The sequence below is a fragment of the Nycticebus coucang genome, chromosome 2 (assembly GCF_027406575.1).
Source record: "Nycticebus coucang isolate mNycCou1 chromosome 2, mNycCou1.pri, whole genome shotgun sequence".
NCBI classification, from domain to species: domain Eukaryota; kingdom Metazoa; phylum Chordata; class Mammalia; order Primates; family Lorisidae; genus Nycticebus; species Nycticebus coucang.
Window position 1 is genome coordinate 144442002 of NC_069781.1, and position 144179 is coordinate 144586180.

General features: G+C 45.0%; 1 protein-coding gene across 8 annotated transcripts; it reads right to left on the reverse strand.

Annotated features, from left to right (window-relative positions):
* Nucleotides 1–296: 296 nt before the first annotated feature.
* On the reverse strand, nucleotides 297–71430 carry TUBGCP5 (tubulin gamma complex associated protein 5). 8 transcript variants are annotated; one of them, XM_053582046.1, is made up of 23 exons: nucleotides 71276–71430; nucleotides 66486–66539; nucleotides 66020–66128; nucleotides 56823–56919; nucleotides 55239–55318; nucleotides 47237–47372; nucleotides 44491–44605; nucleotides 42548–42637; nucleotides 41559–41652; nucleotides 40805–41051; nucleotides 38037–38239; nucleotides 35811–35926; nucleotides 34205–34473; nucleotides 22613–22811; nucleotides 21785–21973; nucleotides 18089–18271; nucleotides 16817–16901; nucleotides 16596–16716; nucleotides 14690–14868; nucleotides 11252–11377; nucleotides 10542–10630; nucleotides 5525–5625; nucleotides 297–3050 (listed from the first exon to the last, which is right to left on the reverse strand). In XM_053582046.1, the coding sequence occupies exons 1-23, from the start codon at nucleotides 71419–71421 to the stop codon at nucleotides 3004–3006; spliced, it is 3075 nt and encodes a 1024-aa protein (XP_053438021.1). In that variant the 5' UTR covers nucleotides 71422–71430; the 3' UTR covers nucleotides 297–3003. The 8 variants fall into 8 exon arrangements, with proteins under 8 accessions (XP_053438021.1, XP_053438020.1, XP_053438028.1 ...); XM_053582045.1 differs by having other exon boundaries at nucleotides 44491–44608; XM_053582053.1 differs by lacking the exon at nucleotides 71276–71430 and adding an exon at nucleotides 71146–71164 and having other exon boundaries at nucleotides 44491–44608.
* Between the last annotated feature and the right edge of the window lie 72749 nt (nucleotides 71431–144179).

Sequence of the window (144179 nt, forward strand, 5' to 3'; positions counted from 1 at the left end):
ACCAAAAAATAGCCTGGCGTTGTGGTGGGCGCCTGTAATCCCAGCTACTTGGGAGGCAGGGGCAAGAGAATCGCGTGAGCCCAGGAGTTGGAGGTTGCTGTGAGCTATGATGCCACGGCACTCTACCCAGGGTGACAGCTTGAAGCTCTGTCTCAAAAAATAAAAAAAGATGATTGTTCCATCAGAACAGCCTTATGGGGGCAGATATTCCCATCAATTTCCAGAGTCATTTTGACTTACAGCACCAGAACACAAGCAACTTTGTTATGGGGAGGATAAGGAACTCAAATTAGAACTTCAAAAAGGAGTCTTTTATTAACCACGGGGCTGTCTCACCAAAGTCTAAAGCGGACCAAGTGAGAGAGCATCAAGGGGTCTGAAGTTGGGGTTTTTCTAGTCTGAAAGTTGGCAAAGGGCCAAACAGGTGGGCTGAAAGTTAGCAATTAGAAACAAAAAGAAAGTTGGCAAAAGAAGCAAAAAGCGAGCACGGGATCACGATGACCTCTTTTACAGAAGCGAGCCTTGCAATTTAGCAGTAAACCAATAGGTAACATAAAGGGCAGTTAGATAACAATAAAGTAACATAATGCAGATCTAGCAACTAATGGATAAATCAAACAATTTGTCACAGCACTCAGCTCATCAACTCTCGTGATGACAGTTCTTGGCCCATCTGTTCTTATCTTGTCCTGTTCCGGCCTGATCTGGACTGATCTAAGAGTAATGGTACTTGGCATCATTTCATTTACATTTACCTTTTCCCCTTCCCTCTACCCGGGGGATGGCATGAGGCCATCGGCATCAGTCTTATGAGGGTGATGAGGCAGCTGGCACCCATCTCAACTTCATATATCTTTCAGTTGCTGGGCTATGCAATGTTTTCTTGAGATCTAGAAGCAGCTTGGCATTGACATCACCCCCAGTGAATTTCTTCTGAGGCTTAGGAGTAAAGAGTAGGATTGAGTAGGCTTGACTATAGGCTTTGCCTTCCTCATGTAGGAAATGTTGATGCCTGAAGATGGTTGAGATTCATTTTTCTTTTTTTTGGAGACAGAGTCTCAGTATGTTGTCCTCGGTAGAGTGCCATGGTGTCACAGCTTACAGCAACCTCAAGCTCTTGGGCTTAAGCAGTTCTTTTGCCTCAGCCTCCCAAGTAGCTGAGACTATAGGTGCCCACCACAACATTCGGTTATTTTTTGTTGCAGTTGTCATTGTTGGTTAGCTGGCCCAGGCCAGGACTGAACCCACCAGCCTTGGTGCATGTGGCTGGCACCGACTATGCTACAGGTGCTAAGCCAGTTGAGATTATTTCTAAGAGCAAGGGTGCTCTAGTGTTCAGCTCTGAGGGCTATCTGGAGCTCAGCTATTGCTTTTAAAAAATAAATAAACAAACAAACAAATAAATAGCAAATATAGTGCTAAGTGGTAACTGTTAGAAACACTTATTGATACAGGGCCATGGCGGCCCTGGCGAGCTGACAGGAGGACCTGCTGTGCCAGGGAGGTATTGGTGCAGCAGCAGGCATAGAAGCCAGCAGGCTGAAGGATAGGCAGAGGGGTTGCAGGAGTCTACAATAGCCATGAGGGGCCATACAACTGCTGGGGAGACACCTCCAGGTTGCAAGCTCTGTAGGGTCTCTGCCACCCCCTCCTCAGACCTGGTAGAACTCTGCCCCCAGGGGAAGGGACTGTATCCATTCATTTGTTAGGCTATATATACATACCCCTAGACAAAGGATCTAGGGGGAGATTTTTTCTGACTTGTGTTTTTCCCTCTGCCAGAAGCTCTGGTGCTTTTTCTGTTTTCTTTTCTGTAAAAATAATCCTGTCTTACCACTGATCTGTGGTCTGTGGATTCATTCTTTGAATCTCTGAGACCAAGGACCTACTGAAGAAGAAATTCTGGTAACATCATGACAGTTGTAACCACTTGTCTGGACTAAGATGCTCAAAAGACTGGCAAAACACTGGGGTTGTGGCTGTGAGGATGTTTTTAGAAGAGATTAGCATTTGAATTGGTAAATCCCTCACCAATAAGGGTGAACATCATCCAATCTGTTGAAGGCCTGAGAGAGAATAAAAAGGCAGAGAAAGGGCAGGTGTGAGGTGTGCACTCTGGGCTGAGACCACCTTCTTCTCCTGCCCGCCAATGCTGCTGCTCCTGGTTCTCCAGCACAAGAGTCAGGCTGGGACTGGCTCCTCAGGTGCTCCAGCTTCCAGATTAAGACTGGAGCTATACCACTGGCTTTCCCAGACTTCCAGCTTGCAGGTAGCCAGCCAGTCATGGGCCTATTCTAAGCCCCTATCATGCATGAGCCAATACCTCATAATAATAATACCTCTGTACCTCTCTCACTGGTTCTGTTTCTCTAATACACATGCCAAGAAGTATATGAAGAAAATGTAGAAAAATTAAACATTAAATATAATTTTATTTAAGATATAATTGGCTAGCTCAAAAAACTGCTCAGAAGTGCCAAACAACAGTATGTACCAAGAGGTGGCTCTGAGTGAGGTTGGCTTTTACACTCACCGATACTGGCTGATGCTATTTTCAATTTTATAACTTCTCAGGCACATTAAAAACACAAACACTTCTAGCACAGCCAAATCTGAGACAACTTCAGGGAAGACAGTATGTTAAACTCTACATAAAAAACTTCTGTGACTTAAGTACACCAGCAAAAGGATGAGAATTTTAAGTATATTTTTAATACCACTAATTATATTTTCAAAGATGATATAATTTACATGTAAAGGTGTCAATAAATCTTATCTTACAATAGGATATGTGAGTGTATATGCACTATATGCCTATATGCACTGTACATTATTCATACTTTACATACACATGCAATTTCCAGAGAAAATAGCTACAAACCATTGATCTAGGTTCTATATAAGTTTAAAGAATGAACCAAAATATAAAGATTTCCACTTTTCAGCTGCATTTGGTGGAATGAACAAAGTTGAACTCTGAGACATTTATTACATTGAACATATTTAACTTTGCTCCATGCCAGCCATGAGTGACAGTGCTAGAGATTCCACTGTGGGAAGAAAAAAAATAAGGTTAAAAGAAGAGGCCTAAATATTTACAATGTCTGACTTGAATAAGGCTTTAATATATTCAAAATGGAAAAATCCGGTACTAGGTAAAAGTACCTGTTCCAACTTACACACAAATTCAACTTAAGAAAAAACCTACAGAAAAATAGATTCTATTTCGTTCATAACCCAAGGACTGACTGTATTGAAACATGTCTTCTTTTTTTTTTTTGTAGAGACAGAGTCTCACTTTACTGCCCTCGGTAGAGTGCCGTGACGTCACACAGCTCACAGCAACCTCCAGCTCTTGGGCTTATGTGATTCTCTTGCCTCAGCCTCCCGAGCAGCTGGGACAACAGGCGCCCACCACAAGGCCCGGCTATTTTTTTGTTGTTGCAGTTTGGCCGGGGCTGGGTTTGAACCCACCACCCTCGGCATATGGGGCCGGCGTCCTACTGACTGAGCCACAGGTGCTGCCCAAAACATGTTTTCTTTTTAATTAAATACTAATTATTTTAAATTTATAAAAAAGTGAATACATTCATTAAATACAAATGGAAAAAGTCAGTATGGTTTATTGTATTCCAAATAATTTTAATTATGAAAACAAAAGTTCTAGGCATTTCACTGAACAAATTATACTTGCCCTGTAAGTCATGAAATCAGGAGTTGCTTCACAAAAAAAGCACTATAGTCTCACATGTGAGTGGAACCCATTTGTACAGCACCCAATACAAAAATGGACAAACACATTTATGTTTCTTCTACACAATTCTACAGTGTCTTTTAAATGTTCAGTGACTTTTTTTTTTTTTGAGACAGAGCCTCAAGCTGTTGCTCTGGGTAGAGTGCCATGGCATCACAGCTCGTAGCAACCTCCAATTCCTGGGCTCAAGCAATTCTCCTGCCTCTGCCTCCCAAATAGCTGGATTACAGGCACATGCCACAATGCCCGGCTACTTTTTGGTTGTAGCCCAGGCTAGATTTGAACCCACCAGCTCAGGCGTATGTGGCTGGCACCTTAGCTGCTTGAGCCATAGGCGCCGAGCCCTCTTTTTTTTTTTTTAAAGTGCACAACTTGCACTTACAAATAGGGGCTGTTACACAGTAGGTTACAAATATCCAAATGACATGTGACTCGTCATGTTTTTAAAGACAGAGTCTTATTTTGTCAACCTCGGTAGAGTACTGTAGCATTACAGCTTACAGCAAACTCAACTCTTGGGCTTAAGTGATTCTCTTGCCTCAGTCTCCCAAGTAGCTGGGACTACAGGTGCCTGCCACAAAGCCCGACTATTTTTTGTTGCAGTTTGGCTGGGGCTGGGTTCGAACCCGCCACCCTTGGTATATGGGGCCGGCACCTTACTCACTGAGCCATAGGCACTGCCCTCAGTGACTCTTAATAAGTATACTGCAGTGTGAAAATGCAGAAATGGAAGAGTTTAACTGTATACTTTGCCGGAAAGGTCAGGCAAAAAGGTACTTCTTAGTCTTTATTTCTGCAGACTACACAGCTCCATCTTCTCTTGTGCCCTCCCCATCCCTGGTTTCACACATGGAGTTCTGAACTGTCAGCTACACATTTCTTTGGAATAAGTGGCAGCTTTGGAAGTCTTAAAATTGCTAAGAACCCAAAACCAAAGCTCAAACCTATTTTTTCTTTTTTTTTTGAGACAGTCTCATTATGTCGCCCTTGGTAGAGTGCTATGGTGTCACAGCTGACAGCAACCTCTAACTCACTTGGGCTTAAGTGATTCTCTTGCCTCAGCCTCCCAAGTAGCTGGGACTATACAGGTGCCTGCCAGAATGCCTGGCTATCTTTTGAAAAGAAATACGGCAGGCTTGGTGCCTGTAGCTCAGTGGCCAGGGTGCTGGCCAAATACACCATGGGTGGTGGGTTTGAACCCGGCCCAGGCCTGCCAAACAATGACAACTACAACAACAACTAAAAAATAGCTGGGCATGTGGCGGGCACCTGTAGTCCCAACTACTTGGGAGTCTGAGGCAAGAGAATTGCTTAAGCCCAAGAGTTTGAAGTTACTGTGAGCTGTGACACCACGGCACTTCTATTGAAGGCAACATAGTGAGACTGTCTCAAAAAAGAAAAAAAAAAAGAAAAGAAATACTGCAGTTACAAAAGCTATGCATGATAGTAAAGTGTGACAAGAACATATCCTGCCATCTGCTCTATTTAACATTAGTTTTAGAAATGTACTGGTATAATAAATGGTATACTAAAGAGATCTTTAATTTTAGCACTTTACTTTTGATATTCACTCACCTCACTGTACTTGTGAAAAAGTAATTTAAAACATGGTACAACTGCCAAGGGGCTGTTCAGTTTTGAAAATGGTAAGAAATTCTAATTCCTCATGCCATCAGTAACAAGATAACATACAGACTAAACAACAAGAAATACAATATTTTATATAAGAAATACAAATAAAATAGTAATATTTTAACATGATATACTCACAATGGGGAAAAGATCCTCTACAGACGGCTTTGTTTAAAATGGTTACAAGAAACATATGGCAGTTTTTAAAATCAGACTCCATTTTCTCTATAGATTCCATTCTAGGAAAAAAAGTAAAAAAGAGTAAAAAAAGTAAATTTCAATTTAAGTAAGTGCATAAGAGGTAGGCTTTGGGGCAATTTCGAATGTACTTTAATTACAAAATGTCCTGCACTACTTTATTTTATTTTATTTTTTTTGAGACAGAGCCTCAAGCTCTCGCTCTGGGTTGAGTGCTGTGGCGTCTCAACAACCTCCAACTCTTGAGCTTAAGTGATTCTCTTGCCTCAGCCTCCCAACTAGCTGGGACTACAGGTGCCCACCACAACACTTGGCTATTTTTTGTTGAATTTTGGCAGGGGTCGGGTTTGAACCCTCCACCCCTCCACCCTTGGCATATGGGGCCAGCACCCTACTCACTGAGCCACAGGCGCCACCGCCTAATATAAAATTTTCAAAGTATGTTAAGGAAAGGTTCATTGGGATAGAAAACTGTGCTTTTTCCAGACAGTTCTGGAGCTAGGATGAATAGCTTTTCATTTACATAGTTCTGAATTTTTATTTTTATAAGCACTGTAACCTCTTTGAAATAAAAAGCACATTAAAGTCAAATACTGGGGCAGCGCCTGTGGCTCAGTCGGTAAGGCGCCGGCCCCACATATCAAGGTTGGCGCGTTCAAATCCAGCCCCGGCTGAACTGCAATCAAAAAATAGCCGGGAGTTATGGCGGGCGCCTGTATTCCCAGCTACTCGGCAGGCTGAGGCAAGAGAATCGCTTAAGCCCAGGAGTTGGAGGTTGCTGTGAGCTGTGTGATTCCACGACACTCTACCGAGGGCCATAAAGTGAGACTCTGTCTCTAAAAAAAAATAAATAAATTAAAAAAAATAAAGTCAAATACTGATGGTGGTGACCATGGACATGAGAAAACAAATGGTCTCTGACGCCCTCCCCATTGACATATGACTGCTGTGAACATAAAACTGGCTAGATCTGGTGGCTTTGGGAGGCCAAGGCAGGATCTCTTGAGGTTAGTAGTTCAAGACTAACGTGAGCAACATAGTAAGACCCCATTTTTCAAAAAATAAAAAATAAAAAAAATCATGGCTCAGTGCCTGTCACTCAGTGGTTAGGGCGCCAGCCACATATACCAAGGCTGGCGGGTTCGAGCCCAGCCCAGGCCTGCTACACGAACGACAACCACAATAAAAAAACAGCTGGGCGTTGTTGAGGGGAGAGCCTGTAGTCCTAGCTACTTGGGAGGCTGAGGCAAGAGAATAGCTTAAGCCTCAGAGTTTGAGGTTGCTGGAAGCTGTGACACCATAGCACTCTACTGAGGGCAACATAATAAGACTCTGTCTTCAAAAAAAAAAAAAAAATTAGCAGGGCATTGTGGCAGATGCCTGTCTGTAGTTCTAGCTACTCGGAAAGCTGAGGCAGGAGGATCACTTGAGCCCAGGAATTTGAGATTACTGAGTTATGATGGCAGCAGAGCAAGAGCGTGTCTCAAAAAAAAAAAAAAAAAGAAAAAGAAATATCAAACACATGTCAAGAGAGAATTTCATACTGGGCTTCTACAGCCCACCACCCAGCCGTGGCCAGCACACCCAGGCCCCAGGATTATACTTTCGCAATCCCACTGTAGTATTTAGAAGCAAATTTGAGACATCAGAGCATTTCAGTTACAAAAAATTCTTAAGTATAAAGGTATACATTAAGCATCTTTCAAAGTGCACCCCTGGTATTATTTGCTTAAAAATAAATTTATTTATTTATTTATTTATTTTTTGTAGAGACAGAGTCTCACTTTATGGCCCTCGGTAGAGTGCCGTGGCCTCACACAGCTCACAGCAACCTCCAACTCCTGGGCTTAAGCAATTCTCTTGCCTCAGCCTCCCGAGTAGCTGGGACTACAGGCGCCCGCCACAACGCCCGGCTAAAAAATAATTTTTTTAATGCCAGCAAATAAACTTCCATAAACTGTGATGCCTGATATTCTCCTGAAGACCCCCAACATCCTGCTTTTACCTCACAATTTATTTATAGAGGAAATTTGAAAGAACCCATTTTTAGCAAAGCATATGTGTAGTGCTATTTTTTTCTTCCACCCCACAGTGACACAAAAAGTGAAATATGTTTTATACACTTTGAGACAGCAATAATAAAGCAAGTAAGATGCCTACTTCCATCCTTGCAGTTTGGTTTTTATCTACTACCCCAGTTTGTGCATTCAGAGTGTAGACAGAGTTAAACCTTTGGATTACACTGGGGCTATAATGAACTCCCCCTCCTCACTAATAAGGACTATGTACAAACTACTATCATAACAAACTGGTCAACCAAAAATACACTTTTATTTCAGGAAAGCACAGCATAGTGTTCATATTTTGAATAGGAAAGGGACAACATATTGAGCTGTACATTTAGTTAGGAGCAGAGATGGTCCTGGTTAAGCTGCTGGGTCATCAACTGTCCCTTGACTTCAGGACATCTTCCTTTCTACAGGACGTGTGTGAATAACACACTAAAATATACATTGTCTTTTATTGTTCACCCAAGATACAGATGGACTACAATCTAGCCCAATGTTCGGAATTTGCTTTAAAATAATCCCACAAATGGCCAGGTGAGGTTGCTGGAGCCTGTAATCCAAGCACACTGGGAGGCCAAGGTAGGTGGATTGCCTGAGCTCAGGAGTTCAAGATCAGTCTGAGCAAGAGAGTGAGACCACCATCTCTACTAAAAACAGAAAAATTAGCCAGGTGTGGTGGTGTGCTGGGAGAATGGGACAGAAGACCCCATTCTTGGCAAGGGAAAACACCCCCAGAAAAAGAGGAAAATTAAAATATAAGGGTGGCACCTGTGGTTCAGTGAGTAGGGTGCCAGCCCCATATACTGAGGGTGGCGGGTTTGAACCCATCCCCAGCCAAACTGCAACAAAAAAATAGCTGGGTGTTGTGGCAGGCGCCTGTGGTCCCAGCTACTTGGGAGGCTGAGGCAAGAGAATCGCCTAAGCCCAAGAGCTGGAGGTTGCTGTGAACTGTGACACCATAGCACTCTACTGAGGGTGACACAGTGAGACTGTCTCTCTAAAAAATAAAGTAAGCTGAATGAGTCAGAACAAGCTAGCCATTGCTAGCAAGCTAGTAAGCTTCCTCCCTTTTCTGAAATTCTAGCCTGTTTTGGATACAACTTAAAAACAGCCCTGCTGGGTCTTTGAGCACTCTGAGGAAAAAATGGTCATAGAAGAGACTATGACAAAGATACATTAACTGTGGAAAGATACATTAACTGGGTCGTTTCCTGCCTAGTAAACAGGCAAAGCAGATACCCATTGTGGAGGTTTGCATTTTTTATTTTTTGAGACTCAATGTGTCACCCCCAATAGAGTGCTGTGGCGTCACACCTCACAGCAACCTCAAACTCTTGGGCTTAAGCAATTCGCTCGCCTCAGCATCCCAAGTAGATGGGACTACAGGCACCCGTCACAAGGCCCCAGCTGGGTTCGGACCTGCCAGCTCCGGTGTACGTGGCTGGCGCTCTAGCCACGAAGCTACAGGCTCTAAGCCTGACAGGAGATTTGCATTTGCCTATGGCAGAGATCAAGGGAGTAGCTCCAGCCCTGAGATATGGGCAGAAGAGCTTATATCCTCTGTGGTGGTGATGGGAGGAAAATTCCTCCTTCCCACTGATTCCTCACAGGAGATTAATGCTGGTGGCGTTTTACTCCCCAGGAAATATCAAAGTTTAACACCTCCCTAGAAATCCGTATGTGTATGATCTCAGGCGGAAGGCTCTCCCAATACAAGGCTCAGATTTCAGATTTCTCAAGGCTACCCTTAAGGGTAATAATAACAATAGGGGCGGCACCTGTGGCTCAGTGGGTAGGGCGCTGGGTGGCGGGTTCTAACCTGGCCCTGGCCAGTTAAAACAGCAATGACAACTGCAACAAAAGAGAGCTGGGTGTTGTGGCGGGCACCTGTGATCCCAGCTACTCAGGAGGCTGAGGCAAGAGAATTGCTTAAGCCCAAGAGTTGGAGGTTGCTGTGAGCTGTGATGCCACAGCACTCCACCAAGGGCCACAGAGTCAGACTCTGTCTCAAAATAAATAAATAAATAAATAAAAATAAAAAAATAAAACTATCTTAAAAAAATGACAACAATAGGAGCAGATATGCTCAATCAGAGAACCTGCTGGCATCTTTGTTCACTCCCTCATCTTACCCTCTGGGCAAATAGACTTCAATTAAAGTAGAATGGAGCAAACACTCAGTGCCACTGCTGCAATCCCACAAATGGGCAATGGTCCCCTGAGCTCTCACCTTTAATTCTACTCTGTCTCATGTCTCTTTTTTAACTGTCGTTTCTAACTGTATATTTCTTCAGTGGGTTGTTGCCAGTTTCCACAGGTCTTCGTGGACCCTGCTCCCAGGCCAGGACCCTGACAGTGGTGGGCACCTATAGACCCGGCTACTCAGGAGGCTGAGGCAAGGGGATTGCTTGAGCCCAAGAATTTAAGGTTGCTGTGAGCTTTGATGAGGCCACAGCACTCTACACAGGATGGCAGAGTAAAACTTTGGGGAAAAAAAAAAAATCCCACAAGTGTGAGTGGGGATGGGTGGCAGACACAATATAGTCTAAGAATATTTGCTTATCCTAATTAAAAGACATAAGATTGTTTTTGTTTTACCTCTCATAAAATAATTGCACTAAGTTTTTTTTTTTTTTTTGAGGTGGAGTCTCACTATGCTGTCCAGGCTACTCTCAAACTCCTGGACTCAAGTGATCCTCCTGGCTTAGCCTCCCAAGTACCTGGGATTGTTGACGCTATCTACTTTCAGTGAACACATTCAATCATTCTTAAAATACAGTGGTTATGATGTATTGTCAAGATAACAACAAGGCCCCTCAAATGGAGCCATTTAAAAGAGAAGCTAAAATGGTCACACAACATAGATGCTTCTCAAGCTACATACTTACCTCCAAGCCCCCAGGCCTGCCTGCCAACCATCTGCAAACATGAGAGCCAAGTTCAACACTTTCATGATAGCTTCTTTTACAAAGCTGACCTGTAGACCAAAGTCACATATGGAACACAGATGCTGTAACTGGGTTTGGACACAAACAACCAACACTTTACCTAATTTAAATGAGTCACTACAAAAGTACATCAGCACAGTGACTACCTTCTGTGTGTACAAGAAAGACTGCTGGGCTGTGAACCAAGACCACCTGGGTTGGGTTGGTGTAGTTACTGTGCACACAATATGGGTGGTATTAACAGTAGAGTTGAACCAATGCAGCAAGTTAGCATTTTCTTGGGATGGCCATTTAAACTTACTAATGAAACTGGGAAAAGTAATTCTAATGGCTGTGGTATTATTTAATTCCCTATATCCACACTAAGTTGGATACACCATCACGCCACAACTGCAGACATGACTTTGCAACTGAACTCAAGGGTGATGTAGATTGTCAGATGCTGAAACGCTATTCTCACATCTCTCTTAGACGTAATTTCCAGCACTAAGGCACTCATTTGTAACCTTGTTTGATCTAGTCCTTCCTTAAAGAATATTTGTCAGGACAGAAGTTTCACAATCACAAAATTCCAAAGCATAAAGATAGCCCCACATGCCCAGTTTCCCTCCTGGGTTGATGGCCACATCTGCAGGAGATATCTCACGTACCTTTTCTCTCAGCAGACATCGATCATGGATAGTTGACAAATACCTATAGTGAATTTTAATCAACTGATCTAAATCCTTGGCTTCCTCAACTTGATGTTGAAACTCCAGCCCTGTACTATGTAGAATCTTGGAAGAGAAAGATGAAAAGCTTAATAAGGCGACTTCGCTGAGGACTGTGTGCCTCACACAAAACATTTACCATATTCTTCTATTCCTCTCAAATTCTTCCTTCAGTAATCACATCTGTAAAGTTTCATAGAGTACCATTCTCTGGTGGCTGACTGGACACATTCTGATCCTATGAGATTGGTGGGGCTAGACCCATAGGACACCTACTTGCACAGGGAATGAATGTCAAACTCTGGATTACACATTTCCTGGCAGGAAGGAAAGGGGAGGGGAGAGGGGAGGCCAGGAGGAGGGAGGGCATTTGGTGGGACCTCACCTAATGTGCATAATGCAATGGCACATTTCAAAACTATTAAAAAAAGGGCAGCGCCTGTGGCTCAGTGGGTAGGGTGCCGGCCCCATATACGGAGGGTGGCGGGTTCAAACCCGGCCCCAACAACAAAAATAAACAGGCGTTGTGGTGGGTGCCTGTAGTCCCAGCTGCTTGGGAGGCTGAGGCAAGAGAATTGCCTACGCCCAAGAGCTGGAGGTTGCTGTGAGCTGTGATGCCACGGTACTCTACCAAGGGTGATAAAGTGAGACTCTGTCTCTTAAAAAAAAAAAAAAAAAAACTATTACGAAAAGAATATAATTGTCTTACCACAACAAATAAGTAAGCAAAGAGATGGTTATGTTAATCAGTTTGATGTAAGCATTTCACATTGTATATCATATCAGTACACTGAATCCCATAAATGCATCAATGTACACAGTTACGATTTAATTTTAAAAAAGGAAGAAAAAAGAAAAAAAGTGTATCAAAGTGCACAGAAGATGCACTGATTAAAAAAAAATCATCAAGAAAATGTGTTACAAATATAAGTATTATTATTATTTTTGAGACAGAGTTTCAATTTGTCACCCTTGGTAGAGTGCTATGGCATCACAGCTCACAGCAATCTCCAACTCCCAGGGTTAGGTGATTCTCTTGCCTCAGCATCCCAAGTAGCTGGGACCACAGGTGTCTGCCGCAACGCCTGGCTATTTTTTTGTTGCAGTTTGGCTGGGGCTGGGTTCGAACCCACCACCCTTGGTATATGGGGCCAGTGCCCTACCCACTGAGCCAAAGGTGCCACCCCATAAACATAAGTATTATTTTTATAAGACAAATATTTACAACACACTTACATGTTCCATTTTTCATATATTGGTCTTTCTCTACAAGGAGCACAGATGTACTTCAAATAAAAAACAAAAAACTAGGGCAGCGCCTGTGGCTCAGTGGGTAGGGCACTGGCCCCATAAACCAAGGTTGGTGGGTTCAAACCTGGCCCCAGCCAAACTGCAACAAAAAAATAGCTGGCCATTCCGGCGAGTGCCTATAGTTCCAGCTACTGGGGAGGCTGAGGCAAGAGAATCACCTAAGCCCAGGAGTTGGAGGTTGCTGTGGAAAAAAAACAAACAAACAAAAAACTGGGCTGGGCATGGTGGCTTAGGCCTGTAACCCTAGCACTCTGAGAGGCTGAGGTGGGTGGATTGCTTGAATTCATGAGTTCGAGACCAGTCTGAGCAAGACCCTGTCTCTACTAAAAATAGAAAAATGGAGGCAAGAGGATCGCTTGAGCCCGAGAGTTTAGAGATTGCTGTGAGCTATGACGCCACAGCATACTACCCATGGTGACAGCTTGAGAGTCTGTCTCAAAAAAACAAAAAACAAAAACAAACAAACTGGGAACAAACTTAAATTCCTGCCATTTACTCTTAACAACTAAAGGCCTTAAAGCCAGCCCTGTGAAGTCCAGTAATATAGATAGGGCAAGCACAGAGCACCCCTGCCAGACCCTTCACGTCCAACATGCAGACTTCAGAGGCTGACTTCATTCAAACAAGATGGGTCACAGAACTCAGACCCTAGAATGGGCATAAATAAGGAGTTTTCAAAACATTAAACTGCAAATCAGTACTGTCCCTCTAATAATACTATTTCTCCTCAAGTATCTTAACTCCTCTTTCAGAGCTTCCTCTAGAAGCAGTTTTAAACAGAGAAAGGCAGTTTCATTTACTTTGTAGTGAATTACTTCTTATTTGAAAGAAAGAAGCATATAACCTGGGCTGCTTCTTCCTCCCTACCCCACATACTAGCCTGAGAATCTTTGTTGTTATCAAATATTGAAGTCATTTTCTAGTGACAGCTGTCACCACTGATGAAATTTAAAACACTATGTAGCAAGCTTTGAAGGCAATCTCAAAAGGGGAACTGTAGCTGTACCTCAGGGGGCTGTTGGAGAGGAAGAGCAGCTGTCTCTAGGTACACATATTCTGGTATGTTTAAAAAAACATTTTCTGGCTCACCAGCTATAGTATAGTGATTACAGCACCAGTCACATACACCGAGCTTGGCGGGTTCGAACCTGGCCCAGACCAGCTAAAAACGACAACTGCCAACAAAAAATAGCCTGGTGTTGTGGTGGGTACCTGTAGTCCCAGCTAATTGGGAGGCTGAGCCAAGAGAATGGCTTAAGCCCAAGAGTTAGAGGTTGCTGTTAGCTACGATGCCATAGTACTCTACCAAGGGCAACACAGAGAGACTCTTGTCTCAAAAAAACAAAATAAAAAACAAAAAAACATTTTTAGGCCACGTGTGGTGGATCATGCCTGTAATCCTGGCACTCTGGGAGGCCAAGGCAGATGGACTGCCTAAGGTCACAGGTTCAAGACCAGCCTAAGCCATAGCGAGACCCTGTCTCTAAAAACAGCCAGGCGTTGTGGTGGGTGCCTGTAGTCCCAGTTACAGGCTGAGGCTAGAATTGCTTGAGCCCAAGCATCTAAGGTTTCTGTGAGCTGTGATTCTACGGCACTCTATGAGGGTGACAAAGTGAGACTCTGTCTCCGAAAAATAAATAAAAATAAAAACACATTTTCCTGGCTTGGTGCCTGTAGCTCAGCGGCTAGGGCACCAGCCACATATACCGGAACTGGTGGGTTCGAATCCAGCCTAGGCCTGCCAAACAATGACAACTGCAACAAAAAAATAGCTAGGCGTTGTGGGAGGCGCCTGTAGTCCCAGCTACTTGGGAGGCTGAGGCAAGAGAATCACTTAAGCCCAAGAGTTTGAAGTTGCTGTGAGTTGTGTCACCATAGCACTCTACCGAGAGCGACATAGTAAGACTTTGTCTCAAAAAAAAAAAAAAAAAAAATTTCCTCGTATGTCCCATTTTCACAATATGTAAGTATTTTGTGGACTCCTCTGTATTTATAAAAACAAGTAATTCGCTATGAATAACTGTATAAATAAGGTGATGGAACTGAGACAGACAGGCGGACACAAACCCTGGTCATGATGTAGTTGTGCAAGCTGTTCACAAAATGCATGAGCTTCACTCGTAAGAGGAACATCCGATGAATCTGCTGTCTTACTGGTTCTTTCTGTGTTCCAAACTGAGCAACTATGTCTTGTTCATGTAGAAGGCCTTTCTTAAGTTGTGGTTTTTCAGCAGTACTAACCAGTTCTATAAAAGATTGGAAGAACAAAGTGGGTGGAAAGAGCAAGGACTCCAACACACTTCACCTTACACGTGTGGGAACCTGTGGGTCGCAGCAGCCCTGCAGAGGGCACTGAGAGAGGCACAGCAAGGACTGAACATCAGGGCCTTTGGAAAGTGAAGCATGGAAAGTTCCCTGTATCACATCTGTTATCACTGTCATGAAACATGTAAAAGTCCCATTAACTTGTCACTAGAAATTTCTGCATTACCCAAGAAAGTTTATTCTGCATTCTGCCTAAATTCCTAATCAAGTCTTCATATTTTAGATCAACTGTGTATACAATTTCCTTTTTTTTTGAGACAGAGTCTCAAGCTATTGCCCTGGGTAGAGTGCTGTGGCGTCACAGCTCACAGCAACCTCAAACTCTTGGGCTTAAATGATTCTCTTGCCTCAGCCTCCCAAGTAACTGGGACTACAGGCACCAGCCACAATGCTCGGCTATGTTTTTTTGTTGTTGCAAATGTCATTGTTGTTTTTTAGCTGGCCCAGGCCAGGTTCAAACCCACCAGCCTCAGTGTACATGGCTGGCACCCTTCCCACTGAGCTATGGGCACCGCCCAACAATTTCTTTTCAAAAAATCATTATTACTTTTTAAAAATTTTTTCGGGGCGGCGCCTGTAGTCCCAGCTGCTTGGGAGGCTGAGGCAAGAGAATCGCGTAAGCCCAAGAGTTAGAGGTTGCTGTGAGCTGTGTGACATCATGGCACTCTACCTGAGGGCAGTACAATGAGAGTCTGTCTCTACAAAAAAAAAAAAAAATTTTTTTTCATTTATTTATGAGACAGAGTCTCATTATGTGGCCCTCAGTAGAGTGCCGTGGCATCACAGGTCACAGCAACCTTAAACTCTTGGGCTTAAGAGATTCTTTTGCCTCAGCCTCCCAAGTAGCTGGGACTACGTTGGAACTCGCCCGCTTTGGTGTATGTGGCTGGTGCCCTACTCACTGAGCTACAGGTGCTGAGACTACTTTTTTATTTTTTTGAAACAGAGTCTCATTTTGTTGCATCACCTCAAACTCTTGGGTTCAAGTGATTCTCTTGTCTCAGCCTCCTGAGTAGCTGGGACTATAGGGGCCTGCCACAACACCTGGCTGTTTCTTAGAGATGGGGTCTCGCACTTGCTAGTCTCGAATCTGTGAGTTCAGACAATCCACCCACCTTGGCCTCCGAGAGTGCTAGGATTACAGACATGAGCCGCCATGCCTGGCCTTTACAACTTCTTACTATTCATTAATTCAGATACATGATGTTTGTAAAACTGTTGCTATAATACACAACACTCTGGCATTTGCATATACATAGAAACAATAAAAGCCGTCAGGCCAGGTAGCTCACGCCTATCATTCCAGTACTCTGGGAAGCCAAGGTAGGTGGATCACTTGAGCTCAGCATTCAAGACCAGCCTGAGCAAAAACCGAGTTCCCATCTCTACCAAAAATAAAAAAACTAGCTGGGTGTTGTGGTAGGTACCTCTAGTTCCAGCTACTTAGGAGCTGAGGTAAAAGGATCTCTTGAGCCCAAGAATTTGAGGTTACTGTGAGCTATGACGCCATGGCACTCTCGATAAAGTGAGAGTCTGTCACAAAAAAGAAAAAACCCAAAACAAAAAACAAAAACAATAAAAGATCAACAACCTCTTTTCCTCGGGGTTAAAATTAAATTACCATTTATCTGCTGAAAACAAATCTTACCACCAAAGAGTAAGACATCTAGACTATATTTTGCCCACTTTATTTGCAGTAAGAGAAGGAATACTTGATTATAAATTTTTTGACATTCCAAACTTATAACAATGTCCACAGGCCATGGGACCTGTGAAAACAAAAACAGAAAATCAGAAAATAACCAATTACTTGCATGTTTTAATTTTAACAGGAAATATTGTCTGTACAAAGAATTAATCAACATATACCTTGTAGCTCAGGGTCAGACCATCTAAAATATGAACAGGTAGTTTCTTCTTAGCTGTGTCAACATTTTCAAAAGATACAGATAGACTAAATAAAGAAATTACAGTTTTAGTTTGTGAAAGTACTATGTCATATAGAAATGCTCTTTTAAAATAACAATAAAAATAACAAGGAAAGCAAATATTCCAACCTATATATATTTTCTAACATATATTCCAGAATAGAAATATGATTGTAGAAATAAAGGAGAGGGGCCAAGCACGGTGGCTCATACCTGTAATCCCACCACTTAGGAGGCTGAGGTGGGTATATTACCTGAGCTCACAGGTTTGAGACCAGCTTGAGCCAGAGCAACACCTGTCTCTAAAAAATAGCCGGATGTTGTGGCGGGTGCCTGTAGTCCCAGCTACTTGGGAGTCTGAGGCAAGAGGATCAACCCAAGAGTTTGAGGGTGCTGTGAGCTATAATGCTACAGCACTCTACCCAAGGTGACAAAGACAAAGTGAGACTCTTATCTTAAAAAAAAAAAAAAAAAAGGAAAGAAAAGAAGAAGAAAAGAAATAAAGGAGAGGGAGAAAGTTTCTAAATAATAAGTTTAGTTATAAAAGAGATACTTAACAATGATAAGTCGATTAGAAAACAAAGAAAGTTGGGGAAGAAAACATAACGGTAATAGTCTGGGAGTTTAATTCTGGTAAAATTTAGGCCCAGAGGTGAAGCCTTAGCAGGTGAGGTTAGCTGGGCTCCTGAGTACAGCAACTTCCTGAGCCATGGAGATGTTGAGGCAGTGTGGGGTCTATAGGAAAGGCTTTATCCAAATATTTCTGAGATGGTTTGAATCTGACTTTAAAGAGGAAGAAAGGAAATGACACATACATAGAAATGCCGTGTGGCCGGCATTGAGACTGTCCTCTTCTCAGTTAACCCTCACAGCCCTGCCAGCAGTATATCGAGAAACAGGGTAACTCTTCCAGTCTCAGAGGCAGAAGTCTACCTCAACACCCTGCTATTTTTTTGAGATGAGGTCCCGGTCTGGCTCAGGCTGATCTCCCCCATAAGCTCGGGCAATTCATTTGCCTTGGCCTCCAAGTGCTAGCATTACAGGTGTGAGCTGCCATGCCCAGCCTTGCCTCAATTTTCTAACATGTAAAATAATATTAGTAAGACTCATAGGAATAGTGTGAGGATGAAATAATGTATGTAATTCATAGAAAACTTCATGGCACATAGTTTATTTTATACTAATTTAAAGTGAGGTGGCTTCTACATTTTACCGTGAACTGTCTTCAGGATAACGCTGTCCTACTGCTTCTTGGAGTTGGACATTAAGAAAAGACACATTCTGCCAGGTTTCCTTTTCTCTTATTTTATCAAAAATTGATGTATAGAAGTCATACATGGTATCTCCACCTTCCATTAAGAAGAAATTCCTCATGGCCTGCAAGTATTCTACCAACCTAAATGGAGAGAAAATAAGCAACAGAAAGATTTTTAGTATTCATAAGGCAGGATTCTGGATCAACACCACGTTTTGTGGACGGTGCCTGTGGGTCAGTGTGTAGGGCGCCAGCCCCATATACAAAGGGTGGTGGGTTCAAACCCAGCCCCGGACAAATCGCAACAAAAAATATATTGCTGGGCGTTGTGGCATGTGCCTGTAGTCCCAGCTACTCAGAGGCTGAGGCAAGAGAACTGCCTAAGCCCAGGAGTTGGAGGTTGCTGTCAGCTGTGTGACGCCACGGCATTCCACCAAGGGCAATAAAGTGAGACTCTGTCTCTACAAAAAACAAACAAACAAACAAACAAAAAACCCCACTTTTTGTAACCTGACATTTTTAGTGAAATAACTTTATATTCTGTATTTACTAAAATTAGAAATAAACACCTGTTAAACACTTTTTTTCAATAATAAAAATAGCAGAAAGCAATGTTATCTTTCTATATAATTATAGAAAACAGAAACTGAGCTGGGTACAGTGGCTCATGCCTATAATCCTAGCACTCTGGGAGGGTGAGGCACGAGTATTTCTTAAAGTCAGGAGTTCAAAAGCCACCTGAACAAGAGTGAGACCGCATCTCTACTAGAAAGATAAGCTGGGTGTAGTGGTGTACACCTGTAGTCTCAGCTACTTGGGAGGCTGAGGCAAGAGGACTGCTAGAACCAGGAGTGTGAGGTTGCAATGAGCTATGATGATACCACCACACTGTATCCCAGGAAACTGAGGAAGACAGCTCAAAAACAATTTTTTTTTTTTTTTTTTGAGATGGTCTCACTCTGTCACCCTCAATAGAGTACCATAGCATCATAGCTCACAGCAACCTCAAACCCTTTGGGCTCAAGCGATTATCTTGCCTCAGTCTCCCAAGTAGCTATTTTTAGAGATGGGGCCTTGCTCTTGCTCAGGCTGGTCTCGAACCTGTGAGCTCAAGCAATCCGCTGGCCTCAGCCTCCCAGACTGTTAGAATTACAGGCGTGAGCCACCCTGCCCGGCCTCAATAACAATTTTTAAAATTAACAAATAAGAACAATAGAAAATTGGACAAAAATGTAACAAAAAAAATTAATCTAAATCCGAGCATCCATGAATTTCTACAATTAATATTTGAAGTATTTCTTTCTAGTCTTTTTCCTACACATTAAAAAATATATAATTCTATGTTACATATCATACTTTTTTTTCTTGAGACAGTCTCACTATGTTGCTCTCAGTAGAGTGCCATGGTGTCACAGCTCACAGCAACCTCACACTCTTGGGCTTAAGTGATTCTCTTGCCTCAGCCTCCCAACTAGCTGGGACTACAGGCACTCACCACAGTGCCCGGCTATTTTTTGGTTACAGTTGTTATTGTTGATTAGCAGGCCCAGGCTGGGCTCAAACCCACGGGCATCAGTGTATGTGGTCAGTGCTCTACCCACTCAGATACAGGTACTGCCCTACATATCCTACTTTTTTTTTTTTTGGCCAGGGCTGGGCTTGAACCCGCCACCTCCGGCATATGGGACCGGCGCCCTACCCGTTGAGCCACAGGTGCCGCCCCATATCCTACTTTTTAATCACCATAATTTTTATAAACTTTACAAAATTCATACATGGATACAGATACCCCATATTTATAGATATGCCATAGCTTAAAAAATTAGCATCTAGGCCAGGTGCTCACACCTGTAATTCAGCATTCTGGGAGGCTGATGTGGAAGGATCATTTGAGTTCAGAAGTTCAAGCTGAGCCACAGCAAGGGCAAGACCTCATCTCTACTAAAAACAACAACAGGCACCTGTAGCTCAAGCAGCTAAGGAACCAGTCATATGCACAAGAGCTGGCAGGTTCAAATCTAGCCTGGGCCTGCCAAACAACAATGACAACTACAACCAAAAAAATAGCTAGGTGTTGTGGCGGGTATCTGTAGTCCCAGCTACTTGGGAGGCTGAGGCAAGAGAATCGCTTAAGCCTAGGAGTTGGAGGTTGCTGTGAGCTGTGATGCCACAGCACTCTACCCAGGGTGACAGCTTGAGGTTCTGTCTCAAAAAAAAAAAATTTAAAAACAACAAAAATTAGCCAGGCATCCTGCCAGGTGCTTGTAGTTCCACCTACTCAGGAGGCTGATGCAGGAGGATTACCTGAACCTAGGAGTTTGGGGTTGCTGTGACCTAGGCCGATGCCACAGCACTCTAGCCTGGGTAACACAGTGAGACTCTGTTTCAAAACACAAAAACATGCCTATTACTAAGTAATTGCATGTTTTTTATTCTGATAGCAAACTTTGTGACAGGCATTTTTATGCAATTAGCTTTTCCTGTATTTCTTTAGGGAGAGATTGTCAGAAATAAACAAAATTCAATTTTACCACATATGGCGTGGTGCCCGTAGCTCGCAGTGAGTTAGGGCGACGCCCACATAACACCAAGGCTGTTGGTTTCAAGTCTAGGCTGGGTGGGGGAGGATGGATGGAGGGTGATTGGTGGGACCACACCTACGGTGCATCTTACAAGGGTACATGTAAAACTTACTAAATGTAGAATGTAAATATCTCAACATAATAACTAAGAAAAGGAAGGCTATGTTAACCGGTGTGATGAAAATATGTCAAATGGTATATAAAACCAATGTATGATGCCCCATGATTGTATTAATGTACACAGCTATGATTTAATAACAATTAAAAAAGAAAAAGGTCTAGCCCGGGCCAGCTAAAGAAAACAAACAATGACAACTGTAACCAAAAACAAAAACAAAAACAACAGCTGGGCCTTGTGGTAGGCGCCTGTAGTCCCAGCTACTTGGGAGGCTAAGGAAGGGCTAAGAGAATCATTTAAGCCCAAGAGTTTGAGGTTGCTGTGAGTTGTGACACCACGGCACTATACCGAGGGTGATACAGTAAAACTCTGTCTCAAAAAAAAAAAAAAAAAATTGGGGCGGCGCCTATAGCTCAACGGAGTAGGGCGCCGGACCCATATGCTGGAGGTGGCGGGTTCAAACCCAGCCCCGGCCAAAAACTGCAAAAAAAAGGAAAAAAAAAATGTTTTACAGTGTAGTTAAAAAAATACTGAGGATCAATTGATCCTCTCAAAACACTTGTTTACTGCATATCCATTACCTACTATAATAAAAACTGACTGGCAACATAGGCTTTATTATTTTTATTTTTTTAGAGACAGTCTTACTTTGTCACCTTCAGTAGAGTGCCATGTAGTCACAGCTCACAGCAACCTCCGGCTCTTGGGCTTAGGCTATCTATCCTCTTGCCTCAGCCTCCCAAGTAGCTGGGACCACAGGCGCCTGCCACAACCCCAGCTATTTTTTTGTTGCAGTTTGGCTGGGGTCGGGTTTGAACCCACCACCCTCGGTATATGGGGCCGGTACCCTACTCACTGAGCCACAGGTGCGGCCCGCAACACAGGCTTTAAAATAATTTCAACTGTTCTTGAAGTACTACTGACTACTTCTAAAACTAAATTACTCCCCTTTACCTATAATCTTTTTTTAGAGTCTGCATGAGATTTCCACAGCAATCCAGATACTGCTTATGAATATGAGGATAGAGGCAAGATCTCAGCGTTAACTCAAAAGTCTGGCATGTCACAGATTCCGATGATCGGTCCACACAAACATCTCCACCAGCAAACTTCTCATGAAAGTCACTCTGCTCCAAATACAACCTTCAAGAGAAAAATATGGTCTTCTTTTTATGAGCTACTGTCTACAAAATTCTCCTAAGTCAAAAACTCCAGAGTTCCATTGTTACCATTGGTCTTAAAATTACCAACTATTATAGAAAGAGAAAAATCTTTCTCCTCAAAATACCCTTTTAGTGAACCAGTGTTTGAGAGCTACCTTGGGGGTGGTCATTCTAGCCACCAGCGCAGCACACAGTGACTGCTGGCCCTCAGACAGTTGGCACTGTGTGGGCATGAACATTTATTCCACTGGGTTAAGTGCCTAAAAGCACCTGACACCCAAGACACATTTTCCGCCAAGGGAGACCTAGATTCAGGTGTGTCTGATGCTCGCCGTGACTCAGACTTTCAGAAGCATCTCTGGGGTGAGTGAGGGCACTGAGGACACAGAGCCAAGCTGGCACGGCTGAGCCTGTGGACTTCCATAGATAACATGGAGGCCCAACTATACATCTGAAAGAAGGGAACACAACATCTTGTATTCTGTTCATTACAAAAAGACAGGCCACAAGGGCTTTGTGTTTAAGGCTGGAAAGCCCTGCCTGGCAGAAACAAATAGTTACTAAACATTGCACAGATTCTACCATTTCACCCACTGAAAATCTCTCAGGTGCGTATCACCTGGTGAAGTTAATGGCGAGCAGGGGATCATGAATGTCATCCAGCTCCAGATGCCTTTCAGCAATGGACTGCATCTTCACTAGGTTCTCTGTGGTCACTTCTTGCTCAGTAAGAATGTGTGGAGTGGGATCTTCTCCATGTCGAAGCCGAGATTGTACTGATTCCAGAAAGAGGGTGTACAAGCTTTTTCTTTCTGCGTCTAAAACATAAAGAAATATATGAAATGAACTATGTTTTGGTAAGTAATATTAAGCAACACTTAGTAAATAATTTCATCCTAATACAGCTTGGTATTTTTCCAGTGGCCTATGAAATTATACCCCTGTCTCTTTACTGTTACTATATAACTAAACATTTTTATATCCTGTTACACAATGGCAAAGCTCATAACTGAATATCACATTACATAAGTTAATTTTTTTCTGAGCGGAGTAATATCCTAAGCAGGACACTTGAAAGTTAACTTATTACCATACTGCAAAACTATGATAACTATGTATTAGACATTAGAAAAAACATTTCTGACAATGGCCCTGGAAAGCTCATCACATTTTATCACTAAGTCAAAAAGAAATATTCTAAAAAGTTTTGGGGTTTTTTTTTTTGGGGGGGGGGGCACAGTCTCATTTTGTCACCCTCAGTCCAATCTCAAACTCTTGAGCTCAAGGATTGTCTTGCCTCAGCGTCCTGAGTACCTGCGACACCTGCCACAATGCCCGGCTAACAAACAGCTAAGGTTTAACTGGAGTATTGAAGAGAGAGCACCAGAGTGCAGTGAGGAGGTGGAGGACACACCTGTAATCTGAAGCCCAGAAAGGCAGCACGAACACATCAACCTCTGTAGTCCCATTTCCCCTGTCTGGATCAAATCTGTCCAAGGTAACCAGCCCCACCGCCACTGCAAACATCTATACCCCTTGATAAAGAAGAATTCCATAGTCCTCATGTGCCCTGAGCACTGTCTAAAGAGCTACTGGTAATTCAAAGAGCTGCACTGCTCTGTGTAAAAAGTATAAAATATGCACTCCTCCTCCACCACCCAGTGAGCTCTGCTGCTGTACCACATACCACCTTGGGGCCAGAGATTCCTCTGGAGTGTACCATGCTAGGGGCCAGTAGCACCTCTCCAGCTTCATTCTACCAAGCCCACGTGGGTGGATAAATACAATCCCAGCTGATGGGGCCTGGGCCCAGGATCAGATGTAACTCCAGTCTGGTATAACAGGGAAACCAACCCTGCCAGCCCCTTGGCCTGTCCAATGGCACTGAGCCTCCCACAGCATCTGAGACATAGCCCCATGGGCTACCCCTGGCAGGTACTCCCCTCCCACCCCCGGACAACCAAACAGCTTTGTGCCACATCCCTGGCCTAAGAAACAACCCTGTAGGCAGCCCCAGCAGACATGCCCTCAAGTCCACTAAAAAGCAACCAACCTGCATACTAGGTCTAAAAAACAGCTTTGTGGATTGCTTCCCCAGAAAACATCTCCCAGGCCAGCCAACGAGCCATGTGTCTGCATCCTGGGCCTGAAAAATAGCCTCATGGCCCCAACCTCTGTCCTCAGGCTGCTGCAGGTAGGCATATACTCAGGCTGGCAGAATAACCACATGCTTGTGCTCCAGGTCAGAGTACACAGCCCCACATTCCCAACCCCAGTGAACTAGACCCCAAGTTAGCTAACCACTGTGTACATATTTATCCTTGACCTGAGAAACAGCATGGCATGCCCACCATCAGCAAAATTGCACTACCACTGCCTCAAACTCTCTCAACCTAAGAAATTAAGACACTCACAAACATCACAAGTATAGATTACAACCGAAGAAACTACATGAAGACTACACTAATGAGTTCACCTAGAACCAACCCAAACAGGTCCTCTCTGAGGCACGCTGTGATTAATTTGTCAAAAGTTGAAGGAAAAAACATTCTAAAAGCAGCGAGAAAAAATATCAAGTTGCATATAAGGGAATCATGCATCAGACTAACAGTATATATACATCAAGTTGCATATAAGGGAATCCTCATTAGACTAACAGTAGATTTCTCACACAAACCTTACAGTCCAAGGGAGAATGGGATGATTTCTACAAAGAGAAAAAACCTGCCAGCCAAGAATATATATACCCAGCAAAGCTATCCTTCAGAAATAGAGCAATAGAACCTTTCATAGACAAGCAAAAACTAAGGGAATTCATTGCTACTCCACTGGCTTTACAAGAAATGCTCAAGGGAATCTTACTTCCATAACCATCATTATGGAAACCTGCAAAATTATAAAATTCACTTGGAAATACGAAAGAGAAAGAAATGAAATCTTACCACTACAGAAAAAAAAAACCCAACTATAAAAATACATAACAAGAGAAGAAGTAAAAAACAAAGGATATGGAAAACAACCGAAACCAATCAATAAAATGGCAAGAATAAGTCCTCGCCTATAAATTATAACTCTGAACGTAAATGGATTAAAATATCCCAGCTGAATGGATTAAAAAACAAGACTCAACAATACACTATCTACAAGAACCTCACCTAGGGCGCCAACCACATACACAGAGGTTGGTGGGTTCGAGCCCAGCTCGGGTTTGCTAAACAACAATGACAACTGCAACCAAAAAATAGCCAGGCATTGTGGTGGGTGCCTGTAGTCCCAGCTACTTGGGAGGCTGAGGCAAGAGAATCACTTAAGCCCAAGAGTTTGAGGTTACTGTGAGCTGTGATGCCACAGTACAAAAAAAAAGAAAGAAAAGAAAAGAAACTCACATAAGCCTGAGCAACAGAGTGAGACAATGTCTTTATAAAAACAATGGAAAAATTAGCTGGGCGTGGTGGCGCAAGCCTGCAGTTCCAGATACTCAGGAGGCTAAGGGAGGACTGCTTGAGACCAGGAATTCAAGTTACAGTCAGTACAGTCAGCTATGATGCTACTGCTGTACTACAGACCAGACAACTAAGCAAGACCCTGTCTCAAAGAAAAAAAACAAACTAAAGAAAGAAATTTACCTCACCTGTAAAGAAGCACATAACCGAATGTTGAAAGATAGAAAAAGGAGGTCGAGTGTGGTGGCTCATGACTATAAACCTAGCACTCTGGGGAACTGAGGCAGGAGGATTACTGGAGCTCACTTTAAGACCACCCTGTATAAGAGTGAGGCCCCATTTCTACTAAAAATAGAAAACTTAGCTGGGCGTTGTGACAGGCACCTGTAGTCCCAGCTACTTGGGAGGCTGAGGCAGGAGGATCATTTGAGCCCAGGAGTTTGATGTTGCTGTGAGGTAGGCTGATGCCAGGGCACGAGAGTGAGATGCTGTCTCAAAACAAACAAACAAACAAAAATAAACAAAAACCAGAAGTAGGCAAGAGTAGCTAAACTTACTGCAGACAAAACAAATCTCAAGTCAAAAGCTATAAAAAGAACCAAAGATATTTTGTAATAACAAAGGAATCAATTCAAGAAGAGAATATAACAATTATAAGTATATATGTATCTAACATTGGAACAACCAAACATAAAAAGCAATTATTTTTTGATCTAAAAGGAGAGATGGACTCCAATACATTAATAGTTGAGGAATTCAATAACCTATTTTCAGCCACAGATAGATCATCTAGACAGAAAATCAAAGAAACATCAGATTTAAACTCACCAGAGACCATATGGACCTACCAGACACAGAGACATCAACAGTGGCAGAATACATTCTTTTTATCAGCACAAACAACATTCTTCAGGGTTGACGATGTTAGTTAAAAAAATTAAAAAACTAGACACCAATAACAAGAGGACCATTTGAAACTATATAAATACATGGAAATTAAACATGCTCCTGAATGACCAATGGGTGAAGGAAAAAATTAAGAATGAAATTAAATAATTTGGAGGAGAGGGAAGGAGGGAGGGAGACTGGTAAACTCTCATCTAATGGGCACAATGGAAGAGTATGCAGCACACCTTGTGGGTGAAGGGCTCAACTATAACTTGGACTTTGCCTAACAAACCCAAACAATGTAACCTAATTGTTTGTAGCCTCATATAATCTGAAAAAATTTTTTAAAGAGGGGGAAGAAAAAAGAAATAATTTAAGATCAGTGGCTTATACCTATAGTCCCAGATACTTGCAGGCCTAGGTGGGAAGATCACTTGATGCCAGGAGTTCGAGACCAGCTTGGGGACCAAGGTAAGACCCTGTTTCCCTCAAAAATATAAATAATAAAAAAATTCTTCCCTTAGGCACCTTCCTTTATCATTTGGCAACCAGGAAGCTGGTGGCTAAGGACAGTTACGAGGCGGCCTTAAATAGTGCCTCTGACTAGCCCAGGAGGGTTTGGTGGGCTCATAAAACTTCCCTACCCCACAGGATTACCATCTCCTCCTAGGCGCATACTCTCTGATAATTATCAGACAGTTCCCTTTAATTCCAGTTTTTTTCTTTTCTTTTCTTTTTTTGGGACAGTCTCCTCTTGTTGCCCTTGGTAGAGTCCTGTGGAGTCATATCTCACAGCAAGCTCAAAACTCTTGGGCTCAAATGATCTTTTTGCCTCAGACTCCCAAGCAGCTGGGACTACAGGCACCTGCCACAAGGCCCAGCTATTTTTTTTACTTTTCTTTTTTGCAGTTTCTGGCCAGGGCTGGGTTTGAACCTGTCACCTCCGGCATATGGGGCCAATGCCCTACTCCTTTGAGCTACAGGCACCGCCCAGGCCCGGCTATTTTTTAGAGATGGGGTCTCCCCTTGCTCAGGCTGGTCTGGAACTCCTGAGCTCAAGCAATCCACCCACCTTGGCCTCCCAGAGTGCTAGGATTACAGGTGTGAGCTACTGAACTCGGCCTTAATTTTAGTTATTATAAACTGAAAATCTTTTCCCTCTTATACCCAGTTAAGACTCTCGATATCTTTCTGTCTGTTGGAATGACACACATATCTGTGAACTTGTCTCATTTTAATTTTGGGTTTTTTTCTATGTAAAATTGGGATCCAGATTATTATTACTATTTTTTTTTTGTAGAGACAGAGTCTCACTGTGCCGCCCTCGGGTACAGTGCCGTGGCGTCACACGGCTCACAGCAACCTCTAACTCTTGGGCTTAAGCGATTTTCTTGCCTCAGCCTCCCAAGGGATCCAGATTATTATCATACTCACTGTGACTTTGAGATTGTTAATCAAGAATGAGGATGTAATAACCATAATATAGCTTGGACTGTAACTTTAATCTCTTACTTGGGTGTGTTTAAAGAGGTTCTGGTTTTTTTGTAACTGTAGAAGGCCCGTGGGGGGGCACAGGGGTGGGGGAATCTTGAAACAGGCTCGGTGGCTAGGGAGCCAACCACACACACCAGGGCTGGCGGGTTTGAACCCAGCCCGGCCTGCCAAACAACAATGACAACTACAACCAAAAAATAGCCAGGTGTTATGGCAGGTGCCTGTAGTCCCTCCCAACTACTTGAGAGGTTGAGGCAAGAGAATCACTTAAGCCCAAGAGTTGTGGTTGTTGTGAGCTGTGACGCCATGGCACTCTACTGAGCAACACAGTAAAAAAACAAAACAAAACAGAATTCCTAAAACAAATGAAAATATAAATACAACATATAAAAATGTATGGGACTGGGTGGCACTTGTGGTTCAGTGAGTAGGGCATACTGAGGGTGGCGAGTTGGAACCCGGCCCCAGTAAAACTGCAACAAAAAAATAGCCGAGCATTGTACCTGTAGTACAACGGGTACCTGTAGTCCCAGCTACTTGGGAGGCTGAGGCAAGAGAATCCCATAAACTCAAGAGCTGTAAGTTGCTGTGAGCTGTGATGTCACAGCACTCTACTGAGGGCGATAAAGTGACACTTTGTCTGTAAAACAAAACAAAACAAAGCAAAAAAAAACACCTATGGGACACAGCAAAAGCAGTATGAAGAGGCAACTTTAAAGTAATAAATTCTACATCAAAAAACTGGAAAGAAGGCGGTGCCTGTAGCTCAAGGAGTAGGGCACCAGCCCCATAACCATATACTAGGGGGGTTGGGTTCACACCCAGCCCCAGCCAAAAATAAATAAATAAATAAATAAATAACTAGAAAGATTTGAAATAACCTAACATAATTAGAAAAGCAAAAACATCCCAGCTACTTGGGAGGCTGAGGCAAGAGAATCGCTTAAGCCCAGGAGTTGGAGGTTGCTGTGAGCTGTGTGAGGCCACGGCACTCTACCGAGGGCCATAAAGTGAGACTCTGTCTCTACAAAAAAAAAAAAAAAAAAAGAAAAGCAAAAACAGGGCGGCGCCTGTGGCTCAGTGAGTAGGGCGCTGGCCCCATATGCCGAGGGTGACGGGTTCAAACCCGGCCCCGGCCAAACTGCAACAACAAAAAAAATAGCCGGGTGCTGTGGCGGGCGCCTGTAGTCCCAGCTACTAGGGAGGCTGAGGCAAGAGAATCGCTTAAGCCCAGGAGCTGGAGGTTGCTGTGAGCTGTGTGATGCACTCTACCAAGGGCCATAAAGTGAGACTCTGTCTCTACAAAAAAAAAAAAAAAAAGAAAAGCAAAAACAAACCAAACTCAAAATTTATAGAAGCAGAAATAAACAAAATTCAAATAAAAATATACAAAAGATTGATGAAAGAAAAAGTTGGTTATTAAGAAAGATAAACAAGGGCAGCGCCTGTGGCTCAGTGGGTAAGGCGCTGGCCCCATATACCGAGGGTGGCGGGTTCAAACCCGGCCCCCGGCTGAACTGCAACCAAAAAAAAAATAGCCGGGTGTTGTGGCGGGCGCCTGTAGTCCCAGCTACTCGGGAGGCTGAGGCAGGAGAATCGCTGAAGCTCAGGAGTTGGAGGTTGCTGTGAGCTGTGTGAGGCCATGGCACTCTACCGAGGGCCATAAAGTGAGACTCTGTCTCTACAAAAAAAAAAAAAAAAAAAAAAAAAAAAAAAAGAAAGATAAACAAAATTGATATGCCTTTAAGAAAGGAAAGAGAGAAAACCCATATAAATAAAATTAGAACCAAAAAAGGAGGCATCACAATGGATACCACAGAAATACAAAAGATCATTAGAGACTTCTATGAACAACTACACACCAATGTTCAAAAACCTACTATAAATGGATAAATTTCTAGACACACATAATCTACCCAGATTGAATCAAGAAAAAACAGAAGGCCAGGAGTGGTGGCTCATGTTGGTAATCCTAGTACTTGGGGAGGCTGAGGTAGATGGATTGCTTAACTTAGGAGTTTGTGGCCAACCTGAGCAAGAAAGAGACCCCATCTCTATTAAAAGTACAAAAACTAGCTGGGTATCATGGTGGCCACCTGTACTCCTGGCTACTCAGAAGGCTTAGGCAAGATAATCACTTGAGCCCAAGAGTTTGAGGTTGCTGTGAGCTATGATGATGCCACAGTACTCTACCCAGGGTGACAGGCAGAGACTTTGTCTCAAAAACAAAACAACCACCCCCACCTCCCCCAAAAAACCCCTAACAAAACAAAACAGAAACAAAAGATTGAGTCAATAATAAAAAGTATCCGAACAAAGAAAAATTCAGGACTGGATGGCTCATTAGAATGACTGTACTGGCTGAGCAGAATGGCTCACACCTATAATCCTTGCACTTTGGGAGGCTGAGGTGGGTAGACAGCTTGAGCTCAGAAGTTTGAGACTACCCTGAGCAAAAGTGAGACCTTATCTCTACCAAAAATAGAAAAAGTGAGGCCAGAGGATTGCTTAAGCCCAAGAGTTGGAGCTTGCTGTGAGCTATGATGCCACAGCACTCTACCCAGGGCAACAGCTTGAGACTGTCTCAAAAATACCAGAAAAAAAAAGAAAAAAAGACAAACAAAAACAAACAAAAAAACTGTACTATCCAAAAGAATCTACAGATTGATAGCAATCTCCATTAAAGTACTATTGTCATTCTTCACAGAAATTGAAAAAAAAAAAAAGCCTAGAATTTATATGGAATCACAAAAAACCCAGAATAGCCAAAGGCATCCTCAACAAAAAGAACAAAATTGGAGGCATCACCTCACCAGACTTCAAAACATTATACAGACTTGGAGCATGTGGCTCAAGTGGCTAAGGCGCCAGCCACATATACCTGAGCTGGTGGGTTCAAATCCAGCCCGGGCTCACCAAACAACAATGATGGCTGCAACCAAAAAATTGTCAGGCATTGTGGTGGGAACCTGTGGTCCCGGTTACTTGGGAGGCGGAGGCAGAAGAATCGCTCAACCCCAGGAGTTGGAGGTTGCTGTGAGCTGTGATACCACGGCACTCTACCCAGGGTGACACATTGAGGCTCTGTCTCAAAAACAAAACAAAACAAAACAACCCCCCATAATACAGGGTGGTGCCTGTGGCTCAAGGCGTAGGGCACCAGCCCCATATACCGGGGGTGGTGGGTTCAAGCCCAGCCCCAGCCAAAACAAACAAAAAATACCAAAAACAAACAAACAAAAAACATAATAAAAAACTGCAGTCATCAAAACCGCATGGTACTGACATAAAAACAGACACACAGACCATTGGAACAGAATAGAGAATCCTGAACTTAATCCACATATGTACAGTTAACTGATTTTGGTGAAGGTGCTAAGAACACTCACCAGGAAAGGACAGACTTCAATCAGTGATGCTGGGAAAACTGGACATCCATATGCAGAGAAACAAAATTAGATCTCTACCTTTTATCCTACAGAAACATCAACTCAAAATGGATCAAAGACCTAAATATAAGGCCCAAAACTACAAAACTGCTAGAAGAAGACATAGGGGAAACATTTCAGAGCACTGATCTGGGAAAAGATGTTAAGGATAAAACTTCAAAAGGATAGGCAAAAAAAAGAAAAGAGAAGGTGGCGCCTGTGGCTCAAAGGAGTAGGGCGCTGGCCCCATATACTGGAGGTGGCGGGCTCAAACCCAGCCCCGGCCAAAAACTGCAAAAATTGGATTAAACCAAACTAAAAAGCTTCTGTACAGCAAAGGAAACAATCACCTGAGTGCAGATAACATACAAAATTATTTGCAAATTATTAATCCAATAATGAATATCTAAAATATAGATTTAAAAATCTCAATAACAAAAAATCTGATTGAAAAACAGGCCAATTATCTGAACAGACATTTCTCCAAAATCATACAAATGACCACTAAATATATGAAAAAATGCCTAGCATAACTAATTATCACGGAAATGAAAATCAAAACCACAATGCGGTATCATCTCACCCTACTTAAGATGGCTATTATCAAAAACACAAAGCATAGTCCAGTCGCAATGGTCCACACCTGTAATCCTAGCACTCTGGGAGGCTGAGGCAGGATGATTGTTTGTGCTCAGGAGTTCAAAACCAGGCTGAGTAAGAGCAAGATCCTTTCTCTACTAAAAAGAGAAAAACTAGCTGGGAGAAGTGGCAGGTGCCTGTAGTCCCATCTACTTGGGAGGCTGAGGAAGGAGGACCACTTGAGCCAGGAGAACTAGGCTGATACCATGGCACTCCAGCTTGGACAGCAGAGTGAGATTCTGTCTCCAAAAGGAAAAAAAAAAAAAAAAAAAGGACAAAAAGAAACTAATGCTGGTGGGGATATAGAGAAAAAGGAACTCTATTATACATTGTTGATGGGAATGTAAACTAGTACAGACAGTATGGAGGACAGTATGGAAGTCCCTCAAAAAACCACAAACAGAACTATTATATGAACCAGCAATCCCACTACTGGGCAAGTGTCCAAAGGAGAGGACATAAGTATGTTGAAGTGACACCTGCAACACTCATGGTTATTGCAGCACTAGTCACAACAGTCAAGACATGGAACAACCTTGGTGTCTAAAAACAGATGAACGGATGAAGAATATGTGGTATATAGGTCGGGTGCACCTCCTGCACTTACGTTCTTCCAGGAGAAAACAGCCTCATTTTTTTTTTTTTTTGTAGAGACAGAGTCTCACTGTATAGCCCTCAGGTAGAGTGCCGTGGCATGACACGGCTCACAGCAACCTCTAACTCTGGGGCTTATGCGATTCTCTTGCCTCAGCCTCCCGAGCAGCTGGGACTGACTACAGGCGCCCGCCACAACGCCCGGCTATTTTTCTGTTGCAGTTTGGCTGGGGCTGGGTCCGAAACCGCCACCCTCGGCATATGGGGCCGGCGCCCTACTCACTGAGCCACAGGTGCCACCAACAGCCACATTTTTATTATAGAACATGGTAGAATTTATGTTCCATCTATCAGAGTTATTTTTGGCCAAAGTCTATTTCAGAAAGAAGTCTAGTTACATCTCTAAACTCAATGCAACATTTTTTTGTTATTGTTGCAGTTTGGCTGGGGCCAGGTTTGAACCCACCACCCTCGGTATATGGGGAGGCCACCTGAATATGCTAATTATTGTGATCTGATCACTGTACATTGTTATGTGTCAATTAAATAATTATAAAACAAAATTTTAATGAAAGAAAAGAAATGACAGTCTCTTTGTCGCCCTTGGTAGAATGCCGTGTGTTAACAGCTCACAGCAACCTCACACTAGAGGGCTTAAGCAATCCACTTACCTCAGCCTGTGACCTGGGATTACAGGTACCTACCACAACACCTGCAGCTTTTTGTTCTATTTTAGTAGAGATGAGGTCTTGCTCTTGCTCAGACTGATCTTGAATTCCTGAGCTCAAGGAATCCGCCTATCTTAGCCTCCCAAAGTACAGGATTACATGTGTGAGCAACTGAACCTGGTACCAGAGAATTATTTTTTAAAACACCAGTCCTAAGGAATTAAGAGTAATGAAAATGCACATGGGACTTACTGTCACTGCCATTTCAAATACTGCTAAAAATTTCCAAAGAAGGGCAGCGCCTGTGGCTCAGTCGGTAAGGCGCCGGTCCCATATACCAAGGGTGGCGGGTTCAAACCTGGCTCAGGCCAAACTGCAACCAAAAAAATAGCCGGGTGTTGTGGTGGGCACCTGTAGTCCTGGCTACTCGGGAGGCTGAGGCAAGAGAATCGCTTAATCCCAGGAGTTGGAGGTTGCTATGAGCTGTGTGAGGCCACGGCACTCTACCGAGGGCTATAAAGTGAGACTCTGTCTCTACAAAAAAAAAAAAATTTTTTCCAAAGAAGATAATCTCTTGTTCATTCAAAAGCAGCATGATTATTTTTATTTATTATTATTATTTTTTTTTGAGACAGAGCCTCAAGCAGTCACCCTGGATAGAGTGTTGTCGCATCACAGCTCAAAGCAACCTCGAACTCCTGGGCTCAAGTGATTTTCTTGCCTCCGCCTCCCAAGTAGCTGGGACTACAGGCACCTGCCACAACACCCGGCTATTTTTTTGGGGGTGGGGGGGGTTTTGCAGCCATTGTTGTTTTGGCGGGCCCGGGCTGGATTTGAACCCTCCAGCTCAGGTGTATGTGGCTGGCACCTTAGCCACTTGAGCTACAGGCGCAGAGCCAAAAGCAGCATGATTATTAATTCAATCATGGCAATAATTTCCATTAAAATAAAAGGCTTTGATGACTTTCAAACTACAGATTAAGTAGGTATCTGAGGATAACAAGTGTGAAAAGGAAGCAGCTGCTGTGACACGTGAACAAGGGACAGGACAGGTCACCTCTGGAGGCTGCGTGGCACATGGTGCTCTCTGCACACTGAAGGCTCTTCAGCAGCTGCATCGACTTGCCAGCCATTATGATCTGCTTCAGCACAGGTTTGAGGAAGGACACCATGGTGTGCTGCCTGCCGGAGGGCCCCTGGTCACTGCCAGAACTTGCACTAGCATTATCACTCATTTTGTCTTCATTTTCTGTCTTTTCCGATACACTGTATAATGTGTAAGTGGCATACCAGAAGTCTCTGTGATTTACTGGAACATTTTTGTTTCTAAAGAGAGTCAAAAAGAATTTTAAACTTCAATCTCTTCCTAAAAAACAATAGCATATCTGTTCTAGCTAAGGTATATTTTCTATACATTCCAAAATGAATGCAATCTTCAAGCAAAATAGGGCTGTTTTAATCTGATCTCGGTTTAGCATAGAAAAGCAGATAGATACTCTGAATAGTGTAAGTGCTGGGGTCCCTTTGTGGTTGCCACTTATCAGTGCCCGGTACTGGCCAGGTCTCCGGCTCCCTGCTTATCTAGCTTTGTTCCGGACACAGACGCTATGCTGTTATCTCACTCAGGAACAACTGCTCTTAGGTGCCTGAGGGCTATTTACTTCAGCAGAAGCCAGAGAGAGAGAAAGAAAGAAAGAGAGATAGAGAGAGAGAAAGAGAGAGAGAGATAGTCTTTGTAGGTGAAGCAGTCTTAGAAGAATAGATCTTTGGCAAACCTTAGTAATCTTCAGCAGGAGAAGCAACAGAGTCAGAGTAACCAGTCCATGATAGAATGCACAAGAGCTCCTGACTACCTTCTTCTCCAGCCTAATATAGAGCTGATCTCGTGACTCTTAATACCACAGGTGTAGAGACTGCCAATTCACTAATGCTCTTATCTCGGAGCTCTCTTATGCTTGTTAGGAGAGCTATATCCCTCCCCATGCCCTTTTCACCAAGGTGTTTGTTCTATTGAGCTATACAGGTATACTCATTACTCTTACTCCTCTTAGCCATAGGCTATATGGGCTGTTACAATAAGTGAAATTAAACTAAGTAGTTTCCTGAATTGGAATTAAACAAAATAAGACTGTGTAACTTAAAACTCAGTTAAACTAGTTCAAATAGTTCTATATTGCAGTTTATCTAATGCGCTTCAGAAAAATCAATTAACTAAATCATCACAAATGGATGACATTTTATTTCTTTTACTAAATATTATTCTTAGGGGGTAAAATACCTGAGAAATAACTACATTAGAGGTACATATTTGACATTTTTATAACTTTTAACATATTGATCATTTACAATGGGAATAATAGAACTTTATGGGAAGCAATGTATGTTTTAGCATACCAGTCAGCCATAAATACACTATCATTGAAAATATATCATGCTAAAGAAAAGCTGTGAACTGACATAAAATTCAGACAAAGATCATTTTAATCAGCTGGTACTGACATCTTCTACCAAAATGAGATAGAACTTGCCTATGGTGACAACACAGCTTTGTCATTTGAACTGTGATTTCTCGGTACTATCTGAAACTAACAAAAGCAACCAATTTCATGTAGACACAAACCACTGAAGCCAGCACCCTGGATCCCCTGTGCTCTCTGCCTCACCTCTGGATGATGAATTCCCTGGCGCCATCCCACAGGTGCCCATGCACAATCCACTCGTCCACTGTCTGCAGGTATGGCCGTACTGTCTCCACCCAGAGGGAGAACAGGAGGGAGACCTGAGGTTGAGAGTGTGCACAGTCAACTCTCAGAGCTCCTCAATCACTAGGTAAAAGGAGGTTCAAACAGTCTGAAATGCTTTTAGAAATGCAATCATATTTCTATGTTTTTTGAACATAAAGTAAGAAATTAAAACTCCAAAAACATACATCATAAAATTCTCATGAAAAACTCACCAAAATAAGGGATGACCATATGTTTGTGGTCCATAGAGGGACCCTCTTGAGACCGACAATTACACAGGGAAATTGGTTAACTTGGGACAGCTCAGGGAAACAGATATGGTTTCCCAATCTGAATATACTACCAGCACAGTATCCACTAAGGTTGAGAAGATTATTTCATTCTACTATACTTCTCAGTGGAAGAAAAATGGCAGTGCTAAGATAAATCAATCTCCTTTGTGCTGAACCGCAATACCAAAATGGGAGAAAAAAGCTACACCAGCAAACTACAAAGTACAATGGAAATATGCACCCAAATAAGCCTGCAGCTTTCCAGAGGATAGTTTCTAATTAGATTTGTATTTTTTTTTTTCCTGAGACAGTCTTACTTTTTCACTCTCAGTAGGGTGCCATGGCATCACAGCTCACAGCAACCTCAGACTCTTGGGCTTAAGCGATTCTCTTGCCTCAGTGTCCTGAGTAGCTGGGACTACAGGTGCCCACCACAACGCCCAGCCATTTTGGGGACAAGGTCTCACTCTGGCTGAGGCTGGTCTCCAACCTGTGACTTCAGGCAATCCACCTGCCTCGGCCTCACAAGTGCTGGGATTACAAGCGTGAGCCTGTGTGCCTGACCTCAAGATTTGTATTTTTAAAAAATTTTGGTTAGGTTGGGCATGGTAGCTCATCCCTGTAATCCTAGCATACTGGGAGACTAAGGAGGGTGGGTCACTTGAGTTCAGGAGTTGGAGACCAGCCTGAACTAGAGTGAGACCCTGTCTCTTAAAAAAAAAAAAAAACAGAAAAAAGTTAGGCATTATGGTGGACACCTGTAGTGCCAGCTACTTGGGAAGCTGAGGCAAGAGGATCACTTGAGCCCAGGAGTTTAAGGTTGCTGTGAGCTATGATGACACAAAGCTCTACCCAGCGTGACAGACTGAGACTCTGTCTCAAAAAAAGGAAAAAAATGGCTTGGCGCCTGTGGCTTAAGCGGCTAAGGCTCCAGCCACATACACCTGAGCTGGTGGTGTTCGAATCCAGCCTGGGCCTACCAAACAATGACAGCTGCAACCAAAAAATCACTGGGTGTTGTGGCGGGCGCCTGTAGTCCCAGCTCCTTGGGAGGCGGAGGCAGAAGAATCGCTTGAGCCCAGGAGTTGGAGGTTGCTGTGAGCTGTGATGCCACAGCACTCTACCCAGGGAGATAGCTTGAGGCTCTGTCTCAAAAAAAGAAAAGGGAAAAAAATAGTGGTTATAAAGTATGACATAAGATTTATCATCTTTTTTTTTTTGCAATTTTGGCCAGGGCTGGGTTTGAACCAACCACCGCCGGCATATGGGGCCAGCGCCCTACTCCTTGGAGCCACAGGCGCCACCCAGATTTATCATCCTAACCATTTTTATATTCAGTGGTTTTATTTTATTTTTATTTATTTATTTTATTATTAAATCATAGCTGTGTACATTAATGCGATCATGGGGCACCGGTTTTATAGACCGTTTGACATTCACACTGCTATGACAGAACCTTTTCAGTTTGTAAAACTGAAAACTCTGTACCCAGTAAACAACACCTTCCCATTCCTTGGCCCTTGGAAGGCACCATTCTACTTTATGTTCTTTGACTGTGACTATTTTAGGGACCTCATGTAAGATTTGTGTTCTCAAGTGATAGTTACTGTGAACATCTATGTAAATCTGCTAAGTATTTGACACAGCTTGCTTTGTCCTTGCCTCATCCTTCTGATGATCTTGGCAATTAAGAGTTGAAAGCCAGTTTCCTGCAGCCTCAAATTTGGAAGCTAATTTAAAAACTCTTGAACAACTGTCTGACAAACCATGATGTAAGCATCATTTAACGAAGAACTGTGATGCTATCTACCACCACTTTGTGTGCAGAATGCAGTGACAGACACACTTTAGACTAGGAAGATGGCCCACATACGGTTTGCTCAGATGCTTCTCCAACATTGTCATATTCAAGAATGGCCTTGTACAAGGTGTTGAGCAGGTGAGATGCGCGGACGACATTTCGAGTGTCAGGTGGAACTTCTGCTACTCCAGTACTAAACACTTTGTGTAGAACTTTGAGCTGAGCCAATCGAGGCGACAACTTGTCCACCACTGTTGCAAGAGTTATCGTAGTATCTGCAAGTATTAATAAATGAAACTCAACAGCAAGGAAAAATATCTGCAAACAATAGGTGACATAAATGCACAGCTACTTATTAGGCTTATGGAAAGGTATGGCAAAGTGGAGTTGGTGGGTTTTAATTTCACATCACGAACTAATTTACCTAAGGAACAAAGAACTACAAGTCAAGGAGAAAAAGACAACTTGGCAGAAAAATAAAGTATAATGGAACTGACAGGTCACAGAAAAAGATAGACTAGTGATTCTTAAACATGTAGGGAGTTATTCACCCTCACTTACAATAAAAGAATACAAATTAAAATCATACCAGGTAAACAAAAACACTCACGACAGTCTAACATTACACTGAGGGGAGGAGGAGGCTCTGACTACAAAGGGGCTAACACAAGCGAGTTCCTGTGTGGTGACAGCACAACTGCATACCCCGTGGAAGTGGCTATACACAGATCTATAGCCGAGATAAAATAGCACAGAACTGCGCGCACAGATTTCACACTTCCTCCTGTCACACTCAGAGCAGGCACCTGCAACACTGGTTGAGACCATGTCAGGTCGGCAGTCTGGCTAACGTGCTGTGCCACAGTCAGCTTCCCAGTCTCAATGGTGTACTATAGTTACATAAAGTTTTCCCACTGGAGTAAGCACGGTGGTGGAACACAGGGCCCATGTATTTTTTGTTAAAAGGGAAAAATCTATACTGGGTTATCATTTTATGCCTGTTACACAGGTAAAGACCAAAGTTTGATAACACATTATTGGCGAGGGTGTGAGGAAACAGGTATTCATACACACTGCTGGAAGAATATAAATTTACTTATCTGCACCTCCCTGGAAGGTAATGTGGCAAACAAAACCAAACAAAATCACACATGCCAGTATATACCATTTGATCCAGCAATTCCATTTTTAAGAACTTACCCTACAAATAATTTGCTCCATGTGTATGATTATGGCTATATCTAAGTGTTTATCACTACAACACTGCTGGAAACAGACTGTAAACAACTAAATGTCCATTAAGGAGGACTGGGCTATGATTCAACTATACAGAGAAACAATTTGTAAAAGGGAAAAAGGAGGCTCTTTATACACTTCTATAGCATAATCTTCCCCAATTAAATCAGAAAAGCTTGGCAAGTCATCTAAGGACTATGGGTCTGAGCACATGCACATGTGCTGCTGCTTCAGGAAGCACAAGGCACTGAGGTCCTGGCTAGCTCTCGAGAGGGGAAAACGCCTGGCCAGGAACTGGTACAGGAAGAATTTCACTCTCAATCCTCTGTAGTTTTTTGATTTTTAAAGACATGAACAGCTTAAAAATATAAATTTTAAATGTTAAAAATGAATGCATGTGTGGGAATTACTTGTCATGTAACTTTCAAACCTTATGTCCACGAATAACCTAAATTCAAAATACAAATTATATGTCTCACAAGTAAAAGTGAAGAACGTTTAAATACCATCTTACAAGGGTACATGTGAAACTTAGTAAATGTAGAATATAAATGTCTTAACGCAATAACTAAGAAAATGCCTGGAAGGCTATGTTAACCAGTGTGATGAAAATGTGTCAAACGATCTATAAAACCAGTGTATGTATAAAACCCACGATCACATTAATGTACACAGCTATGATTTAATTAAAAAAAAAAAATGTTGTTCAGGTCTTTTATATCCTTACTGATTTTTCTCTCTCCTTGTTTCATCTGTTAATTGAAAGAGGCTATTGAAATCCCTGACTATAATTTTGGATTTCGCTATTTCTCCTTGTAGTTCTATCAGTTTTGTTTTACATATTTTAAATATCTGTAACTCATAAAAATACTGTTATGTCCTCCTAATAGTTCATTTTACCATCATTAAAGACCTTCTCTATACCCACTAATATTCTTTGCTCTGAAATGTAGTCTGATATTCATGTAGAATACTTTTGATTAGTGTTAATATGGCATATTTGAATCTGTTCATGTTTTTATATTAAAATGCATTTTTGTAACCTTAAAAAAAAAGAAAGAAAGGCAGCATCTGTGGCTCAGTGAGTAGGGCGCCAGCCCCATATGCCGAGGGTGGTGGGTTCAAACCCAGCCCCGGCCAAAACTGCAACAACAAAAAAATAGCCGGGCGTTGTGGCAGGCGCCTGTAGTTCCAGCTGCTCGGGAGGCTGAGGCAAGAGAATCACATAAGCCCAAGAGCTGGAGGTTGCTGTGAGCCGTGTGACGCCACGGCACTCTACCGAGGGTAGTAAAGTGAGACTCTGTCTCTACAAAAAAAAAAAAAAAAAAGAAATACCATCATTTGGCTCGGCACCGTAGCTCAGTGGTTATAGTGCCAGCCACATACACTGAGGGTGGCAGGTACGAGCCCGGCCAGCTAAACAACAATGTCAACTGCAACAAAAAATAGCCAGACGTTGTGGCGGACCCCTGTAGTCCCAGTTACTTGGGAGGCTGAGGCAAGAGAATCGCTTAAGCCCAAGAGTTACTGTGAGCTGTGATGTCACAGCACTCTACCGAGGGCAACACAGTGAGATTCTGTCTCAACAATAACAATAAAAATACCATTATTGATGATGCACTTCTCGATTTCTGCAAGTTCTTCTTTGAAACTAATAAAATATTTGTACAGAGCCCACATGAAAGCTTGGTAGGTTCTGAAGGGAGCTTCAGTGGACTTCTTAGGAACGGAACCATTTCCAAGTGGCATGCTTTCAGAGCTGTGTCCCATGACTTCATCGATGAACTCCTGGAGTCGAAACACCACCTGGCCATATGCTGCTATTTGTTCCAGCACAGACCGTAAACAGTTCTAGGACAGAAGCAAACTGCAATTATTTCAACTTGGTCTTTCGTGAACATTCAAATTCATTTTCTCTTCACTGAAATATTTATTTTGTGATTGTTATAAATAGTATGCTTAGTAGAAGACAAAGTAATAAGATGAAGAATATTTAGCTTTATATTCACAGGAAAAAGTGAGCATTAATTTCAATAGAATATAGAATTATGGCTTTTATTGTTTAAAAACACACATAAGGTAAATGTACTATAGGCAAAACAGTTGTAGTATACTACAGCTTCCTCAATACAGAATAACAGAAATAAAATGCAGAAAATGCAAATCAAAATTAAATATGACACAAAAAATATTAAAGACTTCTCCAAGTAACGTAAAGATGCACAACTTAATTTTCTTTTTGGATCGTAAATTTAATAGTTAATATGAATACCATAAAATGTGCTAAAATCACACTACCACAGTTTACGCAAATACTATTATTTAATTCTTAAATAACAATAAATATAAATAACTTACATGTGTCAAATGAGTTACTATAATATTGTTCCTCACAGTTAACTTCCCATCTATCAACTGAAATATAAAGAGCTTTTTCACCCCTGAAAGTAACCTGAAATAAAGTTAAGAAAAAGATGAATGTATATTAAGTAGAAAATGGCTCACTACAATATGCCCAGGATGTTTTTATTAAAGATTCAGAATAGGGGAACAAAAAATAAGAATAATCAGAAATTAGTAGATAGTAAGAAAATGGAACACATCAATCTTTTTTTTTTTTTTTTTTTGTAGAGACAGAGTCTCACTGTATCGCCCTCAGGTAGAGTGCCGTGGCGTCACACGGCTCATAGCAACCTCTAACTCTTGGGCTTACGCGATTCTCTTGCCTCAGCCTCCCGAGCAGCTGGTACTACAGGTGCCTACCACAACGCCTGGCTATTTTTTTGTTGCAGTTTGGCCGGGGCTGGGTTTGAACCCGCCACCCTCGGCATATGGGGCCGGCGCCCTACTCACTGAGCCACAGGCGCCGCCCCACATCAATCTTTTTATCTGATTATTTTAAGACTCAAGACATTTCAATTTCATCTTAAAGAGAAGTCCCAAAACAGTGCTGCTAAAGCATCTCCCTCATATACTAGATAACCCCCAAAGATCCTCCCACTTCTAACAATGCCAATAGTATACTCTACGGACCTGGGATTTCCATAGTAACATACTGCATTAGATTCCTATAACACAAGCCCTCACTGTTACACTATGCCTGTTAGAAACAGCAGCAAACTTTGCTTTGAACTCAGATATTAAAGAAGTGATCGACTAATGTTAAGTCATAAATCAAATTTTTTAAACTGGAAAAGATGTAAGTATATCAAAATGTCATACTTTCCATGGTCAACTCTGAAGTCTAAACTTCATATCTAATGGCTTGTTTCTAGTTTGCCTGTGAAAAACCCCTAAAAACTTTCCATTAAAGCCTTCTAGACTATTAATTAGGTTAACAGACTTACCACAGGATTTCCCGAATAACTTGTGTCTCAGTAACAAAGACCCTGTCATCCGGAACATATAATGGATCACTACTATACAAGTGTTGGTCCCTGTCAGATAGCAAACATCAAATGTCAACAGAAAGGTTTCTAACTAAAGAAAATAACTTGTCTCAAAGGATATATGCAATTTAGTGCTAACTTAAGTTGTAATCAATTACCAAATAAATACCTAAATGCTTCCCATATTTATTTTCACAAGTCAACCGAAATGCTCAGATGTACTTTCAGAATAATTCCAATTGTTAGGTTTATTGTTAGGCAAATGTTTTAAAAAACTACGTGATATTGATTTTTCGAAAATAGGAAGGGGTATAGGGTGCCCATACCTCAATGGTTTGAGCGCTGGCCCTGTGCACCCAGGCTGGACGGTTCAAACCTGCCCAGGCCTGCTAAACAACCAAAAAACCCAGCTGGGTATAGTGGCTTACTTATACCTATAGTCCTACTACTCTGGGAGGCCAAGGCGGGCAGATTGCCTCAGCTCAGGAATTGGAAACCAGCTTGGGCAAGCATTAGACCTGTCTCTACTAAAAATAGAAAATTGGCTTGGTGTCTGTAGCACAGTGGTTACGGTGCCAGCCATATACACCAAGGGTGGCGGGTTTGAACCCGGCTGGGGCCAACTAAACAACTGCAATAAAAAAATAGCTGGGCATTGTTGTAGTCCCAGCCACTTGGGAGGTTGGGGAAAGAGAACTGCTTAAGCCCAAGAGTTTGAGGTTGCTGTGAGCTGTGATGCCACAATATTCTACCGAGGGCAACATAAATGAGACTCTGTCTCAAAAAAAAAAAAAAGAAAAATTAGCCAGGCCTCATGGCACATACCTGTAGTCCCAGCTACTTGGGAGGTTGAGGAAGGAGTTTAAGGTTGCTGTGAGCTAGGCTGAGGCCACCACACTCTACCCAGGGCAACAGAGAGATACTCTCTTCAAAAGAACAAAAATAGCCAGGCATGACTATAATCTTAGCACTGTGGGAGGTTGAGGTGGGAGAATTGCTTGAGCTCAGGATTTTGAGGCTTATCTGAGTCAGACTGAGATCCCAACTCATTAAAAAAATTGAAAAACCAGGCGGTGCCTGTGGCTCAGTGGGTAGGGCACTGGCCTCATATACCGAGGGTGGCGGGTTCAAGCCCAGCCTCAGACAAACTACAGCAAAAAAATAGCCGGGAGTTGTAGCAGGCGCCTGTAGTCCCAGTTACTCGGGAGGCTGAGGCAAGAGAATCGTCTAAACCCAGGATTTGGAGGTTGCTGTGAGCTATGACGCAATGGCACTCTACTGAGGGTGATAAAGTGAGATTCTGTCTCTACAAAAAAAAAAAAAAAAAAATCAGAAAACCCAGTTGGGTGCTGCGGCAAGTGCCTGTAATCCCAGCAGCTTAAGAGGCTGAGGCAGCAGGATGCCCACAGCCTGAGTCTGAGTGAGGTTACAGTAAGTGACAACACCATTGCACTCTGCTCCACTCTGTTCCTCTGTTTAGACAAAAAAAAAAAAATATACGCCAGGTGCAGTGGCTCACGCCTGTGATCCCAGCACTCTGGAAGGCCAAAGTTGGTAGACTGCCTGAGCTCAGGAGTTTGAGACTAGCCTGAGCCAGAGCAACAGCACATCTCTAAAAACAGCTGGTTGTTGTGGTGGGTACTGTAGTCCACTTGGGAGGCTGAGGCAGGAGGCTCACTTGAGCCCAAGAGTTTGAGGTTGCTATGAGCTATAATGCCACTGCACTCTACCAAGGGAGACAAAGTGAGACTCTGTCTCCAAATAAATAAATAAACAAACAACTAAAAATAAAGCAATTAACAAGTTCAAATGAAGGGAAATACTTGATTTAAAGCACAAATCAAAGCCAAATGTTTAACAAAGTTTCTTCTGTCATTACGTTAAAAGAACAATGTACTTACCAGACAGCAACTAAATTGGAGTGTAAATGTAAACTATGAGGAAACCGTGAAGGTCTAGCTGTCCAGTACTGATGGACGACATGCTGTTCTAGCCAGCTTCGGTCATCTGGTTCATCTGCTGAAAGAAAATGTAGTGAAGTTTGAGTTGTAATAGTTAACAAAAGAAATTCTGAGTCAGCCCTGCCATAGTATCTGGACTATGACTCCACTTAAATATACTTGAAAATGGTTCTTCAGGGCAGCGCCTGTGGCTCAAGGAGTAGGGTGCCAGCCCCATATACTGGAGGTAGTGGGTTCAAACCTGGCCTCAGCCAAAAAAAAGAAAATGGTTCTTCAACCGTAACAGCTATTTGACAATACACACACACACAAAAAATCATTTATTTAAAACACATGAAATTAAAATAAATGTCATTAGCTAGAAAGTAAATATTATTGCTCTATTTTAAAATGACAAATTTTAAAAACAATGCAGTGTAACAATGGTTTACATCGCATTTGTGTTCTTTAGGTATAAATAACCTGGAGGTGATTTATAGTATATGGGAGTGTGTGCATAGGTTATAGCCAACGTTGAGTCATTTTATATCAGAGACTTCAGCAACTTTGGATTTTGGTATCCACAGGGGTCCTAGAAGCATATGCAGAACCCTCAGGTACAGAAGGCCGACTACACACTTAAGGGAACCTGATATATAATAAGGGTAGAACCACAAAGTAATGTGGAAAGAATGGATTGTTTCTTAGATATTGTGGGAAAAGTTGGCTCACAAGATGGGAGAAAAATAAGCTGGACCCGTCCACATCACTATAAACAGCAGCGGACTTGCTAGTCACTAAATGTGTGCAATAGAAAAAGTACATGAGAATGTTTTTGAGAAAAATGTCAACCCAAATACTGACCATATGAAAAATAAAATCAAAAATGTAAAAAATCTGTTTAAATGCTACCATGAAAAAATGTTAACAGTCAGCTGACTAGAAAATATTTGCAGTACGGCGGCACCCACAGCTCAGTGGGTAAGGCACCAGCCAATACACCAAGGCTGGCAGGTTGGAGCTCGGTCCCGTGCCTGCTAAAGAAAAATGACAACTGCAACCAAAAAATAGCAGGGCGTTGTGGCAGGCACCTGTAGTCCCAGCTACCCGGGAGGCTGAAGCAGGAGAATCACTTAAGCCCAAGAGTTTGAGGTTGCTATGAGCTGTGACACCATGGCACTCTACCGAGGGCAACATAATGAAACTCTGTTCCAAAAAAAATGATACTTGTAGTGTCTAAAAGTCCAGTAATGTATATCTAGATCTGCAGAGAACTCTGAGGGGTCGGGGTGGGCAGGAAAGTTATAAAACTTAAAAAGAAAAATAAGCAAATGGTGTAAATGGGCAAGCAGTTCACAGAAGGGGGCAAATACCAAATATAGGAAGTCCCTAAATCCCTCATGGTCAGACAAATGCAAATGAAAACATCAGCATCAAGGACCAAAATCAGGACTTGATACTTGTAGCTCAGCAGCTAGGGTATCAGCCACGTATACCAGAGCTGGCGGGTTTGAATCCAGCCCGGGCCTGCCAAACAACAATTGCAACTAAAACCAAAAAATAAAAGAAAATAACAATTTGGGAGGCTGAGGCAAGACAATCATTTAAGCCCAAGAGTTGGAGGTTTCTGTGAGCTGTGATGCCACAGCACTCTACAGGGCCAACATAGTGAGATTCTGTCTCAAAAAAAAAAAAAAAAAAAAAAAAAAGACCTAAATCAGAAGGGTGGATCTTATCAAGTCCTAGTGAGATCATGGGGGCAGGAACTTATATCGTAGCCAAATTCTCACATGGGTCCATAGCACAGACCTCAGGTACAGAAGGCCGACTACACACTTAAGAGAACCTGATATATAAGAAGGGCAGAAGGCAAAGGAGATGAAGACAACACAGGTCCTAGCTACAAGGAAACAGCTAATTGAAATAAGGGAACTGTAAGTGCAGAATCCTACACAACCATTAGGAACAAAGGAAAAGATGTTCACACGGCATGATACCAGTTACGTAATTATAAAGAACACACCAACAAACATAACACATTGTATGAGAATGCAGGGTATATAAGAATACAGACAGCAAATACATGAGAACAGGTGCTGGCACAGCAAAGGAATTAGGAGTGGGAATCAAACAGCAGAAGAAAGATAAGAAATAATAAACTAAAAGGGGTGGCACCTGTGGCTCAAGGAGTAGGGCGCCGGTCCCATATGCCGGAGGTGGCGGGTTCAAACCCAGCCCCGGCCAAAAGAAAAAAATAAAATAAAATAAAATAAAATAAAAGGTCCTTCTTGGACTGGACTAGCAATGAAAGTGTGCCTGAAGGTTTAATTCTTTTTTCAAGAATTAAAAAAGAAAGGAAAGAAGGCTAGAGGCTAGGTGTGGTGGCTCATGCCTGTAATCCTAGCACTCTGGGAGGCAAGGTAGGTGGATTGCTTGAGGTTAGGATTTCCAGACTAGCCTGAGCAACGGTGAGATCCTAACTGTACTAAAAGTAGAGAAATTAGCTGGGCATGATGGAGGTCATCTGTACTCCCAGCCCCCAGCTACTACAGAGGCTGCAGCAAGAGAACTGCCTGACCTGGTAGTTTGAGGTTGCTGTGTTAGGCTCATGCCATGGTACACTAGTCTGGATGACAGAGTGAGACTCTGTCTCAAAATAAAACAAAACAAAAAAATGGACAAGCCAGCATCCAACAACACACAATACCTTTCCAGCTGACACAAGGAGCCAGTTTTCTGTTTTGATCTTGTTCTTCTAATGGTGTCCTGTCCACCTGGATTCCAGAGTCCTCTCTGCTTAAGGGCTGATGGTCATCTTCCCCTTCACTCTCTTCAGACCAGATCTGATTTAAAAAGGAAATATGTTGACCTTTACAGGGGGTAACAATTAACTATTTAGGTTCAAAGATTAAGAAAATTTCAGAAGAAAGCAAAAAATTCAACATGATATAGATAGAAAAACAAAAACTTTATTTTAAAAGATCTCTTGAAAAAGCCTATTAAAGGAATGGAATTGTTACTATTTTTTATCTTTCTTTCTGTAATGATGGTGGGTACCATAATGAATGTTTTTGGTAGCAAAAAATACAGGGGAATATTTTTGTTGAGAAAAATGTCAACATCCAAATACTGACCCATGTGAAAAATCTACAGGTTTGAGTGTAATAAAATATATAAAATCCAGTGAGAGCAAGATGGCAGCTGAGTGACAGCTTCCTTGCAACTATGCACCATGAGTCTGGGGAGACAAGACTCCAGGCATCTCTGGCCAGTGTGATCTGCCTATAATCATCCCTTTGAGGACACAGGGAGTCAGTGAGAGACTTCTGGACCCCAAGAGGACAAAAACAGTGGAAAACTGGTAAGCAGTCACGTGTGTTCAATCAGTCTAATCCCACCAGCAGCTGTAAGTACAGCAGCAGTGAGACTGCAAACTGGAAAGGTCTTACCTGTCTGCTGTTTCGGTGTTTTTGGACTTGGCACTCAGTTGAACTGCCTTGGGGAGAGCTTGGGCAGGAGTGTGGAGAACTCTGGGCATTATCTAGGGCCCCAGACTAAGCTGCTGAGCAGGACAGAGCTAACAGTATTCGGCTGTGGGCCGAAGGGAGCCATTATCAGAGAACTGCCGGGGCAAGCTCCGCCCTCAGGGTTGCAGAGCAAGAATCGGGTGGGAGCTAGTAATCTAGTGACTGAGCAGCCTAAAGGTGGGGACTGAGCCGCCTTACAGCCTTAACCCACAGGGACAGAGTAAGACCGGTTTTGGCACACTGGATAAGTAGACAGCCACTTCAGCAGTGATCCCAGCAACAAGCACTTTCCTACAAAAGCTTCTGCTTAGCCAAGTTTAGAAGTTTAAAGTGCCTTCTAAGAGGGCTGGAGAAAGATTTAGGGTCTCTACCCTGCGGGGTTTGAGAAATCAGCGGAGGCCTCCAGTCATATCAGCATTGTGATTAACATCTCATGCCCCAGAAGATCACCTGTTGTCCCGACAATATTCAACAAGATATATATACTGCTTTGTTTTTGTTTTTTATTTTTGTTGTTGCTATTGTTGTTTTGCTTTTTAATTTCAACCTTTTCCCTATAGATTTTTCTTTTCTTTCTGCATTTTTCTGGTTTAAATACAATTTCCCATTGTTGCCTCTTTAAATAAATATAACTTCATTTTTGCTAGTGTTTCTACCCCTAATATTTGGTTTTCCACCCAATTTTATCCTGTAAAGTTTTCTGTTTGCTTGTTTTGGTTTGCTTTATAGCATTTTTGTCTTTCCTCTCTACTTGGTGGAGGTGGGATACTGTGTCCAATCAGGCTAGCAAAGACCTACTGACTTCAAGGGAACCATCCAACCAGGCACCCCCAAAAGTTGGGTTTTTTTTAAGGTTGTATCAAAGTACCCTACTGTACACCTATATTGCTCTGTCTGCCTCTTTCTGTGCCTCTCTTCCTTTTGTCAATGTTCCCTTTTAAGCACACCCTCTCCTTTCTTTATTTTCTTTTCTTTCTTTTATCCCTTTTTGCTCTTCAACCTTCTCACCCTTCTGGTCCTGTACTAAAAGGACTCATTGAAACCTTAGTCCACAGGCATGGCAACTTAAAGAGCAAGACGAAGTGAAAGGAAAATTAGATCAAGGAAACAGATAAAAGAAATCACTCAAGAGGAAGAATCAGCAGAAAACTCCTGGCAACATGAAGAACCAGTCCAGAGCAACTCCTCCAAGGGACCAGGAGGTAGCTACTGCAGAGGATTCCACCTATGAAGAAATGTTAGGGATGACAGAAAGGGAATTTAGAATACACATGATGAAAACAATGAAGGAAATGATGGAAACAATGAAGGAAACTGCAAATAAAGTGGAAAATAACCAAAAGGAAATCCAAAAAAAGAATCAAATAAGAGATGAACGATATGAAGAATATAGAAAGGATACAGCACAGCTGAAGGAACTGAAGCTGTCAATCAGGGAACTTGAAGATGCAATAGAAAATATCAGCAACAGATTAGACCATGCACAAGAAAGAATTTTGGAGATAGGGGACAAAGTTCTTTAGATAACTCAGATAGTTAAAGAGGCAGAAAAGAAGAGAGAGAAAGCAGAACATTCACTGACAGAATTATAGGACTTTATGAAGCGTTCCAACATATGAGTTATAGGAATCCCAGAAGGGGAAGAAGAATGCCCCAGGGGAATGAAAGCCATACTAGAGAATATTATAAAAGAAAATTTCCCAAATATCACCGAAGATTCTGACACACTCCTTTCAGAGGGATATCTCACTCCAGGTCACCTCAACTTTAACCGAGCTTCTCCAAGACACATTGTGATGAACCTGTCCAAAGTCAAGACAAAAGAAAAGATTCTTCAAACTGCCAGGGGTAAGCACCAGTTGACCTACAGGGGCAAATCCACCAGAGTGACTGCAGACTTCTCTAATGGAACTTTCCAAGCAAGCAGACAATGGTCATCTACCTTTAATCTACTTAAACAGAACAATTTCCAGCCCAGAATTCTATATCCTGCTAAGCTAAGCTTTAAAATTGACGGAAAAATCATATCGTTTACTGATATACAAATATTGAGGAAATTCGCCACAACAAGACCAGCTCGACAGGAAATACTTCAACCTGTTCTACACGCTGACCATCACAATGGTTCAGCATCAAAGTAAGAACTCAGAAATTAAAGGACAGAACCTAACTTCCACACTGATGCAAAAGATAAAACTAAGCAATGGACTTTCACAAAATAAGATGAATAGAACACTACCACACTTATCAATTATCTCAATAAACGTTAAAGGCTTGAATTCCCCACTGAAGAGACAGAGACTGGCTGAATGGATTAAAAAACACAAGCAATCCATTTTCTGTCTGCAGGAAACACACCTGGCTTCAAAAGACAAATTAAAACTCCGAGTCAAGGGTTGGAAGACAATTTTTCAGGCAAATGAAATTCAGAAGGAAGAGGAGTTGCAATCTTACTTTCAGATACATGTGGATTTAAAGCAACTAAAGTCAAAAAAGACAAAGATGGTCACTTTATATTGGTCAAGGGAAAAATACAACAAGAAGACACTTCAATTCAAATATTTATGCACCCAATTTAAATGCTCCCAGTTTCTTGAAACAAGACCTTCTAAGTCTGAGCAACATGATATCCAATAATACCATAATAACAGGGGACTTTAACACTCCTCTTACAGAGCTGGACAGATCCCCTAAACAGAAATTAAACAAAGATATAAGAGATTTAAAAGAGACCCTAGAACAACTGTGCTTGATAGATGCATATAGAACACTCCATCCCAAAGATAAAGAACATACATTCTTCTCATCACCCCATGGAACATTCTCCAAAATTGATCATATCCTAGGACACAAAAGAAACCTCAACAGAATCAAAAGAATTGAAATCTTACCTTGTATCTTTTCAGAGCATAAGGCACTAAAGGTGGAACTCAACTCTAACAAAAACATTCAACCCCACACAAAGGCATGGAAATTAAACAACCTTCTGTTGAATGACAGATGGGTGCAGGAAGAAATAAAACAGGAAATCATTAACTTCCTTGAGCATAACAACAATGAAGACACAAGCTACCGAAACCTGTGGGATACTGCAAAAGCAGTTTTGAGAGGAAAATTTATCGCTTTAGATGCCTACATTCGAAAAACAGAAAGAGAGCACATCAACAAACTCACAAGCCATCTTTTGGAATTGGAAAAAGAAGAACAATCTAAGCATAAACCCAGCAGAAGAAAAGAAATATCCAAAATCAAATCAGAGATCAATGACATTGAAAACAAAAGAATCACTCAGAAAATAATGAAACAAGGAGTTGGTTTTTTAAAAAAATAAATTAAATAGATAAACCTTTGGCCAGACTAACTAGCAATAAAAAAGTAAAATCTCTATTAACCTCAATCAGAAATGATAAAGGGGAAATAACAACTGATGCCACAGAGATACAAGAGATCATCTCTGAATACTACCAGAAGCTCTGCCCAGAAATTTGACAATGTGAAGGAAATGGATCAATATTTGGAATCACACCCTCTCCCTAGATTTAGCCAGGAAGAAATAGAGCTCCTGAGCAGACCAATTTCAAGCACTGAGATTAAAGAAACAATAAAAAAGCTTCCAACCAAAAAATTCCCTGGTCCAGATGGCTTCACACGAAAATTCCATCAAACCTTCAAGGAAGAGCTTATTCCTGTACTGCAGAAATTATTCCAAAAAATTGAGGAGGAAGGAATCTTTCCCAACACGTTCTACAAAGCAAACATCACCCTGATACCAAAACCAGGAAAAGACCCAACTAAAAAGAAGAATTTCAGACCAATTTCACTCATGAATATAGATGCAAAAATTCTCAACAAAATCCTAGCCAATAGATTACAGCTTATCATCAAAAAAGTCATACATCATGATCAAGTAGGTTTCATCCCAGGGATACAAGGCTGGTTTAACATACGCAAGTCCATAAACGTTATCCACCATATGAACAGAGGCAAAAATAAAGACCATATGATCCTCTCAATAGATGCAGAAAAAGCATTTGATAAAATCCAGCATCCTTTTCTGATTAGAACACTGAAGAGTATAGGCATAGGTGGCACATTTCTGAAAGGGATTAAAGCTATCTATGACAAACCCACAGCTAATATTTTACTGAATGGAGTAAAACTGAAAGCTTTTCATCTTAGAACTGGAACCAGACAAGGTTGTCTTCTGTCATCTTTACTATTCAACATAATGCTGGAAGTTCTAGCCAATAGAATTAGGCAAGACAAGGAAATAAAGGGAATCCAAATGGGAGCAGAGGAGGTCTAACTCTCCCTCTCTTTGCTGACAACATGGTCTTATACTTAGAGAACCCCAAAGACTCAACCACAAGACTCATGGAAGTCATCAAAAAAAAACAGTAATGTCTCAGGATATAAAATCAATGTCCACAAGTCAGTAGCCTTTGTATACGCCAATAACAGTCAAGAGGAGAAGCTAATTAAGGACACAAATCCCTTCACCATAGTTTCAAAGAAAATTAAATACCTAGGAATATACCTAACAAAGGAGGTGAAGGACCTCTATAAAGAAAATTATGAAATCCTCAGAAAGGAAATAGGAGAGGATATTAACAAATGGAAGAATATACCAAGCTCATGGATGGGAAGAATTAACATTGTTAAAATGTCTATACTTCCCAAAGCAATCTACCTATTTAATGCCATTCCTATTAAAATATCAACATCATACTTTCAAAATTTGGAAAAAATGATTCTGCGTTTTGTATGGAACCAGAAAAAAACCCATATAGCTAAGGCAGTTCTTAGTAACAAAAATAAAGCTGGGGGCATCACCATATCAGATTTTAGGCTGTACTACAAAGCCATAGTGGTCAAGACAGCATGGTACTGGCACAAAAATAGAAACATAGACACTGGGAATTGAATAGAAAACCAGGAAATGAAACTAACATCTTACAACCACCTAATCTTTGATAAACCAAACAAGAACATACCTTGGGGGAAAGACTCCCTATTCAATAAATGGTGTTGGGAGAACTGGATATCCACATGTAAAAGACTGAAACTGGACCCACACCTTTCCCCACTCACAAAAATTGATTCAAGACGGATAAAGGACTTAAATTTAAGGCATGAAACAATAAAAATCCTCAAAGAAAACACAGGAAAAACACTGGAAGATATTGGCCTGGAGAAAGACTTGATGAAGAAGACTGCCGTGGCAATTGCAATAGCAACAAAAATAAACAAATGGGGCTTCATTAAACTGAAAAGCTTCTGTACAGCTAAGGAGACAACAACCAAAGCAAATAAACAACCAACCAAAGCAAATAAACAACCTACACAATGGGAAAGGATATTTGCATATTTTGAATCAGACAAAAGCTTGATAACTAGGATCTGTAGAGAACTCAAATTAATCCACATGAAAAAAGCCAACAGTCCCATATATCAATGGGCAAGAGATACGAATAGAACCTTCTCTAAAGAAGACAAACAAACATGAAAAAATGTTCATCATCCCTATCTATTAGAGAAGTGCAAATCAAAACCACCCTGAGATACCATCTAACCCCAGCGAGAATGGCCCACATCACAAAATCTCAAAACTGCAGATGCTGGCGTGGATGTGGAGAGAAGGGAACACTTTTACACTGCTGGTGGGACTGCAAACTAGTACAACCTTTTTGAAAGGAAGTATGGAGAAACCTCAAAGCACTCAAGCTAGACCTCCCATTTGATCCTGCAATCCCATTACTGGGCATCTACACAGAAGGAAAGAAATCCTTTTATCATAAGGACACTCGCACTAGACTGTTTATTACACCTCAATTTACAATTGCCAAAATGTGGAAACAGCCTAAATGCCCACCAACCCAGGAATGGATTAACAAGCTGTGGTATATATACCATGGAATAGTATTCAGCCATTAAAAAAAATGGAGACTTTACATCCTTCATATTAACCTGGATGGACGTAGAAGACATTATTCTTGGTAAAGCATCACAAGAATGGAGAAGCATGAATCCCATGTACTCAATTTTGATATGAGGACAATTAATGACAATTAAAGTCACGGTGGGGGTGGGGGAAGGGGAGAACAGAGAGAGAAAGAAGGAGGGGTGGGGAAAGGAAGAGCAGAGAGAGGGAAGGAGGGAGGGGGGTGGGGCCTTGGCGTGTACCACACCTTCTGGGGGCAAGACACGATTGCAAGAAGGACTTTACCTAACAAATGCAATCAGTGTAGCCTGGTTTATTGTACCCTCAATGAATCCCCAACCATTAAAAAAAAAAAAAAAGTGCTTGGAATAAAAGATACCTATTTAAAAAAAAAAATAAAAAAATAATTAAATTGTGATCTATCTGAAAAAATATATATAAAATCATGGATTCTGTTTGAAGGATATCACGAAAAAATGTTAATAGTCAGGTGATTCACTAGAACAGGCGTCCTCAAACTTTTTAAACAGGGGGCCAATTCACTGTCCCTCAAACTGTTGAAGGGCCGGAGTATAGTTTAAAAAACTATGAACAAATTCCTATGCACAATGAACATATCTTATTTTGAAGTAAAACACAAAACGGAAACAAATACGATTCACACTGCTTCATGTGGCCCGCGGGGTGCCGTTCGAGGACACCTGGACTAGAAGATATTTGCAACATATAAAAACTATGAGTAACAGACGATGAGTCCTTGAGGGAATACTTGCATTCACTCCTTTCAACTTATTAGTCCTAATGATTTGGCTCAAAATAAGTAGCCAGGGGTGGTGTGGCTCACACCTGTAATCCCAGCACTTGGGACACTGAGGCAAGTGTACTGCCTGAGCTCACAGGTTCAAAAGCAGCCTGAGCCAGAGCGAGATCCGCATCTCTAAAAAATAGTCAAGCGCTATGGCAGGCACTTGTAGTCCCAGTTTCTTGGGAGGCTGAGGCAAGAGGATCACTTGAACGCAAGAGTTTGAGTTTGCTGTGAGGTAAGATGCTCTATGGAGGACGACAGTGAGACTCTGTTTCAAAAAAGTCCTAATAAGTAGAGTTATTAATAATAACTACTCTGGCTTAGTGGAGAGGGTTCTTGTTTTCCTAAGTTGATCTAGGGCAGAAGGTCTCAATAAAATCGTTTGTATAACTTGGCATGTATTTATAATTTCAATAGCAAAACTACTTCCACTTACTGGTGTATCCACATCTGGACCAAGGTCAATTTCTTCACCTTCCATCAAGTACTTCCCCCAGTCAAAATCATCTTTCTTTTCTAAAATGTAACAGAAGAATCTCTTTAGTTCATCATAAATAACTCTGAAAAACTCCCAAAACTACAGCAAAAAAGGCCAATAAAACTCAAAATACATGCGAGAAATGGAGTACAAAAATACTAAAACAATTAATAAATTGATATTCTAATATATTTTAATTAATCTTGCCTTCAAAAGGTGAGTTTTCTCTTTAAATAATCAAAAGTAGTTTGTTCGGTTTATTTTTGAGACAGTTTCACTATGTTGCCCTTGGTAGAGTGCCATGGCATCACAGCTCACAGCAACCTCAAACTCTTGGGCTTAAGTGATTCTCTTGCCTCAGCCTCCCCAAGTAGCTGGGACGACAGGCGCCCGCCACAACACCCAGCTAGTTTGTTGTTGTTGTTGTTGTCATTGTTGTTTGGCAGGCCTGGGCTGGATCTGAACCCTCCAGCTCTGGTATACGTGGCTGGTGCCCCAGCTGCTGAGCTAAAGGCACTGATCCAAAAGCTATGGTGCATCTTAGAAGGGTACAGGTGAAATTTACTAAATGTAGAATATAAAAGTCTGAACACAATATCAAAGAAAATGCCATGAAGGCTATGTTAACCAGTTCGATGAAAATATTTCAAACTGTATATAAAACCAGCACATTGTACCTCATGATTGCATTATTGTACACAGCTATGATTTAATTAAAAAAAAAAAAAGAAGTAGTTTAACGGCTCGGCACCTGTGGCTCAAGCAGCTAAGGTACCAGCCACATACACCTGAGCTGGTGGGTTCAAATCCAATCTGGGCCCACCAAACAACAATGATGGCTGCAACCAAAAAATAGCCAGGCTTTGTGACAGGCGCCTGTAGTCCCAGCTACTTGGGAGGTGGAGGCAGGAGAATCACTTGGGCCCAGGAGTTGGAAGTTGCTGTGAGCTGTGATGCCATGGCACTCTACCCAGGGCAAAAGCTTGAGGCTCTGTCTCAAAAAAAAAAAAAAAAAAAAAGTAGTTTAATGTACAAAGTTAGAAATTACACAGAAATCCCTTGGTACCTAGGGGGAATTAGTTCTAGGACCTACCACTCCTCTACCCCCTGCTAATAAAAAATTCCAAGGAGGCTCAAGTCCCTTAGATAAAATAGCATTTACATACAACTTACGCACATCCTCCCATATACTTTAAATCATCTCTAGATAACTTTTTACTTAATATCATGTAAATACCATATAAACAGTTGGTATATTGTATATTTAAAAATTTATATTATTTTCAATTGCTGTATTGTTATTTACTTATTTTGAGTATTTTTGAATTGCAGTTGGTTCAATCTACGGATTTGGCATCTGCCGATATGGAAAGTTGATGGCATTTTAAATGAAATTTCACAATTGCAACTGCATCCAAAACAACAGAAATATTTTAGTTTCACATATTTTTACAACTTTCAATAAAATTTCAATGTCTAACAATTAAGTAATAAAATCAATTTCTCTTTTTTTCTTATATGTTAAGTCATCTGGTAACATACCCACTTCTTTATCTCTTGGTGTTTCCACATAATTGCTGTTTGAAGGAGAATCAGACAGACACAGAAGAAGTGACAGTATGGAATAATGTGCATCTGTCTTTAAAACAAAAAAATGAAGAACATGAATCACTGAGGTTGGTAAATGCTTTCTAAACTAGATTGAGTAAAGACAATTCCATGACAGTTACGTCCCTATTTCTCTCCCTGGTTTGAGAATACCTGAGTTATACCAAAATAAATTCTAATCTTTAAACTTTTTTCATAGTGTGTACACACAAGAAGTTTCAAAGCCATCTGAGGTCTGAGTTTTACAATTCCTTTTTTTTTTTTTTTTTGAGACAGAGTCCTCAGGGCCCTACTAGGTCACCCAGGCTGGAATGCAGCGGCATGATCTTAGGTCACTTGCAGCCTGGAACTCCTGGGCTTAAGTAATCTTCCTGCCTCAATCTCCCAAGTAGCTGAGACTACAGGTACATGCAACCACATGTGGATAATTTAAATAGCTTTTTTTTGAGACAGTGTCTCAAGCTGTTGCCCTCGTTAGACTGCTGTGGCCTCACAGCTCATAGCTACCTCCAACTCTTGGGCTTAAGCGAGCCTGTTGCCTCAGTTTTTCTATTTTAGTAGAGACAGGGGTCTCGCTTTTGCTCAGGCTAGTTTTGAACTCATGAGCTCAACTTATCCACCCTCCTCAGGCTCCCAGAGTGCTACGATTACAGGTGTGAGCCACTGTGCCCGGCTTTTTTTTTTTTGAGGTAAGAGTCTCACTCTGTTGTTGCCCAGGCTACAGTGCTGTGGCATTCACCTAGCTCACAGCAACCTCAAACTCCTGGGTTCAAGGGATCCTGAGTATCTGGGACTACAGGCATGCACCACCATGCCTAGCTAATTTTTTCTACTTTTAGTAGAGACAAGGTCTTGCCTTTGCTCAGGCTAATCTCCAACTGCTGAGCTCAAGGAATTCTCCTGCCCCAGTCTACCAAGTAGCTGGGATTATAGGTGCAAGCTATAAGTTCTGGCTTAAGTTCTACATTTGCAACAAATATAAGACATCTGAGGGAATAATGGCTTTTACTTCTAGAAAAACTGAAATGTCTTTAGAGTATGACATTAAAGCTAAAATTTGATTGTTTTCCTGTGGCAATAAGTGTCATGAAGCTTAAAAATGTCTCAAAGTTGGGCGGCGCCTGTGGCTCAGTCGGTAAGGCTCCGGCCCCATATACCGAGGGTGGCGGGTTCAAACCCGGCCCCGGCCAAATTGCAACCAAAAAAATAGCTGGGCGATGTGGTGGGCGCCTGTAGTCCCAGCTACTCGGGAGGCTGAGGCAAGAGAATCGCTTAAGCCCAGGAGTCAGAGGTTGCTGTGAGCTGTGTGATGCCATGGCACTCTACCGAGGGCCATAAAGTGAGACTCTGTCTCTACAAAAAAAAAAAAAAAAAAAGTCTCAAAGTTTAACATACCATATTTTATTTAACCAGTCCTCTATTCATGACATTTAAATTTTTTCCAATCTTTTGCTATCAAAAACTTATGGTGTTTCATACTTACGAGAATTTACCTGTATAATAAATTCCTAGGCTGGGCGCAGTGGCTCATGCCTGTATTCCTCCTCTGGGAGGCCAAGGAGGTAGATTGCCTGAGCTTAAGAGTTAGAGACCAGCCTAAGCCAGATCAAGACCTTGTCTCTAAAAATAGCCAGGTGTTGTGGTGAGCGCCTGTAGTCCCAGCTACTTGGGAGGCTGAGGCAAGAGAACTGCATGAGCTCAAGAATTTGAGGTTGCTATGAGCCACGGCACTCTACCAAGGGCGACAAAGTGAGACTCCATCTCAAAAGTAAATAAATAAATACATAAATAAATTCCTTTTCTTTTTTTTTTTTTATTTGTAGAGACAGAGTCTCACTGTACCGCCCTCAGGTAGAGTGCCGTGGCGTCACACGGCTCACAGCAACCTCTAACTCTTGGGCTTACGCGATTCTCTTGCCTCAGCCTCCCAAGCAGCTGGGACTACAGGCGCCTGCCACAACACCCGGCTATTTTTTTTTTTTGGTTGCAGTTTGGCCGGGCCTGGGTTTGAACCCACCACCCTCGGCATATGGGGCCGGCGCCCTACTCACTGAGCCACAGGCGCTGCCCATAAATAAATTCCTAAGAAGTGAAATGCTAAATCAAAGAATAGTTGCATTATAGAAATTTGCATTCAGTACAAATACTGCATATATACCATGCATACACACACACACATATTTATAAATAACTAGAAAGAGTATAAAATTACTCACGCCTTTTATTAATAGGAAAAATGAAAAATCTTATCTCAGTGTTGCTTTAGTTTGGATTTATCTTATGTTATGAAAGAATAAGGCTTCATAAGCTTAAAATCTTTGATTTTTTTTTACTGGTTATTATTCTCCTTTGTTCAAGTTTCTATTTGAATGGCAGTCTTAGAATTTATAAAACTGATTTCTAGATTGGGATACTAGCTGTGCAGGAGAGAGTTAATTTAGCAGGACTAAGCTGCTGAAACCTTTAACATTCCCCACAGGGCTTGTTTTCATGGTTCCCCCTTGGCCAGCTGCTAATAATGAAGCTCTTGGAATATCTAAACTGATAAGAACACCTTATATGTTCAGATCTTGTACTGACCATTCTGTCTGGATAGTTTGCGCAAATGTGACTTATGTGCTTTCCTTTTTTTTTTTTTTTTTTATTAAATCATAGCTTTGTACATTGATATATTCATGGGGCATCATTCACTAGCTTCACAGACCATTTACCAAGTTTCACATATACCCTTGTAAGATGCACCGCTGGTATAATCTTTTTTTTCTTTTTGAGTCAGAATCTCACTTTGTTGCCCTCGGTACAGTGCTGTAGCATTACAGTTCACAGCAACCTCAAACTTTATTATTTTTTTGGAGATACAATCTCACTATATCACCCTTGGTAGAGTGCCATAGTGTCATAGCTCACAACAACCTCCAACTCTTGGGCTCAAGCAATTCTCTTACCTCAGCCTCCTAAGTAACTGGGACTACAGGCGCCCACCACAGTGCCTGGCTATTTTTATTTTTTAATTTTAATTTTTTTTTGAGACACAATCTCAGTATGTTGCCCTTTTTTTTTTTTTTTTGTAGCGACAGAGTCTCACTTTATGGCCCTCGGTAGAGTGCCATGGCATCACACAGCTCACAGCAACCTCCAATTCCTGGGCTTAATCGATTCTCTTACCTCAGCCTCCCGAGTAGCTGGGACTACAGGTGCCCGCCACAACGCCCAGCTATCTTTTGGTTGCAGTTCAGCCGGGGCTGGGTTTGAACCCGCCACCCTCGGTATATGGGGCCGGTGCCTTACCAACTGAGCCACAGGCGCTGCCCTCAGTATGTTGCCCTTAATAGAGTGCTGTGGCATCACGGCTCATAGCAACCTCAAACTCTTGGGCTTGAACAATCTCTTGCCTCAGCCTCCCAAGTAGCTGGGACTACAGGTACCCACCACAACGCCCAGATATTTTTTTGTTGCAGTTGTTTAGCTGGCCCAGGCCGGATGTATATGGCTGGTGCCATAACCACTGTGCTATAGGTGCTGAGCTTGCCATGCTATTTTTAGAGATGGGGTCTTGAACCTATAAGCTCAGACAATCCACCTGCCTCGGCCTCCCAGAGTGCTAGTGTTACAGGTGTGACCCACCACACCTGGCCAACCTCAAACTTTTGGGCTCAAGCAATTCTCTTGCCTCATCCTCCCAAGTAGCTGAGATTACAGGTGCCCACCACAATACTTGGCTATTTTTAGAGATAGAGTCTTACTCTTGCTCAGACTGGTCTTGAACTCCTGAGCTTAGGCAACTCCTGAGCTCCTCAGCTCACCTGCCTCAGCCTCCCAGAGTGCTAGGATTACAGGTCTGAGCCACCGTGTCTGGCCCGGCCCTTCTGCTTTCCTTTGAAAGGGCTGAAACTGGGCGGCACCTGTGGCTCAGTGAGTAGGGCGCCGGCCCCATATGCCGAGGGTGGCGGATTCAAACCCAGCCCCGGCCAAACTGCAACAAAAAAATAGCCGGGCGTTGTGGCGGGCGCCTGTAGTCCCAGCTGCTTGGGAGGCTGAGGCAAGAGAATCGTGTAAGCCCAAGAGTTAGAGGTTGCTGTGAGCAGTGTGACGCCACAGCACTCTACACGAGTGCGGTACAGTGAGACTCTGTCTCTACAAAAAAAAAAAAAAAAGAAAGGGCTGAAACTTCAGTACCTGCAGCCAGGCAGCTAAGAGATCAGGCCCCAGTAAAAACTCTGAAATTTTAGGTTCTTGTGTCCAGATAGACAACAATGGCCACCTGATATAGTATAGAAGAGAAAGAGCCAGAATCCAAACCAGACTCTGAATGATGTTGGGATTATCAGACTGGGAATTTAAAATAACCATGATTAATATGCTATAATGGAGTATGTGGATAAAAAGCAAGAGTAGATGGGTAATGTAAGCCGAGACATGGAGACTCTAAGGAAGTATCAAAACAAAGTGAGGCTTGGTGCCTGTAGCTCAGCAGCTAGGGCGCCAGCCACATACACTGGAGCTGGCAGGTTTGAATCTGGCCTGCCAAACAACGACAATAGCCAGAAAATAGCCGCGTGTTGTGGTAGGCGCCTGTAGTCCCAGCTACTAGGGAGGCTAAGGCAATAGAATCGCTTAAACCCAAGAGTTTGAATTTGCTGTGAGCTGTTACACCATGGCACTCTACTGAGGGCAACAAAGTGAGACTCTGTCTTAAAACAAAAAACAAAAAACAAAGTGGTGTAGATCCAAAACAAGTTGATAACAATGAAGAATGCCTTTCATCAGGAGCCTGGCAGGGCTGAGGAAAGAATCAGTGAGCTTCAAGATATGTCAATAGAAATTCCCAAAATGGAAAAGCAAAGAGAAAAAAGAATGAAGAAAACAAAATAGAACACATAAAAATAATTAGAAAAGGTACATGGTATAACATATACTGTAACGGGAATACCAGAGAAGAAAAGGAGCAGAAGAAAAATTTGAAGTAAAAATAATGGCATTTTCCAAAATCAAAGACAAATACCAGACGCTAATCAGTATAGAAACCAAAATATCTACACCTAGGCATGTCATATTCAAATTGCTGAAAATTAAAGAGAAACTCCTGAAAGAAGCCAGAGGTGGGGGAAAATCACCTTACCTACAAGGAGCAAGAATAAGAATTACATCAGAAAAATATGGAAGTGAGTGGAGAGAAATGGCTGAAAGAAGAAAACCTATGAACCTAGAATTCTGTATCTCCAAAAATTATCCCTCAAGAGTGAGGGGGAAAAAGACTTTCTCAGACAACAAAATGTGAAGGATTTTGTTGTCAGTACACCTGCCTGGCAAAAAATGTTAAAAGAAATCCTACAGAAAAATAATGCAAGTCAGAAATCCTGATTTAGGCTCAGCACCTGTAGCTCAGCGGCTAAGGCATCAGCCACATACACCACAGCTGGCATGTTCGAATCCAGCTCAGGCCCGACAAACAACAATGACAACTATAATCAAAAAATAGCAGGGTGTTGTGGCAGGTGTCTGTAGTTCCAGCTACTTGGGAGGCTGAGGCAAGAGAATCGCTTAAGCCCAAGAGTTTGAGGTTGCTGTGAGCTGTGATGCCATGCCACTCTACCAAGGGTAACATACTGAGACTGTCTCAAAAAAAAAAGATAAAAAGAAATCCTGATTTATAGCTGGGTAAGGTGACTCACACCTATAATCCTAGCACTTTGGGAGGGTGAGGTGGGAAGATTGCTTAAGCCAGAAGTCTACGACCAGCTTGGGCAACATAGAAAGACCCCATCTTTATAAAAAATGTTTACAATTAGCCTGACGTGGTGGTGGTGGTGGTGGTGGACACCTTAAGTCCCAACTACTCGGGAGGCTGAGGCAGGAGGATTGCTTAAACCCAGGAGTTTGAGGCTGCCGTGAGCTATGATTGTGCTATTGCATTCCATCCAGCCTGGGCAATAGCAAGACTCTATCTCTTAAAAAAAAAAAAAAGAAAGAAAGAAAGAGAAAAAGAAACTTGGATTTGAATAAATAAAGGGAGAACATTACAGAAGGCAAAATTGAAGGTAATATAAAAGCTTTTATTTTCCTTATTCTTTGCTGGTTTAACAACAAGCACTTTATTTAAATTAATAATAACAATGTATTCAATAATTTTAGCTTATGAATAAAATGAAAAATAGTAATGTTATAAGGGACAGGAAGGAGTACTCTGTTATGACAGTGATGTTATTAGAAAAGAGATATAAGCTAAAAATGATTATTGGAAAAACCTGAAATATGTGGAACATAACCAATATACTTCCAAAATAAATGGGTAAAATTTTAAATTTAAATATATTTTGAGGGCGGCACCTATGGCTCAAGGAGTAGGGTGCTGGTCCCATATACTTGGGGTGGCGGGTTCAAGCCCAGCCCTGGCCAAAACTGCAAAAAACAAAACAAAACAAAGCAAAACCAATAAATATATTTTGAATTAAATTAATGAAATATAACTCATCAAATCTGTGTGATGGGGCAGCACCTGTGGCTCAGTGGATAGGGTGCCAGCCCCATATGCCGAGGGTGGCAGATTTGAACCCGGCCCTGGCCAAACTGCAACAAAAAAATAGCAGGGCATTGTGGTGGGCGCCTGTAGTCCCAGCTACTTGGGAGGCTAAGGCAAGAGAATCACTTAAGCCCAAGAGTTTGAGGTTGCTGTGAACTGTGACGCCACAGTTCTCATTCTTTTAGAAATACCTTTATAGGCTCGGCGCCTGTAGCTCAAGCGGCTAAGGCGCCAGCCATATACACGGGAGCTGGCAGGTTTGAATCCAGCCAGGGCTTGCCAAACAACAAGGACAACTATAACCAAAAAATAGCCAGGTGTTGTGGTGGGCACCTATAGTCCCAGATACTTGGGAGGCTGAGGCAAGAGACTCGCTTAAGCCCAAGAGTTTGAGGTTGCTGTGAGCTATGATGTCATAGCACTCTACCCAGGGTGACAGCTTGAGACTCTTGTCTCAAAACAAAAACAAAAAAAGAAACATCTTTATAGCCCTTTCCTTAAAATGGTGAAAAATTTAAAAGAAGTGTCTAAAGCTCTCTTCCTTAAGTCACCAATTCCCACAGCATTAACAAAGACGAAGCCAGGGGCAGTGCCTGTGACTCAAGGGAGTAGGGCGCCAGCCCCATATGCTGGAGGTGGCAGGTTCAAACCCAGCCCTGGACAAAAACTGCAAAAAAAAAAAAAAAAAACAAAGACGAAGCCTATCAATAATAGAATACTCCAGCTGAGTGCAGTGGTTCACACTTACAATCTTAATACTCTGGGAGGCTGAGGCAGGTAGACTGCTTACGCTCATGAGTTTAAGACCAGCCTGAGCAAGACTGAGACCCTGTCTCTACCGAAAATGAAAAACTGAGGCAGGAAGATCACCTGAGCCCAAGAGTTTGAGGTTGCTGTGAGTTACGGTAACACAGCACTCTACCCAGGGTGACAGAGTGAAACTGTCTCAAAAAAAAAAAAAAAAAAAAAAAAACTCCTCAAAAGTTATTATGAGATGGCACCGTAGCTCAGTGGGTAGGGCACAGCCACATACACCAAGGCTGGTGGGTTTGAACCTGGTGCCTGGGCCAGCTAAAACACCCATGACAACTGCAACAAAAAAATAGCCAGGTGTTGTGGCGGGCACCTGTTGTCCCAGCTACTTGAGAAGCTGAGGCAAGAGAATCGCTTAAGCCCAAGAGTTTGAGGTTGCCATGAGCTGTGATGCTACAGCACTCTACTGAGGGCGACGTAGTAAGACTCTTAAGAAAAAAAAAAGTTATTGTGAGGATTAAATGTATGACTATGTGTGTGCTGTAAAGGGGTAACTCAGCAGGCGTGGGTTGCCCAAATCCTAAATGTCCCACTGATTCTTTTTCTTTCTTTTTTTTTTTTTGCAGTTTTGGCTGGGACTGGGTTTGAACCCACCACCTCTGGCATATGGAGCTATAGCGCCCTACTCCATTGAGCTACAGGCGCTGCCCTCCCACTGGTTCTTAATACTGACCCTTGACAGACTCATGAGATAACCTGTAAAATATCCTACTGAGAAAGTTGTTTCTGTATGCCAGAGGCCTGAGACCATGGTGCTATCAGTTTGACCAGTTTATGTAAACAACGTAACATACAGTAAATGCCTGCTGGTTTGGTAAAGACCCCAGGTTTGACTTCTTGGGGGCTAGAGACTGAGAAGCTAAATTCTGCCACCAAAGCACTGTCTACGTTGACCAATCCCCAATGAAAACCCTGGACACTACTCAGTGTGTCCTGAGGTGGCAACACTTCGCTTGTGTTGTCACACACTGTTAATTGGGAGAATTAAGTGCATCACTAGGCAACTCCACATGAAAGGAACATTTGGAAGTTTGGGCCTAGTTTCTCCTGTTTTAGTTCTATGTACCTTTTCCCTTTGCTGATTCTAACCTTTATCTTTTCACTATAATAAATTGTTTAACAGTGAGGATAACAGCTTTTTTGAGTTCTATGAATCCTTTTTTTTTTTAATCACTGCACCTAAGGGTAATCCTGGGGACTATGAAAGTGCATTTGACATTAGTAAGCATATACAACCGGTTATTTCCAAGTGCTGAGAAGCCATTTGAAAGTTTTAAGTTATCCAAATAGTGCTATTATTTGTGCCAATTTCTGATCTGTACTTCCACAATAGGTTTGAGACAAGAAGATGACTAAACGTAGATTGCCTGAGCTCACTGGTTAGAGACCAGCCTGAGACAGAGCAAGACCTCGTCTCTAAAATAAATAGCTGGGCATCATGGCGGGCACCTGCAGTCCCAGCTACTTGGGAGGCTGAGGCAAGAGAATCACTTAAGCCCAAGAGTTTGAGGTTGCTGTGAGCTGTGATGCCCAGGGAGACAAAGCAAGACTCTGTCTCAAAAAAACAAAACAAACAAACAAAAAAAGACAATAAAACAAGAACAAGCTCTTTCGTCACAACCAAAGGCACAACTTGGTTTGTTGGCAATTTTGAAGTCAATTTCCAGGAGATCCAGGATCCAGTTCTAGCCAGTAGTCAATAGAATACAATAAATGTTTCAATATCGAAAGAAATGACTTGATTATAATCAGATAAGAAACAGTATGCACAATGGAGATTTCACAATTGAAGGGATACCTTTATTTCCTTTATGCTAGGAAGTGATGCATTTAGAAATTCTTCAGTTAATCTCTTCCAACTAGCAGCTTTGCTGAGTTCAGAATGAATGATGAATTTTTCATATATCCTAAAATATAAAAAAAAAAAAATCAACTGTCATGCTGTTACTTTTTTTGAGACAGTCTCACTATGTCGCCTTTGGTAGAGTGCTGTAGTGTCACAGCTCACGGCAACCTCAAACTCTTGGGCTTAAGAGATTCTCTTGCTTCGGTCTCCCAAGTAGCTGGGACTACAGGCACCCGCCACAATGCCTGCCTATTTTTTGGTTGCAGTTGTCATTGCTGTTTAGGGGGCCCAGGCCGGGCTCGAACCCACCAGCCTCAGTGTATGTGGCCGGTGCCCTACTCACTGAGCTACAGGCACTGAGCTGAAAATACATGTATTTTTGAGTATGTATAAAGATACATATATCAAAATGACTTACCCTTCTATTGTCTTTTCTATTTTGTGACTGTTGACATCCAAGAAACGATGAAATCTAATGAAGACAAAATATAATTCTTATGCAAATTTTGTACTACAGCTAAGTAAACCTGTCTCACAGCCCTTCAAGTTCCGTATACACTATGAACTCAGCTGTACACTTCTAGAATGGAATGCACCCCCAACTCCATTCCTCCATCCCTAGGCAGACAAATAATCCCCATCTCAGAGATTGTTCAAGCAGCCTTTTCTCAGGACACAGGTGCACCTCAATCCTCCCAACCTTGTCCTCTGGCTCCCTTGCCTTCCCTTAAAGCCATGTGTCTAAGTCTAACAGAGCACATTCTACATCATATGTTTCTAGCCATTTTTATGCCAGAATGAAGCCTAAGGACTACTTACAAAGGAACCCAAATATAATGAAATACAGTTGTCAAATGCTTCAAAACATTTTTGATATAGTAAAAGATCTATTTCTTTATGAAAACATTAAATAACAAGATCTAACAGAGGGTCAAATAGCAACCCAGTTAACAAGCTGGGTGTGGCAATTTATGCTTGTAGTGTTAGCACTCTGGGAGACCAAGGTGGGAGGATCTCTTGAGCTCAGAAGTGGGGACCAGCATGACCATACCCTCTCTCTACTAAAAATAGAAAAAAACAGCCAGGCGTGGTGGCTGGTGTCTGTATTCCCAACTACCCAGGGGCTAAGGCAAATGGATAGCTTGAGCCAGGAGGTTAAGGTTGCTGTGATGTAGGTTGACACTATAGCACTCTAGCCAGGACAAGAAAAACAAATAGCAGTAAACAATATTTAGAAATATCTGCATCTCTTAACAAGATGTGAAAATACTAGGCTAATACTACTGTTGTTTGTTGCCTTCATTCATATTTGAAGGAAATGCTACTTTTCTGGCGGCTCCTATGGCTCAGTGAGTAGGGCGCTGGCCCCATATGCTGAGGGTGGTGGGTTCAAACCCAGCCCTGGCCAAACTGCAACAACAAAAAAAAAATAGCCAGGTGTTGTGGCGGGCGCCTGTAGTCCTAGCTGCTCGAGAGGCTGAGGCAAGAGAATCGCGTAAGCCCAAGAGCTGGAGGTTGCTGTGAGCCGTGTGACGCCACGGCACTCTACCCGAGGGCAGTACAGTGACACTCTGTCTCTACAAAAAAAAAAGAAATGCTACTTTTCAGTCAGAGGTACATATAATTTTTCCTCATCCAAATTCACAAACACCTGAATTACACCTTTGGACCTTCAAGTTAAGAACGCCTACAGGTTATACTGTAATTAACTTTTGTCTTTTTTTTTTTTTTGAGACAATGTCTTGCTGTTTTCCTCAGTTGAGTGCAGTGGCATTATCATAGCTCACAGCAAACTCAAACTCCTGGGTTTAAGTGATCCTCCTGCTTCAGCCTTCCAAGTAGCTGGACTACAGGTGTCCACCACAACACCTGGCAAATTTTTCTATTTTTAGTACCAACAGGGTCCTATTCTTGCAACCCTCCTGCTTGAAAGAATTACACTACTTAATAATACATCTCATCCTATCCCAGTAAAGGGCTAAGTGATCACCACTTTACCTACTGTAATTTAGTTCCTCTATCTGTAAAAGCAGACAGTAAATTCTACTGTCTGTCTCAACTCTAAAATGACCACTGGTTGGGCACTGTGACTCATGGCAACAGTGAAACTCTGTCTAAAATAATAAATAAAATATGACCATTTCCCTTTCGGCCGGAGACGCCATCTTCCAGTAATTCACCAAAATGACGAACACAAAGGGAAAGAGGAGAGGCACCTGATACATGTTCTCTAGGCCTTTTAGAAAGCATGGAGTTGTTCCTTTGGCCACATATATGCGAATCTACAAGAAAGGTGATATTGTAGACATCAAAGGAATGGGTACTGTTCAAAAAGGCATGCCACACAAATGTTACCATGGCAAAACTAAAAGAGTCTACAATGTTACCCAGCATGCTGTTGACATTGTTGTAAACAAACAAGTTAAGGGCAAGATCCTCACAAAGAGGATTAATGTTCATATTGAGCATATTAAGCACTCTACGAGCCAAAATAGCTTTCTGAAACCTGTGAAAGAAAATGATCAGAAAAAGAAGGAAGCCAAAGAGAAAGGTACCTGGGTTCAACTGAAGCGCCAGCCTGCGCCACCCAGAGAAGCCCACTTTGTGAGAACTAACGGAAAGGAGCCTGAGCTCCTGGAACCCATGCCCTATGAATTCATGGCATAATAAGGATATAACATAGCACACAGGAGTACTAGTGGACCCATGTTTTTAGGCGCAAGATCCTATTTATTCCCCATCAGCTCATGGCATAATATGTGTACAGCATAGCACACAGGATAACCAATAGTCCCCATACAAGATGCTAGAACCTATTTCCCACGAATTCAAAAGTCAATCAACACTTTGTCACATTCAATGGCAAGGTGCCTCCCTGAGATACTGGAACCTCTTCCCCTATGAATTCATGGCATGGTAGATACAAATAATAGCATAAAAATGTTTCTTGTTCATTCAAAAAAAAAAATATATGACCATTTGCCTACTGCCATTTATAAATACTAACAAAAATTTGGGGAGATATACCATTTAAATCTCTGTATTATATGGCCTATTTCACACATCCCATTTTTATAAATTACATTTAAGAATTGAGTCTATTATTTCAGAAATTTGCTTTCAAAGAATCTTAAAGTCCACTGTTCCTTTTTTTTTTTTGAGACAGAGTCTCACTTTGTTGTCCTGGGTAGAGTGCCGTAGCATCACAGCTCACAGCAACCTCCAGCTCTTGGGCTTAGGCGATTCTCTTGCCTCGGCCTCCCAAGTAGCTGGGACTACAGGTGCCTGGCCACAACAACCAGATATTTTTTTGTGGCAGCTAGGGTAGGGCGGGGTTTGAACCTACCACCCTTGGTATATGGGAACAGTACCCTACTCACTGAGCCACAGGAGCCGCACAAGTCCGCTGTTCTTATTATAAACCAACTAGGCACTTTGTGGCTACAATCATTTATTTTTATTTATTTATTTACTTGAGACAGAAACTCAAGCTGTTGCCCTGGGTAGAGTGTCCTGGCATCACAGCAACCTCCAACTCCCGGGCTTAAGTAACTCTCTTGCCTCAGCCTCCCGACTAGCTGGGACCACAGGCGCTGCCACAACATGGTCAATTTTTGGTTATAGTTGTCATTGTTGTCGGCAGGCTCGGGGTGGATTTGAACATGCCAGATCTGGTGTATGTGGCTGGCGCCTTAGCCACTTGAGCTACAGACACAGAGCCAATCATCAAGATAATCAAGATTACAGATTGTGAGGTACTGCGCTGGTAGCACAGTGGTTATGGTGCCAGCCACATACACCAAGGATAGCGAGTTCGAACCCACCCACTGTCAGCTAAACAACAATGGCAAATGGCAATTAAAAAAAAAAAAAAAAAAGCTGTGCAATGTGTCGGGTGCCTGTAGTCTCAGCTACTCAGGAGGCTGAGGCAAGAGAATCGCCTACGCCCAAGAACTGGAGGATGCCGTGAGCTGTGACACCACAGCACTCTACTGAGGGCGACAAAAAAAAAAAAAGAAAGAAAAGCTTTACTAGTCAAGATCTGATTCACTGACATTAAACAGGCAGAATACTAACAATGACTAACATTCTTTTGGTAATAATTCCATATGGTTAATGACCATAAAATTATTGTTTAATTTACATCTTCCATAAAGAAAAACATGAGATCTGCCTAAATATCTAAAACGCATAAATCTTTAAAAATTATTCACAGGGGGTGGTGCCTGTGGCTCAGTGAGTAGGGCGCCGGTCCCATATGCCGGAGGTGGCGGGTTCAAACCCAGCCCCGGCCAAAAACCACAAAAAAAAAAAAAAAAATTATTCACAGGGCGGTGCCTGTGGCTCAGTCGGTAAGGCGCCGGCCCCACATACCGAGGGTGGCGGGTTCAAACCCGGCTTGGGCTAAACTGCAACCAAAAAAAAAAAAAAAAAAATAGCCGAGCGTTGTGGCGGGCGCCTGTAGTCCCAGCTACTCGGGAGGCTGAGGCAAGAGACTCGCTTAAGCCTAGGAGTTGGAGGTTGCTGTGAGCTGTGTGATGCCATGGCACTCTACAGAGGGCCATAAAGTGAGACTCTGTCTCTACAAAAAAAAAAAAAAACCACATTTAAAAATTATTTACAAAAGAAACTGCATTATAAATTGTATTACATGACTCAGTACCACGTGCCAGATACAACTTAAGTTTTAGCTAGAAATGGAAGTGTAGGAGACACTGTAAACAACACACAAAATTATTCAATGTGTTATGACCTCCTATTTTGGAAAAAGGAAAATGAGAGCAGGGTAAGTGAGATCTGCAGTGGCCTGGACAGGGAGGAGTCAGTGAGGACACAATTTCAGAGTGTGAACATACTTTTGCTCCAAAAATGCACTAGCCGATCCACTGACAAAATGATTTTTGGTGTGCCCCGTATTGCCGGAAGTGCAGGAAGTACGGCAAGGACCGGGCCAGACGCTGACCAGCGTGGCGCCTGAGGGCGGACACAGTTTCAGCAGCGCATCTCCGGGGCTCCAGCGCACCGCCCAACAGAGGCGCCTGCCGGGCCCTCCCCAGCCGTTGCACCCACTCACCCACCCAGGTTCCCGCGGCCGGGCTGCGCGCACAGCCTCGACCCCCGGCTCTGGGCTCTGGCAGAGGACCACGGGGACCAAGCGCGGAGCCCGGGGGCTGTGGCCGTGAACTGGTCTGCGCGCCGTGCCCACACCTGAAGTTAGACCAGGCGAAGTTTAGGGCCAGCTGGAAGTTGGGGTCCCCCTGGTCCTGGAGTCCGGTGACGCTCCGGACGAGCTCGCACAAGTCGCGCTCCTGCTCTCGGTCCAGCCGGATGCAGGACGTCCTGGGCCGCGCCATACCTCCGCGAGCTGGTGGCTGTTGTCGCGAGAGTTCTGTCTCCAGTCGCGGTGCCCTTCCGCGAAGTATCGGCTATTCACGCGAGAGCTCATCTCGCTTGCTGTTGGGGCTTTGGCGCGCCTTCTAGGGGCGGCGGCCGGAGAGCGCGTTTTCTACTGCGAGGATAGTGAATTGAGAGGGTCCTCAGAGTTGGCCTTTTATTATTATTATTATTATTATTATTATTATTATTATTATTATTATTATTATTATTATTATTATTATTATTATTATTATTATTAGGGCCACTATTATTAAAGGGTCACTTTGTCGCCCTCGGTAGAGTGCCGTAGTGTCACAGCTCACAGCAACCTCCAGCTCTTGGGCGTAGGCGATTCTCCTGCCTCAGCCTCCCGAGTAGCCCCTGGGACTACAGGCGCCCGCCACGATGCCCCGCTATTTTTTTGTTGCAGTTTGGCCGGGCCTGGTTGGAATCCGTCACCCTCGGTTTATGGGGCCGGCGCCCTACTCACTGAGCCACAGGCGCCACCCTCTCCTGAAGTTTTAACTGTCATCTCTGTGCTGGTAATTCTCAAATGTGTATGTGCAGCTCATATTTGTCTTGACGTCTCACACCCATAATCTAATTGCTGATTGTACATCTCCCGGAATTAAAGCGGATGTGTATATGTACATATATATACATGAACAGTATAGTTGTTTATTCTCTGTTTTCACCCACTAAGATGGCAGCTACATGAGAGTCTTGCTCACAGCTGACTGGCACATATAATAATACCTGGATCATAGCTGAGACTCAATAATTATTAAAAGAATAAATGAGTGTCAATTAGGATGGCACAAACACCCAGCTAAACTCATTCTCTTGCTTCCTTGTCAGCCTCTCATCCCTGGTTTCCTGCCTTGAGGTGTGCATTGCCATATCCCAGATCATCCAGCCAGCAACCTCGTAGTTATACACTGGTCACCTCTTCCAGTCCTCCCCCTCGTGCTGTCTTTCCTTTCAGTAATAAAGAACAATGATTCGCTTTCTGAGTCTCCCCTGAAGTCTGCCCTCTCTCCCTCAGACCCCAGACTCCTAGGATACCTCCTCACTCACTTTACTTCATTCCCTTATCACTGCAGCTCATCTATGTCCACATGGTCAAAGCTATAACATCACTCCCCATTGTCCCTTCAATAGGTCATCCATACCATGGAATATTGCTCAGCAATTGAAAAGGAATAAACTGTTGATACATAACAAATGATCTAGATCTCAATGGCATAATGCTTCATAAAAAGTCAATCTCAAAAGGTCACATACTGTATGATTTCTATTTACACAGCATTTTCAAAATGACAAAAGTTGAGAAATTGAGAACAGATTAGTGGTTGCCAGGAGGTTGGGGGCAGAGTGAAGGATGTGTATGTGTAACCATGAAGAGTAACAGAAGAACGATCTTTGTGATGACAGAATAGTTCAGTATCTTGACTGCAGTAGAGGTATCACAATCTACACATTAAAATGTCATAGAAATACACAAAACCCTACCAATGTCAATTTCCTGGTTTTGATATTACACTATAGTTAGGTTCTATATAGCTGTTGAGAAAACCAAGTGAAAACCAAGAGTCATGGGGCTTCTGTATACTTTTTTTTGCAACTTCCTACAAATCTATAATTCTTTCAGAATGAAAAGTTTAAAAAATAAGGAAACATGACTGAAACATATTGACTATCAAGCATAATATCAAATATATTAAAATAAGTTAGTAATGATGCTTTTAAAATAAATTCATTCTTCAGTGCTATAGGTTGCACATCAGCATACTAAAAATTGAGAAATGAAAGAATTATGTCTTTCTTACCTTTTCTGTACAAATTAAGTACCAGGATAACCAAATAATTGCTGAGAAAAGAACTCACCAATGTTCTACCTTAATGAGATTATGTATCTAACGCTGAACATCAGTGGAAGGTGAAACAATTAGGTGAAAGGCTAATGGAGAACTTTCTCATAAATGAATCCAGCTGACATCACCTGACTATGCTAAAAGTGAGATTGCTCAGGCATGAAGAGTCTCTTGATGTGATACAATTGGAACTTTAAAGCACCACCTATGAAACATTCTTGACATAAGAAGAACTACAAATAGAATCAATATTCTGGATCTAACTACCAGTTGCTGTGAAATGACTGTTTTAAGTTAATAAAGAACAAATGAAAAAATATGGCAGAGAAATAATCAGCCAAATTCATAAGGTGAGACAGTCTACAGGAAAATGGACTCAGTTTTGTCAACAAAAAATGGCTTGTATAAAGGGACACAGTGTGGTGGACTATAAACAAATGCAATATTGAACATTCTTAGAATCTTGATTTAAAGGAACTATGCAAAAACATCTCTAGGACAATGTCTTAGTGACATATGAATATATACTGGATATTGTCTGATTCTAAGGAATTTATTAAGTGGGATTACATATATTTTTATAGTGCTGATCTGTTAGGGATGCCTATCAAAATAGATGAGATGGTATGTTACCAGGAATATTAAAAATCTTCTAACCTTCACTTCTGCTTGCCCCCAAATTGATGTGGAATAGCTACAACAAGATTAGCGTAATGGTAATAATTTGGAAGGTACATGTATACTGGTGTTAATTATATTGCTCTTCTGTGTATGTACGTTTTCCCAATTTTAAAATTTAAAATTTAAAAAAATTTTTAAATTATATTAGGAAAATTGAAAATTGAGTAGCAACACAGCCCTGGCCTATGTGACTGGAAGCACCATCACAGCAGCCTCCATCTGGAGAGGATTCGAGATGACCAGTACAGAACCCCTTCTAAAGATGTTCAATGAGTGAAACAGACTTCACAGTTATGGCGTGAGATGATTAATATTGAGATAGAAATGATAGGAAGCAGAGGGACAAGCTTTGAAGGGTGAATGCACAGACCTGAACTCTAAGGATGGAACTTCAGGGAATCTGAAGAAAAAGTAAAGCACAACCGCAGGTGTCTGCATGCAGGTAAACTCCCTCATGATGCAACTAGGAACAAGAGATGCATGAGCAGGCCAGTCAAATCCAGCACCTCAGGCAAGTCCAGCAGCCAAGTGTTACCCAGCACAGATCAACTTGTTTTTCCTAAAAATGAAAGGTGAACTGGACAGACTGAGACAAACTGGAACACACCCAAATGAACCGAGTGCTTGGTAGTTCATGCCTCACAGGTCAACAAATCATGCTCCCCAGGTAAGTTTCCCAGACAGTCTCACTACAAGAAAGCTGTGGTGAGATAGCCAAGTACTCATTTCCACAACAAGACTCAGACTTTTCTTTTTCTTTCTTTTTTTTGGAGACAGAGTCTTACTCTGTCACCCTGGGTAGGGCGCTGTGGTGTCATAGCTCACAGCAACCTCAAGCTCTTGGGCTCAAGAGATCCTCTTCCCTCAGCCTTCCAAGTAGATGGAACTATAGGCACCCACCATGCTGAAGTAGTTTTTCTTTTTTTTTTTTTTGTGGAGACAGGGTCTCACTCTATGGCCCTCGGGAGAGTGCCATGGCATCACACAGCTCACAGCAACCTCCAACTCCCGGGCTTAAGTGATTCTCTTGCCTCAGCCTCCTGAGTAGCTGGGACTACAGGCACCCGCCAAAACACCCAACTATTTTTTGGTTGCAGTTCAGCCGGGGCCGGGTTTGAACCTGCCACCCTCGGTATATGGGGCCGGCGCCCTACCTACTGAGCCACGGGCGCCGCCCCTGAAGTAGTTTTTCTATTTCTAGTAGAGATGGAGTCATTTTTTTTTTTTTTTTTGTTAGAGACAATCTCACTTTGTCACCCTCGGTAGAGTGCCATGGCCTCCACCTCTTGGGCTTAGGCAATTCTCTTGCTTCAGCCTCTCAAATAGTTGGGACTATAGGTGCCAGCCATAACCCCCGGCTATTTTTTTGTTGCAGTTTGGTCGGGGCTGGGTTTGAACCCCCCACCCTCAGTATATAGAGCTGGCATCTTACTCACTGAGCACAGGGGCCGCCCAGAGACGGGGTCTTGGGTCTTGTTCTTGCTTAGGCTGGTCTCAAACTCCTGGGCTCAAGCAATCCACCTGCCTCAACCTCCCAGCGTGCTAGGATTACAGGCGTGGGAATCAGACTTTTCAAACCAAGTCACATTCTTTTTGTTTTTTATTTTTTTTATTTTTTTGTAGAGACAGAGTTTCACTTTATTGCCCTCGGTAGAGTGTCGTGGCATCACACAGCTCACAGCAACCTCCAACTCCTGGGCTTAGGCAATTCTCCTGCCTCAGCCTCCCGAGTAGCTGGGACTACAGGCGCCCGCCACAACGCCCGGCTATTTTTTTGTTGCAGTTTGGCCGGGGCTGGGTTTGAACCCGCCACCTTCGGCATATGGGGCCAGCGCCCTGCTCACTGAGCCACAGGCGCCGCCCAAACCAAGTCACATTCTTATACTGTGCAGCTTGTTGTAGTTAATTTAAAACCAGATGAACCTTGTGTTTGACGTTTCTTTTCTTCTCCTTGTTCAGGGGCCTGATGCCCTTGAACTATTCCAAAGAAGTGGTCACCTCTGAGAATTTGCATTCTAGAACATGCAGACACTTGAGAAATAATTCTGTTTGGAGAAAATAGAGGGAGAAAGAGCAGTTGTAAGTCCGTGGCACACTGTGCCGTCAGACAGTTTGGAGGAATGAAAAGCTAGAGATGCTAATCATGAGAATGTAAAGTTCCAGTGAAATGTAAATGGAACAGGCATTGCTCCTGACCCTAGCGCAGGCACAAAGACACTGTAGGTCAGCTTTGCCAATACAATTTTGCACTTCATGACTGCTGCTGAACTTCTAGGTTGAAATGCATCTGAAGTGCATTTTGCCTTTAAAATGTTTGCTTGGGCCCGGTGTGGTGGCTGGAGCCTGTAATCCTAGAACTCTGGGAGACCAAGGCAGGTGGCTTGCTTGAACTCAGGAGTTCAAGACCAACCAAAGCAAAAGCAAGACCCTATCTCTACTAAAAAAAGAAAAACTGAGGCAAGAGGATCGCTGAGGCACTGCACCCAGAGTGATAAAATAAAATGTTTGCTTGCCAAGAACCACCTTTAATGGTCATGAAAGAATCAAATAATATATGTCAGTACAAGTAGTGCATATATTTAACCATTTACTTTGGGGCTCTATATTACTTGGTAGAGCCTTACATGGATGTGTTTTTTTATTTTTATTGTTTCAGTTCATTTGAGGGTACAAATAATTAGGTTACACTGTTTGCATTTGTTAGGTAAAGTCCCTCTGATAATTGTATCCCACCCCTAAGGGCTGTGCCATACACCATGACCCCTATCCCCGTCTCTCCTCCCCTCTCCCTGCTCACTCATTCTCCTGCCCCCACCTTTAACTGATTTGAGTTTTTCTCTTATGTGGGTTAAATCATCTACTGGCTTCATATTAGCATTAAGTAAATTAGATTCTTGCTACTTCATTCTTCTGATACTATACCAAGAAGAATGTATTCCAACTCTAGCCGGGTTAATACAAAAGATGTAAAGTCTCCATCTTTTTTAGTGGCTGAATAGTATTCCATGGTATACACATATCATACCTTGTTAATTGATTCATGAATTGGTGGACATTTAGGTTGTTTCCACATTTTGGTGATCGTAAACTGAGCTGTGATAAACAGACTAGTGCAGGAGAGATTAAAGATGGCGGCCGAGTAACAGCTTCCCTGCAACTGGGAACAGACTCCAGGCATCTCTGGCCAGTGGGATCTGCCTATAATCATCCCTTTGAGGATACAGGGAGCCAGCAAGGGACTTCTGGACCACAAAAGGAGGACAAAAACAGTGGAAAACTGGCAAGTGGTTGCTTGTGTTCGATCGACCTAATCACACCAGCAACCGTAAGTACAAGCAGCAGTGAGATTGCAAACCGGAAAGGCCTTACCTGTGAACTGTTTTGGTGTTCTTGGACTTGGCACTCAGTTGAACTGCCTTGGGGAGAGCTCGAGCAAGAGTGTGGAGAACTTTGGGCATTGTCTGGGGCCCCAGACTGAGCCACTGAGCTGGGCGCAGGAAGCTATTGTGAAAGAACTGCCCCAGCAAGCTCCACCCTCAGGGTCTCAGAGCAAGGACTGGGCGGGTCAAAGTAACCTACTGACTGAGCAGCCTAAAGGCGGGGACTGAGCTGCCTTACAGCCTTAATCCTTAGGGGCAGAGTGAGACGGTTTTGGCACACTGGAGCCTTGGGCTGTTGCCGTGGGTAGAGTGACGTCACAGCTCATAGCAACCTCAAACTCCTGGGCTTGGTGCCGCCAAGACCTCTATAAGAGCTGTGCAGCGACCCCCGACCGCTGACCCGCACCTACTGGGCCTCCACATTCCCTGACCAGGAACTGCGGGAGCCATGCAACCCTGCGTCCTCCCTCCTGTGTCCTCCCAGCTTCCACACTAGACCGTTCATCTGGGCAGGGACTCTGGTAGCTACGTGCCCTTTGGAGCCCTCCCTCCCTCTGCGCAGAGCTCTTCTCCTGGCCAGAGACTGCTGGAGCCTTGGGCAATCTGTGCCAAAGTCACTGGGCACCTGGCACTCCCAGAACCATGCGCACCACCCCCAGCCCTGTTGCTGGATCTGGGTGTGTCACAAACTGGAGCTGTGTCCACAACCAGAACTCCCTAGCTAGAGCAGCCCCAGAGGAACTACACAGGGTCATTCCCTACAAAGATCCAGCAACAACAGAGTGATCCCGTGGGATCTAATCTTGGAGAGACACCTCCCCAACTCTGAGGACAGCCAGAGGCAACGGTGAAAAACAATCATGAGGTGAAATCAACAGAAAAACTCTGGCAATATGGATAATCAGAGTAGATCAACTCACCCAAGGATCAATGGGGCAGAAACAGCACAAGACCCCATGCACAAACAAATAGCTGAGATGTCAGAAATTGAATTCAGGATCTGGATAGCAAATAAGATCGAATTAGAATTCCAAAAGTTATCTCAAGAATTCAATGGAGTCAAAGAAAAAATGACCAAGGATTTCGACACATTGAGACAAGACGTTGCATCCCTCAAAGATCTGAGAAACACAGTAGAATCCCTCAGTAACAGAATGGAGCAAGCAGAAGAAAGGATTTCTGACATTGAAAACAAAGCTTTTGAACGCTCCCAAACCCTCAAAGAAGAAGAGCAATGGAGAGCAAAAACAGACCACTCTCTCAGAGAGCTCTCGGATAATTTGAAGAAAACCAATATTTGTGTTATAGGGATCCCCGAAAGTGACGAAGTGACTTCACAAGGCACAGAGTCTCTCTTTTTTTTTTGTAGAGACAGTCTCACAGTACCGCCCTCAGGTAGAGTGCCGTGGCGTCACACGGCTCACAGCAACCTCTTAACTCTTGGGCTTACGCGATTCTCTTGCCTCAGCCTCCCGAGCAGCTGGGACTACAGGCGCCTGCCACAACGCCCGGCTATTTTTTTTTGTTGGTTGCAGTTTGGCCGGGGCTGGGTTTGAACCCGCCACCCTCGGCATATGGGGCTGGCGCCCTACTCACCGAGCCACAGGTGCCGCCCATGGCACAGAGTCTCTTCTCCATGAGATTATGAAGGAGAACTTTCCAGACATGCCAAGAGATTCCAAAATTCAGATAGCAGTTTCAGAACTCCAGCATGACTCAACCCAAATAAGACATCCCCCAGACACATCATAATCAATTTCACTAAAGTTAATATGAAGGAGAAAATTCTGAAAGCTGCCAGACAAAAGAAAGCCATTACCTAGAAGGGGAAGAATATCAGAATAACTGCAGATCTCTCTGCTGAAACCTTTCAAGCCAGAAGAGGATGGTCATCGACTTTTAATCTCCTAAAACAAAATAACTTTCAACCCAGGAACCTGTACCCAGCTAAACTGAGCTTCATTTATGACAGAGAAATTAAATACTTCAACGACATTCACATGTTGAAGAAATTTGCCACAACTGGGCGGCGCCTGTGGCTCAGTGAGTAGGGCGCCAGCCCCATATGCCGAGGGTGGCAGGTTCGGACCCAGCCCCGGCCAAACTGCAACAGAAAAATAGCCGGGCATTGTGGCACGCGCCTGTAGTCCCAGCTGCTCAGGAGGCTGAGGCAAGAGAATCGCATAAGCCCAAGAGTTGGAGGTTGCTGTGAGCCGTGTGACGCCACGGCACTCTAACCGAGGGCAGTACAATGAGACTCTGTCTCTACAAAAAAAAAAAAAAATTTGCCACAACTAAACCAGCTCTCCAGGACATTCTTAGACCTATCCTCCATAAAGACCAGCATAATTCTCCACCACAAAAGTAAACCCACCCAGAAAATTTTTGATCAAATTCCAACTTCCACAGTCACAAAAGGATTAAAAATGTCCACCAGTCTCTCAAAAGGCTTATCAATACTCTCAATTAATGTGAATGGTTTAAATTGTCCTCTAAAGAGGCATAGATTGGCGGACTGGATACAAAAACTCAAGCCAAATATCTGCTACATCCAAGAATTGCATCTTACATTAAAAGACAGATATAGACTCAAGGTGAAGGGATGGTCATCTATATTCCAGGCAAATGGAAAGCAGAAAAAAGCAGGTGTTGCAAACCTGTTTGCAGACGCAATAGGCTTTAAACCGACCAAAATAAATAAGGATAAGGATGGACACTTCATATTTGTTAAAGGTAATACTCAATATGATGAGATCTCAATTATTAATATTTATGCACCCAACCACAATGCACCTCAATTTATAAGAGAAACTCTAACAGACACGAGCAACTCGATTTCCTCCACTTCCATAGTAGTTGGAGATTTTAACACCCCTTTAGCAGTCCTGGATAGATCCTCCAAAAAGAAGCTCAGCAAAGAAATTTTAGATGCATTCAACATCTGGACATAACAGACATCTACAGAACATTTCATCCCCAAAAAACTGAATACACATTCTTCTCATCAGCCCACGGAACATACTCCAAAATCGACCACAACCTAGGCCACAAATCTAACCTCAGAAAATTAAAAAAAATAGAAATTATTCCTTGCATCTTCTCAGACCATCATGGAATAAAAGTTCAACTAAATGACAACAGGAACCTGCATACCCATACAAAAACATGGAAGCTAAACAACCTTATGCTGAAGGATAGATGGGTTATAGACGAGATTAAGAAGGAAATCACCATATTTTTGGAACAAAACAACAATCAAGACACGAATTACCAGAACCTCTGGGATACTGCAAAGGCAGTCCTAAGAGGGAAATTTATAGCACTGCAAGCCTTCCTCAAGAAAACTGAAAGAGAGGAAGTCAATAACTTAATGGAACATCTCAAGCAACTGGAGAAAGAAGAACACTTCAACCCCAAACGCAGCAGAAGAAAAGAAATAACCAAAATCAGAGCAGAATTAAATGAAATTGAAAACAATTATACAACAGATCAATAAATCCAAAAACTGGTTTTCTGAAAAGATCAATAAAATAGATAAACCTTTGGCCAACCTAACCAGGAAAAAAAGAGTAAAATCTCTAATTTCATCAATCAGAAATGGTAATGATGAAATAACAACAGACCCCTCAGAAATTCAAAAAAACCTTAACGGATACTACAAGAAACTCTACTCTCACAAATATGAAAATCTGAAAGAAATTGACCAATACCTGGAAGCACGCCACCTACCAAGACTTAGCCAGAACAAAGTGGAAATGTTGAACAGGCCTATATCAAGTTCTGAAATAGCATCAACTATACAAAATCTCCCTAAAAAGAAAAGCCCAGGACCAGATGGCTTTACATCAGAATTCTACCAAACATTTAAAGAAGAACTAGTACCTATACTACTAAACCTCTTCCAAAATATAGAAAAAGAAGGAATATTACCCAGCACATTCTACGAAGCAAACATCACCTTGATCCCCAAACCAGGGAAAGACTCAACAAGAAAAGAAAATTATAGACCAATATCACTAATGAATATAGATGCTAAAATACTCAATAAGATCCTAACAAACAGAATCCAATGACACATCAAAAAAATTATACACCATGACCAAGTTGGATTTATCCCAGGGTCTCAAGGCTGGTTCAACACATAAACAAACTTAAAAATAAAGACCATATGATTCTTTCAATTGATGCAGAAAAAGCTTTTGATAATATCCAGCATCCCTTCATGATCAGAACACTTAAGAAAATGGGTATAGAAGGGACATTTCTTAAACTCATTGAGGCCATCTACAGCAAACCCACAGCCAATATCATATTGAATGGAGTTAAATTGAAATCATTTCCACTTAGATCAGGAACCAGGCAAGCTTGCCCATTGTCCCCATTGCTCTTTAACATTGTAATGGAAATTTTAGCCATTGCAATTAGTGAAGAAAAGGCGATCAAGGGTATCCACATAGGGTCAGAAGAGATCAAACTTTCACTCTTTGCAGATGATATGATTGCATATCTGGAAAACACTAGGGATTCTACTACAAAACTTTTAGAAGTGATCAAGGAATATAGCAATGTTTCAGGCTACAAAACCAACACCCATAAATCTGTAGCCTTTATATATACAACAATAACCAAGCAGAACAAACAGTCAAGGACTCTATTCCTTTCATAGTAGTGCCAAAGAAGATGAACTATTTGAGTATACCTAACAAAGGACGTGAAAGATCTCTACAAAGAGAACTATGAAACTCTAAGAAAAGAAATAGCCAAAGATTGGGCAGCGCCTGTGGCTCAGTGAGTAGGGCGCTGGCCCCATATGCCGAGGGTGGCGGGTTCAAACCCAGCTCCGGCCAAACTGCAACAACAACAACAAAAAATAGCCGGGTGTTGTGGCGGGCGCCTGTAGTCCCAGCTGCTTGGGAGGCTGAGGCAAGAGAATCGCGTAAGCCCAAGAGTTAGAGGTTGCTGTGAGCTGTGTGATGCCACGGCACTCTACCCGAGGGCAGTAAAGTGAGACTGTCTCTACAAAAAAAAAAAAAAAAAGAAAGAAATAGCCGAAGATTTTAACAGATGGAAAAACATACCATGCTCATGGCTGGGAAGAATCAACATTGTTAAAATGTCCATACTACCCAAAGCAATATATAATTTTAATGCAATTCCTATTAAAGCTCCATTGTCATACTTTAAAGATCTTGAAAAAATAATACTTCATTTTATATGGAATCAGAAAAAAGCTTGAATAGCCAAGACATTACTGAGCAATAAAAACAAAGCAGGAGGAATCACGCTACCAGACCTGAGACTGTACTATAAATCAATAGTGATCAAAACAGCATGGTACTAGCACAAAAGCAGAGAAGTAGATGTCTGGAACAGAATAGAGAACCAAGAGATGGATCCAGCTACTTACCGTTATTTGATCTTTGACAAGCCAAGTAAAAACATTCAGTGGGGAAAAGATTCTCTATTTAACAAATGGTGCTGGGTAAACTGGCTGGCAACTTGTAGAAGATTGAAACTGGACCCACACCTTTCACCATTAACTAAGATAGACTCTCACTGGATAAAAGATTTAAACTTAAGACATGAAACTATAAAAATACTTGAAGAAAGTGCAGGGAAAACTCTTGAAGGAATCGGCCTGGGTGATTATTTTATGAATAGGACTCCCCAGGCAACTGAAGCAGTATCAAAAATACACTACTGGGACCTGATCAAACTAAAAAACTTCTGCACAGCCAAGAACATAGTGAGTAAAGCAAGCAGACAGCCCTCAGAATGGGAGAAAATATTTGCAGGTTATACCTCCGATAAAGGTCTAATAACCAGTATGCACAGAGAACTCAAACGTATTAACAAGGAAAGAACACGTGACCCCATCTCAGGGTGGGCAAGGAACTTGAAGAGAAACTTCTGTAAAGAAGACCGACGCAAGATCTACAAACACATGAAAAAAGCTCATTATCCTTAATCATCAGAGAAATGCAAATCGAAACTACTCTGAGATATCACCTAACCCCAGTAAGAGTAGCCCACATAACAAAATCCCAAAACCGAAATGTTGGCGTGGATGTGGAGGAAAGGGCACACTTCTACACTGCTGGTGGGAATGCCCACTAATGTGTTCCTTCTGGAAGGATGTTTGGAGAATACTTAGAGACCTAAAAATAGACCTGCCATTTGATCCTATAATTCCTTTACTAGGTTTATACCCAGAAGACTAAAAGTCACAATATAACAAATACGTCTGTACCAGAATGTTTATTGCAGCCCAATTCATAATTGCTAAGTCATGGAAGAAGCCCAAGTGCCCATCGACCCACGAATGGACTAGCAAATTGTGGTACATGTATACCATGGAACCTGAAAGAAAGATGGAGACTTTACCTCTTTCATGTTTACATGGATGGAGTTGGAACATATTCTTCTTAGCAAAGTATCTCAGGAATGGAAGAAAAAGTATCCAATGTACTCAGCCCTACTATGAAGCTAAATCATAGCTTTCACATGAAGACTATAACCCAACTATAGCACGAGACTATGGGGAAAGGGCCAAGGAAGGGGAAGGGGGGGGAGGTTTTGGTGGAGGGAGGCTAATGGGTGGGGCCACATCTATGGTGCATCTTAGAATGGGTACAGGTGATTGCACTAATGTACACAGCTATGATTTAACAATAAAAAAAAACAGACTAGTGCAAATATCCTTATGATAAAATGATTTTTTTTCTTCTGGGTAGATGTGTAGTAATGAGATTATAGGATCAAATGGAAGGTCTAATTTGAGTCCTTTGAGAATTCTCCATACTTTCTTCCAAAAAGGTTATATTAGTTTGCAGTCCCACCAGCAGTGTAGAAGTGTTCCCTTCTCTCCACATCTGGGCCAGCATCTGCAGCTTTGAGACTTTGTGATGTGGGCTATTCTCAATGGGGTTAGGTGATATCTCAGAGTGATTTGAATTTCTCTATCAGGGACAATGAGCACTTTGTCACATGTTTGTTAGCCATTCATCTGTCTTCGTCAGAGAAGGTTCTGTTCATATTTCTTGTCCACAGGTAGATGGGATTGTTTGCTCTTTTTTTGTCGACTAATTTGGGTTCTTCATAGATGCTATCAACATCTACAAAGTTATCAACACTTTGTCAGATTCAAACCCTGCAAATGTCTTTTCCCATTCTGAAAGTTGTCTTTTTGCTTTACTTATTGTGTCCTTAGCTGTGGAGAAGCTTTTCAGCTTAAGTCCCATTTGTTAATTTTTGTTGTTGTGATGGCTGCTGAAGTCTTTGTCATAAAATCTTTCCCCAGTCCAAAATCATCAAGCATTTTTTCCACACTTTCTTCTAAAATTTTTTTTTTTTGTAGAGACAGAGTCTCACTTTATGGGCCCTGGGTAGAGTGCCGTGGCATCACACAGCTCACAGCAACCTCCAACTTCTGGGCTTAAGTGATTCTCTTGCCTCAGTCTCCTGAGTGGCTGGGACCACAGGCGCCCGCCACAATGCCCGGCTATTTTTTTTTTGGTTGCAATTCAGCCGGGGCCGGGTTTGAACCCGCCACCCTCGGTATATGGGGCCGGCGCCCTACCGACTGAGCCACAGGTGCCGCCCTTCTTCTAAGATTTTTATTGTTCCATGTCTTAGATTTAAATCTTTCATCCATCTTGAATCAATTTTTGTAAATGGTGAAAGGAGTGAGTCCAGTGTCTGTCTTTTACATGTGGTTTTCCAGTTCTCCCAGCACCATTTGTTGAATATGCTTTTGTTTGGTTTATCAAAGATCAGATGGCAAGTTTAGACTGGTTTCATCTCCTGGTTTTTATTCCATTCCATATGTCCAAAATTTAAAAATTTTGTTATATTTTGTTTTGTTCTTCCATAGTACTTCTAAAAACTGAAATTTTATCTGAATGCCATTATACAGTGTGGACATAAAATTTGCACACAAACTTTATGTCCATCCTGTATGTCTACAACAGCCATGGACCTATTGTATACATCACCATGTCTCACTTAATGTAAGGCACCATGGATTGTGTGATGCCCCATTGTTTTGTTTGTCAATAAGATAATTTTTAAAATGCTGCCCATTATAGTTAAAATAAATTATGAATCAAAGTGCCATTCCAGTATCAGTGCCATTAAAATATAAGAAAATGAGCACACTAGCATCACTGAAATGCAAGGACATCTTCAGTCTTCAAAACAAACCATGAAGTAGGTATAACTGTATAATTTTACTTACTTAAAATGTTGTCTTTGTTAAGTAGCAGTAATAGTAGTAACTATATAGCAATTGTTTGGCTATTATTTGCATTAGAAATTGTTCAAAATACTTTGTATGGATTTTCATTTTAAGCATCAGAGTGATGTCTTATGAAAGAGCTACTTTTTCCCTATTCTATTGAAATGGAAATTGTAGCACAGAAAGGCTAAGTAGTAGCTAGTAAGTTCTAGAGCTTAGAGTAGGATTCAAATCCAAGTAGAGCTAAATATAAAAGCTAAATTTGGGGCGGCACCTGTGGCTCAGTCGGTAAGGCGCCGGCCCCATATACTGAGGGTGGCGGGTTCAGACCCGGCCCCGGCCAAACTGCAACCAAAAATAGCCGGGTGTTGTGGTGGGCGCCTGTAGTCCCAGCTACTCGGAGGCTGAGGCAAGAGACTCGCTTAAGCCCAGGAGTTGGAGGTTGCTGTGAGCTGTGTGAGGCCACGGCCCTCTACCGAGGGCCATAAAGTGAGACTCTGTCTCTACAAAAAAAAAAAAAAAGCTAAATTTGTTCTATTCAAATAGGCTGTTCCTTCATTAATGTACTAATAGACTTATAAATGTTTATACTTTCTTAATAGGCAGAGGAATAACATGCTTTTTAATGTTTACAATTGCATGAATCATTGTATATTCTGAGATAGAATTATGCTGCAATTTCCTAACAATCTCTCTCACTTTCACAGGCCTTTTCTCCACTTGGCCTGCACCAATGGCCACACTGAAGTTGTATGTCTATCAGTGAACAGAAAAGCCAGCTCAATGTCCCTGACAGTGAACAGAAAACAGCTCTGATTAAGGTAAATAATAGCAGCCAACTATTTCAGTATGACATTTACTTGATTGCAATACACAGAATAAAAATAAACTTATCTGATTTAAACATCACTATTTGGTGAGATATGTGGAATGTTTACTTTGACTGTTTAGAATTTATTGTCTATTTCTTGATCTGATACTAGTAGGCAATACAATGCTGGGAAGAGGAGTGTGCCACTAGCTTGTTAGAACATGGTGCCGACCCAAGTCACAGTGAACACCATGCTTCACTACGCTATGATGAGAACCTGTCAATCACCAGAAAACCCTCATATGGTGCAGACGTCAAGGCAATAAACAAGGTATAAGCCAACCAACTTTATTATCAGAATACTGAACATTGACATAGGTAATCATCAATTTTCCATATGTTTAGGCTCAACTATTCCCTAAATGAAAATGTTTTTTTAAACATTTTTATTAAACTTTTATTTAGCCTCATTGTAAGAATATAAGGGAGATCATAGATTTGATGTATGAAATTATTTTTAAATTCACTCTAATATACATCAAGATTAAAATGAATTCTTTTCAACCACTCAGTCATTTTGCTACCTTTTGCTGAGTAATCTTATGCCAGTTATTGTGGAAAAATCTTTATTTTAAGAAAAAAATTTAGTTAACAAAAAAATTTAACAAGTTTCACTTAGCAAAATACACCCAAAAGGAAACCACAGTACAAAGAAAGTTTTAGGTCAAGGCCTCACCAATTCCTACAGTATTAGTATTGTGTCTCAATTCTCAAAACTAACTCTTTTTTTTTTTTTTGTAGAGAAAGAGTCTCACTTTACTGCCTTCAGTAGAGTGCCATGATATCACAGGACTCACAGCAACCTCTAGCTCTTGGGCTTCAGCTATTCTCCTGCCTCAGGCTCCAGAGCAGCTGGGACTACAGGCGCCCGCCACAACGCCCAGCTATTTTTTGGTTGCAGTTCGGCCGGGGCTAGGGTTTGAACCCACCACTCTCGGTATATGGGGCCGGCGCCCTACTCACTGAGCCACAAAGCTTAAACTTAACCTAAAAGATTTTAAATGAAAATAAACTACAATGAACATGAGAAATATTTCTTTTTGAATCAGGGAGCTAGCACCTTTGAGTTTTCTCAAAAGCACGTCTCCCTGGTGTGTTCACTGCGATGTGGTGGCAAAAGGTCCATATTTAACATACTTAAACTTCTTAAACTCAGATAACATCACTCTAAAACAGGGGTCCTCAAACTACGGCCACGGGCCACATGCAGCCCACCAAGGACATTTATCTGGCCCGAGGGGTGTTTTTGCCATAGCTGCCTGTTCTGCTTAGTAGCCAACTTGTCCAGGGCCGCAGTGCGCATGTGTGGAATGTGCACCAACTCTCCGACTCAGTTCCTTCTCTCTGTCTCTCCCCACTGGTTGTCATTGCCACCCTGCTTAGCAACCCACTGTCCGGGCTGCAGTGCATGTGTGGAATGTGCCCTCAACTCTCCAATTCCCCTCCTACTCTCCAATTCTGCTCCTTCTCTCTGTCTCTCGACTCCTCATCTCAGTCTATGGTGTAATTGGAGGAATCACCAGGTTGCCTGTGCAGAGTCTGCTGCTGCCTAAGGACCGAGGTAAGAACAAGTTAGGATTTTTTCTTTTTTTTTTTTTTTTTTTGGTTTTTGGCCGGGGCTAGGTTTGAACCCGCCACCTCCGGCGTATGGGACTGGCACCACACTCCTTGAGCCACAGGTGCTGCCAAGTTAGGATTTCTTTTTTTAAAGTTAGGATGTCTTTTTTTTTTTTTTTTTTTTTCATTTTGCAGTTAGTAGGGCCTTTTTTTATGCAGTTAAGGGGGGGCCTTTTTTTTCTGAAGTTAGGAGGTCTTTTTTTGTAGGTGGGGGCACCTTTTTTTGAAGTTAGAAGAGCCTTTTTTTGAAGTTAGGAAAGCCTTTTTTTTAAGTTGGTTAGTTGGTTGGGATAGTTTCTAGAGGGGTTGCATCACAGTGATAAAGCAAATAGTGCTCAGTGCTAATGCATATTGTCAGTGCTCAGAGGTAATGCAAATGGTCAGAGCTCAGAGGTAATGCAAATAGTCAGTGCTCAGTGGTTATGATAATTGTAAGTGCTCAGTGTTAATGCAAATTGTTGGCACTCAGTATTAATGCAATTGTCAGCAGTCAGTGTTATCGCAAATGGTCAGTGCTCAGTGTTATCGCATGGGGGCCCTAAACTGGTAATCTGCCTAGGGCTCCATGGGAACTTAATCCAGCTCTGCAGACAGCCAAGGAGTAGGAAACCCCATTTAATTGCCGTAAGTGTATTTATATTCTGATTGCTGTTCAGTTGTGTATGATGTTGTATGTTGTGTGCTGTGTAAGCCCCAGTTCACACTGTTGCGATCTCTGAGCAGTGTGAGTTCAGGCATATGCTTGTATGGCTGAACTTGCATTAGATTTGGAAGAAAAAAGGCATACGTGCCTTCTTTTTTCCTGCAATGAAATATGATCACATGGGTCTTCTCACATATGTGATCAGATTCCTGTGCGAGTTCACAGATCACAGTGTGGTTCACACAGGGTAGTGTGAACTGGAAAGGTGGTGGAGGAACCAGCTCTGTAATTGTACCTGTTCCCACACTGCACCAGTGTGAGCCTGAGGTAAAAGTGGAGTTCCACCATATGGGCACTGGCGAGGCTGAAATGATGTGGACTGGCAAGGCTGCATTGATGGACACTGGTCAGACTGCATTGATGGACACTGATCAGACTGCATTGATGGGCACTGATCAGGCTGCATTGATGGGCACTGATCAGACTGCATTGATGGGCACTGATCAGACTGCACTGATAGGCACTGATCAGACTGCACTGATGGACACTGGTCAGACTGCATTGATGGACACTGATCAAACTGCATTGATGGGCAGTGCCGTCTATATGTCTCTGTGTGGGCAAAGTTATTGCTGGTATATTGTTTTTGGAGCACTGTGTATATATATTGGTATTTTACTAATAGCAATTTGGAATCCCTAGGAAACAATGATATCAAGAAAGAGAAAATTTGACTTGGAGTATAGGATATTCAAAGAACAGTGGACTTAGGTTACTTTTTCATGCAGTACAAGGAAAGAGCTGTGTGTTTGATATGCCAGAATATAGCGTCTGTGTTCAAAGAATACAATTTGCATCAACATTATCAAACTCAACATAAAGATAAATATGATAGTTTGGTCGGAGAGGTGAGAAAAGATAAAATATTAAAACTGAAATATACTCAGCAAAATACTTTTGTGAAGCAGAAACAGCTAAATACTTCATCACTGTGAGCAAGTTTTCAAGTTGCCAAGATAATAGCGTGCACTGTCAGACCATTAATGGAGGGAGAATTTATTAAAGAATGCCTTTTTTCTGTTGCCAAAGAGATGTGTCCAGAGAAGGCCAATTTATTTAGTACAGTGAGTCTTTCAGGACCCTCAATTACACGAAGGATTGAAGAAATGGGAGAAAATTTGCATCAGCATTTGCAAAACTTAGCAAAATCCTTCCCTTTTTTTTTTTTGGCCGGGGCTAGGTTTGAACCCGCCACCTCTGGCGTATGGGACCAGCGCCCTACTCCTTGAGCCACAGGAGCAGCCCTAGTTGTAGTTATTGTTGTTTGGCATGCCTGGGCTGCATACAAACCCTCCAGTGTATGTGGCTGGCGCCCTAGGCACTGAGCTACAGGCGCTGAGCCCTGGCCATGTGTATTTAAACAGGTTTCCTCAAAGCTGGGTGCAGTAGCAGGTGCCTGTTGTCCCAGTTACTCTGGAGGCTTGAGGCAGGAGGCTCACTTGAACCCAGGAATTTGATCCAACTCTGGGCAACAGAGTGAGACCCTCTTGCTAGCCAATAATAAAAATAATTTCTCGAGATTCTGATGCACTTCTGTGTAAAAACCACTGACTAGATACATATTATATATAAATTCCCATATTTGAAACACTTAAGAAATCTCTAGAAGAATTGGAATTTGTTAGGTGCTACTTCCTTCAGATCTCTCCTTTTTAATAATATTAGCCCGACTTTATCTGACTTTCTATAGCTCCATGTTTGAGCAGTTATAAAGAGTATTATAGACCATATGTCTATCTGCTTACGGAATAGCACCTTTTCCCTGTCTTCATCAATTGCTCACTGCCAGTCAGAGACTATTTAGCAATTTGCTTGTGGACAATCTTTTCATAAGTAAAAGTGGACCCTTTCAGGATTTAACGTTCCTTTATTATCCTTCAGATTGTTAGTTCAACAAGTGTTTACCTCAAGCAGGATTTTCGTAAGTAGGGTAGTAGAAAATCTTGAATCTTTTCTTCAGTTACAGCTGGATTATGGACTATCTTCGTGTGTGTGTTAAGTTTGTGGAGCTTTGGCATAAAGCTTTAGCATTTTCAAACACTTTCAGTGGACATTTTAGAATTAAATGAAATTGAAAAGAGAAGAATTATACAACAGATTAATAAATCAAAAAGTTGGTTTTTTGAAAAGGTCAATAGAGTAGATAAACCTTTGGCTAACCTAACCAGGAAAAAAGAATAAAATTTCTTTTTTTTTTAAGAATAAAATTTCTAATTTCATCAATCAGAAATGGTAAGGATGGAATAACAGACTCCTCAGAAATTCAAAAAATCCTTAATAAGTATTACAAGAAACTTTATTCTCAGAAATATGAAAATCTGAAGGAAATTGATCAATACTTGGAAGCACACCACCTTCCAAGACTTAGCCAGAATGAAATGGAAATGTTGAACAGGCCTATTTCGAGTTCTGAAATAGCATCAACTATACAAAATCTCCCTAAGAAGAAAAGCCTGGGACCAGATAGCTTCATGTCAGAATTCTACCAAACCTTTAAAGAGGAACTTGTACCTATATTACTCAATGTTTTCCAAAATATAGAAAAAAAGGAATACTACCCAACATGTTCTATGAAGCAAACATCACCTTGATCCGCAAACCAGGAAAAGACCCAACAAAAAAAGGAAAACTATAGACCAATATCACTAGTAAATATTGATGTGAAAATATTCAACAAGATCCTAACAAACAGAATCCAGTAACACATGAAACAAATTATACAACATGACCAAGTGGGTTTTATCCCAGGGTATAATTCAGCACATAAATTAAAAAACAAAGACCATATGATTCTCTCAATTGATGCTGAAAAAGCTTTTGATAATAGTCAGCATGCATTCATGATCAGAATACTTAAGAAAAGAGATGAGGCTCAAATAAAATACAGAACTTCAGTTAAAAAAAAAAAAGAAAATAGGTATAGAAAGGACATTTCTTAAACTGATAGAGGCCATCTACAGCAAATGCACAGCCAATATCTTATTGAATGCTGTTAAATCCAAATCATTCCCACTCGGATGAGGAACCAGGCAAGGTTGCCCATTGTCTCCACTGCTTTTTAACATTGTAATGGAAGTCTTAGCCATCGCAATTAGGCAAGAAAAGGCAATCAAGTGTATCCATATAGGGTCAGAAGAGATCAAACTTTCACTCTTTGCAGATGATATGATTGTATTTCTGGAAAACACCAGGGATTCTACTACAAAACTCTTAGATGTGATCAAGGAATATAGTAGCATCTAAGGTTACAAAATCAACACTCATAAATCTGTACCCTTTATATATACCAACAATAGTCAAGCTGAAAAAAGAGTCAAGGACTCTATTCCGTTCACAGTACTACCCAAGAAGATGAAATATTTGGGAATTTACCTAACAAAGATGGGAAAGATCTCTATAAAGAGAACTATGTAACTCTAAGAAAAGAAATAGCTGAAGATGTGAACAAATGGAAAAACATACCATGCTCATGGCTGGGAAGAATCAACATTGTTAAAATGTCCAAACTACCCAAAGCAATATACAATTTTAATACAATCCCCATTAAAGCTCCTCTGTCATACTTTAAAGATCTTGAAAAAATAACACTTTTATATAGAATCAGAAAAAACCTTGAATAGCCAAGTCATTATTCAGAATTAAAAACAAAGCAGGAGGGATTACGCTACCAGACCTCAGACTATAAATACTATAATATACTATAATACAGACACTATAAATACTATAATACATACTATAAATCGATAGTGATCAAAACAGCATGGTACTGGCACAAAAGCAGAGAAGTAGATGTCTGGAACAGAATAGAGAACCAAGATGAACCCAGCTACTTACCATTATTTGATCTTTGACAAACCAATTGAAAACATTCAGTGGGGAGAAGATTCCCTATATAACAAATGGTGCTGGGTGAACTGGATGGTGACCCGTAGAAGACTGAAACTGGACCCACACCTTTCACCATTAACTAAGATAGACTCTCACTGGATTAAAGATTTAAACTTAAGACATGAAACTATAAAAATACTAGAGGAGAATGCAGGGAAAACCCTTGAAGAAATTGGTCTGGGTGAGTATTTTATGAGGAGGACCCCCCCCTGGGCAATTGAGCAGCATCGAGAATACACTACTGGGACCTGATCAAACTGAAAAGCTTCTGCACAGCCAAGAACACAGTAAGTAAAGCAAGCAGACAGCCCTCAGAATGGGAGAAGATACTTGCAGGTTGTGTTTCCGACAAAGATTTAATAACAAGAATCCACAGAGAACTCAAACGTATTAGCAAGAAAAGAACAAATGATCACATCTCAGGGTGGGCAAGGAACTTGAAGAGAAACTTTTCTGAAGAAGACAGGCACATGGCCTACAGACACATGAAAAAATGCTCATCATCCTTAATCATCAGATAAACGCAAACCAAAACTATTTTGAGATATCATCTAACTCCAGTAAGATTAGCCCACATCACAAAATCCCCAAACCAGAGTTGTTGGTGTGGATGTGGAGAAAAGGGAACACTTCTACACTATGGGTGGGAATGCAAATTAATACATCCCTTTTGGAAAGATGTTTGGAGAATACTTAGAGATGTAAAAATACACTTGCCATTTCACCCTACAATTCCTCTACCAGGTATATATCTAGAAGACCAAAAATCAAATTACAACAAAGATATTTGTACCGGAATGTTTATTGTAGCCCAATTCGTAATTGCTAAGTCATGGAAGAAGCCCAAGTGCCCATGGACCCACAAATGGACTAACAAATTGTGGTACATGTATACCATGGAATATTATGCAGCCTTAAAGAAAGATGGAGAGTTAACCTCTTACATGTTTACATGGATGGAGCTGGAACATATTCTTCTTAGCAAGTATCTCAAGAATGGAAGATAAAGTATCCAATGTACTCAGTCTTACTATGAAACCAATTTATAACTTTCCTATGAAAGCTATAACCCAATTATAGCTCAAGAAGAAGGGAAACAAGAGAGGGAGAAGATGGCTTGAGGAGAGTACTTGGTGGGACCACACCTATGGTGCAGTTTCTTCTCTGATGTAATGCTGTTTGGCGCTAACCATGAAGGCTTCTTCCAAAATTCCACAATACCTTGATTTCCTCTGCACTTTGCTCAACACAGCCGTGTGTTTCCAAAGTGGAAAGTATTCTGGAGAGCACTTGTTTTGTTCGCTCGTGTAACTTCCTGAGCACTCCTCCTGAGGGAACATTAATTCATATGCGCCCTTCTTCAAGGCAAATCAATACCCACTCATCCCCGGGTTGACTTACCTTCGAGGTCATTCGACTATGTGCATCATCTCATTGAGAATGGAAGTTTGCCTCTGTTATGCCATACATAAGCGTCAGTATTCTCTTTGGAGGAAAAACATTTTCTTCTTCTCAGTAAGGCTACCCCGAGTAGACTTTCACAATTTCCACAGTGATTCTTGCCAGAAGTTTTAGCTGCATTTCCCTGCTTACCAACACTAGAGTGTGTTTCCAAAGTGCAATCGATTCCAGAGAATACTTGCATTGATTGCGCACATAACTCTCTGAAAAATTCCCGCTGAGAAAGAATGTGACAAAGGCAATGCAACTACGTGCAGGATCTCAGGGCAGATAACCTGCCCTTTGTCCTCGTATATAACCAGAAAAGTACGCCTCGCAGAAGTAAAGCAGTTGCTTCTCCTCAATGAGAATTATACAGCTACGTGCAAAAGAAGTCTGCAACATCCACAATACCACCCTTCCCAGACCTTTCATGTGCGCATTCCTTCTTATACACACTCGAGTGTGTTTCCAGAGTGCAATCCTTTCTGACGAATGCTTGCATTGCTTGCACATGTATACTCTCCGTCTGTACGTTCCTGCTGCATGCACCTTGATGGGCCCAACGCCCTCAAATAAGTAAGCCCGGGTCCGTTCAACCTTGTGTGTGTTTCAGTGAGTTGAGCAGATTGCCACTGCTCCAGCTTCTATCTGGCAGTATCTTGCTGGAAGGAAAAAGCACTTTCTTTTCTCCACCAAGAACGTGTTTTATAAATTACACAATACCTTCTTTCCCAGAAGGTTCATCTGCACTTTCCTAAGTGTTTCTAAAGTGCGATCTGCTCCGGAGAATAGAACTTTGCCCCTGCTCCAGCTTATAACTCAAGTATGCCGCTTGATGGGAAATATAGGTTCTTTGCCTCTGTAGGGCCTGCAGCTAAGAGCGAAGGAAGTTTTCAAACTTCCACAAACGCCTTGCATCCCAGAAGTTTCATCTACCGGTTTCTTCTTATCAACACTTCAGCGTGTTTCCACGGTGCAATCTCTACCGGTGAATACATGGAGCTGTCTGAATACTGCTGGCAAGGCATTGTGCCAATAGCCACGCAACTGCGGGCACAAACTCAGGGAGACTAGGAGTTTGCCCCACGGCTCCAGCTTATAAGCGGCAGTATGCTTTGCACCCGCCCCCTCAACTCCCCTTTCTGCTAGTTTACATCCAGCCAGCACTCCTCTCCCACAGGACCTGCGTCCTCACCTAGCTTTTCTGCTAGCGTACACCCAGAGATAACTTCCCTGGCAGAGGGAACCGAGCCCTCAACTTACCTTTCTGCTAGTGCACTCCAGCCAGCACTCCTCTCCCAAAGGACCCGAGTCCTCACCTCACCCTTCTGCTAGTGCACATCCAGACAGCACTCCTCTCCAAGAAGGGCTCAAGTCCTCCCTTCGCCTTTCTGCTAGTGCACATCCAGAAAGCACTCCTCACCCAGAGGACAAGAGTCGTCACCTCGCCCTCCTTGCAACCGCACATTCGGACAGCACTCCTCTCCCAGAGGACAAGTCTTCACCTCGTCCTTCTACAACTGCACATTCAGACAGCCCTCCTCTCCCAGAGGGACATGAGTCCTCACCTCACCTTTCTGCTAGAGTACATCCAGCCCGCACTCCTCTCCCAGTGGACTCAGTCCTCACCTGTCGTTTCTGCTAGCGCACATTCAGCTAGCGCTCCTCTCCCACGGTACCCGAGTCCTCACGTGGCCTTTATGCTGGTCTACATCCAGATACCACTCCTTTTCTCTAGCAGGTGAAGACGCGGGTGCTGTGATAGAGGAGAGTTTTATGGCACTCAAAGCAGAAGGCAGATGCGAGGACAAAGGCAGCCAGTGGCCACGCAATCACTGCGCCAGCTTAAGGTCCAGCAATATCTCGTTAGGAGGAATAGCAGTTACTTCTCTGATGTCATGCTGTTTAGCAGTAACCGTGAATGCTTCTTTCAAACTTCCACAACACCTTGATTTCCAGAAGGTTCCTCTGCACTTTGCTCAACACATCAGCGTGAATCCAGAGTGGTTCCACTCTGGAGAGCATTGCGTTCGCTCATGTAACTTCCTGAGCACTCCTCCTGAGGGAACCATTATTAGAACCCGTGCGCCATTCTTCAAGGCAAATCAATAGCCACTCATCCCCGGCTTGACTTACCTCGGTGAGGGCAGGTCATTCGACCACGTGCATCATCTCATTCAGAACGGGAAGTCTGCTTCTGGTCCACCTTACATAACCATCAGTAGCCTCTGTGGTGGAAAAACATTTTCTTCTCCTCAGTAAGGCTTATAGAGCTACCCGGAATAGACTTTCACAACTTCCACGGCAATTCTAGCCATAAGTTTTAGCTGCGCTTCCCTTCTTATCAACACTAGAGTGTGTTTCCAAAGTGCAGTCGATTCCAGAGAATACTCGTATTGATTGCGCATTTAACGCTCCGAAAAATTCCCACTCAGAAATAATGTGCCAACAGCCGTGCGACTACATGCAGGATCTCAGGGCGGATAATCTGCCCCTTGTCTCTCTGTATATAACCAGAAAAATGCTTCATGGAGGCAAAAGCAGTTGCTTCTCCTCAATAACAATTACACAGCTACGTGGCAAAAGAAGTCTACAACATCCACAATACCATGCTTCCCAGACATTTCATGTGCCCATTCCTTCTTATGCAACCTAGAGTTTGTTTCCTGAGTGCAATCCATTCTGGAGAATACTTGTATTGATCGCACATTAACTCTCCATCTGAACATTCCTGCGGTGCCAACTTCGATGTACATACACAACGCCCTCAGAAAAGTAAGCCAGGGTCCAGTCAACCTTGTGGGTGTTTCAGGGAGACGAGCAGGTTGCCACTGCCCCGGCTCTATCCAGCAGTATCTCGCTGGAAGGAAAAAGCACTTCCGTCTCTTCAGTAAGGCTATTTAGAGCTCACCAAGAATGAGTGTTTTATAAATTACACAATAACTTGTTTCCCAGTCAATTCATCTGCACTTTCCTTATAAACACGCCAGCGTTGTTTCTAAAGTGCAATCTGCTCCGGAGAAGAGAACGTGGTCCATGCTCCAGCTTTATCACTCAAGTATGCCGCTTGATGGAAACGCAGGTTCTTCGCCTCCGTAAGGCCTGGAGCTAAGAGCGAAGGACGTCTTCAAACTTCCACAAACGCCTTGCATCCCAGAAGTTTCATCTGCCGGTTCCTTCTTGTCAACACTTCAGCGTGTTACCCCGGTGCAATCTCTACCGGGGAATACTTGTATTGAGCGCACGTGGAGCTGTCTGAACACTCCCGGAGAGTGAATATGAGCCCCTGACCAAGGTAAGGCAGTGTGCCAACAGCCATCCAACTGCGGGCACGGACTCAGGGCGACTAGGAGTTTGCCCACTGCTCCAGCTTATATGCGGCAGTAGGCTGCGCACCCGACACCTCATCTCCCCTTTCGGCTAGTTTACATCCAGCCAGCACTCCTCTCCCACAGGACCCGAGTCCACACCTCGCTTTTCTGCTAGCGCACCCCTAGAGAGCACTTCTCTGGCAGAGAGAACCGAGTCCTCAACTTGCCTTTCTGCTGAGTGCACATCCAGCCAGCGCTCCTCTCGCACAGCAACCGAGTCCTCACCTCGCTTTTCTGCTAGTGCACACCCAGAGAGCACTTCTCTGGCAGAGGGAACCGAGTCCTCAACTTGCCTTTCTGCTAGTGCACATCCAGCCAGCGCTCCTCTCCCAAAACACTCGGGTCCTCACCTCGTCCTTCTGCTAGTGCACTTTCAGACAGCACTCCTCTCCAGGAAGGCTCGAGTCCTCACTTTGCCTTTCTGCTGGTGCATATCCAGACAGCACTCCTCTCCCAGAGGACAAGAGTCTTCACCTCACCCTACTGCTAAGGCACGTTCAGACAGCACTCCTCCCCAGGAAGGCTCGAGTCCTCACTTTGCCTTTCTGCTGGTGCATATCCAGCCAGCGCTCCTCTCCCAAAACACTCGGGTCCTCACCTCGTCCTTCTGGTAGTGCACTTTCAGACAGCACTCCTCTCCAGGAAGGCTCGAGTCCTCACTTTGCCTTTCTGCTGGTGCATATCCAGACAGCACTCTTTTCCCAGAGGACAAGAGTCTTCACTTCACCCTACTGCTAAGGCACGTTCCGACAGCACTCCTCTCTCAGAGGGAAGCGAGTCCTCACTTCACCTTTCTGCTTAGTGCACCTCCAGACAGCACTCCTCTCCCAGAGGACACGACTCTTCACCCCGCCTTTCCGCTAGCGCACTTCCAGACAGCACTCCTCTCCTAGGGGACGCGACTCCTCACCTTGTCTTCCTGGTAGTGCAGATGCAGCTACAACTCCTAGCCCAGAGGACAGGAGTCCTCACCTCGACCTTCTGCTAGTGCACATCCAGCCGGCACTCCTTCCCCAGAGGACATGAGTCCTCACCTCACCTTTTCTGCTGGAGTACATCCAGCCAGCACTCCTCTCCCAGTGGACACAAGTCCTCACCTGTCGTTTCTGCTAGCGCACATTCAGCTAGCGCTCCTCTCCCACGGTACCCGAGTCCTCACGTGGCCTTCATGCTGGTCTACGTCCAGATACCACCACTCCTTTCCTCTAGCAGCTGAGGACGTGGGTGCTGTGAGAGAGGCGTTTTATGGCACTCAAGCAGCAGGCAGATGTGAGGACAAAGTAAACCAATAGCCATGCAATCACTGCACCAGCTTAGATCCGGCAGTACCTCCTTAGGAGAAATAGCAGTTTCTTCTCTGATGTAATGCTGTTTGGCGCTAACCATGAAGGCTTCTTCCAAAATTCCACAATACCTTGATTTCCTCTGCACTTTGCTCAACACAGCCGTGTGTTTCCAAAGTGGAAAGTATTCTGGAGAGCACTTGTTTTGTTCGCTCGTGTAACTTCCTGAGCACTCCTCCTGAGGGAACGTTAATTCATATGCGCCCTTCTTCAAGGCAAATCAATACCCACTCATCCCCGGGTTGACTTACCTTCGAGGTCATTCGACTATGTGCATCATCTCATTGAGAATGGAAGTTTGCCTCTGTTATGCCATACATAAGCGTCAGTATTCTCTTTGGAGGAAAAACATTTTCTTCTTCTCAGTAAGGCTACCCCGAGTAGACTTTCACAATTTCCACAGTGATTCTTGCCAGAAGTTTTAGCTGCATTTCCCTGCTTACCAACACTAGAGTGTGTTTCCAAAGTGCAATCGATTCCAGAGAATACTTGCATTGATTGCGCACATAACTCTCTGAAAAATTCCCGCTGAGAAAGAATGTGACAAAGGCAATGCAACTACGTGCAGGATCTCAGGGCAGATAACCTGCCCTTTGTCCTCGTATATAACCAGAAAAGTACGCCTCGCAGAAGTAAAGCAGTTGCTTCTCCTCAATGAGAATTATACAGCTACGTGCAAAAGAAGTCTGCAACATCCACAATACCACCCTTCCCAGACCTTTCATGTGCGCATTCCTTCTTATACACACTCGAGTGTGTTTCCAGAGTGCAATCCTTTCTGACGAATGCTTGCATTGCTTGCACATGTATACTCTCCGTCTGTACGTTCCTGCTGCATGCACCTTGATGGGCCCAACGCCCTCAAATAAGTAAGCCCGGGTCCGTTCAACCTTGTGTGTGTTTCAGTGAGTTGAGCAGATTGCCACTGCTCCAGCTTCTATCTGGCAGTATCTTGCTGGAAGGAAAAAGCACTTTCTTTTCTCCACCAAGAACGTGTTTTATAAATTACACAATACCTTCTTTCCCAGAAGGTTCATCTGCACTTTCCTAAGTGTTTCTAAAGTGCGATCTGCTCCGGAGAATAGAACTTTGCCCCTGCTCCAGCTTATAACTCAAGTATGCCGCTTGATGGGAAATATAGGTTCTTTGCCTCTGTAGGGCCTGCAGCTAAGAGCGAAGGAAGTTTTCAAACTTCCACAAACGCCTTGCATCCCAGAAGTTTCATCTACCGGTTTCTTCTTATCAACACTTCAGCGTGTTTCCACGGTGCAATCTCTACCGGTGAATACATGGAGCTGTCTGAATACTGCTGGCAAGGCATTGTGCCAATAGCCACGCAACTGCGGGCACAAACTCAGGGAGACTAGGAGTTTGCCCCACGGCTCCAGCTTATAAGCGGCAGTATGCTTTGCACCCGCCCCCTCAACTCCCCTTTCTGCTAGTTTACATCCAGCCAGCACTCCTCTCCCACAGGACCTGCGTCCTCACCTAGCTTTTCTGCTAGCGTACACCCAGAGATAACTTCCCTGGCAGAGGGAACCGAGCCCTCAACTTACCTTTCTGCTAGTGCACTCCAGCCAGCACTCCTCTCCCAAAGGACCCGAGTCCTCACCTCACCCTTCTGCTAGTGCACATCCAGACAGCACTCCTCTCCAAGAAGGGCTCAAGTCCTCCCTTCGCCTTTCTGCTAGTGCACATCCAGAAAGCACTCCTCACCCAGAGGACAAGAGTCGTCACCTCGCCCTCCTTGCAACCGCACATTCGGACAGCACTCCTCTCCCAGAGGACAAGTCTTCACCTCGTCCTTCTACAACTGCACATTCAGACAGCCCTCCTCTCCCAGAGGGACATGAGTCCTCACCTCACCTTTCTGCTAGAGTACATCCAGCCCGCACTCCTCTCCCAGTGGACTCAGTCCTCACCTGTCGTTTCTGCTAGCGCACATTCAGCTAGCGCTCCTCTCCCACGGTACCCGAGTCCTCACGTGGCCTTTATGCTGGTCTACATCCAGATACCACTCCTTTTCTCTAGCAGGTGAAGACGCGGGTGCTGTGATAGAGGAGAGTTTTATGGCACTCAAAGCAGAAGGCAGATGCGAGGACAAAGGCAGCCAGTGGCCACGCAATCACTGCGCCAGCTTAAGGTCCAGCAATATCTCGTTAGGAGGAATAGCAGTTACTTCTCTGATGTCATGCTGTTTAGCAGTAACCGTGAATGCTTCTTTCAAACTTCCACAACACCTTGATTTCCAGAAGGTTCCTCTGCACTTTGCTCAACACATCAGCGTGAATCCAGAGTGGTTCCACTCTGGAGAGCATTGCGTTCGCTCATGTAACTTCCTGAGCACTCCTCCTGAGGGAACCATTATTAGAACCCGTGCGCCATTCTTCAAGGCAAATCAATAGCCACTCATCCCCGGCTTGACTTACCTCGGTGAGGGCAGGTCATTCGACCACGTGCATCATCTCATTCAGAACGGGAAGTCTGCTTCTGGTCCACCTTACATAACCATCAGTAGCCTCTGTGGTGGAAAAACATTTTCTTCTCCTCAGTAAGGCTTATAGAGCTACCCGGAATAGACTTTCACAACTTCCACGGCAATTCTAGCCATAAGTTTTAGCTGCGCTTCCCTTCTTATCAACACTAGAGTGTGTTTCCAAAGTGCAGTCGATTCCAGAGAATACTCGTATTGATTGCGCATTTAACGCTCCGAAAAATTCCCACTCAGAAATAATGTGCCAACAGCCGTGCGACTACATGCAGGATCTCAGGGCGGATAATCTGCCCCTTGTCTCTCTGTATATAACCAGAAAAATGCTTCATGGAGGCAAAAGCAGTTGCTTCTCCTCAATAACAATTACACAGCTACGTGGCAAAAGAAGTCTACAACATCCACAATACCATGCTTCCCAGACATTTCATGTGCCCATTCCTTCTTATGCAACCTAGAGTTTGTTTCCTGAGTGCAATCCATTCTGGAGAATACTTGTATTGATCGCACATTAACTCTCCATCTGAACATTCCTGCGGTGCCAACTTCGATGTACATACACAACGCCCTCAGAAAAGTAAGCCAGGGTCCAGTCAACCTTGTGGGTGTTTCAGGGAGACGAGCAGGTTGCCACTGCCCCGGCTCTATCCAGCAGTATCTCGCTGGAAGGAAAAAGCACTTCCGTCTCTTCAGTAAGGCTATTTAGAGCTCACCAAGAATGAGTGTTTTATAAATTACACAATAACTTGTTTCCCAGTCAATTCATCTGCACTTTCCTTATAAACACGCCAGCGTTGTTTCTAAAGTGCAATCTGCTCCGGAGAAGAGAACGTGGTCCATGCTCCAGCTTTATCACTCAAGTATGCCGCTTGATGGAAACGCAGGTTCTTCGCCTCCGTAAGGCCTGGAGCTAAGAGCGAAGGACGTCTTCAAACTTCCACAAACGCCTTGCATCCCAGAAGTTTCATCTGCCGGTTCCTTCTTGTCAACACTTCAGCGTGTTACCCCGGTGCAATCTCTACCGGGGAATACTTGTATTGAGCGCACGTGGAGCTGTCTGAACACTCCCGGAGAGTGAATATGAGCCCCTGACCAAGGTAAGGCAGTGTGCCAACAGCCATCCAACTGCGGGCACGGACTCAGGGCGACTAGGAGTTTGCCCACTGCTCCAGCTTATATGCGGCAGTAGGCTGCGCACCCGACACCTCATCTCCCCTTTCGGCTAGTTTACATCCAGCCAGCACTCCTCTCCCACAGGACCCGAGTCCACACCTCGCTTTTCTGCTAGCGCACCCCTAGAGAGCACTTCTCTGGCAGAGAGAACCGAGTCCTCAACTTGCCTTTCTGCTGAGTGCACATCCAGCCAGCGCTCCTCTCGCACAGCAACCGAGTCCTCACCTCGCTTTTCTGCTAGTGCACACCCAGAGAGCACTTCTCTGGCAGAGGGAACCGAGTCCTCAACTTGCCTTTCTGCTAGTGCACATCCAGCCAGCGCTCCTCTCCCAAAACACTCGGGTCCTCACCTCGTCCTTCTGCTAGTGCACTTTCAGACAGCACTCCTCTCCAGGAAGGCTCGAGTCCTCACTTTGCCTTTCTGCTGGTGCATATCCAGACAGCACTCCTCTCCCAGAGGACAAGAGTCTTCACCTCACCCTACTGCTAAGGCACGTTCAGACAGCACTCCTCCCCAGGAAGGCTCGAGTCCTCACTTTGCCTTTCTGCTGGTGCATATCCAGCCAGCGCTCCTCTCCCAAAACACTCGGGTCCTCACCTCGTCCTTCTGGTAGTGCACTTTCAGACAGCACTCCTCTCCAGGAAGGCTCGAGTCCTCACTTTGCCTTTCTGCTGGTGCATATCCAGACAGCACTCTTTTCCCAGAGGACAAGAGTCTTCACTTCACCCTACTGCTAAGGCACGTTCCGACAGCACTCCTCTCTCAGAGGGAAGCGAGTCCTCACTTCACCTTTCTGCTTAGTGCACCTCCAGACAGCACTCCTCTCCCAGAGGACACGACTCTTCACCCCGCCTTTCCGCTAGCGCACTTCCAGACAGCACTCCTCTCCTAGGGGACGCGACTCCTCACCTTGTCTTCCTGGTAGTGCAGATGCAGCTACAACTCCTAGCCCAGAGGACAGGAGTCCTCACCTCGACCTTCTGCTAGTGCACATCCAGCCGGCACTCCTTCCCCAGAGGACATGAGTCCTCACCTCACCTTTTCTGCTGGAGTACATCCAGCCAGCACTCCTCTCCCAGTGGACACAAGTCCTCACCTGTCGTTTCTGCTAGCGCACATTCAGCTAGCGCTCCTCTCCCACGGTACCCGAGTCCTCACGTGGCCTTCATGCTGGTCTACGTCCAGATACCACCACTCCTTTCCTCTAGCAGCTGAGGACGTGGGTGCTGTGAGAGAGGCGTTTTATGGCACTCAAGCAGCAGGCAGATGTGAGGACAAAGTAAACCAATAGCCATGCAATCACTGCACCAGCTTAGATCCGGCAGTACCTCCTTAGGAGAAATAGCAGTTTCTTCTCTGATGTAATGCTGTTTGGCGCTAACCATGAAGGCTTCTTCCAAAATTCCACAATACCTTGATTTCCTCTGCACTTTGCTCAACACAGCCGTGTGTTTCCAAAGTGGAAAGTATTCTGGAGAGCACTTGTTTTGTTCGCTCGTGTAACTTCCTGAGCACTCCTCCTGAGGGAACATTAATTCATATGCGCCCTTCTTCAAGGCAAATCAATACCCACTCATCCCCGGGTTGACTTACCTTCGAGGTCATTCGACTATGTGCATCATCTCATTGAGAATGGAAGTTTGCCTCTGTTATGCCATACATAAGCGTCAGTATTCTCTTTGGAGGAAAAACATTTTCTTCTTCTCAGTAAGGCTACCCCGAGTAGACTTTCACAATTTCCACAGTGATTCTTGCCAGAAGTTTTAGCTGCATTTCCCTGCTTACCAACACTAGAGTGTGTTTCCAAAGTGCAATCGATTCCAGAGAATACTTGCATTGATTGCGCACATAACTCTCTGAAAAATTCCCGCTGAGAAAGAATGTGACAAAGGCAATGCAACTACGTGCAGGATCTCAGGGCAGATAACCTGCCCTTTGTCCTCGTATATAACCAGAAAAGTACGCCTCGCAGAAGTAAAGCAGTTGCTTCTCCTCAATGAGAATTATACAGCTACGTGCAAAAGAAGTCTGCAACATCCACAATACCACCCTTCCCAGACCTTTCATGTGCGCATTCCTTCTTATACACACTCGAGTGTGTTTCCAGAGTGCAATCCTTTCTGACGAATGCTTGCATTGCTTGCACATGTATACTCTCCGTCTGTACGTTCCTGCTGCATGCACCTTGATGGGCCCAACGCCCTCAAATAAGTAAGCCCGGGTCCGTTCAACCTTGTGTGTGTTTCAGTGAGTTGAGCAGATTGCCACTGCTCCAGCTTCTATCTGGCAGTATCTTGCTGGAAGGAAAAAGCACTTTCTTTTCTCCACCAAGAACGTGTTTTATAAATTACACAATACCTTCTTTCCCAGAAGGTTCATCTGCACTTTCCTAAGTGTTTCTAAAGTGCGATCTGCTCCGGAGAATAGAACTTTGCCCCTGCTCCAGCTTATAACTCAAGTATGCCGCTTGATGGGAAATATAGGTTCTTTGCCTCTGTAGGGCCTGCAGCTAAGAGCGAAGGAAGTTTTCAAACTTCCACAAACGCCTTGCATCCCAGAAGTTTCATCTACCGGTTTCTTCTTATCAACACTTCAGCGTGTTTCCACGGTGCAATCTCTACCGGTGAATACATGGAGCTGTCTGAATACTGCTGGCAAGGCATTGTGCCAATAGCCACGCAACTGCGGGCACAAACTCAGGGAGACTAGGAGTTTGCCCCACGGCTCCAGCTTATAAGCGGCAGTATGCTTTGCACCCGCCCCCTCAACTCCCCTTTCTGCTAGTTTACATCCAGCCAGCACTCCTCTCCCACAGGACCTGCGTCCTCACCTAGCTTTTCTGCTAGCGTACACCCAGAGATAACTTCCCTGGCAGAGGGAACCGAGCCCTCAACTTACCTTTCTGCTAGTGCACTCCAGCCAGCACTCCTCTCCCAAAGGACCCGAGTCCTCACCTCACCCTTCTGCTAGTGCACATCCAGACAGCACTCCTCTCCAAGAAGGGCTCAAGTCCTCCCTTCGCCTTTCTGCTAGTGCACATCCAGAAAGCACTCCTCACCCAGAGGACAAGAGTCGTCACCTCGCCCTCCTTGCAACCGCACATTCGGACAGCACTCCTCTCCCAGAGGACAAGTCTTCACCTCGTCCTTCTACAACTGCACATTCAGACAGCCCTCCTCTCCCAGAGGGACATGAGTCCTCACCTCACCTTTCTGCTAGAGTACATCCAGCCCGCACTCCTCGCCCAGTGGACTCAGTCCTCACCTGTCGTTTCTGCTAGCGCACATTCAGCTAGCGCTCCTCTCCCACGGTACCCGAGTCCTCACGTGGCCTTTATGCTGGTCTACATCCAGATACCACTCCTTTTCTCTAGCAGGTGAAGACGCGGGTGCTGTGATAGAGGAGAGTTTTATGGCACTCAAAGCAGAAGGCAGATGCGAGGACAAAGGCAGCCAGTGGCCACGCAATCACTGCGCCAGCTTAAGGTCCAGCAATATCTCGTTAGGAGGAATAGCAGTTACTTCTCTGATGTCATGCTGTTTAGCAGTAACCGTGAATGCTTCTTTCAAACTTCCACAACACCTTGATTTCCAGAAGGTTCCTCTGCACTTTGCTCAACACATCAGCGTGAATCCAGAGTGGTTCCACTCTGGAGAGCATTGCGTTCGCTCATGTAACTTCCTGAGCACTCCTCCTGAGGGAACCATTATTAGAACCCGTGCGCCATTCTTCAGGGCAAATCAATAGCTACTCATCCCCGGCTTGACTTACCTCGGTGAGGGCAGGTCATTCGACCACGTGCATCATCTCATTCAGAACGGGAAGTCTGCTTCTGGTCCACCTTACATAACCATCAGTAGCCTCTGTGGTGGAAAAACATTTTCTTCTCCTCAGTAAGGCTTATAGAGCTACCCGGAATAGACTTTCACAACTTCCACGGCAATTCTAGCCATAAGTTTTAGCTGCGCTTCCCTTCTTATCAACACTAGAGTGTGTTTCCAAAGTGCAGTCGATTCCAGAGAATACTCGTATTGATTGCGCATTTAACGCTCCGAAAAATTCCCACTCAGAAATAATGTGCCAACAGCCGTGCGACTACATGCAGGATCTCAGGGCGGATAATCTGCCCCTTGTCTCTCTGTATATAACCAGAAAAATGCTTCATGGAGGCAAAAGCAGTTGCTTCTCCTCAATAACAATTACACAGCTACGTGGCAAAAGAAGTCTACAACATCCACAATACCATGCTTCCCAGACATTTCATGTGCCCATTCCTTCTTATGCAACCTAGAGTTTGTTTCCTGAGTGCAATCCATTCTGGAGAATACTTGTATTGATCGCACATTAACTCTCCATCTGAACATTCCTGCGGTGCCAACTTCGATGTACATACACAACGCCCTCAGAAAAGTAAGCCAGGGTCCAGTCAACCTTGTGGGTGTTTCAGGGAGACGAGCAGGTTGCCACTGCCCCGGCTCTATCCAGCAGTATCTCGCTGGAAGGAAAAAGCACTTCCGTCTCTTCAGTAAGGCTATTTAGAGCTCACCAAGAATGAGTGTTTTATAAATTACACAATAACTTGTTTCCCAGTCAATTCATCTGCACTTTCCTTATAAACACGCCAGCGTTGTTTCTAAAGTGCAATCTGCTCCGGAGAAGAGAACGTGGTCCATGCTCCAGCTTTATCACTCAAGTATGCCGCTTGATGGAAACGCAGGTTCTTCGCCTCCGTAAGGCCTGGAGCTAAGAGCGAAGGACGTCTTCAAACTTCCACAAACGCCTTGCATCCCAGAAGTTTCATCTGCCGGTTCCTTCTTGTCAACACTTCAGCGTGTTACCCCGGTGCAATCTCTACCGGGGAATACTTGTATTGAGCGCACGTGGAGCTGTCTGAACACTCCCGGAGAGTGAATATGAGCCCCTGACCAAGGTAAGGCAGTGTGCCAACAGCCATCCAACTGCGGGCACGGACTCAGGGCGACTAGGAGTTTGCCCACTGCTCCAGCTTATATGCGGCAGTAGGCTTCGCACCCGACACCTCATCTCCCCTTTCGGCTAGTTTACATCCAGCCAGCACTCCTCTCCCACAGGACCCGAGTCCACACCTCGCTTTTCTGCTAGCGCACCCCTAGAGAGCACTTCTCTGGCAGAGAGAACCGAGTCCTCAACTTGCCTTTCTGCTGAGTGCACATCCAGCCAGCGCTCCTCTCGCACAGCAACCGAGTCCTCACCTCGCTTTTCTGCTAGTGCACACCCAGAGAGCACTTCTCTGGCAGAGGGAACCGAGTCCTCAACTTGCCTTTCTGCTAGTGCACATCCAGCCAGCGCTCCTCTCCCAAAACACTCGGGTCCTCACCTCGTCCTTCTGCTAGTGCACTTTCAGACAGCACTCCTCTCCAGGAAGGCTCGAGTCCTCACTTTGCCTTTCTGCTGGTGCATATCCAGACAGCACTCCTCTCCCAGAGGACAAGAGTCTTCACCTCACCCTACTGCTAAGGCACGTTCAGACAGCACTCCTCCCCAGGAAGGCTCGAGTCCTCACTTTGCCTTTCTGCTGGTGCATATCCAGCCAGCGCTCCTCTCCCAAAACACTCGGGTCCTCACCTCGTCCTTCTGGTAGTGCACTTTCAGACAGCACTCCTCTCCAGGAAGGCTCGAGTCCTCACTTTGCCTTTCTGCTGGTGCATATCCAGACAGCACTCTTTTCCCAGAGGACAAGAGTCTTCACTTCACCCTACTGCTAAGGCACGTTCCGACAGCACTCCTCTCTCAGAGGGAAGCGAGTCCTCACTTCACCTTTCTGCTTAGTGCACCTCCAGACAGCACTCCTCTCCCAGAGGACACGACTCTTCACCCCGCCTTTCCGCTAGCGCACTTCCAGACAGCACTCCTCTCCTAGGGGACGCGACTCCTCACCTTGTCTTCCTGGTAGTGCAGATGCAGCTACAACTCCTAGCCCAGAGGACAGGAGTCCTCACCTCGACCTTCTGCTAGTGCACATCCAGCCGGCACTCCTTCCCCAGAGGACATGAGTCCTCACCTCACCTTTTCTGCTGGAGTACATCCAGCCAGCACTCCTCTCCCAGTGGACACAAGTCCTCACCTGTCGTTTCTGCTAGCGCACATTCAGCTAGCGCTCCTCTCCCACGGTACCCGAGTCCTCACGTGGCCTTCATGCTGGTCTACGTCCAGATACCACCACTCCTTTCCTCTAGCAGCTGAGGACGTGGGTGCTGTGAGAGAGGCGTTTTATGGCACTCAAGCAGCAGGCAGATGTGAGGACAAAGTAAACCAATAGCCATGCAATCACTGCACCAGCTTAGATCCGGCAGTACCTCCTTAGGAGAAATAGCAGTTTCTTCTCTGATGTAATGCTGTTTGGCGCTAACCATGAAGGCTTCTTCCAAAATTCCACAATACCTTGATTTCCTCTGCACTTTGCTCAACACAGCCGTGTGTTTCCAAAGTGGAAAGTATTCTGGAGAGCACTTGTTTTGTTCGCTCGTGTAACTTCCTGAGCACTCCTCCTGAGGGAACGTTAATTCATATGCGCCCTTCTTCAAGGCAAATCAATACCCACTCATCCCCGGGTTGACTTACCTTCGAGGTCATTCGACTATGTGCATCATCTCATTGAGAATGGAAGTTTGCCTCTGTTATGCCATACATAAGCGTCAGTATTCTCTTTGGAGGAAAAACATTTTCTTCTTCTCAGTAAGGCTACCCCGAGTAGACTTTCACAATTTCCACAGTGATTCTTGCCAGAAGTTTTAGCTGCATTTCCCTGCTTACCAACACTAGAGTGTGTTTCCAAAGTGCAATCGATTCCAGAGAATACTTGCATTGATTGCGCACATAACTCTCTGAAAAATTCCCGCTGAGAAAGAATGTGACAAAGGCAATGCAACTACGTGCAGGATCTCAGGGCAGATAACCTGCCCTTTGTCCTCGTATATAACCAGAAAAGTACGCCTCGCAGAAGTAAAGCAGTTGCTTCTCCTCAATGAGAATTATACAGCTACGTGCAAAAGAAGTCTGCAACATCCACAATACCACCCTTCCCAGACCTTTCATGTGCGCATTCCTTCTTATACACACTCGAGTGTGTTTCCAGAGTGCAATCCTTTCTGACGAATGCTTGCATTGCTTGCACATGTATACTCTCCGTCTGTACGTTCCTGCTGCATGCACCTTGATGGGCCCAACGCCCTCAAATAAGTAAGCCCGGGTCCGTTCAACCTTGTGTGTGTTTCAGTGAGTTGAGCAGATTGCCACTGCTCCAGCTTCTATCTGGCAGTATCTTGCTGGAAGGAAAAAGCACTTTCTTTTCTCCACCAAGAACGTGTTTTATAAATTACACAATACCTTCTTTCCCAGAAGGTTCATCTGCACTTTCCTAAGTGTTTCTAAAGTGCGATCTGCTCCGGAGAATAGAACTTTGCCCCTGCTCCAGCTTATAACTCAAGTATGCCGCTTGATGGGAAATATAGGTTCTTTGCCTCTGTAGGGCCTGCAGCTAAGAGCGAAGGAAGTTTTCAAACTTCCACAAACGCCTTGCATCCCAGAAGTTTCATCTACCGGTTTCTTCTTATCAACACTTCAGCGTGTTTCCACGGTGCAATCTCTACCGGTGAATACATGGAGCTGTCTGAATACTGCTGGCAAGGCATTGTGCCAATAGCCACGCAACTGCGGGCACAAACTCAGGGAGACTAGGAGTTTGCCCCACGGCTCCAGCTTATAAGCGGCAGTATGCTTTGCACCCGCCCCCTCAACTCCCCTTTCTGCTAGTTTACATCCAGCCAGCACTCCTCTCCCACAGGACCTGCGTCCTCACCTAGCTTTTCTGCTAGCGTACACCCAGAGATAACTTCCCTGGCAGAGGGAACCGAGCCCTCAACTTACCTTTCTGCTAGTGCACTCCAGCCAGCACTCCTCTCCCAAAGGACCCGAGTCCTCACCTCACCCTTCTGCTAGTGCACATCCAGACAGCACTCCTCTCCAAGAAGGGCTCAAGTCCTCCCTTCGCCTTTCTGCTAGTGCACATCCAGAAAGCACTCCTCACCCAGAGGACAAGAGTCGTCACCTCGCCCTCCTTGCAACCGCACATTCGGACAGCACTCCTCTCCCAGAGGACAAGTCTTCACCTCGTCCTTCTACAACTGCACATTCAGACAGCCCTCCTCTCCCAGAGGGACATGAGTCCTCACCTCACCTTTCTGCTAGAGTACATCCAGCCCGCACTCCTCTCCCAGTGGACTCAGTCCTCACCTGTCGTTTCTGCTAGCGCACATTCAGCTAGCGCTCCTCTCCCACGGTACCCGAGTCCTCACGTGGCCTTTATGCTGGTCTACATCCAGATACCACTCCTTTTCTCTAGCAGGTGAAGACGCGGGTGCTGTGATAGAGGAGAGTTTTATGGCACTCAAAGCAGAAGGCAGATGCGAGGACAAAGGCAGCCAGTGGCCACGCAATCACTGCGCCAGCTTAAGGTCCAGCAATATCTCGTTAGGAGGAATAGCAGTTACTTCTCTGATGTCATGCTGTTTAGCAGTAACCGTGAATGCTTCTTTCAAACTTCCACAACACCTTGATTTCCAGAAGGTTCCTCTGCACTTTGCTCAACACATCAGCGTGAATCCAGAGTGGTTCCACTCTGGAGAGCATTGCGTTCGCTCATGTAACTTCCTGAGCACTCCTCCTGAGGGAACCATTATTAGAACCCGTGCGCCATTCTTCAAGGCAAATCAATAGCCACTCATCCCCGGCTTGACTTACCTCGGTGAGGGCAGGTCATTCGACCACGTGCATCATCTCATTCAGAACGGGAAGTCTGCTTCTGGTCCACCTTACATAACCATCAGTAGCCTCTGTGGTGGAAAAACATTTTCTTCTCCTCAGTAAGGCTTATAGAGCTACCCGGAATAGACTTTCACAACTTCCACGGCAATTCTAGCCATAAGTTTTAGCTGCGCTTCCCTTCTTATCAACACTAGAGTGTGTTTCCAAAGTGCAGTCGATTCCAGAGAATACTCGTATTGATTGCGCATTTAACGCTCCGAAAAATTCCCACTCAGAAATAATGTGCCAACAGCCGTGCGACTACATGCAGGATCTCAGGGCGGATAATCTGCCCCTTGTCTCTCTGTATATAACCAGAAAAATGCTTCATGGAGGCAAAAGCAGTTGCTTCTCCTCAATAACAATTACACAGCTACGTGGCAAAAGAAGTCTACAACATCCACAATACCATGCTTCCCAGACATTTCATGTGCCCATTCCTTCTTATGCAACCTAGAGTTTGTTTCCTGAGTGCAATCCATTCTGGAGAATACTTGTATTGATCGCACATTAACTCTCCATCTGAACATTCCTGCGGTGCCAACTTCGATGTACATACACAACGCCCTCAGAAAAGTAAGCCAGGGTCCAGTCAACCTTGTGGGTGTTTCAGGGAGACGAGCAGGTTGCCACTGCCCCGGCTCTATCCAGCAGTATCTCGCTGGAAGGAAAAAGCACTTCCGTCTCTTCAGTAAGGCTATTTAGAGCTCACCAAGAATGAGTGTTTTATAAATTACACAATAACTTGTTTCCCAGTCAATTCATCTGCACTTTCCTTATAAACACGCCAGCGTTGTTTCTAAAGTGCAATCTGCTCCGGAGAAGAGAACGTGGTCCATGCTCCAGCTTTATCACTCAAGTATGCCGCTTGATGGAAACGCAGGTTCTTCGCCTCCGTAAGGCCTGGAGCTAAGAGCGAAGGACGTCTTCAAACTTCCACAAACGCCTTGCATCCCAGAAGTTTCATCTGCCGGTTCCTTCTTGTCAACACTTCAGCGTGTTACCCCGGTGCAATCTCTACCGGGGAATACTTGTATTGAGCGCACGTGGAGCTGTCTGAACACTCCCGGAGAGTGAATATGAGCCCCTGACCAAGGTAAGGCAGTGTGCCAACAGCCATCCAACTGCGGGCACGGACTCAGGGCGACTAGGAGTTTGCCCACTGCTCCAGCTTATATGCGGCAGTAGGCTTCGCACCCGACACCTCATCTCCCCTTTCGGCTAGTTTACATCCAGCCAGCACTCCTCTCCCACAGGACCCGAGTCCACACCTCGCTTTTCTGCTAGCGCACCCCTAGAGAGCACTTCTCTGGCAGAGAGAACCGAGTCCTCAACTTGCCTTTCTGCTGAGTGCACATCCAGCCAGCGCTCCTCTCGCACAGCAACCGAGTCCTCACCTCGCTTTTCTGCTAGTGCACACCCAGAGAGCACTTCTCTGGCAGAGGGAACCGAGTCCTCAACTTGCCTTTCTGCTAGTGCACATCCAGCCAGCGCTCCTCTCCCAAAACACTCGGGTCCTCACCTCGTCCTTCTGCTAGTGCACTTTCAGACAGCACTCCTCTCCAGGAAGGCTCGAGTCCTCACTTTGCCTTTCTGCTGGTGCATATCCAGACAGCACTCCTCTCCCAGAGGACAAGAGTCTTCACCTCACCCTACTGCTAAGGCACGTTCAGACAGCACTCCTCCCCAGGAAGGCTCGAGTCCTCACTTTGCCTTTCTGCTGGTGCATATCCAGCCAGCGCTCCTCTCCCAAAACACTCGGGTCCTCACCTCGTCCTTCTGGTAGTGCACTTTCAGACAGCACTCCTCTCCAGGAAGGCTCGAGTCCTCACTTTGCCTTTCTGCTGGTGCATATCCAGACAGCACTCTTTTCCCAGAGGACAAGAGTCTTCACTTCACCCTACTGCTAAGGCACGTTCCGACAGCACTCCTCTCTCAGAGGGAAGCGAGTCCTCACTTCACCTTTCTGCTTAGTGCACCTCCAGACAGCACTCCTGTCCCAGAGGACACGACTCTTCACCCCGCCTTTCCGCTAGCGCACTTCCAGACAGCACTCCTCTCCTAGGGGACGCGACTCCTCACCTTGTCTTCCTGGTAGTGCAGATGCAGCTACAACTCCTAGCCCAGAGGACAGGAGTCCTCACCTCGACCTTCTGCTAGTGCACATCCAGCCGGCACTCCTTCCCCAGAGGACATGAGTCCTCACCTCACCTTTTCTGCTGGAGTACATCCAGCCAGCACTCCTCTCCCAGTGGACACAAGTCCTCACCTGTCGTTTCTGCTAGCGCACATTCAGCTAGCGCTCCTCTCCCACGGTACCCGAGTCCTCACGTGGCCTTCATGCTGGTCTACGTCCAGATACCACCACTCCTTTCCTCTAGCAGCTGAGGACGTGGGTGCTGTGAGAGAGGCGTTTTATGGCACTCAAGCAGCAGGCAGATGTGAGGACAAAGTAAACCAATAGCCATGCAATCACTGCACCAGCTTAGATCCGGCAGTACCTCCTTAGGAGAAATAGCAGTTTCTTCTCTGATGTAATGCTGTTTGGCGCTAACCATGAAGGCTTCTTCCAAAATTCCACAATACCTTGATTTCCTCTGCACTTTGCTCAACACAGCCGTGTGTTTCCAAAGTGGAAAGTATTCTGGAGAGCACTTGTTTTGTTCGCTCGTGTAACTTCCTGAGCACTCCTCCTGAGGGAACGTTAATTCATATGCGCCCTTCTTCAAGGCAAATCAATACCCACTCATCCCCGGGTTGACTTACCTTCGAGGTCATTCGACTATGTGCATCATCTCATTGAGAATGGAAGTTTGCCTCTGTTATGCCATACATAAGCGTCAGTATTCTCTTTGGAGGAAAAACATTTCTTCTTCTCAGTAAGGCTACCCCGAGTAGACTTTCACAATTTCCACAGTGATTCTTGCCAGAAGTTTTAGCTGCATTTCCCTGCTTACCAACACTAGAGTGTGTTTCCAAAGTGCAATCGATTCCAGAGAATACTTGCATTGATTGCGCACATAACTCTCTGAAAAATTCCCGCTGAGAAAGAATGTGACAAAGGCAATGCAACTACGTGCAGGATCTCAGGGCAGATAACCTGCCCTTTGTCCTCGTATATAACCAGAAAAGTACGCCTCGCAGAAGTAAAGCAGTTGCTTCTCCTCAATGAGAATTATACAGCTACGTGCAAAAGAAGTCTGCAACATCCACAATACCACCCTTCCCAGACCTTTCATGTGCGCATTCCTTCTTATACACACTCGAGTGTGTTTCCAGAGTGCAATCCTTTCTGACGAATGCTTGCATTGCTTGCACATGTATACTCTCCGTCTGTACGTTCCTGCTGCATGCACCTTGATGGGCCCAACGCCCTCAAATAAGTAAGCCCGGGTCCGTTCAACCTTGTGTGTGTTTCAGTGAGTTGAGCAGATTGCCACTGCTCCAGCTTCTATCTGGCAGTATCTTGCTGGAAGGAAAAAGCACTTTCTTTTCTCCACCAAGAACGTGTTTTATAAATTACACAATACCTTCTTTCCCAGAAGGTTCATCTGCACTTTCCTAAGTGTTTCTAAAGTGCGATCTGCTCCGGAGAATAGAACTTTGCCCCTGCTCCAGCTTATAACTCAAGTATGCCGCTTGATGGGAAATATAGGTTCTTTGCCTCTGTAGGGCCTGCAGCTAAGAGCGAAGGAAGTTTTCAAACTTCCACAAACGCCTTGCATCCCAGAAGTTTCATCTACCGGTTTCTTCTTATCAACACTTCAGCGTGTTTCCACGGTGCAATCTCTACCGGTGAATACATGGAGCTGTCTGAATACTGCTGGCAAGGCATTGTGCCAATAGCCACGCAACTGCGGGCACAAACTCAGGGAGACTAGGAGTTTGCCCCACGGCTCCAGCTTATAAGCGGCAGTATGCTTTGCACCCGCCCCCTCAACTCCCCTTTCTGCTAGTTTACATCCAGCCAGCACTCCTCTCCCACAGGACCTGCGTCCTCACCTAGCTTTTCTGCTAGCGTACACCCAGAGATAACTTCCCTGGCAGAGGGAACCGAGCCCTCAACTTACCTTTCTGCTAGTGCACTCCAGCCAGCACTCCTCTCCCAAAGGACCCGAGTCCTCACCTCACCCTTCTGCTAGTGCACATCCAGACAGCACTCCTCTCCAAGAAGGGCTCAAGTCCTCCCTTCGCCTTTCTGCTAGTGCACATCCAGAAAGCACTCCTCACCCAGAGGACAAGAGTCGTCACCTCGCCCTCCTTGCAACCGCACATTCGGACAGCACTCCTCTCCCAGAGGACAAGTCTTCACCTCGTCCTTCTACAACTGCACATTCAGACAGCCCTCCTCTCCCAGAGGGACATGAGTCCTCACCTCACCTTTCTGCTAGAGTACATCCAGCCCGCACTCCTCGCCCAGTGGACTCAGTCCTCACCTGTCGTTTCTGCTAGCGCACATTCAGCTAGCGCTCCTCTCCCACGGTACCCGAGTCCTCACGTGGCCTTTATGCTGGTCTACATCCAGATACCACTCCTTTTCTCTAGCAGGTGAAGACGCGGGTGCTGTGATAGAGGAGAGTTTTATGGCACTCAAAGCAGAAGGCAGATGCGAGGACAAAGGCAGCCAGTGGCCACGCAATCACTGCGCCAGCTTAAGGTCCAGCAATATCTCGTTAGGAGGAATAGCAGTTACTTCTCTGATGTCATGCTGTTTAGCAGTAACCGTGAATGCTTCTTTCAAACTTCCACAACACCTTGATTTCCAGAAGGTTCCTCTGCACTTTGCTCAACACATCAGCGTGAATCCAGAGTGGTTCCACTCTGGAGAGCATTGCGTTCGCTCATGTAACTTCCTGAGCACTCCTCCTGAGGGAACCATTATTAGAACCCGTGCGCCATTCTTCAAGGCAAATCAATAGCCACTCATCCCCGGCTTGACTTACCTCGGTGAGGGCAGGTCATTCGACCACGTGCATCATCTCATTCAGAACGGGAAGTCTGCTTCTGGTCCACCTTACATAACCATCAGTAGCCTCTGTGGTGGAAAAACATTTTCTTCTCCTCAGTAAGGCTTATAGAGCTACCCGGAATAGACTTTCACAACTTCCACGGCAATTCTAGCCATAAGTTTTAGCTGCGCTTCCCTTCTTATCAACACTAGAGTGTGTTTCCAAAGTGCAGTCGATTCCAGAGAATACTCGTATTGATTGCGCATTTAACGCTCCGAAAAATTCCCACTCAGAAATAATGTGCCAACAGCCGTGCAACTACATGCAGGATCTCAGGGCGGATAATCTGCCCCTTGTCTCTCTGTATATAACCAGAAAAATGCTTCATGGAGGCAAAAGCAGTTGCTTCTCCTCAATAACAATTACACAGCTACGTGGCAAAAGAAGTCTACAACATCCACAATACCATGCTTCCCAGACATTTCATGTGCCCATTCCTTCTTATGCAACCTAGAGTTTGTTTCCTGAGTGCAATCCATTCTGGAGAATACTTGTATTGATCGCACATTAACTCTCCATCTGAACATTCCTGCGGTGCCAACTTCGATGTACATACACAACGCCCTCAGAAAAGTAAGCCAGGGTCCAGTCAACCTTGTGGGTGTTTCAGGGAGACGAGCAGGTTGCCACTGCCCCGGCTCTATCCAGCAGTATCTCGCTGGAAGGAAAAAGCACTTCCGTCTCTTCAGTAAGGCTATTTAGAGCTCACCAAGAATGAGTGTTTTATAAATTACACAATAACTTGTTTCCCAGTCAATTCATCTGCACTTTCCTTATAAACACGCCAGCGTTGTTTCTAAAGTGCAATCTGCTCCGGAGAAGAGAACGTGGTCCATGCTCCAGCTTTATCACTCAAGTATGCCGCTTGATGGAAACGCAGGTTCTTCGCCTCCGTAAGGCCTGGAGCTAAGAGCGAAGGACGTCTTCAAACTTCCACAAACGCCTTGCATCCCAGAAGTTTCATCTGCCGGTTCCTTCTTGTCAACACTTCAGCGTGTTACCCCGGTGCAATCTCTACCGGGGAATACTTGTATTGAGCGCACGTGGAGCTGTCTGAACACTCCCGGAGAGTGAATATGAGCCCCTGACCAAGGTAAGGCAGTGTGCCAACAGCCATCCAACTGCGGGCACGGACTCAGGGCGACTAGGAGTTTGCCCACTGCTCCAGCTTATATGCGGCAGTAGGCTTCGCACCCGACACCTCATCTCCCCTTTCGGCTAGTTTACATCCAGCCAGCACTCCTCTCCCACAGGACCCGAGTCCACACCTCGCTTTTCTGCTAGCGCACCCCTAGAGAGCACTTCTCTGGCAGAGAGAACCGAGTCCTCAACTTGCCTTTCTGCTGAGTGCACATCCAGCCAGCGCTCCTCTCGCACAGCAACCGAGTCCTCACCTCGCTTTTCTGCTAGTGCACACCCAGAGAGCACTTCTCTGGCAGAGGGAACCGAGTCCTCAACTTGCCTTTCTGCTAGTGCACATCCAGCCAGCGCTCCTCTCCCAAAACACTCGGGTCCTCACCTCGTCCTTCTGCTAGTGCACTTTCAGACAGCACTCCTCTCCAGGAAGGCTCGAGTCCTCACTTTGCCTTTCTGCTGGTGCATATCCAGACAGCACTCCTCTCCCAGAGGACAAGAGTCTTCACCTCACCCTACTGCTAAGGCACGTTCAGACAGCACTCCTCCCCAGGAAGGCTCGAGTCCTCACTTTGCCTTTCTGCTGGTGCATATCCAGCCAGCGCTCCTCTCCCAAAACACTCGGGTCCTCACCTCGTCCTTCTGGTAGTGCACTTTCAGACAGCACTCCTCTCCAGGAAGGCTCGAGTCCTCACTTTGCCTTTCTGCTGGTGCATATCCAGACAGCACTCTTTTCCCAGAGGACAAGAGTCTTCACTTCACCCTACTGCTAAGGCACGTTCCGACAGCACTCCTCTCTCAGAGGGAAGCGAGTCCTCACTTCACCTTTCTGCTTAGTGCACCTCCAGACAGCACTCCTCTCCCAGAGGACACGACTCTTCACCCCGCCTTTCCGCTAGCGCACTTCCAGACAGCACTCCTCTCCTAGGGGACGCGACTCCTCACCTTGTCTTCCTGGTAGTGCAGATGCAGCTACAACTCCTAGCCCAGAGGACAGGAGTCCTCACCTCGACCTTCTGCTAGTGCACATCCAGCCGGCACTCCTTCCCCAGAGGACATGAGTCCTCACCTCACCTTTTCTGCTGGAGTACATCCAGCCAGCACTCCTCTCCCAGTGGACACAAGTCCTCACCTGTCGTTTCTGCTAGCGCACATTCAGCTAGCGCTCCTCTCCCACGGTACCCGAGTCCTCACGTGGCCTTCATGCTGGTCTACGTCCAGATACCACCACTCCTTTCCTCTAGCAGCTGAGGACGTGGGTGCTGTGAGAGAGGCGTTTTATGGCACTCAAGCAGCAGGCAGATGTGAGGACAAAGTAAACCAATAGCCATGCAATCACTGCACCAGCTTAGATCCGGCAGTACCTCCTTAGGAGAAATAGCAGTTTCTTCTCTGATGTAATGCTGTTTGGCGCTAACCATGAAGGCTTCTTCCAAAATTCCACAATACCTTGATTTCCTCTGCACTTTGCTCAACACAGCCGTGTGTTTCCAAAGTGGAAAGTATTCTGGAGAGCACTTGTTTTGTTCGCTCGTGTAACTTCCTGAGCACTCCTCCTGAGGGAACGTTAATTCATATGCGCCCTTCTTCAAGGCAAATCAATACCCACTCATCCCCGGGTTGACTTACCTTCGAGGTCATTCGACTATGTGCATCATCTCATTGAGAATGGAAGTTTGCCTCTGTTATGCCATACATAAGCGTCAGTATTCTCTTTGGAGGAAAAACATTTTCTTCTTCTCAGTAAGGCTACCCCGAGTAGACTTTCACAATTTCCACAGTGATTCTTGCCAGAAGTTTTAGCTGCATTTCCCTGCTTACCAACACTAGAGTGTGTTTCCAAAGTGCAATCGATTCCAGAGAATACTTGCATTGATTGCGCACATAACTCTCTGAAAAATTCCCGCTGAGAAAGAATGTGACAAAGGCAATGCAACTACGTGCAGGATCTCAGGGCAGATAACCTGCCCTTTGTCCTCGTATATAACCAGAAAAGTACGCCTCGCAGAAGTAAAGCAGTTGCTTCTCCTCAATGAGAATTATACAGCTACGTGCAAAAGAAGTCTGCAACATCCACAATACCACCCTTCCCAGACCTTTCATGTGCGCATTCCTTCTTATACACACTCGAGTGTGTTTCCAGAGTGCAATCCTTTCTGACGAATGCTTGCATTGCTTGCACATGTATACTCTCCGTCTGTACGTTCCTGCTGCATGCACCTTGATGGGCCCAACGCCCTCAAATAAGTAAGCCCGGGTCCGTTCAACCTTGTGTGTGTTTCAGTGAGTTGAGCAGATTGCCACTGCTCCAGCTTCTATCTGGCAGTATCTTGCTGGAAGGAAAAAGCACTTTCTTTTCTCCACCAAGAACGTGTTTTATAAATTACACAATACCTTCTTTCCCAGAAGGTTCATCTGCACTTTCCTAAGTGTTTCTAAAGTGCGATCTGCTCCGGAGAATAGAACTTTGCCCCTGCTCCAGCTTATAACTCAAGTATGCCGCTTGATGGGAAATATAGGTTCTTTGCCTCTGTAGGGCCTGCAGCTAAGAGCGAAGGAAGTTTTCAAACTTCCACAAACGCCTTGCATCCCAGAAGTTTCATCTACCGGTTTCTTCTTATCAACACTTCAGCGTGTTTCCACGGTGCAATCTCTACCGGTGAATACATGGAGCTGTCTGAATACTGCTGGCAAGGCATTGTGCCAATAGCCACGCAACTGCGGGCACAAACTCAGGGAGACTAGGAGTTTGCCCCACGGCTCCAGCTTATAAGCGGCAGTATGCTTTGCACCCGCCCCCTCAACTCCCCTTTCTGCTAGTTTACATCCAGCCAGCACTCCTCTCCCACAGGACCTGCGTCCTCACCTAGCTTTTCTGCTAGCGTACACCCAGAGATAACTTCCCTGGCAGAGGGAACCGAGCCCTCAACTTACCTTTCTGCTAGTGCACTCCAGCCAGCACTCCTCTCCCAAAGGACCCGAGTCCTCACCTCACCCTTCTGCTAGTGCACATCCAGACAGCACTCCTCTCCAAGAAGGGCTCAAGTCCTCCCTTCGCCTTTCTGCTAGTGCACATCCAGAAAGCACTCCTCACCCAGAGGACAAGAGTCGTCACCTCGCCCTCCTTGCAACCGCACATTCGGACAGCACTCCTCTCCCAGAGGACAAGTCTTCACCTCGTCCTTCTACAACTGCACATTCAGACAGCCCTCCTCTCCCAGAGGGACATGAGTCCTCACCTCACCTTTCTGCTAGAGTACATCCAGCCCGCACTCCTCGCCCAGTGGACTCAGTCCTCACCTGTCGTTTCTGCTAGCGCACATTCAGCTAGCGCTCCTCTCCCACGGTACCCGAGTCCTCACGTGGCCTTTATGCTGGTCTACATCCAGATACCACTCCTTTTCTCTAGCAGGTGAAGACGCGGGTGCTGTGATAGAGGAGAGTTTTATGGCACTCAAAGCAGAAGGCAGATGCGAGGACAAAGGCAGCCAGTGGCCACGCAATCACTGCGCCAGCTTAAGGTCCAGCAATATCTCGTTAGGAGGAATAGCAGTTACTTCTCTGATGTCATGCTGTTTAGCAGTAACCGTGAATGCTTCTTTCAAACTTCCACAACACCTTGATTTCCAGAAGGTTCCTCTGCACTTTGCTCAACACATCAGCGTGAATCCAGAGTGGTTCCACTCTGGAGAGCATTGCGTTCGCTCATGTAACTTCCTGAGCACTCCTCCTGAGGGAACCATTATTAGAACCCGTGCGCCATTCTTCAGGGCAAATCAATAGCTACTCATCCCCGGCTTGACTTACCTCGGTGAGGGCAGGTCATTCGACCACGTGCATCATCTCATTCAGAACGGGAAGTCTGCTTCTGGTCCACCTTACATAACCATCAGTAGCCTCTGTGGTGGAAAAACATTTTCTTCTCCTCAGTAAGGCTTATAGAGCTACCCGGAATAGACTTTCACAACTTCCACGGCAATTCTAGCCATAAGTTTTAGCTGCGCTTCCCTTCTTATCAACACTAGAGTGTGTTTCCAAAGTGCAGTCGATTCCAGAGAATACTCGTATTGATTGCGCATTTAACGCTCCGAAAAATTCCCACTCAGAAATAATGTGCCAACAGCCGTGCGACTACATGCAGGATCTCAGGGCGGATAATCTGCCCCTTGTCTCTCTGTATATAACCAGAAAAATGCTTCATGGAGGCAAAAGCAGTTGCTTCTCCTCAATAACAATTACACAGCTACGTGGCAAAAGAAGTCTACAACATCCACAATACCATGCTTCCCAGACATTTCATGTGCCCATTCCTTCTTATGCAACCTAGAGTTTGTTTCCTGAGTGCAATCCATTCTGGAGAATACTTGTATTGATCGCACATTAACTCTCCATCTGAACATTCCTGCGGTGCCAACTTCGATGTACATACACAACGCCCTCAGAAAAGTAAGCCAGGGTCCAGTCAACCTTGTGGGTGTTTCAGGGAGACGAGCAGGTTGCCACTGCCCCGGCTCTATCCAGCAGTATCTCGCTGGAAGGAAAAAGCACTTCCGTCTCTTCAGTAAGGCTATTTAGAGCTCACCAAGAATGAGTGTTTTATAAATTACACAATAACTTGTTTCCCAGTCAATTCATCTGCACTTTCCTTATAAACACGCCAGCGTTGTTTCTAAAGTGCAATCTGCTCCGGAGAAGAGAACGTGGTCCATGCTCCAGCTTTATCACTCAAGTATGCCGCTTGATGGAAACGCAGGTTCTTCGCCTCCGTAAGGCCTGGAGCTAAGAGCGAAGGACGTCTTCAAACTTCCACAAACGCCTTGCATCCCAGAAGTTTCATCTGCCGGTTCCTTCTTGTCAACACTTCAGCGTGTTACCCCGGTGCAATCTCTACCGGGGAATACTTGTATTGAGCGCACGTGGAGCTGTCTGAACACTCCCGGAGAGTGAATATGAGCCCCTGACCAAGGTAAGGCAGTGTGCCAACAGCCATCCAACTGCGGGCACGGACTCAGGGCGACTAGGAGTTTGCCCACTGCTCCAGCTTATATGCGGCAGTAGGCTTCGCACCCGACACCTCATCTCCCCTTTCGGCTAGTTTACATCCAGCCAGCACTCCTCTCCCACAGGACCCGAGTCCACACCTCGCTTTTCTGCTAGCGCACCCCTAGAGAGCACTTCTCTGGCAGAGAGAACCGAGTCCTCAACTTGCCTTTCTGCTGAGTGCACATCCAGCCAGCGCTCCTCTCGCACAGCAACCGAGTCCTCACCTCGCTTTTCTGCTAGTGCACACCCAGAGAGCACTTCTCTGGCAGAGGGAACCGAGTCCTCAACTTGCCTTTCTGCTAGTGCACATCCAGCCAGCGCTCCTCTCCCAAAACACTCGGGTCCTCACCTCGTCCTTCTGCTAGTGCACTTTCAGACAGCACTCCTCTCCAGGAAGGCTCGAGTCCTCACTTTGCCTTTCTGCTGGTGCATATCCAGACAGCACTCCTCTCCCAGAGGACAAGAGTCTTCACCTCACCCTACTGCTAAGGCACGTTCAGACAGCACTCCTCCCCAGGAAGGCTCGAGTCCTCACTTTGCCTTTCTGCTGGTGCATATCCAGCCAGCGCTCCTCTCCCAAAACACTCGGGTCCTCACCTCGTCCTTCTGGTAGTGCACTTTCAGACAGCACTCCTCTCCAGGAAGGCTCGAGTCCTCACTTTGCCTTTCTGCTGGTGCATATCCAGACAGCACTCTTTTCCCAGAGGACAAGAGTCTTCACTTCACCCTACTGCTAAGGCACGTTCCGACAGCACTCCTCTCTCAGAGGGAAGCGAGTCCTCACTTCACCTTTCTGCTTAGTGCACCTCCAGACAGCACTCCTCTCCCAGAGGACACGACTCTTCACCCCGCCTTTCCGCTAGCGCACTTCCAGACAGCACTCCTCTCCTAGGGGACGCGACTCCTCACCTTGTCTTCCTGGTAGTGCAGATGCAGCTACAACTCCTAGCCCAGAGGACAGGAGTCCTCACCTCGACCTTCTGCTAGTGCACATCCAGCCGGCACTCCTTCCCCAGAGGACATGAGTCCTCACCTCACCTTTTCTGCTGGAGTACATCCAGCCAGCACTCCTCTCCCAGTGGACACAAGTCCTCACCTGTCGTTTCTGCTAGCGCACATTCAGCTAGCGCTCCTCTCCCACGGTACCCGAGTCCTCACGTGGCCTTCATGCTGGTCTACGTCCAGATACCACCACTCCTTTCCTCTAGCAGCTGAGGACGTGGGTGCTGTGAGAGAGGCGTTTTATGGCACTCAAGCAGCAGGCAGATGTGAGGACAAAGTAAACCAATAGCCATGCAATCACTGCACCAGCTTAGATCCGGCAGTACCTCCTTAGGAGAAATAGCAGTTTCTTCTCTGATGTAATGCTGTTTGGCGCTAACCATGAAGGCTTCTTCCAAAATTCCACAATACCTTGATTTCCTCTGCACTTTGCTCAACACAGCCGTGTGTTTCCAAAGTGGAAAGTATTCTGGAGAGCACTTGTTTTGTTCGCTCGTGTAACTTCCTGAGCACTCCTCCTGAGGGAACGTTAATTCATATGCGCCCTTCTTCAAGGCAAATCAATACCCACTCATCCCCGGGTTGACTTACCTTCGAGGTCATTCGACTATGTGCATCATCTCATTGAGAATGGAAGTTTGCCTCTGTTATGCCATACATAAGCGTCAGTATTCTCTTTGGAGGAAAAACATTTTCTTCTTCTCAGTAAGGCTACCCCGAGTAGACTTTCACAATTTCCACAGTGATTCTTGCCAGAAGTTTTAGCTGCATTTCCCTGCTTACCAACACTAGAGTGTGTTTCCAAAGTGCAATCGATTCCAGAGAATACTTGCATTGATTGCGCACATAACTCTCTGAAAAATTCCCGCTGAGAAAGAATGTGACAAAGGCAATGCAACTACGTGCAGGATCTCAGGGCAGATAACCTGCCCTTTGTCCTCGTATATAACCAGAAAAGTACGCCTCGCAGAAGTAAAGCAGTTGCTTCTCCTCAATGAGAATTATACAGCTACGTGCAAAAGAAGTCTGCAACATCCACAATACCACCCTTCCCAGACCTTTCATGTGCGCATTCCTTCTTATACACACTCGAGTGTGTTTCCAGAGTGCAATCCTTTCTGACGAATGCTTGCATTGCTTGCACATGTATACTCTCCGTCTGTACGTTCCTGCTGCATGCACCTTGATGGGCCCAACGCCCTCAAATAAGTAAGCCCGGGTCCGTTCAACCTTGTGTGTGTTTCAGTGAGTTGAGCAGATTGCCACTGCTCCAGCTTCTATCTGGCAGTATCTTGCTGGAAGGAAAAAGCACTTTCTTTTCTCCACCAAGAACGTGTTTTATAAATTACACAATACCTTCTTTCCCAGAAGGTTCATCTGCACTTTCCTAAGTGTTTCTAAAGTGCGATCTGCTCCGGAGAATAGAACTTTGCCCCTGCTCCAGCTTATAACTCAAGTATGCCGCTTGATGGGAAATATAGGTTCTTTGCCTCTGTAGGGCCTGCAGCTAAGAGCGAAGGAAGTTTTCAAACTTCCACAAACGCCTTGCATCCCAGAAGTTTCATCTACCGGTTTCTTCTTATCAACACTTCAGCGTGTTTCCACGGTGCAATCTCTACCGGTGAATACATGGAGCTGTCTGAATACTGCTGGCAAGGCATTGTGCCAATAGCCACGCAACTGCGGGCACAAACTCAGGGAGACTAGGAGTTTGCCCCACGGCTCCAGCTTATAAGCGGCAGTATGCTTTGCACCCGCCCCCTCAACTCCCCTTTCTGCTAGTTTACATCCAGCCAGCACTCCTCTCCCACAGGACCTGCGTCCTCACCTAGCTTTTCTGCTAGCGTACACCCAGAGATAACTTCCCTGGCAGAGGGAACCGAGCCCTCAACTTACCTTTCTGCTAGTGCACTCCAGCCAGCACTCCTCTCCCAAAGGACCCGAGTCCTCACCTCACCCTTCTGCTAGTGCACATCCAGACAGCACTCCTCTCCAAGAAGGGCTCAAGTCCTCCCTTCGCCTTTCTGCTAGTGCACATCCAGAAAGCACTCCTCACCCAGAGGACAAGAGTCGTCACCTCGCCCTCCTTGCAACCGCACATTCGGACAGCACTCCTCTCCCAGAGGACAAGTCTTCACCTCGTCCTTCTACAACTGCACATTCAGACAGCCCTCCTCTCCCAGAGGGACATGAGTCCTCACCTCACCTTTCTGCTAGAGTACATCCAGCCCGCACTCCTCTCCCAGTGGACTCAGTCCTCACCTGTCGTTTCTGCTAGCGCACATTCAGCTAGCGCTCCTCTCCCACGGTACCCGAGTCCTCACGTGGCCTTTATGCTGGTCTACATCCAGATACCACTCCTTTTCTCTAGCAGGTGAAGACGCGGGTGCTGTGATAGAGGAGAGTTTTATGGCACTCAAAGCAGAAGGCAGATGCGAGGACAAAGGCAGCCAGTGGCCACGCAATCACTGCGCCAGCTTAAGGTCCAGCAATATCTCGTTAGGAGGAATAGCAGTTACTTCTCTGATGTCATGCTGTTTAGCAGTAACCGTGAATGCTTCTTTCAAACTTCCACAACACCTTGATTTCCAGAAGGTTCCTCTGCACTTTGCTCAACACATCAGCGTGAATCCAGAGTGGTTCCACTCTGGAGAGCATTGCGTTCGCTCATGTAACTTCCTGAGCACTCCTCCTGAGGGAACCATTATTAGAACCCGTGCGCCATTCTTCAAGGCAAATCAATAGCCACTCATCCCCGGCTTGACTTACCTCGGTGAGGGCAGGTCATTCGACCACGTGCATCATCTCATTCAGAACGGGAAGTCTGCTTCTGGTCCACCTTACATAACCATCAGTAGCCTCTGTGGTGGAAAAACATTTTCTTCTCCTCAGTAAGGCTTATAGAGCTACCCGGAATAGACTTTCACAACTTCCACGGCAATTCTAGCCATAAGTTTTAGCTGCGCTTCCCTTCTTATCAACACTAGAGTGTGTTTCCAAAGTGCAGTCGATTCCAGAGAATACTCGTATTGATTGCGCATTTAACGCTCCGAAAAATTCCCACTCAGAAATAATGTGCCAACAGCCGTGCGACTACATGCAGGATCTCAGGGCGGATAATCTGCCCCTTGTCTCTCTGTATATAACCAGAAAAATGCTTCATGGAGGCAAAAGCAGTTGCTTCTCCTCAATAACAATTACACAGCTACGTGGCAAAAGAAGTCTACAACATCCACAATACCATGCTTCCCAGACATTTCATGTGCCCATTCCTTCTTATGCAACCTAGAGTTTGTTTCCTGAGTGCAATCCATTCTGGAGAATACTTGTATTGATCGCACATTAACTCTCCATCTGAACATTCCTGCGGTGCCAACTTCGATGTACATACACAACGCCCTCAGAAAAGTAAGCCAGGGTCCAGTCAACCTTGTGGGTGTTTCAGGGAGACGAGCAGGTTGCCACTGCCCCGGCTCTATCCAGCAGTATCTCGCTGGAAGGAAAAAGCACTTCCGTCTCTTCAGTAAGGCTATTTAGAGCTCACCAAGAATGAGTGTTTTATAAATTACACAATAACTTGTTTCCCAGTCAATTCATCTGCACTTTCCTTATAAACACGCCAGCGTTGTTTCTAAAGTGCAATCTGCTCCGGAGAAGAGAACGTGGTCCATGCTCCAGCTTTATCACTCAAGTATGCCGCTTGATGGAAACGCAGGTTCTTCGCCTCCGTAAGGCCTGGAGCTAAGAGCGAAGGACGTCTTCAAACTTCCACAAACGCCTTGCATCCCAGAAGTTTCATCTGCCGGTTCCTTCTTGTCAACACTTCAGCGTGTTACCCCGGTGCAATCTCTACCGGGGAATACTTGTATTGAGCGCACGTGGAGCTGTCTGAACACTCCCGGAGAGTGAATATGAGCCCCTGACCAAGGTAAGGCAGTGTGCCAACAGCCATCCAACTGCGGGCACGGACTCAGGGCGACTAGGAGTTTGCCCACTGCTCCAGCTTATATGCGGCAGTAGGCTTCGCACCCGACACCTCATCTCCCCTTTCGGCTAGTTTACATCCAGCCAGCACTCCTCTCCCACAGGACCCGAGTCCACACCTCGCTTTTCTGCTAGCGCACCCCTAGAGAGCACTTCTCTGGCAGAGAGAACCGAGTCCTCAACTTGCCTTTCTGCTGAGTGCACATCCAGCCAGCGCTCCTCTCGCACAGCAACCGAGTCCTCACCTCGCTTTTCTGCTAGTGCACACCCAGAGAGCACTTCTCTGGCAGAGGGAACCGAGTCCTCAACTTGCCTTTCTGCTAGTGCACATCCAGCCAGCGCTCCTCTCCCAAAACACTCGGGTCCTCACCTCGTCCTTCTGCTAGTGCACTTTCAGACAGCACTCCTCTCCAGGAAGGCTCGAGTCCTCACTTTGCCTTTCTGCTGGTGCATATCCAGACAGCACTCCTCTCCCAGAGGACAAGAGTCTTCACCTCACCCTACTGCTAAGGCACGTTCAGACAGCACTCCTCCCCAGGAAGGCTCGAGTCCTCACTTTGCCTTTCTGCTGGTGCATATCCAGCCAGCGCTCCTCTCCCAAAACACTCGGGTCCTCACCTCGTCCTTCTGCTAGTGCACTTTCAGACAGCACTCCTCTCCAGGAAGGCTCGAGTCCTCACTTTGCCTTTCTGCTGGTGCATATCCAGACAGCACTCTTTTCCCAGAGGACAAGAGTCTTCACTTCACCCTACTGCTAAGGCACGTTCCGACAGCACTCCTCTCTCAGAGGGAAGCGAGTCCTCACTTCACCTTTCTGCTTAGTGCACCTCCAGACAGCACTCCTCTCCCAGAGGACACGACTCTTCACCCCGCCTTTCCGCTAGCGCACTTCCAGACAGCACTCCTCTCCTAGGGGACGCGACTCCTCACCTTGTCTTCCTGGTAGTGCAGATGCAGCTACAACTCCTAGCCCAGAGGACAGGAGTCCTCACCTCGACCTTCTGCTAGTGCACATCCAGCCGGCACTCCTTCCCCAGAGGACATGAGTCCTCACCTCACCTTTTCTGCTGGAGTACATCCAGCCAGCACTCCTCTCCCAGTGGACACAAGTCCTCACCTGTCGTTTCTGCTAGCGCACATTCAGCTAGCGCTCCTCTCCCACGGTACCCGAGTCCTCACGTGGCCTTCATGCTGGTCTACGTCCAGATACCACCACTCCTTTCCTCTAGCAGCTGAGGACGTGGGTGCTGTGAGAGAGGCGTTTTATGGCACTCAAGCAGCAGGCAGATGTGAGGACAAAGTAAACCAATAGCCATGCAATCACTGCACCAGCTTAGATCCGGCAGTACCTCCTTAGGAGAAATAGCAGTTTCTTCTCTGATGTAATGCTGTTTGGCGCTAACCATGAAGGCTTCTTCCAAAATTCCACAATACCTTGATTTCCTCTGCACTTTGCTCAACACAGCCGTGTGTTTCCAAAGTGGAAAGTATTCTGGAGAGCACTTGTTTTGTTCGCTCGTGTAACTTCCTGAGCACTCCTCCTGAGGGAACGTTAATTCATATGCGCCCTTCTTCAAGGCAAATCAATACCCACTCATCCCCGGGTTGACTTACCTTCGAGGTCATTCGACTATGTGCATCATCTCATTGAGAATGGAAGTTTGCCTCTGTTATGCCATACATAAGCGTCAGTATTCTCTTTGGAGGAAAAACATTTTCTTCTTCTCAGTAAGGCTACCCCGAGTAGACTTTCACAATTTCCACAGTGATTCTTGCCAGAAGTTTTAGCTGCATTTCCCTGCTTACCAACACTAGAGTGTGTTTCCAAAGTGCAATCGATTCCAGAGAATACTTGCATTGATTGCGCACATAACTCTCTGAAAAATTCCCGCTGAGAAAGAATGTGACAAAGGCAATGCAACTACGTGCAGGATCTCAGGGCAGATAACCTGCCCTTTGTCCTCGTATATAACCAGAAAAGTACGCCTCGCAGAAGTAAAGCAGTTGCTTCTCCTCAATGAGAATTATACAGCTACGTGCAAAAGAAGTCTGCAACATCCACAATACCACCCTTCCCAGACCTTTCATGTGCGCATTCCTTCTTATACACACTCGAGTGTGTTTCCAGAGTGCAATCCTTTCTGACGAATGCTTGCATTGCTTGCACATGTATACTCTCCGTCTGTACGTTCCTGCTGCATGCACCTTGATGGGCCCAACGCCCTCAAATAAGTAAGCCCGGGTCCGTTCAACCTTGTGTGTGTTTCAGTGAGTTGAGCAGATTGCCACTGCTCCAGCTTCTATCTGGCAGTATCTTGCTGGAAGGAAAAAGCACTTTCTTTTCTCCACCAAGAACGTGTTTTATAAATTACACAATACCTTCTTTCCCAGAAGGTTCATCTGCACTTTCCTAAGTGTTTCTAAAGTGCGATCTGCTCCGGAGAATAGAACTTTGCCCCTGCTCCAGCTTATAACTCAAGTATGCCGCTTGATGGGAAATATAGGTTCTTTGCCTCTGTAGGGCCTGCAGCTAAGAGCGAAGGAAGTTTTCAAACTTCCACAAACGCCTTGCATCCCAGAAGTTTCATCTACCGGTTTCTTCTTATCAACACTTCAGCGTGTTTCCACGGTGCAATCTCTACCGGTGAATACATGGAGCTGTCTGAATACTGCTGGCAAGGCATTGTGCCAATAGCCACGCAACTGCGGGCACAAACTCAGGGAGACTAGGAGTTTGCCCCACGGCTCCAGCTTATAAGCGGCAGTATGCTTTGCACCCGCCCCCTCAACTCCCCTTTCTGCTAGTTTACATCCAGCCAGCACTCCTCTCCCACAGGACCTGCGTCCTCACCTAGCTTTTCTGCTAGCGTACACCCAGAGATAACTTCCCTGGCAGAGGGAACCGAGCCCTCAACTTACCTTTCTGCTAGTGCACTCCAGCCAGCACTCCTCTCCCAAAGGACCCGAGTCCTCACCTCACCCTTCTGCTAGTGCACATCCAGACAGCACTCCTCTCCAAGAAGGGCTCAAGTCCTCCCTTCGCCTTTCTGCTAGTGCACATCCAGAAAGCACTCCTCACCCAGAGGACAAGAGTCGTCACCTCGCCCTCCTTGCAACCGCACATTCGGACAGCACTCCTCTCCCAGAGGACAAGTCTTCACCTCGTCCTTCTACAACTGCACATTCAGACAGCCCTCCTCTCCCAGAGGGACATGAGTCCTCACCTCACCTTTCTGCTAGAGTACATCCAGCCCGCACTCCTCTCCCAGTGGACTCAGTCCTCACCTGTCGTTTCTGCTAGCGCACATTCAGCTAGCGCTCCTCTCCCACGGTACCCGAGTCCTCACGTGGCCTTTATGCTGGTCTACATCCAGATACCACTCCTTTTCTCTAGCAGGTGAAGACGCGGGTGCTGTGATAGAGGAGAGTTTTATGGCACTCAAAGCAGAAGGCAGATGCGAGGACAAAGGCAGCCAGTGGCCACGCAATCACTGCGCCAGCTTAAGGTCCAGCAATATCTCGTTAGGAGGAATAGCAGTTACTTCTCTGATGTCATGCTGTTTAGCAGTAACCGTGAATGCTTCTTTCAAACTTCCACAACACCTTGATTTCCAGAAGGTTCCTCTGCACTTTGCTCAACACATCAGCGTGAATCCAGAGTGGTTCCACTCTGGAGAGCATTGCGTTCGCTCATGTAACTTCCTGAGCACTCCTCCTGAGGGAACCATTATTAGAACCCGTGCGCCATTCTTCAAGGCAAATCAATAGCCACTCATCCCCGGCTTGACTTACCTCGGTGAGGGCAGGTCATTCGACCACGTGCATCATCTCATTCAGAACGGGAAGTCTGCTTCTGGTCCACCTTACATAACCATCAGTAGCCTCTGTGGTGGAAAAACATTTTCTTCTCCTCAGTAAGGCTTATAGAGCTACCCGGAATAGACTTTCACAACTTCCACGGCAATTCTAGCCATAAGTTTTAGCTGCGCTTCCCTTCTTATCAACACTAGAGTGTGTTTCCAAAGTGCAGTCGATTCCAGAGAATACTCGTATTGATTGCGCATTTAACGCTCCGAAAAATTCCCACTCAGAAATAATGTGCCAACAGCCGTGCGACTACATGCAGGATCTCAGGGCGGATAATCTGCCCCTTGTCTCTCTGTATATAACCAGAAAAATGCTTCATGGAGGCAAAAGCAGTTGCTTCTCCTCAATAACAATTACACAGCTACGTGGCAAAAGAAGTCTACAACATCCACAATACCATGCTTCCCAGACATTTCATGTGCCCATTCCTTCTTATGCAACCTAGAGTTTGTTTCCTGAGTGCAATCCATTCTGGAGAATACTTGTATTGATCGCACATTAACTCTCCATCTGAACATTCCTGCGGTGCCAACTTCGATGTACATACACAACGCCCTCAGAAAAGTAAGCCAGGGTCCAGTCAACCTTGTGGGTGTTTCAGGGAGACGAGCAGGTTGCCACTGCCCCGGCTCTATCCAGCAGTATCTCGCTGGAAGGAAAAAGCACTTCCGTCTCTTCAGTAAGGCTATTTAGAGCTCACCAAGAATGAGTGTTTTATAAATTACACAATAACTTGTTTCCCAGTCAATTCATCTGCACTTTCCTTATAAACACGCCAGCGTTGTTTCTAAAGTGCAATCTGCTCCGGAGAAGAGAACGTGGTCCATGCTCCAGCTTTATCACTCAAGTATGCCGCTTGATGGAAACGCAGGTTCTTCGCCTCCGTAAGGCCTGGAGCTAAGAGCGAAGGACGTCTTCAAACTTCCACAAACGCCTTGCATCCCAGAAGTTTCATCTGCCGGTTCCTTCTTGTCAACACTTCAGCGTGTTACCCCGGTGCAATCTCTACCGGGGAATACTTGTATTGAGCGCACGTGGAGCTGTCTGAACACTCCCGGAGAGTGAATATGAGCCCCTGACCAAGGTAAGGCAGTGTGCCAACAGCCATCCAACTGCGGGCACGGACTCAGGGCGACTAGGAGTTTGCCCACTGCTCCAGCTTATATGCGGCAGTAGGCTTCGCACCCGACACCTCATCTCCCCTTTCGGCTAGTTTACATCCAGCCAGCACTCCTCTCCCACAGGACCCGAGTCCACACCTCGCTTTTCTGCTAGCGCACCCCTAGAGAGCACTTCTCTGGCAGAGAGAACCGAGTCCTCAACTTGCCTTTCTGCTGAGTGCACATCCAGCCAGCGCTCCTCTCGCACAGCAACCGAGTCCTCACCTCGCTTTTCTGCTAGTGCACACCCAGAGAGCACTTCTCTGGCAGAGGGAACCGAGTCCTCAACTTGCCTTTCTGCTAGTGCACATCCAGCCAGCGCTCCTCTCCCAAAACACTCGGGTCCTCACCTCGTCCTTCTGCTAGTGCACTTTCAGACAGCACTCCTCTCCAGGAAGGCTCGAGTCCTCACTTTGCCTTTCTGCTGGTGCATATCCAGACAGCACTCCTCTCCCAGAGGACAAGAGTCTTCACCTCACCCTACTGCTAAGGCACGTTCAGACAGCACTCCTCCCCAGGAAGGCTCGAGTCCTCACTTTGCCTTTCTGCTGGTGCATATCCAGCCAGCGCTCCTCTCCCAAAACACTCGGGTCCTCACCTCGTCCTTCTGCTAGTGCACTTTCAGACAGCACTCCTCTCCAGGAAGGCTCGAGTCCTCACTTTGCCTTTCTGCTGGTGCATATCCAGACAGCACTCTTTTCCCAGAGGACAAGAGTCTTCACTTCACCCTACTGCTAAGGCACGTTCCGACAGCACTCCTCTCTCAGAGGGAAGCGAGTCCTCACTTCACCTTTCTGCTTAGTGCACCTCCAGACAGCACTCCTCTCCCAGAGGACACGACTCTTCACCCCGCCTTTCCGCTAGCGCACTTCCAGACAGCACTCCTCTCCTAGGGGACGCGACTCCTCACCTTGTCTTCCTGGTAGTGCAGATGCAGCTACAACTCCTAGCCCAGAGGACAGGAGTCCTCACCTCGACCTTCTGCTAGTGCACATCCAGCCGGCACTCCTTCCCCAGAGGACATGAGTCCTCACCTCACCTTTTCTGCTGGAGTACATCCAGCCAGCACTCCTCTCCCAGTGGACACAAGTCCTCACCTGTCGTTTCTGCTAGCGCACATTCAGCTAGCGCTCCTCTCCCACGGTACCCGAGTCCTCACGTGGCCTTCATGCTGGTCTACGTCCAGATACCACCACTCCTTTCCTCTAGCAGCTGAGGACGTGGGTGCTGTGAGAGAGGCGTTTTATGGCACTCAAGCAGCAGGCAGATGTGAGGACAAAGTAAACCAATAGCCATGCAATCACTGCACCAGCTTAGATCCGGCAGTACCTCCTTAGGAGAAATAGCAGTTTCTTCTCTGATGTAATGCTGTTTGGCGCTAACCATGAAGGCTTCTTCCAAAATTCCACAATACCTTGATTTCCTCTGCACTTTGCTCAACACAGCCGTGTGTTTCCAAAGTGGAAAGTATTCTGGAGAGCACTTGTTTTGTTCGCTCGTGTAACTTCCTGAGCACTCCTCCTGAGGGAACGTTAATTCATATGCGCCCTTCTTCAAGGCAAATCAATACCCACTCATCCCCGGGTTGACTTACCTTCGAGGTCATTCGACTATGTGCATCATCTCATTGAGAATGGAAGTTTGCCTCTGTTATGCCATACATAAGCGTCAGTATTCTCTTTGGAGGAAAAACATTTTCTTCTTCTCAGTAAGGCTACCCCGAGTAGACTTTCACAATTTCCACAGTGATTCTTGCCAGAAGTTTTAGCTGCATTTCCCTGCTTACCAACACTAGAGTGTGTTTCCAAAGTGCAATCGATTCCAGAGAATACTTGCATTGATTGCGCACATAACTCTCTGAAAAATTCCCGCTGAGAAAGAATGTGACAAAGGCAATGCAACTACGTGCAGGATCTCAGGGCAGATAACCTGCCCTTTGTCCTCGTATATAACCAGAAAAGTACGCCTCGCAGAAGTAAAGCAGTTGCTTCTCCTCAATGAGAATTATACAGCTACGTGCAAAAGAAGTCTGCAACATCCACAATACCACCCTTCCCAGACCTTTCATGTGCGCATTCCTTCTTATACACACTCGAGTGTGTTTCCAGAGTGCAATCCTTTCTGACGAATGCTTGCATTGCTTGCACATGTATACTCTCCGTCTGTACGTTCCTGCTGCATGCACCTTGATGGGCCCAACGCCCTCAAATAAGTAAGCCCGGGTCCGTTCAACCTTGTGTGTGTTTCAGTGAGTTGAGCAGATTGCCACTGCTCCAGCTTCTATCTGGCAGTATCTTGCTGGAAGGAAAAAGCACTTTCTTTTCTCCACCAAGAACGTGTTTTATAAATTACACAATACCTTCTTTCCCAGAAGGTTCATCTGCACTTTCCTAAGTGTTTCTAAAGTGCGATCTGCTCCGGAGAATAGAACTTTGCCCCTGCTCCAGCTTATAACTCAAGTATGCCGCTTGATGGGAAATATAGGTTCTTTGCCTCTGTAGGGCCTGCAGCTAAGAGCGAAGGAAGTTTTCAAACTTCCACAAACGCCTTGCATCCCAGAAGTTTCATCTACCGGTTTCTTCTTATCAACACTTCAGCGTGTTTCCACGGTGCAATCTCTACCGGTGAATACATGGAGCTGTCTGAATACTGCTGGCAAGGCATTGTGCCAATAGCCACGCAACTGCGGGCACAAACTCAGGGAGACTAGGAGTTTGCCCCACGGCTCCAGCTTATAAGCGGCAGTATGCTTTGCACCCGCCCCCTCAACTCCCCTTTCTGCTAGTTTACATCCAGCCAGCACTCCTCTCCCACAGGACCTGCGTCCTCACCTAGCTTTTCTGCTAGCGTACACCCAGAGATAACTTCCCTGGCAGAGGGAACCGAGCCCTCAACTTACCTTTCTGCTAGTGCACTCCAGCCAGCACTCCTCTCCCAAAGGACCCGAGTCCTCACCTCACCCTTCTGCTAGTGCACATCCAGACAGCACTCCTCTCCAAGAAGGGCTCAAGTCCTCCCTTCGCCTTTCTGCTAGTGCACATCCAGAAAGCACTCCTCACCCAGAGGACAAGAGTCGTCACCTCGCCCTCCTTGCAACCGCACATTCGGACAGCACTCCTCTCCCAGAGGACAAGTCTTCACCTCGTCCTTCTACAACTGCACATTCAGACAGCCCTCCTCTCCCAGAGGGACATGAGTCCTCACCTCACCTTTCTGCTAGAGTACATCCAGCCCGCACTCCTCGCCCAGTGGACTCAGTCCTCACCTGTCGTTTCTGCTAGCGCACATTCAGCTAGCGCTCCTCTCCCACGGTACCCGAGTCCTCACGTGGCCTTTATGCTGGTCTACATCCAGATACCACTCCTTTTCTCTAGCAGGTGAAGACGCGGGTGCTGTGATAGAGGAGAGTTTTATGGCACTCAAAGCAGAAGGCAGATGCGAGGACAAAGGCAGCCAGTGGCCACGCAATCACTGCGCCAGCTTAAGGTCCAGCAATATCTCGTTAGGAGGAATAGCAGTTACTTCTCTGATGTCATGCTGTTTAGCAGTAACCGTGAATGCTTCTTTCAAACTTCCACAACACCTTGATTTCCAGAAGGTTCCTCTGCACTTTGCTCAACACATCAGCGTGAATCCAGAGTGGTTCCACTCTGGAGAGCATTGCGTTCGCTCATGTAACTTCCTGAGCACTCCTCCTGAGGGAACCATTATTAGAACCCGTGCGCCATTCTTCAAGGCAAATCAATAGCCACTCATCCCCGGCTTGACTTACCTCGGTGAGGGCAGGTCATTCGACCACGTGCATCATCTCATTCAGAACGGGAAGTCTGCTTCTGGTCCACCTTACATAACCATCAGTAGCCTCTGTGGTGGAAAAACATTTTCTTCTCCTCAGTAAGGCTTATAGAGCTACCCGGAATAGACTTTCACAACTTCCACGGCAATTCTAGCCATAAGTTTTAGCTGCGCTTCCCTTCTTATCAACACTAGAGTGTGTTTCCAAAGTGCAGTCGATTCCAGAGAATACTCGTATTGATTGCGCATTTAACGCTCCGAAAAATTCCCACTCAGAAATAATGTGCCAACAGCCGTGCAACTACATGCAGGATCTCAGGGCGGATAATCTGCCCCTTGTCTCTCTGTATATAACCAGAAAAATGCTTCATGGAGGCAAAAGCAGTTGCTTCTCCTCAATAACAATTACACAGCTACGTGGCAAAAGAAGTCTACAACATCCACAATACCATGCTTCCCAGACATTTCATGTGCCCATTCCTTCTTATGCAACCTAGAGTTTGTTTCCTGAGTGCAATCCATTCTGGAGAATACTTGTATTGATCGCACATTAACTCTCCATCTGAACATTCCTGCGGTGCCAACTTCGATGTACATACACAACGCCCTCAGAAAAGTAAGCCAGGGTCCAGTCAACCTTGTGGGTGTTTCAGGGAGACGAGCAGGTTGCCACTGCCCCGGCTCTATCCAGCAGTATCTCGCTGGAAGGAAAAAGCACTTCCGTCTCTTCAGTAAGGCTATTTAGAGCTCACCAAGAATGAGTGTTTTATAAATTACACAATAACTTGTTTCCCAGTCAATTCATCTGCACTTTCCTTATAAACACGCCAGCGTTGTTTCTAAAGTGCAATCTGCTCCGGAGAAGAGAACGTGGTCCATGCTCCAGCTTTATCACTCAAGTATGCCGCTTGATGGAAACGCAGGTTCTTCGCCTCCGTAAGGCCTGGAGCTAAGAGCGAAGGACGTCTTCAAACTTCCACAAACGCCTTGCATCCCAGAAGTTTCATCTGCCGGTTCCTTCTTGTCAACACTTCAGCGTGTTACCCCGGTGCAATCTCTACCGGGGAATACTTGTATTGAGCGCACGTGGAGCTGTCTGAACACTCCCGGAGAGTGAATATGAGCCCCTGACCAAGGTAAGGCAGTGTGCCAACAGCCATCCAACTGCGGGCACGGACTCAGGGCGACTAGGAGTTTGCCCACTGCTCCAGCTTATATGCGGCAGTAGGCTTCGCACCCGACACCTCATCTCCCCTTTCGGCTAGTTTACATCCAGCCAGCACTCCTCTCCCACAGGACCCGAGTCCACACCTCGCTTTTCTGCTAGCGCACCCCTAGAGAGCACTTCTCTGGCAGAGAGAACCGAGTCCTCAACTTGCCTTTCTGCTGAGTGCACATCCAGCCAGCGCTCCTCTCGCACAGCAACCGAGTCCTCACCTCGCTTTTCTGCTAGTGCACACCCAGAGAGCACTTCTCTGGCAGAGGGAACCGAGTCCTCAACTTGCCTTTCTGCTAGTGCACATCCAGCCAGCGCTCCTCTCCCAAAACACTCGGGTCCTCACCTCGTCCTTCTGCTAGTGCACTTTCAGACAGCACTCCTCTCCAGGAAGGCTCGAGTCCTCACTTTGCCTTTCTGCTGGTGCATATCCAGACAGCACTCCTCTCCCAGAGGACAAGAGTCTTCACCTCACCCTACTGCTAAGGCACGTTCAGACAGCACTCCTCCCCAGGAAGGCTCGAGTCCTCACTTTGCCTTTCTGCTGGTGCATATCCAGCCAGCGCTCCTCTCCCAAAACACTCGGGTCCTCACCTCGTCCTTCTGCTAGTGCACTTTCAGACAGCACTCCTCTCCAGGAAGGCTCGAGTCCTCACTTTGCCTTTCTGCTGGTGCATATCCAGACAGCACTCTTTTCCCAGAGGACAAGAGTCTTCACTTCACCCTACTGCTAAGGCACGTTCCGACAGCACTCCTCTCTCAGAGGGAAGCGAGTCCTCACTTCACCTTTCTGCTTAGTGCACCTCCAGACAGCACTCCTGTCCCAGAGGACACGACTCTTCACCCCGCCTTTCCGCTAGCGCACTTCCAGACAGCACTCCTCTCCTAGGGGACGCGACTCCTCACCTTGTCTTCCTGGTAGTGCAGATGCAGCTACAACTCCTAGCCCAGAGGACAGGAGTCCTCACCTCGACCTTCTGCTAGTGCACATCCAGCCGGCACTCCTTCCCCAGAGGACATGAGTCCTCACCTCACCTTTTCTGCTGGAGTACATCCAGCCAGCACTCCTCTCCCAGTGGACACAAGTCCTCACCTGTCGTTTCTGCTAGCGCACATTCAGCTAGCGCTCCTCTCCCACGGTACCCGAGTCCTCACGTGGCCTTCATGCTGGTCTACGTCCAGATACCACCACTCCTTTCCTCTAGCAGCTGAGGACGTGGGTGCTGTGAGAGAGGCGTTTTATGGCACTCAAGCAGCAGGCAGATGTGAGGACAAAGTAAACCAATAGCCATGCAATCACTGCACCAGCTTAGATCCGGCAGTACCTCCTTAGGAGAAATAGCAGTTTCTTCTCTGATGTAATGCTGTTTGGCGCTAACCATGAAGGCTTCTTCCAAAATTCCACAATACCTTGATTTCCTCTGCACTTTGCTCAACACAGCCGTGTGTTTCCAAAGTGGAAAGTATTCTGGAGAGCACTTGTTTTGTTCGCTCGTGTAACTTCCTGAGCACTCCTCCTGAGGGAACATTAATTCATATGCGCCCTTCTTCAAGGCAAATCAATACCCACTCATCCCCGGGTTGACTTACCTTCGAGGTCATTCGACTATGTGCATCATCTCATTGAGAATGGAAGTTTGCCTCTGTTATGCCATACATAAGCGTCAGTATTCTCTTTGGAGGAAAAACATTTTCTTCTTCTCAGTAAGGCTACCCCGAGTAGACTTTCACAATTTCCACAGTGATTCTTGCCAGAAGTTTTAGCTGCATTTCCCTGCTTACCAACACTAGAGTGTGTTTCCAAAGTGCAATCGATTCCAGAGAATACTTGCATTGATTGCGCACATAACTCTCTGAAAAATTCCCGCTGAGAAAGAATGTGACAAAGGCAATGCAACTACGTGCAGGATCTCAGGGCAGATAACCTGCCCTTTGTCCTCGTATATAACCAGAAAAGTACGCCTCGCAGAAGTAAAGCAGTTGCTTCTCCTCAATGAGAATTATACAGCTACGTGCAAAAGAAGTCTGCAACATCCACAATACCACCCTTCCCAGACCTTTCATGTGCGCATTCCTTCTTATACACACTCGAGTGTGTTTCCAGAGTGCAATCCTTTCTGACGAATGCTTGCATTGCTTGCACATGTATACTCTCCGTCTGTACGTTCCTGCTGCATGCACCTTGATGGGCCCAACGCCCTCAAATAAGTAAGCCCGGGTCCGTTCAACCTTGTGTGTGTTTCAGTGAGTTGAGCAGATTGCCACTGCTCCAGCTTCTATCTGGCAGTATCTTGCTGGAAGGAAAAAGCACTTTCTTTTCTCCACCAAGAACGTGTTTTATAAATTACACAATACCTTCTTTCCCAGAAGGTTCATCTGCACTTTCCTAAGTGTTTCTAAAGTGCGATCTGCTCCGGAGAATAGAACTTTGCCCCTGCTCCAGCTTATAACTCAAGTATGCCGCTTGATGGGAAATATAGGTTCTTTGCCTCTGTAGGGCCTGCAGCTAAGAGCGAAGGAAGTTTTCAAACTTCCACAAACGCCTTGCATCCCAGAAGTTTCATCTACCGGTTTCTTCTTATCAACACTTCAGCGTGTTTCCACGGTGCAATCTCTACCGGTGAATACATGGAGCTGTCTGAATACTGCTGGCAAGGCATTGTGCCAATAGCCACGCAACTGCGGGCACAAACTCAGGGAGACTAGGAGTTTGCCCCACGGCTCCAGCTTATAAGCGGCAGTATGCTTTGCACCCGCCCCCTCAACTCCCCTTTCTGCTAGTTTACATCCAGCCAGCACTCCTCTCCCACAGGACCTGCGTCCTCACCTAGCTTTTCTGCTAGCGTACACCCAGAGATAACTTCCCTGGCAGAGGGAACCGAGCCCTCAACTTACCTTTCTGCTAGTGCACTCCAGCCAGCACTCCTCTCCCAAAGGACCCGAGTCCTCACCTCACCCTTCTGCTAGTGCACATCCAGACAGCACTCCTCTCCAAGAAGGGCTCAAGTCCTCCCTTCGCCTTTCTGCTAGTGCACATCCAGAAAGCACTCCTCACCCAGAGGACAAGAGTCGTCACCTCGCCCTCCTTGCAACCGCACATTCGGACAGCACTCCTCTCCCAGAGGACAAGTCTTCACCTCGTCCTTCTACAACTGCACATTCAGACAGCCCTCCTCTCCCAGAGGGACATGAGTCCTCACCTCACCTTTCTGCTAGAGTACATCCAGCCCGCACTCCTCGCCCAGTGGACTCAGTCCTCACCTGTCGTTTCTGCTAGCGCACATTCAGCTAGCGCTCCTCTCCCACGGTACCCGAGTCCTCACGTGGCCTTTATGCTGGTCTACATCCAGATACCACTCCTTTTCTCTAGCAGGTGAAGACGCGGGTGCTGTGATAGAGGAGAGTTTTATGGCACTCAAAGCAGAAGGCAGATGCGAGGACAAAGGCAGCCAGTGGCCACGCAATCACTGCGCCAGCTTAAGGTCCAGCAATATCTCGTTAGGAGGAATAGCAGTTACTTCTCTGATGTCATGCTGTTTAGCAGTAACCGTGAATGCTTCTTTCAAACTTCCACAACACCTTGATTTCCAGAAGGTTCCTCTGCACTTTGCTCAACACATCAGCGTGAATCCAGAGTGGTTCCACTCTGGAGAGCATTGCGTTCGCTCATGTAACTTCCTGAGCACTCCTCCTGAGGGAACCATTATTAGAACCCGTGCGCCATTCTTCAAGGCAAATCAATAGCCACTCATCCCCGGCTTGACTTACCTCGGTGAGGGCAGGTCATTCGACCACGTGCATCATCTCATTCAGAACGGGAAGTCTGCTTCTGGTCCACCTTACATAACCATCAGTAGCCTCTGTGGTGGAAAAACATTTTCTTCTCCTCAGTAAGGCTTATAGAGCTACCCGGAATAGACTTTCACAACTTCCACGGCAATTCTAGCCATAAGTTTTAGCTGCGCTTCCCTTCTTATCAACACTAGAGTGTGTTTCCAAAGTGCAGTCGATTCCAGAGAATACTCGTATTGATTGCGCATTTAACGCTCCGAAAAATTCCCACTCAGAAATAATGTGCCAACAGCCGTGCAACTACATGCAGGATCTCAGGGCGGATAATCTGCCCCTTGTCTCTCTGTATATAACCAGAAAAATGCTTCATGGAGGCAAAAGCAGTTGCTTCTCCTCAATAACAATTACACAGCTACGTGGCAAAAGAAGTCTACAACATCCACAATACCATGCTTCCCAGACATTTCATGTGCCCATTCCTTCTTATGCAACCTAGAGTTTGTTTCCTGAGTGCAATCCATTCTGGAGAATACTTGTATTGATCGCACATTAACTCTCCATCTGAACATTCCTGCGGTGCCAACTTCGATGTACATACACAACGCCCTCAGAAAAGTAAGCCAGGGTCCAGTCAACCTTGTGGGTGTTTCAGGGAGACGAGCAGGTTGCCACTGCCCCGGCTCTATCCAGCAGTATCTCGCTGGAAGGAAAAAGCACTTCCGTCTCTTCAGTAAGGCTATTTAGAGCTCACCAAGAATGAGTGTTTTATAAATTACACAATAACTTGTTTCCCAGTCAATTCATCTGCACTTTCCTTATAAACACGCCAGCGTTGTTTCTAAAGTGCAATCTGCTCCGGAGAAGAGAACGTGGTCCATGCTCCAGCTTTATCACTCAAGTATGCCGCTTGATGGAAACGCAGGTTCTTCGCCTCCGTAAGGCCTGGAGCTAAGAGCGAAGGACGTCTTCAAACTTCCACAAACGCCTTGCATCCCAGAAGTTTCATCTGCCGGTTCCTTCTTGTCAACACTTCAGCGTGTTACCCCGGTGCAATCTCTACCGGGGAATACTTGTATTGAGCGCACGTGGAGCTGTCTGAACACTCCCGGAGAGTGAATATGAGCCCCTGACCAAGGTAAGGCAGTGTGCCAACAGCCATCCAACTGCGGGCACGGACTCAGGGCGACTAGGAGTTTGCCCACTGCTCCAGCTTATATGCGGCAGTAGGCTTCGCACCCGACACCTCATCTCCCCTTTCGGCTAGTTTACATCCAGCCAGCACTCCTCTCCCACAGGACCCGAGTCCACACCTCGCTTTTCTGCTAGCGCACCCCTAGAGAGCACTTCTCTGGCAGAGAGAACCGAGTCCTCAACTTGCCTTTCTGCTGAGTGCACATCCAGCCAGCGCTCCTCTCGCACAGCAACCGAGTCCTCACCTCGCTTTTCTGCTAGTGCACACCCAGAGAGCACTTCTCTGGCAGAGGGAACCGAGTCCTCAACTTGCCTTTCTGCTAGTGCACATCCAGCCAGCGCTCCTCTCCCAAAACACTCGGGTCCTCACCTCGTCCTTCTGCTAGTGCACTTTCAGACAGCACTCCTCTCCAGGAAGGCTCGAGTCCTCACTTTGCCTTTCTGCTGGTGCATATCCAGACAGCACTCCTCTCCCAGAGGACAAGAGTCTTCACCTCACCCTACTGCTAAGGCACGTTCAGACAGCACTCCTCCCCAGGAAGGCTCGAGTCCTCACTTTGCCTTTCTGCTGGTGCATATCCAGCCAGCGCTCCTCTCCCAAAACACTCGGGTCCTCACCTCGTCCTTCTGGTAGTGCACTTTCAGACAGCACTCCTCTCCAGGAAGGCTCGAGTCCTCACTTTGCCTTTCTGCTGGTGCATATCCAGACAGCACTCTTTTCCCAGAGGACAAGAGTCTTCACTTCACCCTACTGCTAAGGCACGTTCCGACAGCACTCCTCTCTCAGAGGGAAGCGAGTCCTCACTTCACCTTTCTGCTTAGTGCACCTCCAGACAGCACTCCTGTCCCAGAGGACACGACTCTTCACCCCGCCTTTCCGCTAGCGCACTTCCAGACAGCACTCCTCTCCTAGGGGACGCGACTCCTCACCTTGTCTTCCTGGTAGTGCAGATGCAGCTACAACTCCTAGCCCAGAGGACAGGAGTCCTCACCTCGACCTTCTGCTAGTGCACATCCAGCCGGCACTCCTTCCCCAGAGGACATGAGTCCTCACCTCACCTTTTCTGCTGGAGTACATCCAGCCAGCACTCCTCTCCCAGTGGACACAAGTCCTCACCTGTCGTTTCTGCTAGCGCACATTCAGCTAGCGCTCCTCTCCCACGGTACCCGAGTCCTCACGTGGCCTTCATGCTGGTCTACGTCCAGATACCACCACTCCTTTCCTCTAGCAGCTGAGGACGTGGGTGCTGTGAGAGAGGCGTTTTATGGCACTCAAGCAGCAGGCAGATGTGAGGACAAAGTAAACCAATAGCCATGCAATCACTGCACCAGCTTAGATCCGGCAGTACCTCCTTAGGAGAAATAGCAGTTTCTTCTCTGATGTAATGCTGTTTGGCGCTAACCATGAAGGCTTCTTCCAAAATTCCACAATACCTTGATTTCCTCTGCACTTTGCTCAACACAGCCGTGTGTTTCCAAAGTGGAAAGTATTCTGGAGAGCACTTGTTTTGTTCGCTCGTGTAACTTCCTGAGCACTCCTCCTGAGGGAACGTTAATTCATATGCGCCCTTCTTCAAGGCAAATCAATACCCACTCATCCCCGGGTTGACTTACCTTCGAGGTCATTCGA

Coding starts and splice junctions, on each gene's coding strand:
- TUBGCP5 (XM_053582045.1), bottom strand. CDS start 71,421: ATGGCGCGGCCCAGGACGTCCTGCATCCGGCTGGACCGAGAGCAGGAG. Junction 66,129..66,485: donor ATAGAAAAGACAATAGAAGG/GTAAGTCATTTT, acceptor TTTATATTTTAG/GATATATGAAAAATTCATCA. Junction 16,902..18,088: donor TATCCTGAAGACAGTTCACG/GTAAAATGTAGA, acceptor TTCTTTATTTAG/TCTATCTGTATCTTTTGAAA.